We start from the raw sequence: 135,200 nt of genomic DNA, 5'->3' as shown, positions 1-135,200 counted from the left end.
CTTGTTGGGCAAAGCCATCACAGGCCAGGCCACATTCAAGGGGAAAGGAAAATAGACCCACCCTCTTGATGGGAGTGTGGCAAAGATTTTGTGGCTTTAATTATACCACAGTGATTCTATTTCAGTTACCTATCAGCTATACAACAAACCACCCTCAAACACCAAAGCTTAAAACAATAACTTGTGGGGCACCTGGATGGCTCATTCCGTTAAGCATCCAACTTCGGCTCAGGTGATGATCTCACAGTTCATGAGTTTGAGCCCGGGTCAGGCTCTGTGCTGACAGCTCAGAGCCTGGAGCCTGCTTTGGATTCTGTGTCTCCCTTTCTCTCTGCCCCTCCCCTGCTCGCTCTCACTCTCTCTGTATCAAAAATAAATAAACATTAAAAAAATTTTTTAAACAACAATTTGTCATCAACTCTTATGATTCTGTGTCTTTTGTGTATTCAGCTCGGCATTTCTCACTTCAGATTTCTCATTCTGTTGCTATCAGTTGGAGACTGTTAAAGTGATCCGAAGGCTCAAAATGGCCAGATATTCAAGATGGCTTCCTCACCACACGTCTGGAGCCTCAGCTGGGATGGCTGAAGCAGGTGGAGGATGCAGGCTTTTCGCATGAGTAGCATGAGCTTCCTCACATGGCAATTTCAGGGTAACTGGACTTCTTACACAATGTATTGCTGCTCCTGGAGTACGTGTTCCAAGAGATCCAGGCAGAAGCTGAAAGACTTCTTGGAACTTAGCTTCAGAACTCCCCTATACTACTTCTACCATATTTTATTTGTCAAAGCCTGATATGGTCAACCCAGATTTAAGGGGAGGAGACTATATACAAGGGCATAGCCGCCAGGAGGCATTTGGGGCTATCTTTGGTGCTAGCTGCCAACACTTAACAAATTTCTTCCAATTCAAGGCATTTCATAATCCTAAATACTCTTGAATTGACAACACACAGTAAGTTTGCATGGATGTCCATGTGCAGTGAAATATTATGAGTTTTATGTAATTCTATCTGCTATGAGAAAACTTCCATTTTGATGAGGTGTGATTGAAATGGAATCTTCCATTTACAATTTTACATATCTAATGATTGAAAAAAAAATTCTACAGACTTCCTTCTGGCCCTATAAATCACAAAACTTTCTTTTTCATATTCTTTTTGTGCTGGGTTCCATAGGATAAATCCATAACACATTATGACTTCTGGCACTGCACCTTGTTTCATAGGGTGAATTGACACAGTGTCAATATGAATTTTCCTGGAAGCCATTCCTATATGGGACTAGCTAAACTATACATGCAATATACATATGGAATAACTAACTACATATGGAAGTGGCTGCAGGCTACATAATTATATCACACTAAACCCAAACTAAATGTGTTCCCAACTCAACTTCCCCTCACTGAACCCAAGTATGTTCACAGTCTCTACAAAGCCATTCAACTAGACGGAGAAGATTAACAGAGGGCAAGTTGGAGTAGAGAGAGTCACCTGATTAGCGTTAAAATATCTTATGTTTGCAAATTTTACAAAAACATTGAATTATTTGAACACATTGCTAGAATCCCTCCCAAAGCCTGTGAAAGATTTATTTATATTCTTCTCCACCCCACCCCCACCCTTCACCCTGGTCTCGTCATCAATTCAGGATACCTTTCCTGGGGCTTTCTTCGCTAGCCTCTATAATGAGCCTCCTTACCTCAGATTTTGGCCTACTTAAATCTATTCTCTATCCTGCAACAAGAGTAATCATTCTAAAACATAAATGTGACCTGATTGTCATGATAGCTTAAACTTTTCTTTTTAGATGTTTGTTTCTTTATTTTGAGGGGGGAGAGGGGCAGAGAGAAAGAAGGAGAGCGAGCGAATGAATCCAAAGCAGGCTCCATGCTCAGCATGGAGCCCAACATGGGATTCAATCTCATGACTGTGAGATCAAGACCTGAGCCTAAATCAAGAAATCAGGGCTGTCAAAATGACTAAGCCACACAGGTGCCCCTAGCTTAAAATTTTCAGTGGTTCTTTGCCATTTGTCCAATTCCTTAACATGGCTTACAAGCCTTTTCAAAGCTTGGACCATAACTACCTTTCATCTTAGTACTCCTTACTGCCCTTCAAGCACTCTTTAATCCAATCACATTAAATTATTTTAATTCCCTGGTATTCTTTCACTCTGGGTCTTCTTCACTCCTAGGTCTGGGTTGGGTACCCTATCAGCCAACTAAGGTAGACTGAGCTGCAATAACAGTTTGACCATTAAATTTCATAATCCTAGCAATACAGACATTTATTCCTCCCACATGAAGAAGTCAAAATCAGAAGGGCTGTCCTCCATGGAGTGACCCGAGAGCCTGGAGAACAGAGACCTGCTATTAAGGCCTCCATGCACTTTCTGCTTGACTAGAATGTATCAAATTACTGTAGTAATTGGTGAACACCACTAACTTAGTCACATTATTCATCTAAGCTACCCCCATCATAGCTCCTACCAGACCCATCACCATCTTTATCACAATGTTCCCAGGTCTTTTCACTTCTCTCTCTACCTTTTATTAGTATATGATACATTTTGTGAGAGAACAAACATGTTAGTATGGTTTAATATTTTTTTTCTCTCCTAGTCTCAGCAAATTCTAGGCATTCAATTTGTGTTTACTGAATGAATAAATAAATGCACAAAATATTGATGCTATCATGTATTTACAAGATGTCTAGCCCCATAATCACCTGAATAAAGTATGTTATAAAACTTACTTACGTCTATTCCTTTACTTGGCTTTTATTATACTCCAGTGAGATCATTATGATTTTTTATGTTACTTACTCCATTTTGGAGATCACAAAGTTGAGGTTTAGGGATCACAAAGGATTCATTATTGGTCATATGGCAGACTTCCTTTGTTCTAATTTCAAGTCCCATTCTATATCTAGGGAAAAAAACATTCACTATTTCGTGCAGGCCTGCGTTGCTCAAATCCTGAGCATTCCAAAGAAAAGCCAGTCTTTAGGACTGCCCTGGACCAGTTCCTGAAAGAAGGCCAGAGCCCTTGGAATAGCTTACCTAAGTGTGTTTGTATGCCCGAGGCCTTGGGGTATGCTGTTTTTATAGTGAATGTCTGTTTTGTTCCAGCAGGGGATGGGAGCAGGGGAAGGACAGGAGTCTGAGTTGTGGTCAGTCACTGGGCTGCACATCTACATGACAGACACCCAACAAAAACCGTGGACGTCAAGGTTTAAGTGAGCTTCCATAGTTCACGACACTTTGTACGTGTTGTCACGCATCATTGCTGGGAGAATAAGCGTGTCCCCTTGAGACCCCACTTGGAGGGAACGCCTGAAAACTTGAACCTGATGACTCCTGGGCCTCTCCCCATGCACCTTTTTCCTTTGCTGATTTTAATCTGTATCCTCTCACTGGATAAATAATAAACTCCAACATGCATATAACAGCCTTTCTGACTCCTTCTAGTGGCTACGATCCCAGTTGGAAAATAAGTGCTTTTTATAATTAACTCTTGTATAATAAAACGTGCCAATGCTAATTTTCAGAGATACATAGTTTTACACTTGGAGCTTACTTACTAAATAGCATTAAATAAGAGAATTTTCAATCATTGTTGCATTAGTTGGCAAGCATAAAGTAAACTTCCAGTTCTAACCAATTAGCTTAAGGCAAAATGCAGTAAATTAGTTTATACTGCTAAAAGTAAGACTAATTATTGCCTCATCTTTTTAGAAAATCATAGGAAATATGACTATTACATTTATTTAGAGAAACGGTTTTGACATGTGGCATGATATAAATACCACTGATTTGAGAGTCTATAAATCTTGTTTTAGCCATGGATTAGACCTTGGTTAAATCTGACCTTCAGTGTACTCATCTATAACCTGTAATTATACTCTTCTTGTAATACCTCATTGAATCACAGTGAAGAGAAAAAGAGAGAAACCATACTAAAAAAAATGTTTGAAAACGTGAAAGCATTATAATGTAAACATTATTGTATATTCTGAACTTAGTGGCAACAAAGCAGCATTTTCAATGTAGCTCAATTGTGCTCTTAAGTGGACTCTTGTATAGTAGTTACTTGAATCCTTAACCATGAAATTCATACTTCAAAGCTTAAAATTTTTACTCCTAAAAGTGACATACTTTTGTTGTTAAACTATAGGTGCAATGAGAAGGCTGGGTAAGGAAAACATGTTTTATATACTAATTTATAGCCCTAAAAGAAACAAAGATGGACCATAAGGAGAAAATGTTTCAATAAGCCCACAGTCAACACCTGCTAATATAAATATTACCTTATAAATATGAGATAAAAACACTTGAAAGTTATAATAATGCTCAGATAATCCCATATATGATATAATAATGACATAATATCTAATCAAGATAGACTAGGTTACGTTGTGGTCATATGACCTGGAAATCTCATGGATTAACATAAGTAAGGTTTATTTCTGGCCTATCCTGTCTCATCAGAGATAGCAGAGCCTTTTGCTCTATATTATCACCCAGTTTGGGTTAATGGAGGCTCTATCACCTAGTGATGTGAATATCTCAACATGAGGCTTCTAAGGTTGTCATAGCGCAGGAAGAGGGAGCATGGCAGGCTTAAACTGGCATAAGGAACTTATGGCCCAGATACTCCGTAGAGCTCATTTTCTAAAATAACTACTGCAAAAGACTATGGTGTTGTTCAGAAAGCCAAATGTAGTCAGCACTGTTCATCTTACCCACAGGCATGTCACATGGTAATGACTTATTGCTAGTATGATATTACTGGCATGAAAAGATACACAAAGCAGATACACCCTGAGTCTCCTCTAGAACCTAGTAAAACAAACTCATATGTTCCTTGGTAGATGGTACATTGTACAATTCGATGTAACAGACACGTGTTGGCCTATACAATACATGATGTATTGGGACACTTGGGTATCTCCCCAGTGTCCATTTATTCCAACTACCTTCTTCCTTGATGAAAGTACACACTAATTTCCCAAGCAGTACATGTAACAGAGGAAGGTAATTTCACTCTATCTAAAGGATGGATCTTACATGGTTTGATGAATGGCCTTCCTTTGTCCAGAAGCTCTCATCCAGATGTAGAGATGTCAATTAAGTGGTGTGATTAAGGAGAATCTCAGTAGTCTTGCTTGAAATAGTTGGTCAACAGTTTCCTTACATGGTAGGCAGATGTAAAGCATGGAACATACCATGATAAAGTCTGAAGATCATGCTAACGCAAAATCACAACCAGTAGAACAAAAAAGAAATGGAGTCTGAAGCCCTGGATTTAGTCAATGATGAAGTCCTGCCCTTCCTCTAAACTTGCAGTCAGAGGAGTTAGCGTAAATCTTCAAAGGCCGTTGAGTCAGGTATTCTCTGTGCAGCCAAAGATATTATAACAGATTTAACACCTAAATTCTGAAAATATCTGCATGTCTACAATATTTACAATAAGTCCAAATACATGCAGTGAGCTGACCAATAAACTAAGTTTACATGACAGCGCATGTGTTTGGGATCCTAACTGAGTTAAAAATTGATAACTCTACAGGAACACTGTAATGAGCCTCATTGTATTTGTCACAGTTGTCCAGAAATAAACAGAACCAATAGGAGAGAGAGAGGGAGAGAGAAGGAGATTGATTTATAGGAATTGGCTTATCCAATTGTGGAGGCCGAGAAGTCCCATGATTTACTGTCTAAAGGCTGGAAAAGCAGAAAAAGCACTTGTGTAATTCAGTTTCAGTCTGAAGGCCTGAGAACCAAGGGAGCCAATGGTGTAAGTCTGAGTACTAAGGCCCCAATATCGGAAAGGGGACAATGGTATAAGTCTAGGTCTGAGTCTGAAAACTGGAGAATCCAAAGTGCTGCTGTTCAAGGCCATGAGAAGCTGGATGTCTGACCTCAAGCAAAAGGAGTAAATTTGAGCTTCCTCTGTCTTTTTGTTCTATTCAGGGCCTCAAACAATTGGATGACACCCACTGGCATGGGTGAGGGTATGCTAATCTCTTCTGAAAACCCCCTCAGGGACACACCAGGAAATGGTGTTTTACCAGATCTCTGGGCATCCCATAACTCAGTCAAGTTGACACATAAAATTAACCCTCACACTCATTGAATAAAATAATCTCTCAGACTAGCTCAGCCCTGATCCTTTTCTCTCTTCTCTTTACCTTTTCTGACAGACTTTAGAAAATTTCCTTATCTTTCTTTTATTTCACTCAAATATCATCCCTTTCCCACTGTCCCAACAGTCTGACTTATGCAGCAATATTTAAGAGGTACACATATTACTTTTACAAGTGGTACCTGCCAACTGCCCATACTTTATGCAAGGAGTTAATTTAACATTAACTGATATTTATCATTAATTAGCAAGCAAAAGTTTTGGTAGGAAGGAATTAAAATTAGCTGAACACGATCTTTAAAATGTGGCTACTATATCATGGTATAAATTGTTAGGGAAGTAAAATTAAAAACAAAATCTTCTTCCAACACAGAAATCCTCTCCACAAAGGTAGTTGAGAAACACTTAAAAAAAATTGTTTTAATGTTTATTTATTTCTGAGAGAGACAGAGTGCGAGCGGGCAGAGACAGAGGGAGACAGAGTCTGAAGCAGGCTCCAGCCTCTGAGCTCCAAACTGTCAGCACAGAGCCTGAGGCAGGGCTCCAACCCAAGGACGGGAAGATCATGACCTGAGTCAAAGTCGTACGCCCAACCAACTAACCCATCCAGGCTCCCCTAGAAAAAATTTTTTTTTAACCAATTAAGCATTAAACCAAGATGTCATACGTATCACAGGCAACACTCTAAGTGACTGCAAAAACAGAAAGGACTCACACCCCTTTAGATAGCCAAGAAGATACAACCCGTAATATACATGCTTGCAAGATAAATGATAACTACTCCTCAAGTAAGAAGATGTGACAACACCATTTGTCACACATAGTTCATCCTAACTTTACCTGGCAGTTGGGTGACCACCTATGTTAGCTAACTGGCTTTATCATGATGAAAAACAAACTTCTCATATCTTTATGACAGAAAGTAGTTTTGCAACTTGGAGCAAGGTGCCCACCAAATTAGGCCGCCATTATCTCTCCCTCCCTCGCCCCAGAAACTGGGAAACAAGGGTCCTATCTCCCTTACGTTCAAAGAGATGGTTCAAAGAGATGGTTATCAGGTCCTTGAGAAGCACATTCTCTGTCCTATCACTGACCAACTGCCAATCTAGTCCTCAAAAGGATTTATATACATTTCAAAGGGAGGAGAAAGTACTTCCAATTACAACTTTTCTGAAAAAACAAAGGGAGGAAAATCTTTTATTTTCAACAGAGAGATCAAGTCTCTCTTATTTTTAATTTATATTTATCCTTGCATTATGCATGTATTTTTATTTTATTTTAGTGTCCCAGACAATAACGTGGATGCAATGCAAATTGAACACATATTTCTAAGGACACCTACTGTGGGCAGGCATGTGCTAATCAAGTCCAAAATCTTCATCCTTATTCTAAAATCTAAAAGGCTCTGAAAATTATAAAGTTTTTATAAGTTTGGCGCAGAAATTCTTTTTTTGTTTGTTTTTTTTTTAGCAAAACTTGACCTAAAATGACATGAGACTAAGCACAGTCTTTTATTTATTCCACTTGGTGTGAATAATTTTAATACATTTTACTGAGAATTACTAATGTGCTTGAATACCAGATAATATCCCAGACTCTGCTCAGTTAGCTTTAGTGACTGTTTTACTTTAATTTTTGAAGGAAAAAAGCATTAAAACATGACACAGTGAAAAGAAGGGGATTAGATTCAATACGCATAAATTGCATTTCTAAAAAACTTAATTCCACGTTATAGCCAGTTAATGGAGATGTAAGACGTTAAATAACAGAAGTTCAACGGAGTAAATTTTAAATATCTAACTGGCTTTATTAATTGATTCATGAATCAGGCAGGCAGCGTCCCACTTAGTAAGCAGAGGGGAGCTCCAAAGGACTACAGAAAAGGAAAGGTTTCTACAGGTAGAGAGGGAGTGAAAAAAAGGAAATCATTAGCAAAGAATCCATTGTTTTAGGCAAGGTCACCCTTCTGGGGAAAAAAGAAGGGGACTATCGATAAATTTCCTAGTGCTGACCAGGAAATTCCCATGTCCTCCGGTTAAAGGTTCTATTTCTAGGGGGTTGAAACTGCAGTTAGGTTAGGTATTAAGTCTTGGTTTACTGATTTTGGGGCCTTTAACCTAAATGATGCCATTTGGGGTCTGTGGTTTTCTTCTTAACAAAGTAGAAAGAAAAAGAACGAAGTAGACAAACTGAAGGAAAAGGAAAAGGCAAACAGGAAATATGCATATGTGGGCAAGGATCATATTTGTTTTATTTTTTAGTTAACTATCCAGAATTTAGCACAGAGCATAAAACTAACTGAAAACTCAGTAAGTATTTGTGTAATGAAAGATACAGGCGGAAGAAGAGCTGGACAAGCACAGGAAATAGAAAAAGACATTCATAGAAAAACCACAAAGGGAAAAGGAGTGACCAGCACATTCCTGAAACTGGAGGGGGGTGCCACACTCTAGGCCACAGAAGGGCTATAAAGAGACAGGAAGGAAGGAGACAGGAGTGTCTAAACTATTAGCCTAGTGACAGCTCTATAGAGCAGGCAGAGACTTCAAGGTCTATTATCTTTGATCTTTGAAATGCTAATTCACTGATTAAAGACTTTCTGACACTTGTTATTTATACTTAAATTTTCAAGCCACAGCAGCTCACCAGGCAGGAAATTATTCTTTTAGTTGCACTGACAGTGACTGAAGAGCTGAGCTGATGGGGTGAAGTCCTGCCGAGGTCTGAGGGTATCCACCTTTTCTTTAGAAAGAGTAAAAGATACCCCAGCCTCTGAGATGTTTGCATTTGAAAAGAGATGTTACACAGCTTGGCAAGAGCATTGTGGTTTGCCTCTGGATTCTTTGTGTGTGGCAATGTCATCCACAGGCATTCACTCTCTAAGGAGACCTCCAAATATTAATTATTCAGAAGATCCTTAAACCTTCAAATTGTCCCATGGACGATGTCTCCGCTTTTGATTTTGTCCACTGTAAAATTGTGTTGTTCTTGTTAGACCCAGGAGATTTAATCCAGGCAATAGGGAAGAGCAAGAACCCAGGTCCAGGGTGATAGTAGACGCAAAAGAAATGGTGTGTGAGCAAATGAGGTTATCATCAGTTAGGTGATGTTAGTCCTAAGATGCACAAGAATATAAGAAAATTTGAACATGAGGTGAGAAGCAACTTAATGTTAGCTTTTCCCTCATCTTAGCCAGTAATTCTTCATTTTGGTGACCTACAAGAATTGCCCGAGGAAGCTTTTAAACATACTGGTTTCTTGGCTTCAGTTCCACGTATTTTGATCCAATTCCTTCAGACTGGGTCTTGGACATCCATACTAAACACACACACACACACACACACACACACACACACACACACACACCCCTCCAGGTGATCTTAATGAAAATGCAGAATTGCGTACCTCTGCCCTAGGTGATCTGCTAGCCTCCTGCTATAATGACTACTATCCATGTGACCACAGTTACCCTTGTAACTACACGTGTTGTTTTACTCCAAACTTAACTCTTGATTTTTATACACATCTCCCCAAAATTCAACTTCATTCTTCTTGTGTCTGCCCTCTCCTCCCAGGTATCTTTATCACTTCAAACAAGCATCATCACCCCTGACTGGTGGGAAAAACCACCTGACATCTTGCTGTACCTCACACCCCCCACATTCAGTCATCAAGTCCTGCTGACTTTACTTTTGGAAAATCTACCTATTTCCCCGTGTCTCTCCTGTGTTCAGAGGGCTCCAGTCCCCACTCACATGCACCTGGGTTACCAGGATCATCTCTGAACCAGCTTCTCTTCTACTCTTGTTTTCCTACAATTCATCCTCCATATACATTTGGTTATGACTCACTCTTGCTGAAGATCATTCAAGATCTTTCTCAGACTGATGGTTACCAGGGTCGAGATGGAGGAAGTAGGGAGGTATTGGTCTAAGGGTACAAATTTGCAGTTATAACATTAGCAAGTTCTGGGGCTCTTTGTGCAGCATTGTGATTATAGCTAACATTACTCTATTATATATTTAAAAGTTGCTAAGAGAATAGAACTTAAATGTCCTCGCCACAAAAACAAAATGGCAATTATGTGATAGGACGGAGGTGCTGACTAATGCTACAGTGGTAATCCTCTTGCGATATATAAATGCGTCATGTCAATAGGTTATACATTGTAAACCTACACAACATTATATGTCAATTATATCTCAATAAACCCAGAATAAAAAAGATATTTCTTTTGCTCTAAGAATAAAATTCAACTTGTTTAATTTGACCTACTTGGCCCAGTCCACTTTTACAGGCTAATTTCTCAACCCCCACCCCTAACTCACCCTGTTACTATGTCTTCACCGACTTTTTTTTCTTTTTTTATTTCTAGGCCGCATCAAATCTGGTCTCCTGTGCGGCCTTCATACGGGATCATTGTTCATTTTGCCTGAAGCACCTGTCCTCACATCTTTTCTCCCCAGTCCCACATCCCTATTCTCCATACCACTTCCCTGTCATGCTGGCCTGACCAAATTCTGGGCACCTTGGGTTTCTCAAGTTAAATGTTACCCTCATTCTAAATCAGGTCCACTTAATAAATGCACTAACACCTTGTATTCTTCCTTCAAAGCATTTCCAATAATCACAATTAAGCATTTATTTTTGTGTTTATATATTTTCCTTTCCCAGGAAAACTTGTGTTCCACGAAGTCATAGACTAGTTCTGTCTCATTGGTGCTAAGTGCCCATGAAGGATCACCGTACGGGTCTCCTAGTCCTCAAACACTAAATATTTGTTAAACAAATGATTAAAATTGGAGCTTCCTCTTTTTGTGGTATCAATATCCATGGGATTCTCTTGACTGGAAGATTGAGGAGTACTCATTATTCCTAGGTTGGCTCTCACAGGGAGGAGCTGAAGATGAGGAAATCAAGATTGTAAGAGACTTTACGATCCTAACTGGATCCTAACACTGAAGCTTCCTCGTAATCTGTGCTCTTTCAAGCCAGTCTATGGTTTGAAAGATTATCTTCCTGGATAAAACCATGTGCCTGTTTGCCCAAAGGGTCCTGGTGGATTACTGTTGAGTATTATTTTAAAGCAGAGATCTGTCAGGCAAGATGTGATGTAGCTCATAAAACATGAGCTGTGGGGGAGGTATGACAGCTAGGAATACCACTCGAATCACCCGGGGACACCAGGGGAACAAGAGATTTCCAACCATTAACATACTTTAGTGATTCCATCCCCTGCTCCAGCGACATTATTAATGTATCTCTTCTTGAGGAGCTATACAGTCTAGAATCATCCTTAACCTTTTACCACATGGACATTTCTAAAGTTCCTCCACTATTATATCAGCTATGTAACTAGAGTTTCTATTCAATAAGATTGGTTGAATCATTTCTATTTCAGAAGCTACTCACAGAAATATAAAATGCTTATGCAAATTTTGTTCTGGCCCAGCGGCATTAAAACAATCGAAGAGTAATCTATTCTTTTTTGTCAGTCATCTAATAATTTAATCACCAATGGAAAAACAATCTACTTTTTTACAGAAAATAATAAGTGTAAAAAATAAGTGAGATTGTAGTATCTAGAATTCTGTAAGATATAATTACTTATACATTTGGCAAATAGTAAGTGTAAAGAAAGAAAGACTCTGGTACCTAGAACTATGTAAGAAGATAGCACAGACATAATTACCTATACATCTGGCTTCAGCTACTTGACAATGACAGAGTTAACCAGGTTCTGGAACTAAGAAATTGCTGGAACTCCTGAAAGTATTACCCAGCGGAAGAATGCAGCATGCATAACCTTCATCCTTCCAGATATCTGATATCATGAGCTCAGTCATCTTCATGAGGAGCTACAAATTTCAATATATTGAGCACCTCCTGACAGCAAATAATGGGAAGCAATCTCAGGGCAGTCAACTAATAGAGTCATCCACGGCTTGGAGACCTGTTTTCTGGTCTCAGGGGAAGCCCTGGAGAATGAATGAGACAAGTCATAAAACACCTGTAGAGACCAAGTACAACAGCAGTCCAGGCCCCCATGAGCAATCTGGGTCTCTTTGTTCAACTTTCTGGGTCATCCCTACAGATAAACAGGTAAAAGTACAAAGGTGTACAGGTATAAAGAAAAGACAAAAAATTACATAGTTTTAAGTTTATTGAGCATAGGCAAAAGATTTATTTCCCTTTTTCACCATTCTTTTATTATCAGTGTATATGTATACATATAATATAATAATGACCCATTATTGTAACATAAATCTCTTTATCCATTATTAAAAGAATTTTGTTGCTATTAACAGGTGATATGTAGTCAGTGCCTACTGGGGGCCTGACAACGCGCTAAGCATATTATATGTATTATTTCGCCTAATTGTGACTACAATTAGAGGCTAAGTAACTTGAATAACTTTATATATGAGATATATACTCTTTATATTGTACTATGAAATAACTTTCATCTCATTCAGCTGTGACCCTATGAGGAGTTAATAAACTTTTTCATAGGGACTATAATAACATTAATAAAGGGAGGCTTGGAGGAACATGTGTGGGAAGGCAAAACTAAGTCAAAGAAAGTAAAATCAGATTTCCATGACTTGTTTTCTGTAAACATTTGGATGAGTAACTTCGCTTTGCTAAGCTGGTTCATCAACTGTACAGTCAGATTAATACTAGCTTTATCCTACAGTGCTGCTTTGAAGATTAAAAGATAATATAATTATTTGTCCTTAGGAAATGAAGTATAATTACTGAAATGAACATTTTATTTGCCTTAGTCACATTTATGGAAACCGTGTTTGGTTACCATATGTTTTAATTTAGCAAATGTTTAAATTAGCTCTGGGTGATAAAATTCCCAATGTTGAAGAATTTTAGAAAATGGTATTATACTGCATATTTAATGATATTTGTTATATTCATCTGTTTCTAAAAGCAATTTCTGATCGATGTTAGGATGCTTGAAAATTTGGCTTTTGATCATAATTACATCTAATACTTTAGAAGAAATTTTATGTCAGCTTGATTTGGGACAGCCAGCAGACCTACTGGTGCTGCATCTCAGAGTTCCGCACACATCACCTCGTGTATTAGTTGGTGTCTTGGTCGGCTTAGGCTGCTTGCTCTAACAAACCACCATAGACCGGGTGGCTGACATGACACACATTTATTTTTCACAGTTCTGAGGCTGGGAAGTTCAAGATCAGGATGCCATGCTAGCATGCTTGGATTCTGGTGAGAACTCGCGGCTTGCAGATGGCCACCTTTTCACTGTGTCTTCACAGGGCAGAGAGATACACAGTGCATGCTCTCCGATTGTCTCTTTTTATAAGAACACTAATATAATTATGGAGAACCTACCAGCACGATCTCATCTAAACCTCATTTAACCCCTAAAAACCCTACTTTTAAGTACCATCACATGGGGAGTTAGGACTTCACCGTATGAATTTTGAAGGATGAAAACACTCAGTCCATAACATTTCTAGGGCTGTCATGACAAAGTATGACAAACTGGGTGGTATAAACAATAGAAACTTATTGTCTTCCAGGTGTGGAGGCTGAGAGTCTAAAATCAATATCAGTAGGGCTGGTTCCTGCTCAGAGTTATGCAGGAGAACCTCTTCCATGCCACTTTCTTGGCCGCTGCTAGTTTGCTGGCAAGCTCTGGCATTCCTTGGCTTCTGCTGCATCAATCTGATCTCTGCCCTCATTTTCACACAATGTTCTCCCTGCGTGTCTCTGTGTCCAATTCTCCCCAGGCCATAAGGACACCAGTCATTGGGTTAGGAGCCGACCCTGCTCCAGAATAACCTCATCTTAACTAAATACATCTGCGGTGGTCCTACTTCTGCATAGATTCACATTGTAAGGTATTAGGGGCTAGGACAGCAACATACGAATGGGGGCTACAATTCAATCCATAACACCTAGTTACCTCTAAAAGTATAAAACTTAGACAAGGATAGGAAACCTTATTTAGTTCCCATGTATTCGTAGGCCATATTAGTTTTTCAGATTAAGATAAAATATTATTTAATATATTATGTGGTCTCTGTTTTCTCATTTGATGTCTTCTCTTCTTTGAGAAGTATAGGCAATTGAAATAAAATTCTGAGCTTTGTGAATGAAAGGAAACGCTCATTTACAAAAAGAAATTGAATCCTAAGTGTCATCTGAGAACACTTTGCCAAATCAAATTAGTAATTTGCTGAGTTTCCTTGTATGGTACTTCCAGTGTTTAAAAGTGATTTCTAAATTAGCTATTAAAAAGCATTTAATTTTGCATAAAGCAGCTTTCACTACAGAGCCTTAATTAAAAGTCACTATTCAATTATTTATGTACCACTCTGGGTTTTCAAATGATTCAGAAGGAACTAGCAAGTCACATTTCACAGATTCGAGCCCAGTGGCACACAATAACCCACAGTAAATTTAAAATACTATTATGACTTTCCTTCTATGTGTTTGTATTTATTAGCCTTTAGACACAGCCACTACCCAATGCAGTCTCTAACAGAGCCAAAAAGATGCTGCAAGTATTCTGAATACTCCATAGTCTAGAGCAAGTTGGTTCTCAAAAGTTTTCACCAGCTTGCAGAACAGTAATATTGATAATACAAACAAATCTTTTAAAGTAGGCTCCACGCCCAAGGTGGGGCTCTAACTCATGATCCCAAGACCAAGAGTTGTGTGCTCTACCAACTGAGTCAGGTGCCCCGATAAAAACAAACAAATTGTTAAGAGTTAAGTAAGAATAACACCAACAGAAAGAAGACTCTGTTATCTAATGCAACAGGGCACCTGCAGCTCTTTGGTGACCAGGCAGGCTCTGGGGCTGTGGGAGGTCCCAGTCTGCTGACCTCTAGCCCCATTCAGTTACCTCAGGGGCTCTTGAAGTGAGAGGAGTTTAAGGGCATGTCATGGTCTCCAAAACAATAAGCAAAATGAATGACAGAGGTACTCACCGCTCCTCTGATACCTTGGTGATGCCCAAGAGGTGTTCTGTCATCTGGCTATGGGTGACACTGCCCATCATCGACACAGCCCAGGGAGGAGCCGTAGGTATTATATTCCACATGGAAGAAGGCAAGTAGTTCCAGGTGTGGCTGCTTGGGGGCTCAAAGCCCAGAGGCTCTGTGCGAGCTCTCACCAGGTACAGCTTCAAAATTCTAAAAGTTGAGGGGCGCCTGGGTGGCTGAATCAGTTGGATATCCGACTCTTAATTTTGGCTCAGGTCATGATCCTGGGGTCGTGGAATCGAGTTCCATGTGAGGCTCCCCACTGAGCCTGCTAAGGATTCTCTCTCTCTCTCTCTTTCTCATGCCCTCTCTCTCTCTCTCTTTTAACGTTTATTTATTTATTCTAAGAGAGAGAGACAGAGAGAGAGAGTGCACGTATGTGTGCACAAGCAGGGGAGGGGCAGAGAGAAGGGAAGAGAGGACTCTCAACAGGCTCTTCATTCTTAGCGAGGGGCTCAGTCTTCAAAACTGTGAGATCATGACCTGAGCAGAAATCAAGGCTCAGACACTTAATCGACTCAGCCACCCAGGTGTCCCGAGGATTCTCTCTCTCCCTCTGCTCTTCTCCCCTGCTCGCACTCTCCCACTCTAAATAATAATAATAATAATAATAAAATAAAATTTAGGTGTATATTTTAGAATAGGTATAAAAATATATTTTTTTTTTTACTTTGAAATATGAAAAGTTTCAAATGTATAAGGAAGAAAGCTGCTGGGATGATTGGATATCCACATTTAAGATTCAATTGCATGCTATTGAAGGACTTGTTGGGTCAGAAGACTCATAAAAATACAGTGTCACTGATTTTAAAAAGTTACATTTTTTAAAAAATATTTATATATTTATTTTGAGAGAGAGAGAGAGAGCAAGCAGGGGAGAGGCAGAGAGAACAAAGAATGGAGAGAATCCCAAGCAGGCTCCTTCCTGACAGGACAGAGCCTGATGAGGGGCTCAATTTCATGAACCGTGAGATCATAACCTGATCCAAAGTCAGACACTTAACCAACTGAGCCACTCGCGTGGCCCTAAAAACAACTGTTTTTAAAATCAACAAAGTATTTATTTACAAAATCAAGTTTTAAAAATAAGAAGGCTATGGGACACTCTCCTCATTTAAATGCCTAAACTTTTATTTTTCTATTGGCTGAGTTGCTTCTAACAGGATCAGTTAAGTCACAGAAATTTATTAGGGCTGGTGAGTCAATTCAAACTCCTAAGACAAACATTGTTTACAACTCTAAGTGAACAAACAATTCTCCAGAACGAGTATTTTCACAAACACTGCTTCCCGTTAAAAAGTAGTTCTAAGGTCAAAGTAGTTCTAAGGTCAACAGTGCTTAGAGAATACTTAATAAAAACGTATTAAATATCAATACAAAAAACAAATAAAAAATTGAAATGTTAGGGGAAATTTCCCTTCTTTTAGTAAACAGGCTAAGATATTCACTTTAGGATGATAAGGAACAGAATACATGGCAAATAAAGGCCAAATATTCTTTGTTCTTTATACTTTTTCCTTATCTCTCTAAACATATAGTAACGGTTGACCTGGTACTTTGAATCCTTGGAGTTAATTGTTTCAGTACTGTTTTATTTTTCCTTTCAGGTTACATTTTAGGAATCTTTACCTACATTGGCTCTTTTCCTTTAGCTTAATCAAGGTTGAATTAAAGTATCCTGGGCTAATCGTTTCTTTTTCCTCTTATAATAGTTCATTGTGAATGAGCATTAGGACCAAGTTTCTTTATATCCTGTTGGCATTTTGACAATTGTTGCAGATTATATAATGTGACCCAGTCCCTACCAAAGAGACCCCTGTCCTAATCTCCAGAACCTGTGAGTATGTTTCTTTATAGGACAAGTGGACTTTACAGATAAGGTTAAATTAAGGATTTTGAGATGGGGAGATTGTCGTGTGTATTATCCAAGTGTGATGGAATTACCATAGAATCACAAGAGTCCTGTAAGAGGGAGATGCACATAGCCAGAGGCTATGCTGCTGGCTGTGAAGCTGGAGGAAGGGGCCACTAGCAGAGGAAGACAGACAGCTGCTAGAAGCTGACAAAGGCCAGGACTCTTCTCTGGAGCCTACACAAGGAACACAGTTCTGATGACCCCTTTTAGACTTCTGACCTCCAGAACAGGAAGATAATAAATTTGTGTGTTTGTAGGCTATTGCATTTGTGGTGATTTGCTACAGTGCCGGGAGGAAATTAGGACAACAATGGTCTGCAAGCAGCTTTTACTCATCCCCTTTGTGGGATCTGCATATGTTGCTTGTGGTGTTGGTTTTAGGTGTTTATGAGGTCAGTAATGCTCTAGGGAGCACCTCCAGTTAGTGGCCTAAAAAGTGGTTGAAACCCAAGGTGAATGGGGCTGCCTAAACTGCCTTATACTAAATAGCTGGGTTTCTCTTCCGTGTCCCTACCCAAGATACAGATTAGAAAGCTATTCACTGTAATAAAAACACTAACAAATTAATTTTAAATAAGATAGACAACTTAGAGGACCATTCAAGGAAATGGCAATACCTGAACCCAATTAGTGACTCTAATCAGTAAGTTTCAACTGCTCTTCATCACTGCTTAATCTGATTTGAGTTTCCTGTAAATTTGAGTAGAATATATTCATCTTGAACCTTTATTGTTCTGAGATAAGTCTGGAACAATCAGACCACACTGATACGAAAAATGTTTCCCAACTGCAATACTTTTATTCTCTTTAATTAAATATCGATCTTTGAGGTTTCCTCTGATTATCTTCTTTCCTATTTGGTTCAGAGCCCAGATTGTCTACGGCTTACTTCTGCTTCCACGTAAAATTAAGAGTGTGAGCCTGTCTCCTTTTATTCTTCTCGGTTTTTATGCTTGCTTTTTCATCTCCTCCCTCATTTACCTTCTGAGATAATAACCTCAGAGATAGCGTGTATGTAAGTGTCTGAGTGTGTGTCTCTGTGTGTGTACGTGTGTGCCCACGTCCGCCAGTTTTGTCGGCTGAAATTCTGCTGAAAGATGGTCTCTAAGAGAAAAGATTTTTAACAAGGCATGGCAAGAAGTTATATATAGTTGACTCTGGGTTTTACTATTCTAGAGGCTAGTACTACCTCTAAACATCCCAATCAAGTTGCAAAAATTAGATCTTTAACACTAGGTTAAATTTAATTTTTTTAATTAATTTAATTTTATTTTAATTTAATTTAAATTAATTTAATTTAATTTTTTAATCAATTTAATTTAATTTTTAATTTAATTTTTTTCCAGTATTTATAAGGATAAGAAAAACAAAACAAAACCAAACCAAACCTATTTTATCCCAAACAGGCACTAGTATGAAGAGTGGTGGTAGACCGGTGAGCACAGCTGCCTTCCAAAATGAACACTCATGGGCCCTACTCCTTAGTTCAGTATTGTTTTGAACAATTCAAGTTTATTACCTGAGTTTTTAAAGTCAGAAATGTACAGCGAGTTGCCTAAACTACTCCATATTTCTTAGAAAATGAGCTAGGACTTTTTCGGAAACAGTACCTTAGAGGGTTCTAGAGCCAACTCCTGAGATGGACAAAAAGAAGTGAGTCACTACAGCAAGCGCTTCATTACATCAGCCCTAACTTTGCCCCTTCATATCTCTATACCCTGAGATCCCTTTCCAATTCCTTTTTCCCTTTTTTTTTTTTTAATTGTTTGTTTATTTTTGAGAGAGCGCAATTGGGGAAGGGGCAGGGAGGGGGGAGAGAGGACCCCAAACGGGTCTGGGCTGACAGGCTGACAGCAGCGAGCCTGAGGTGGGCCTTGAACTCACGAGATCATGCCCTGAGCCGAAGTCAGATGCTCAACCGACCGAGCCATCCAGGCGCCCCTGCTCTTCATTTTTGCATTGTGATCATATGTCAGAAGGAAGAAAGAATAGCACCCGGGACAAAAATGTGAAGCTAGCATGGGAGTTGACAATGGCACATGCATTTCATGTGGGAGTCAGGCTGTCCAGCTATAACTGCCAGTAGCTAACTTGATACCACTATTTGATAAGCCCTTGCCAGCTGGCTGCTAATTTTTTTTTTTTTTTTAATCCTCATATTCGTGTATGAGTTCTATGCACTTTTCCTGAATGCACACATTTCTAACATATTTTGCAAGCCCATCTTCAAAGACATCTACTGTATTCATTTAATTATTTACAAATCTTTCCCTATTAGAATTTTTTTTTTTTTTTTAATTTTCAGCATGATTTGAAGAACCAACATAGTTTCCCCACATGTGCAAATCATAAAAAGCTCTGGGGAATTAATTTGTTTACTTGAAACTTTGTTGGTCATTGTATATGGAAAATATTTTCTTTATAAATACAAAGGGAAAAGACAAGCAAATCTTTGGACTCCATCTAAAACAACGTTAAGAATTAACATTTGACTTGAATATTTTTAACCACAGGATAGTGGAGGAACTGATCAGTGTTTTTTTTTATTAATTTTGTTAGCATTTTTAAAAATTGTGATTGTGGTATTAACAAATCCTTAAGTCTTTTTATTATAACATTCTTTTACGGTGTCCTGAGAGCACAGATGTAGGGTTCAAAGAGGTCAGAAAGCAGTTTTGGAGTATCTCCAAGTCTCAGGTTCTATGTATGCATGGAATTATGCCATCACACATGTGTAGAAAGATATATGCTCTTAGAGGCCATCATGTCTAATCATCGGAGTTTGCAAGAGAAGTAACTCAAGAGAAGATAAGAATGAAGAACAGACAGCACATGGCCTCTTTTTTTTAATAAAAAAAATTGGGGAGGGAGAGACCATAGTCTCTTGAATCCCATATGATGCACTTGTCCCCAAAACCACATTACTCCAGCCTTTGAACATAAACAAACATGATTCTCCAAAGCTATTATAAAAATAAATGAATGATAGACATCTATCTATCTATCTATCTATCTCCTACTGGTTTTATTCTTCTGGTAGAACTCTGACCAATACAGATTTTGGTATTCTTATATCTGGATATCATATTACACTAAATACACTGAATCATTGAATAAGTTCTGTAACATAATGAAACCCACAGTCTATTTTTAAAGTTGTCATCATTGTCTTTAAGTGCTTTGAATAGGCTGCCAGGAGAGGTGATATTAAAACTACGAGGATATACAGCATTAATTACAATTTTGTGTTCTTCCTATCAACTAGAAAATAACAAGGTATAATAGCTTTTAAAGGTGCCCATCAGAATACAAAACAATCCTGCCCCTATCTCCCACGTGTGATATTGATGCTCATTCACTGAGTTATAATAATTTTGTTACATAAATCATGACCTAAAGGAATTCTCTCTTCTCCACATAAATTCCCAGTCCTTGATCTTTTTTAAAAATTTATTATTAGTATTATCATTATTATTATTTTGATAGTGGTGAACATAACTGTCTTCGTGGTTAAGTTTTAATAGAGATTTTTGTCTTAGGGAACTTAAGATGATTTCTGCAGAATATCTGCTTTTCTTGCTTCTGCTAAGTAACTAATGGCTGATGGGGATGACATCTAAGGTAAAAGGAGATTTCTAGAACCAGAGCTTTCTCATTGGAACTGTGAGCAATCGATTTGAACATAAGTTAACCGACGCTCATACCTATCCCCGAGTAGGATCTAGGCGTGGTATAGAATGTGAATTTTGTTTGAGGGTCGTAGAGTCAGACACTAGTATGAAGAATGTAGGTAGAGTGGTAAGCACAGCTGCCTTCCAAAATGAACACTCATGGTCCGTACTCCTTAGTTCACTGTTGTTTTGAACAATTCAAGTCTATTACCTGAGTTTTTAAAGCCACAACTCTACAGTGAGTTCCTGACATAGGCTCTTCTTTGTTATCTCTTCGGTCTCTCTTGACTTTTGGGGTAAGCTGAATCCCACTCTAGGCCATTAACAATAATATGATAAATTGCTTCTAGTGTTAGTTCTCCAGATGTGGAACCCCCAGGTTTTTTTTTTATCCCCCCCCCCCCCAGGTTTTTAAATGAGACAAATGTAACAGAGTTGAAAAAAGCTTACAAGTAATAAATGTATACCTGAACAAGGAGAGGTGTGGGCATTGTATGTATATAGCTATAAGCTGGAATGTTGGGCTCGTCAATAAGATTCCTAAAAGAATTCATTGCTCAAGTTTCTGCTTCTGCTAATGACCAAGTAGTGTCTACGAGATCAAACTCTCCATGGGTAACAACTATGAACTCCAAACAAAGTAAGAGAAACAATTATGTGAAGGCACTGGAGAATGACAAGAAATCAGGCAGATGCTACTTGGGGGGCAAACAATGGGAGGAGTTGACACTTAGAAGAAGAGAAGAGCACTGGGTGGGGTATGTCTCCTCCATACTTTCAAAAAAGTGTGTGCGGGTGTAAAAGCTTTGCACGTGGGGGCAGTTCTGGAATACTGATTCGAATCTTCTCTCTGCCAACCTCTCATCCAAAAAAGTGGAGGCCAAAATGCAGTGAAACAGGCTTTTTTAAGCACTGAAAGATAAAAATCGCAATACCGGGGGCACCTGGGTGGCTTAGTTGGTAAAGCATCCATCTCTGGCTCAGGTCATAGTCTCATGGTTCGTGGGTTCAAGTCCTGTGTCGGGCTCTGTGCTGACAGCTCAGAGCCTGGAGCCTGCTTCAGATTCTGTGTCTACCTCTCTCTCTGCAACTCCCCTTGCACTCTCTCTCTGTGTCTCCTCTCTCTCAAAAATAAACATTAAAAAATAATTACTATTTCAGAACATTATATCCAGTAAAATATTATTTAATAATAAAAGCAAAATGCATTTTCAAGTAAAAGTAAACTAAGATAATTTGTCAGCAGATCTATACCTTTAGAAATTCTAAAAATGGGGCTTTTTGGTTTTGATTTTATCATTAAGAAATATGATATAAGGTGAAAACTCGGACTGCAGAAAAGAAGCCCCGGAAATGGTACATAAATGGATAGGCATAAAACAAGTTTGTCTTAAATTAAAAAAAACACATGGACCTGTTAAAACAAGAGGTTATTGTTTTCTGGATGGTTTAATTTTTATAGATGCAGTATGTACAACAAGTTTTATAAGAAAGAATGGGGAAAGGGTAAAGATATCTGTACTGTTACAATATACTTATATTTTATGTAAAGTGTTACAGCATTAACTCTAACTAGACTGAAACTTTTTCATTATAATTTTGAACAATAACATTTGTTCATTATAATCCCCAGGGCAACCACTAAAAGATAACATAAAGTAGTATAGTTAGAAGGCAACAGATTTAAACGGGATTCTAACAAACATTGAATTAATTATAAAAGTAGGCAGGAAACAAAAGACAAAGGAGTAAAAACCAGAGGGGAGAAGTAGGAAAAAATTGTAAAATTGTACATTTAAATTTAATGATATCAATAATGGACCAAACACTCCATTTAAAAAGGCAAAGATTATCAGGTTGGATTTTTTTTTTTTTTTTTAAAGCAAGACTCAGTTACCTGCTGTGTACAAGAGTCTACCTTTAAATACAAAGGCACAGATAGCACGGATAAAAAAAGATATGCTATACAAACGGAAGCCTAAAAAGGGTGGAGGGACTATACTATCAGATAAAGTGGACTTCACAAGACAAAGATTGTCATTGGAGGTAAAGAGGAACATTTCTTAAGGAAATTTCTTAAGGAAAACATTTCTTAAGGAAAAATTGGCCAATTCATGAGAAAGCCATAGCAATCATAAATGTGTATGCATCTAATAACAGAACTTCTAGGTACATGAAGCAAAATTGATCAAATGAAATAGACAGATAATTTACAATTGAGGTTGATTTTAATACCCCTGTCTCAGCAATTAATATAACTACCAGACAAAGAAATCATTGAAGACAGAATCTCTGAACAATTCCATCAACCACCATGATCTTACATATATTCATAGAATATTCCCTCCAACAACTGCAGATTGCACATTATTCTCAAATGCACATGATACATTCACCAAGATAGACCATGTGCTGGGCTGTAAAACAAGTCCCAGTAAACATAAAAACTCCGAAATCATATAGAATATGTATCTTTTCTGACTATAATGAAATTACAGTAAAACCCAGTAATGTTAGAAAAACAAATATCTGGAAATTTTATTTATTTATTTATTAAAGAGGTTTTTTGTGTTTTTTTTTAAGATTTTTTTTTTTTTTTTTTAAATGAAAGAGAGAGAGATGGGGCCACGAGTGTGAACAGAGGATGGACAGAGGAAGAGGGAGAGAGAATCTCAAGCAAGTTCCAGGTTCAATGTGGGCCCGACGTGGGTTCAGTCCCACGATTCAATGGGATCTTGACCTGAGTTGAAATCAAGAGTCTGATGCTTAACCAACTGAGCCACCAAGGTGTCCCTTAAGATTTTATTTTTAAGTAATCTCCAGCCAGGCGCCCCGATATCTGGAAATTTTAAAATGCACTTGTAAACAGTCCATGGGCCATTGCCATTGTTCATAATATTTTAGAAGCCATTGGGTATTCACATTCTATGATGTGAAACGTGTTTTCATATGAACAAAAGAGTAGAGACTTTTATGGGCAAAGTAAACAGCTTTTCTAAGATCCCTGGAAAACTTTAAGGTTTGGCCAAAAGAAGATAAATGATCACATATTTCATCTGTTATTTTATCCCCAGCATTAATGCAGCATCAGAATTAACAATCTCTTGTTACAAGCTGAGTTCATAGCTGCCAGCTACTTCCATAGTTTGATCTATGTCATATAGCTACAGGGCATTGACATCGTCTATCCTTTTATATCACTGAAGTATGCCAGGTCATCTTGTCTCGAGAGACATTTTTCAGTGATCAACCTTCAAAAAAAGTGTATCACTTCACTAACCTCTGATCTTGTGCGAAATCCTGGTCCAGCTTCTATTGTAACTGTCTTCCTACACTTATGTCTTTAGGGATGTTTTCCAAGGTGGTCACTTAAAGTTTACATCTGGCCAGTGGCTCTTATAACTAAGCATGCATCGGTATCACTCAGAGTGCTTGTTAAAATAGATTGCAGGGTTTACCCCCTAGAATTTCTGATTTAGCATGTCTGGAGGGGATTCTGACAATATCCATTTCTAGCCTCCAGGTGATGCTGATGCTGTTGGTCTAGGATTTTCCTGTTTAAAGGGAAAGAGGAATGCTAAGAAAGTATTTACTCAACAGATTTTTTTTTCCTCTTGTGAGATGTCAAGACTGAATTGTGATGTTTCAAATCCTTTCACACGTCTTGAGAATACTTTAGAATTTCAGACGAGACAGGAGTTTGAGAGAGCTAGGGAAGAAATTATAGAACTTCAAAAGCTTTCAAGCTAGTCTAACTCAAGGTTCCAGTTTATGGAATTGGGTTGCTTCCGCATCCCAGTGACTGAGGGATTAGAAACCATCTGGCCCAATGGTTCTCAGTGTGTGGTCACTGGACCAGCAGCAGCAGCAGGAGCAGGACCTGGGAACTTGTTAAGAAATGCAAATCCTCAGGCCCCACCTCAGGTGTATGAGTCAGAAACTCTGGGGGGAGGGGGTGGGTTATAGTTCAGCAACCTTAATTAACAAGCCCTCCCGGTGATTCAAATGCACTAATGCATTAGTCTGAGAGCTAGGGATCTAGCCCAGGGATATTTTACCTTTCTTAGATCCGTTCTAGAAATGGTGGGGGGGGGGGGGGGGGGCCGGGGCGGGGCGTGGGCTGAGGGGCTCACAGTTGTTCAGCACTGTGTTGTCAACACCCACAATGCACTCTTACAGAATATGGCTAGACAATACTCAGGAAAGTATTTTTGCTTCTTTTGGAAACAGATAAGGGAAAGTGTCAGGATCATTTTGTAAGTTATGGGCCCACATCTTATTGGCTCTGTTTTAGAGAAGGCACAATCAATAATGATGCATTTCTGTATAGTGCAATAATCCAAACTCTTACTAAGTAGCAGTCAGGCTGTGGTCCCAATGCTGAACTTTTAAAAGAAGGTATAGGGAAACATTAGACTGAATTGATGATCAACCCTTTAAAAGGGAATTCTTAAGAGACTCTTAAAAACTAAGAACAAACTGAGGGTTGAAGGGGGGTGGGAGGGAGGGGAGGGTGGGTGATGGGTATTGAGGAGGGCACCTTTTGGGATGAGCACTGGGTGTTGTATGGAAACCAATTTGACAATAAACTTCATATATTGAAAAAAAAAAAGGGAATTCTTAAGGCACATTCGCTCATTTATTCATTCATTCAAACATTCACTGAACAACAACTTCTTGCCAAGCCATGCATTGTGCTGAATGGCAATCAAAGATACACAGTTGAGCAAAATACAACCCACCTCCTTTGTTGGAGACATAATAAACTGCAGAAAGCCATACTGGAACAGGCCCTACTAACCATCTGGCCCGGTGTCTGTACGGTCCTGACACCAGGAAGATCAGTGATCACCCAAAACTTGTCCTTAGACCTTGCCCCAGTTGCCCCAGATGACCTACTGAGTCAGAAACTCCCGGGGCAGGGATAGGAGAGGTGCTGCCAGAAATTGAGGTTAAGCTTTTTGGGTGATCTTGATGCATGCTGAGGTTTGAGAACCATCAACCTAGCCTAACTATATTTGACCTTTCCTAGGTCACAGACCACTCGGAGAATCTGCAGAAAACAGAGTCTCCCCTAAAACTTTGGGTGGTGTGAACTGTGAAGTCCCAGTTTAAGGGATAATTTTGAACAGACCCTTATTTTACAATTAAACACAGTAAATACTAAGAGTTAAGTGACTTGCTGATTGGTTAAACAGCTAATTAATGGCAGGATGCTGCCTCCAAGCTTAAGCCAAACAATTCCAAATGAATCTCTATCCTCCAGTAGCAGGAGCAGCAAGAGCACAGTATGGGAGGCAGTACGTGTCATTGAAGCCACAATAATCTATGATTTGAGTCTTTAAAAATCGATCTGCCCACATAAAATGGGAATCCTCCTTCAGAGAAGGGAGGGGTCATTTTCTTTTTGTAATGGCTACAGGAGGAAATGCGCGTGTTCCAAAACTATCTCTGAAAAACAGATACGTGCCTAGGAATTATTCTCTGTGCCAAAATAAAATAGCACAACATTTTGGCTCATTAAAAAATAACGTTCTCACGTTACGCGTGTCCTTGCTGAAAGAGCTGAGTATTATTGTTGGTAGAGAGCCTGTGTTCACTTAATTACATACGAGAAAGGAACTAAACGCAAAGGACAACCACAAAAGAGGTAAAGCAAAGTTGAACAAAAGGAGGCATAAACGCAATATCACCGTCCGCATCCACTTTAAAGACAAAGTGAGTCCATGCTGTCAGAACACAGGACAATGATTACCTCGAGGGGGACGTGAAGGTGGAGTTTGGGAGAGGCATACGGGACTCTGCTCATGTTCACTGTCTCATCTGACAGCTGATTACACAGGTGTGCTGTTTCTATTTAAGCCATAGATTATGCATTTTTTATTTATTTATCAATATGTAATTGAAACACACAAAACCAAGGTATAGAGATTTTAAATGTGTAAAGAATAGCTCTAAAAATGTCTTTTTCATGAAAGAAATGTCTTACTCAAATCTAGTCTCCAAGAAGAGGGCCATGGCAGTGTAGAAGCACCTATCCAGAGGGACCTTGAATCCTACTGTCTTTCAAAAGTGGAAAGAAGTAATTGCCATTAGCTCAGAGAAGGTGATGTCAGAGATGCTGAATCAGCTGAGCTGAGGACACCACATTGGCTCAAATCCAATGATTCTATAGCCAGGCAACACCTGAGGTCTTTCCAGACTACTGGTTTTCTTGGCTTGAAAATGAAATATTTTACTTTCCCATATTCCTATGATTTTACAAATTCAATCTGCTGAATTTCAGAAGTTTAAACTTTCATGTTTTTAGAGACAAATAGAAAGTTGTAAATGACATATCGGACAAAGGTCTAGTATCCAAAATCTATAAAGAGCTCACCAAACTCCACACCCAAAAAACAAATAATCCAGTGAAGAAATGGGCAGAAAACATGAATAGACACTTCTCTAAAGAAGACATCCAGATGGCCAACAGGCACATGAAAAGATGCTCAACGTCGCTCCTCATCGGGGAAATACAAATCAAAACCACACTCAGATATCACCTCACGCCAGTCAGAGTGGCCAAAATGAACAAATCAGGAGACTATAGATGCTGGAGAGGATGTGGAGAAACGAGAACCCTCTTGCACTGTTGGTGGGAATGCAAATTGGTGCAGCCGCTCTGGAAAACAGTGTGGAGGTTCCTCAAAAAATTAAAAATAGACCTACCCTAGACCCAGCAATAGCACTGCTAGGAATTTACCCAAGGGATACAGGAGTACTGATGCATAGGGGCACTTGTACCCCAATGTTTATAGCAGCACTTTCAACAATAGCCAAATTGTGGAAAGAGCCTAAATATCCATCAACTGATGAATGGATAAAGAAGATATGGTTTATATACACAATGGAGTACTACGTGGCAATGAGAAAGAATGAAATATGGCCCTTTGTAGCAACGTGGGTGGAACTGGAGAGTGTTATGCTAAGTGAAATAAGCCATACAGAGAAAGACAGATACCATATGTTTTTACTCTTACGCAGATCCTGAGAAACTTAACAGGAACCCATGGGGGAGGGGAAGGAAAAAAAAAAAAGAGAGGTTAGAGTGGAGAGTGCCAAAGCATAAGAGACTCTTAAAAATAGTATTTGAGAACAAAATGAGGGCTGATGGGGGGTGGGAGGGAGGGGAGGGGGGTGATGGGTATTGAAGCGGGCATCTTTTGGGATGAGCACTGGGTGTTGTATGGAAACCAATTTGACAATAAATTTCATATATTTAAAAAAAAAAAGAAAGTTGTAAAATTTGTGACTAAAATGATACTGCCTTGAACTACTCCCAAAATGGGAGTAAAATGTATTCAAATGTATAAATGCAAATTAAGAAATAAGATCACATTGTGTTAAAAATATTCAAATTCTTTAACCCAAAATCCATTTCTATTTTTCTAAATAACCATGGATAAACAAAGATTTATATAAAATATTTTAAATGGTTATTTTTAAAGGCAAAATTATAAACTGCTTTGTATTGAACATAGAGTGATAAATATGCTCCATCCATAGCGAGAACAATTATATATATTTGAAAATCATGGTTTTGAAGAAGAGTTATTGATATGGTAAAATGTTGTAGAATAATATTTAACAGAGAGCAAGGCATAAAATTGTTACACAATGGACTTACTGTTTAAATAATCAGGGAAAACCATATTTTTAAAAATATAAAAATATTGGAAGGGCTCATCTCTGTGGCAGAAAACTATGTGGTAGCTTCTTCCAAAAGCTTTTTTACATTTTCCAAAATAAACACGCATTTACCTTTTAAATCATAAAGATAGTGCATGTTTCTGCTGGTGGAAATGCAAACTGGTGCAGCCACTGTGGAAAACGGTATGGAGGTTCCTCAAAAAAGTAAAAATAGAACTACCCTACGACCCAGCAATTGTATTACTAGGTATTTATCCAAAGGATATTGGAGGGCTGTTTCGAAGAGGCACATGCACCCCATGTTTATAGCAGCACTATCAATAGTAACCAAAGTATGGAAAGAGCCCAAATATCCATCAATGGATGAATGGCTAAAGAAGATGTGGTCTATAAATACAATGGAGTATTACTTGGCAATCAAAAAGAATGAACTCTTGCCATTTGCAACTACGGGGATGGAACTGGAGGGTATTATGCTAAGTGAAATTAGTCCGTCAGAGAAAGACAAATATCATATGGCTTCACTTATATATGGAATTTAAGATACAAAACAGATGAACATAAGGGAAGTGAAGCAAAAATAATATAAAAATGGGGAGGGGACAAATCATGAGACTGTTAAATACAGAGAACAAACAGGGTTGCTGGAGGGATATGGAGCGGGGGGATGGGCTAAATGGTCAAGGGACCATTGAGGAGGGTACTCGTTGGGATGAGCGGAGTGTTATATGTAGGGGATGAATCACTGGATTCTACTCCTTAAATCATTATTGTGCTATATGTTAACTAATTTGGTTGTAAATTAATTTTTTTAATTTAAAAAAAGTTAAAAAAAGATAGTGCATGTTCTTTCTAAAGAAATTCAAGTACACAGAGTAAAAAGAGAAAAATTCTCCTTTCCCTTCTCTCCTCCCAGCTCTGCCCAAGACTTACACAGGAATAGCAAATATTAGAAAATATTATTCCCTTTCTATGTACTTATAAAGATATATTATATAAACACAGCTTTCCTTAGTGGGAAAAATATTGTTTTTAACTTGCATTTTCCTTTAATGATATATTTTGAACAACTTTTTGAGTCTACCTCATTCTCTGATAAGAATTTCTATTAATTTATTCTGCTAGTCCTCTTCTCAGACATTTTGGACACTAACATTTTAAGAATGTCTCAGTTCGTTCCTGTTTCATTACTAACAGAATGATCACTACATGTAAATCTGGGGGTACACCTATGGAGTGAATTCTAGAATGAAAATGCTGAGTCAAAGAATATGAGTTAATATTCATTTTTAAGTGTTAATATTTATTTCCAAATTATAACTCTAATGGCTGTGTGCAAAAGCAAAGAACCCATTTTTCCCATACACACGACCATTTAGTATTGGTTTTAGGAATTTTTTCCAACACCGTGAGTAAATTATTTTATCTTATTATTTTACACATACTGATTAACAATAGGATTGAACATCTTTCCATGTTACTCATTTTAATTGACTTTTCATACTCATTTTACATTTTCTCAATTTCTTATTGATTTATAGATGCTCTTTATGTCGTATTGTTGTTAATTCTTCATTTGTATCAAAAATTTTTTCTTCCAATCTGTTGAAACTCTATTGATACCTTATACATTTTTAATCACATATGTTTAAATATGGAAAAAGTATTGACATTTTATAATCAGATTTTTTTTGGCTTTTGTGTTAATGTTTTTTCCATGCCTCAGTTATAAAGGTATTTCCTACACTTTTTTAGTACTTTTATTTTAACATTAAATGAAGAATTTAAATCTATCCAGAAACATTTTAAAACTTCTTTAAATTTTTAAACTTTTTAAACCTTTAAATTTTTTTAACATGAATTGACTTTTTATTTTATTTCATTTTTTATTTTTTTGTTTATTTTTGATAGAGCATGCACGAGAGCATGAGTGAGGGAGTGGCAGAGAGAGAGAGAGGCAGAGAGACAGAATCCTAAACAGGCTTGGCACTGTAAGCACAGAGCCCATTGTGGTGCTGGAACTCACAAACTGAACCATAAAATCATGACCTGAGCCAAAATCAAGAGTGGAACGCTTAACTGACTGAGACACCTAGGCACTCTAAAACTTTGGAAGAATTCTTCGGATGTTTTTCTTCCTTTTTTTTTTTTTTTTTTGAGTAGTTGACACACAATATTACATCAGTTTCAGGTGTACAACATAGTGATTCAACTCAATTTGTTATGTTATGCTCACCACAAGTGTGGTTACCATCTACCACCATACATCGCTATTACAATACCTTTCACTGTATTCCCTATGTTGTACCTTTTATTCCCATGACTTACTCATTCCATAACTGGAAGCCTGTGTCTCCCACTCCCCTTCACCACCTTCACCATTTTGCCCATCACCCACCTCCTCTTGCCAACCATGTTTGTTCTTTGTATTTATTTGTCTGTTTTTGCTTTTTGTTTATTCTTTTCTTAGATATTACATATTAGTGAAATCGTATGACATTTGTCTTCTCTGACTTACTTCACTTAGCATAATACTCTCTAGGTCCATCCATGTTGTCACAAATGTCAAGGGTGTATATATATATATATATATATATATATACACATGTATGTATATATGTATGCATGTATATACATACATGTATGTATATATATACATGTATGTATATATATATACAATATATATTGTGTATATGTGTATATATATATATATATGTATATATATACAATATCTTCTCTTTATCCATTTTTCTATTGATGCAGAAACTATTTTAGTATGTGGGTATGTACTACTGCGGTAGCCAGCCACCAAGATGGCCTTCAATTAACCCCATTAACTGGTATTCATACCTCATGCAGCAGCATTCTACATTGTACCATGGTTGTCTGTGTGACCAATAGAATGTGGCAGAAGAGATGCTATGTCATTTCCAATATTAGGTTGTTAAAGATGGCTTCCTGGGGCACCTGGATGGCTCAGTCGGTTAAGCACCCAACTCTTGATTTTGGCTCAGGTCATGATCTCACAGCTCTTGAGTTTGAGCCCTGTGTCAGGCTTGGTGGTGACAGTTCAGAGCCTGGAGTGGGCTTCAGATTCTATGTCTCCGTCATTCTCTGCCCCTCCCCAGCTCATGCTCTTTCAAAAAATAAACATTAAAAAAAAAAAAAAAAATGGCTTCCTTCTAGCGCTCCCTTTCTCTCAGATTACTCATTTTGAACAGGGCCGGGGGCAGCTGTTATGTCATGAAGACTCAGGCAGACTAAGCAGAGGACCTTGTGGTGAGGAACTAGTCTCTGGCTAATAGGAAAGGACTGAGACCCACCAAGCCCCACTGTCAACTTGGAAGTAGATCCTATAACCTTCAGATGACTGTAGTTCTAGCCAACAGCTTGCCTACAACTTGTGAGAGACCCTGAGTTATGGCCACCTAGCTAAGCTGCTCCTGGGTCCTGATCCACAGAAACCATGATGTAATTGTTATTTAAAGCTGAAAATTTTGGGGACAATCTGTTATGCAACAGATAACTAAAGCAACTACTTTTATAATTAGGACAGGTTTTATTTTTCTAAGAAAAGAGACACCTGTCCTTCAGAAAAAGAAAGGACTTTGGTTTGAGAATTTATTAAATAAGTCCTTGCTATTTGAGCATTTCCCCCCTCCATGCTTGCTTTCTTTAGAGTCACTATCTCAAATTCTGTTTGGGAAAAACATCTGTGCTAGAAAACATGGACTATTTAGTATTCTATAATTGTTACATTTTATAGTTTAGAAAATTGATTTTCTGGATATCTCCAGATGTTTATTCATTGAAAGTGGTAGTTTAGGGGCAGGCCCCTTGGTGGCTCAGTCGGTTAAGTGTCTAGCTCTTGTTTTCAGCTCAAGTTACCATCTCAGGGTCATGAGACTGAGCTTCCCATGGGGCTTCAGGCTGAGTGAGGAGCCTGCTTAAGATTCTCTCTCCCTCTGTCTTTCCCCTGTTCATGAGTACTCTCTAATAAAAAAAAAGTGCTTCTTAAAAACAAAAACAAAAACATTTGTTTGAACTGTAGAGACATAAGTCATTATAAATAATTTGCCTGCAGAACATAGGGGAGAAAAAGTATAAGTGTGGGACTCAGAAGATGGGACTTCTAGTTCCATCTTGGTCACTAACTCTAAGGCCCTGGACAGCTCTGTGCTTCTGTAGATCTCAGTGTGGCTACCTTTGATATAGTGGGAGAGAAGTCAAATATCCTCTAACATACTCTTTATTTGTGATCCCCTAAAATGAAGGGAAAAGCCTCTTACACATTGGCATATAAAATGCAACATGACATATATAGAATAAAAGATAAACATTGACATGAATTTTTTTATTACCAACTGCATCTAATTCTCAAAGTTCTACCTTTCATAGATCTTTTTGTCAAAATATCAGATGCAGATTTAACTTACTCTACTTGTGAAATATGCCATGTATCCCAACTGGCGGTCAGCACTTATCAAATGAGATGGCCAAATTTATTTTCCCATTAAAATTTTTCACTTCTTTTTCAATTCACATAAACACTTTTAGTATGTACTCTAGGATGTAACTATCACTTCATAATTCTAATTTTTAGATGGATGTAGGGTAGATAATGGAGACTTGTGATGAATCAATGGCCCAGAAGGTATCAGACACCTCTCATGTCAGGTTCCTTCCTGCTTTTCTCTCAAAGGATTGTCCTATAAGACAATGCATTCTAGAATTGTCCCTTTGTTTATTTCCAGGTGATTTTCATCTTCAAAGCAGTGTACCATAATGGGATGGATGAGTTCATACTTTCTTCTATAAAATAGAACGGCAGACTGGGAAACAGGGGCATTTCTCAGCAGAATTTTAAGAAAGAATACATATACATACATTGGGGGTATTCTAATCACTTCAAGGTGCTGTAAGGCTCTTTATTCTGACTTCCCATCATTCCTGTCATTATTATTTCTCATGTTATGAAAATGATATTCTCACATATAGATGATTTTTCAAAAAGATCTATTCGAATCGATATTTCTCTGTTGGGACAGTGAACCTGAGAGTGCTCTATGGGAAGACAGAAAGTTATCAAAGGCTGATTACTTAAAAGACAGGAGGAATCCATCATGTTACAGATTTACGTGTGTGGTCTAGTCCTAGGGAAAAGATTTCCTTTTCTTCCTGAGGACAAACAGGAAACTAGAAAACTATCTTTTGATACAGGATGGTGACACGGTAGTGATAAAGCTCTTCATATACTTAACTTGGTGACTGTTGTTTCCAGTGTATCCTCTCCATTTCAACTCTTACTTAAAATGTTTGTCTTGAAGATTACCATTACCCTAACAGCAACAGGTGCAGCCCTTAAGTTTTCCAAGGGTTAAGAAAGAACTGTGTCCTAAAACGAAGAGCTTGACCCAACAGTAAGATGCCTCCCACTGCTACTACTGAGAACAAGATATTTTAAAGACTAAAATCCCCTAGTTATAAATATAAACAAAGATCTATTTACATATGTACATTACCTCTCATCCAAACAGGGAGGAAATTGCGCTGAGGGTAAACACAAGAAGTGTGGAACAATGTATTTACATACCTAAAAACTGTTAATACGATCATTTCCTGGTGTTTGTGCTAACGTGCATGTATTTTGGGTCAATTTCCATTTCAGTATGAAGACAACTGAGATGTGGTACTTATCATGGCAAAAGGAACAGTTGTTTTTATAGATGACAAGAGAGGAACCTTTCAAAATTCTGGACAGAGAAAAAAAGCCTAACGCTGAAATGTCGTCTGTGGAAGAAGTCATGTGCTCTGAAGAAATTAAAGCTCTGAGAATATAAGCCCAGATTTTTAAAAAGCCATTTATTTTAAAAAACTGGTTTGTCAAATCACATACACGAGCAGATACACAACTACCAAAGTGGCCCTGTAATAGACACCAGTGGGGCGTTCACCACACAGTACCTGAAAAATACAGCTAAAAAAGAGGAGTCTGTTGAGTATTGAATTTCAGATACCTACTGGACTCCTTGTTGAATGGCTTTAAGTTAGCATATAGTGAGTGAGAGGTAGAGTCCCAAGTATAATAGCTGATGCCTCAGGGCTCCATTTAAAAACAAAACGAAAACAAAAACCATTTCCCCCTTCGCACAAGGGCAGCCTATCCTATTTTTTTTTTTTTCCTTTGTGAAAACGGAAGCCAAGTTTTCTCTTCTCAAATGGTTCAGCATTCCCAGTAAAAGTGTTGTGTGGTGGCCTATTGTGCTTCTTGAGCCATCTAATTTTCTTCACCTTCTGACTCAGATTCTAGGAGAGATGAGAGAGAAAAGTCAGGTTTTTTATTCAGAGATTCCTTTTGTAAAATGTTTATTAAGTAAACGTTATGCCCAACAAGGGGCTCGAACTTTCAACCTGAGATGGAGAGTTGAAGACTCTCTCAACTGAGCCAGCCAGGGGCCCCCAAAGACTCCTTTAGAGTCATGAAAGAGTTTCCAATATGCTACCTACCCCAACCCCCAAAAGGCATTGTTTTTTGCCCTGGTCATGCATTGACTAGGAAAAACAGTCAAACATTCATTCCTTTTTTGCTTTTAAATGAACTTTGCCTTTCTATTTTTTAATTTTTATTTTATTTGTTTATTTTTTTTAAACCATTTTATTGACCTATGACTGATATACAAAAAGCTATACATATTTAACATGCACAACTTGGTGAGTTTAAGATGTGGATTTTTTTTTTTTTTTTTTTTTTTAATTTACATCCAAGTTAGTTAGCCTATAGTGCAATAATGATTTCAGGAGTAGATTCCTTAAGCCCCTTACCCATTTAGCCCATCCCCCCTCCCACAACCCCTCCAGTAACCCTCAGTTTGTTCTCCATATTTATGAGTCTCTTCTGTTTTGTCCCCCTCCCTGTTTTTATATTATTTTTGTTTCCCTTCCTTTATGTTCATCTATTTTGTCTCTTAAAGTCCTCATGAGTGAATTCATATATTTGTCTTTCTCTGACTAATTTCACTTAGCATAATACCCTCCAGTTCCATCCACGTAGTTGCAAATGGCAAGATTTCATTCTTTTTGATTGCCGAGTAATACTCCATTGTATATATTTACCTCTTCTTTACCCATTCATCCATCAATGGACATTTTGGCTTTTTCCATACTTTGGCTATTGTTGATTATGCTGCTGTAAACACTGGGGTGCGTGTGCCCCTTCGAAACAGCATACCTGTATCTCCTGGATAAACACCTAGTAGTTGAACTTTGCCTTTCTAATAATGCAGCATGCTCATAAATATTATTGAAGACTGTAATTACTTTTATCCTTCTGGGTCATCTAAAATAAACTTCTCAGGCTTAGTGGGATTCACTCTCATCCATTATTATTCTGCCACCTTGTGTTCCCATTTTTAGCACCAGTCAACTGGTTAATAATAATCCCATAATGTGTAATTAAGCCAAATGCTTTTTTTCCTCCTTTCACAACTGCTGATGATTTCTTCCCCCTTGTCTCCTATAGGGTGGATAATTGAAAAGGTTGTCTTTTGTTTTTTAACACATAGCACTTTTCATTGCTTTGATTTCAGAAAGGAAGGCTAAGATTATAGGCAAGATGCTTGATATGGAAGACACCCTAAGACCTTCAGTTTTAGAGAAGCAACTACAACAACAAAAATCTGTGCAAGAGGTAGATACCTTAAATTATAATGAGAAAGTATTTGCTAAATGACCACCAAAGTCGTTAAATGGAATCATACCTTCTTCTGCGTTTTGTAGCCACTCAACGAATTTCTTCATCTGGTCAAGAAAAACACTTTTGCCTTTGGCAACATGTGCTTCTTTGTACCATTTCAATATTGCTTCTTCACTCAGTACATCAGCTGCAATTTCAAAGCAAAGATTTCCAAGTTACTACATAAATATGATGTTAAAAAAAAAAAAGCAACTTTATGTGTCATAATTTAATAGAAAGCAATGACTTTAAATATTGAAAGTGCTGTTATAAAAGAACTCCGTATCTGACACTTATTAAGAAAACAGGAACCAAGCTCATTTCCAATATAGCACAGTGCTGTATTTTGGGAGTTAGCTTGGCAAATACTTTAGTGATGACGATGATATATATCTCATCAGGTATGATATATTGCAAGCTTATCTGTGAGTCACTACTGGGACTTGGAAGTCTTTCTCAGTGCTAATTTGCTGGTAGGAAACTGGGTTATTTTGTAATTTTGCAAATGAATCAGCAATCCCAGCGATTCAGAACACTATGTGTCCTGCCAACTCCAAACACGTCTTGATTAAATAGCAACCTCAAATGACTGGTCTTTTAAGGCGATTTACTCTTTTAGGAGGAAAAAAAAAATGGCAAATAAAAACACATAACTAGAATGTAATAACGCTATTTACAATTAAATATGAAGATCAGCTTTCTGGGTGTATCACAGGACCAACACACTCAAAATCCTATTTTACTCTCTCTTTTTTTTTAAGTTTATATTAAGAGTGTGAGTGGGGGAAGGGGCAGAGAGAGAGAGAGAGAGAGATAATCTCAAGCTGGCTCCATGCTGTCAGTGCAGAGGTCTTTGTGGAGCTGAATCTCACAAACCATGAGATCATGGACCTGAGCTGAAATCAAGTGTCAGATGCTTAGCTGACCAAGCCACCCAGGTGCCCCGATGTTTATTCTACTGCTAAGTCATGAATCTCTTATAGCATAATATCTTAAGTCACAAGAGTAATGTTTTCCTTGTACTCCATTAAGAGAAAAAGAGACATTAGGTGGACTTCTTACAGGTTTCCAGCAAAATGAATTATCTACTAATACTCGTTACCTTAAATTCTAAACTCCAGAAATGTGCCTTGAAACCCTCAAGTTACCATTAATTTAGACCATTTAATGTTTAGGAAGCAAAATATGAAAATGATAGTCTACATATTTTGCCAATGTTCCAATGGGTTGTCTTTTCAGATTTCAGAGTAAGAAACGAGATGGGATGCAGATAAAAAGGATATTATTGTCCTCAATGCCTGCGCAATCCACCAAAAATGCCGATAAATCATGCTAATGATGTTTGTGCAGTTGAAAGAGAATTTTAACTTACAAAAAATGAGAAAAATAATGAGATTGTTTTTAATGAAAACACCACTATTGTTTTCATTGAAAACACCACTGATGTTTTCATAACCAAAACCTGAAGTGTTTTTTTTTTTTTTTTTCTTCAAAATTAATAACTGGCTTGGATTCAATGGAAGAGAATGAACTGACGAAAAATACACAGGACTGGCTTTAGAAAATATCAAGTTTGTTTTGTTTGTTTTTATTATTAAATACACTACAAAGTGTAAAGGGAGAAAAAAGTCTGGATTTACTCATCTATAAGAATTCGGTGTAAAAATCAGAATCAGTTGTCCTAGAGAATTATTGTTAGCTTTTAGCTTCCACTTCCAACTCACACCCTGCACTCACAACGATGAAAAACTGCCATCGAATCCCAGCGTTAGTTGAGGCGAGGAGCAAATGCTTCCCAGCCTGAGGAAGTGACTTGTTCTTGTGCAAGGCTGCTTTGCGCAGACTTTGAGAACACTTATTAGCTCCGACATGGATTTTATGTTATTTATTTATTTATTTACTTTAAAGTTTATTTATTTTTGAGAGAGAAAGAGACAGAGAGAGTGTGTGTGTGTGGAGTGGGGGAAGAGCGGAGAAATGGGAGACACAGAATCTGAAGCAGGTTCCAGGTCCTGAGCTGTCAGCACAGAGCCCATGTGGGGCTCGAACTCACAAACCGTGAGATCATGACCTGAGCCGAAGTTGGACTAGTAACTGACTGAGCCATCTAGGTGCCCCTCCAACATGGAGCTTAAAAGTCCTATGTAGGGCTCCTGGGTGGCTCAGTCAGTCAAGTCCCCGGCTTTGCCTCAGGTCACGATCTCATGGTTTGTGGGTTTGATCCCGGCATCGGGCTCTGTGCTGACAGTGTGGAGCCTGCTTGGGATTCTCTCTCCCTCTCTGCTCCTAACCCACTTTTGTGTGCTCGCTCTTTCTCTCTCAAAAATAAATAAACTTTAAATAGATAAATGTCCTTTTTAATATTTTGTCTTTGTAGCATTTTTAAGATGCTTGTGATTTAGACAGCTTAAGTTCCAAACTTTTTTGATCATGCTCCCCTAATGGGACAATTTTGAGCGCATACAACCAACATATGTATGCTTTTCAGCTTATAAATTATACGCAAGTACTACAGAACTATTATTATAAAACAAATGGAATTTAAAATGTGACAAACACATAGGGAAATGCTATGTTAACTCCCCACTGTAATGAATTGTGGTGATACCATGCTCATGGTGGAAAGCTGATTGAGGCTGCACTTTAAGGTTATTATTTTTTTTCAGGTTTTTCTTCTGAAGATGGAGAACTCATTCATGTGTTTTATTGCCCCACAGAGGCTGAAAGAGGGCATGCAGCTACTAAAATCTTGTCAACCACAGATACTAGATCATTAGGTAAAACTTATCAGATACACTGTTAGCAGAAAAGGAGACCAGGTGCAAAGCTGAGTTCTTAGAAGAGCCTAATTTTGTAATGAATTCTGCCTGCAAGACCATACTCCTTGTAGAGGGGGGAATAAATAATAACAAAGGGACAAAAGCAACCACCCAGGGCAACTTAGGGGGCAAAGCACAAACATGAAAAAGCTTAAAAAGACACTCAACTTTGGTTTAGTGAAAAGTCTAATCTAAAGAGTAAAGAACTTCTTGAGAAATAAAGAGAGAACTTTTTTTTCTCTCCACTAAGGAAAAGTGGGGAGAGTTCTCATTAATAGAAGCAGCAAAGTGTTTGCTGGGATCTCCCAGAGAAATCCTACTAGGAATACAGAATATCAGTGCAAGTCCTGTAAGAAAAGCAGACATCCTACAATTGCATGTAGAACTCCCTCAGATTAAAAAATAATTTTCTCTATCCTGTCTGGCCAACTTCCTCATCACGTCTGGTGGAATGCTGTGTGCCCTTCCTCAGTATCACCCTCTGTGTGCGCCTCATTTTAGAAATGAAACGAGGACTGTAATCCTTGGTTTTCTTCTACACTCTGAAATCCAGGAACTCAGGAACTATTCTGTTCATTAACTCACTTCCAGCATTTAATGGAAGGCCTGCCATCTCCTGTGCATTCAGTAAATGTATGATGGACAGATTAATTAACTCGATGAGAACAACTACATATTTCTCAATTTGCAGAGTTAGAATTTAAATGTTAGGTTTTTGTGATGATCAAAGAGGAATTACTGTACGAGTGGTTTGAGAATGGCAAAGCTTTCGAGAACATTACTTACATATTTAAGTTAAAAACTATGACTTGGAACTTAGGAAATTCATTATTTTTTAATGAACTAAAATATTCATTACGGGCATCACACAGGGACATTAAGTGAAAAATAATTTACCCTAAGAATATTGATAATGTATAGCGAGAAGGCCACTCACCTTTTTTTTTTTTTTTTTAGAATGAGAACAGGAAGTTTCTTTCAGAAAAATATCCACAAGGGACAGAAATTAACCTAAGAAGTATCTGCAAACAATAAAACCCATGACACAGATAGTGCCAGTACCTGACAGGTTTATATTTCTCTCAGATGGACATGCTGAGAGTATGGTACTTGGTTTTAGAAAGGAAGAGAAAGAAATTATTTCAAAAATGAATAATGTGATGATTGAAGGTTAGTGATGGATTTATTTTTCCTATTGCACAGAAATACAAAAATCTAGATTTAAATCAGAAAGAGAATCTTTACTAAATGACAAATCACCACTTTTTTAGTTCATTAGTGAAAAGTATTATTATTTACAGTTTATTCACTTTTATTTCCCTGTTATTTATATGTTTAAAAAAAATCTTTCAATAATGGCATTTGTTTAAAAAAAAAAAAAAAAAGGTTTGTCAGAGACATGGTGAATCAAATTCCCAAGTTTCTGTCATCCTCAAGTTCTAGAAATACAGAGAAGATGTGTGTGTACATAATAGATTAAATGGGAGAGAAATTATTTCTAATACATTAAAAAAAAAAACAACCCTGCTATAAAGCAAAGTGTTCCTATAGTAAATAAAAGGAATCCACATCATTACATAAAAGACACAAACAAGATACTATTTGATATTTGTTGAATGTGTATGTGTACGTGGAATTAATGAGAAGTATAATCTTGAAACATGTTACCATAGTTCACGGAATTTGTCATTTCTGGCATTTAATGACCCATCAGACAAGTGGTCCTGACCAACAGTCACAGCATCACCTGGAAATTTCTCAAAATGCAAATTTGTGGGCCCAACCCTGGACCCACCTTCAGAACCTGAATCCCCAAAGGTTGGCTCAGTCAGTTAAGTGTCTGACTTTGGCTCAGGTCATGATCTCCTGGTTCATAATTTCGAGCCCTGTATCGGGCTACATGCTGCCAGCTCAGAGCCTGGAGCCTGCTTCAGATTCTGTGTCTCCCTCTCTCTCTGCCCCTCCCCTGCTCATGCTCTCTCTCTCAAAAAGAAACATTAAAAAATTAAAAAGAACCCAAATCCCTGGGGAATCTGTGTTTTAACAAGCTCTCCAGGTGATTCATATGTGTTATAGCGCTGGGAAAAGAGGGCTTTAATACATAACACTGTTCATCAAGCCTTTCCAGGTGTATTAAATACAGAACAAGGACATCCAAATCCTTGTAAAAACAAATAACATATGTCTCCTGGTGCCCAGATATTTGTTGGATAAAATTAGGTCAAATAAAAGACCACTATCCAAAAAAGGTAAGAAGGTAAACACCATAACTCTCTTAAAAAATGGGATGGAATAATCGCTCCTCGGGGATTCCATGTTTCCAAGAAAAAAAAAATATATATAATTACTTCTTTCAGAAAAAGACTAGATATATAATTTTGTGCGAAATTATGAAATTACCTAGAAAATAACATTTAGTTTTAACTTCTCAATGATTTATTTTCAGTCTTCACTTTACAGTTTCCTGATTTCATTTACAAAAAGAACGAGGCCAGAATAAAATTGACGTTGACACCTTCCTATGTTCCCGTGGGTCTGCTCATAGTTTCCACAGACCTTACTAACTTTTGATTATTTAAAAAGTGACCACCTAGCTATCAATGGCCTAAGGAAGAGTTTATTCTTCTCCTTTTTTACTTTTTGGTACCCATTTCTTGGTTATTTTATCATTTCTGGTCACTGTTCCTTAGCATATGGGGCCGAACAAGAGGAAATAACTGAAAGCAACTGGTTTTGTCAGTAGTTGTTAAAAGGAGGTCAACGGGGAAGGATGTTGACACTGATGGTTAAAATGAGAAATGTGGAAAAGTGTTTTAATAGATGCCATTACTGACAAAAAAGTAGGGTTTTTTTGTTTGTTTGTTTTGGTGAATAAGTTCAATAATAAAATGAGGTGCTCCTACAGATAAAGCTCCAACACATATGTTTCAGTTACAAAAAGATTTGGTTAGAGACACTGGTTGGGTTAGCTATTAAATGACAAGAAAGCAAATTGTGGGCTTAGGCACTAGTTTATAAAACAGTTCGCTTTTCTGTAGTGGAAAATACTAGCCACTCACAAAGCAAATGGGAAACAAATTTCAGAGGTCTCTCTACCTGTTTACAGTGGAGTCTGCTATGGTGCGTCTGGACAGAATGGCCATAGGCTAGATGGGCATGGCTTCTCCTTGGCTGCTAAAGAAGGTGGGCTAGCAATATGATCTGCAGATTTGGTTCTGATGGGTAACCATGGAGACCATTTACGCCCTAGTTTTAGGATGTTGACTCTCATGACCATGTCCAAGAGGACCTAACTTGGATCTGGCCGGAGGAAAACTCAAATTACTTCAAATGAGACTTAGCAGTCAGTACTTTCTCCTACTGATATAATAAAGATTGTGCTGAATACCTTAATGCTGAGAAAGTAAAATATCACCCAAACACCTGGGGCAAGATATATATCCATCTGAAGAATCTCAACGGCCAGTTAAGACTCTGTGAAGTACCATTAACATCTATAAAATAGTCATTAATAAATAATGTAAAATTTTTATACTAATTCGCCCAAATGATCATCCAAGATAGACAAATGTAAGAGGTACCTCAGTGGCTCAGTTGGTTGAGCACTGGACTTTGGCTCAGGTCATGATCTCACAGTTCACGAGGTTGAGCCCTGCTGACAGCAGAGAGCCTACTTTGGATCCTCTGCGTCCCTCTCTCTCTCCCGCCCTCCCCAATTTGCTTGTTCGCTCTCTCTCTCTCTCAAAATACACATTAAAAAAGTAGACAAATTTAAGAACACATCAAAAGGAAAAGAAAGATTTGGCTGATGTTAATTTGTACTTTACTTTTTCTTTCTATATTAAATTGCCATTTAAGATTGCCGTACCTTCTACCAAACATTTTATAATGTTCAAAATGTGTTATTTCCTAAGTGTTCTTTCCTCCTCCCCCATAAAACTACATGAACTCAGACCAAAGAATAGTCCAAGATTATTTTTTATATACTGTAGGTATAGAGATGGAGATCAGTTAAAACCCTAATAGCATTCATTTATTGAAGGCAGTGCCAGTTGCCATGACAACCTAATCATTACAAATATAATGAAAAGACAGTAAAGGGAAATCTAAAAATAGTCATTTCCTTCAAAAACAGGAGCATAGCTGGGCCAAATAATTAAAATACAAAGTAAAAAGCTAATTATTTCCATAATTTTAGTCAGCTTTATGGCATCTGAGAAGATCTCAATATACTATAGGCAGACTTTGGTAATTATAGTTATTAGAGCTAATTCTTACAATTCAAAAATAGACCTAATTACTTTCTGTTATTACAGTCTTTTTTACCACCCCCCCACCCTCCCACAAAATAATAACCGGTTTATCAGTAGTCTTCTGGCAATGTGCCCAGGGGCTTCATCAGGCTGGTTCTTGAGACCATGAATATGTGGCATATACACTTTCTCTCTTCTAACATAATACGGCTGTCTCACTAAAACTTACAAAGTTTAGCATGAATCCCATGTCTCCCTCTGCCTTAGCCCTTGCGCTGGCCCTCAAAGATCTTCAACAAAACAGGGAAACAGAACGGTAGGGCAACATGGATAGATACCTTTATAAAAGAGAACCACGATCTTCTGAAAAGCTTTCATGAAATGGATGTTGTCATAACAGTATTCTTGAACCTTCTGGAGGAGGATCAGCTCTGACTGGCCTTGGGAGCTGAACACAGCCAGGAGTGGAGCGTATTGCTGAAATACAAGTGGGGAGTAAAACCAACCATTAACTTTCTTGGAAGGTACAGAGACAATACTTGAAACACAACAGAAATCTGGAGATTTCTTTAGGAAGCTTTCACTTTAAGGGTTATCTCATTAGAACATTGTGTCCAATCAAAATTAATTTTTTAGCCCAGCATCTTATCAGATTTCTCTCAATGTACCCACTAAAAGAGACCAAATAAAATTCTGACACTATCAAAGGTAACTTATGCTGCTGTTTAAAGGGCACTATGAAAAGGAGGCAGAGTGAGGTCTTGGGGTGGCCACATTTAGTACTGGTGGAGTGTGGAGTTCTTTCCCTAGACATCCCAGACACCCTCACAGGTCATCTTTATGGCTTAGTTCCTATTGTTCCCTTTGTCCTAATTGTCCTTGGCTTCTAGTCACTGATGTTGACCCAACGTTTTCTCATTTCAACACAAAACTCCAAGGAGCTTTCCCTGATCAACTTAACCTGCAGATTTCACTCACTCCTCTGTTCTAAACACAAAGGATTATCTTTAATTTGTATGCTACCTAGTTTCCACTAGGCAGTCTTTTTATTTTACCTTTATTTATATCTTGAGAGAAGGAAAGAGTGTGTGCATGTGAGGAGGGGAGGGGCAAAGAGAGAGGGAGAGAGAGAATCCCAAGCAGACTCTGTGCTGTCAGTGCAGAGCCCGAGGTGGGGCTTGATCCCATGAACCATGAGATCATGACCTGAGGTGAAATCAAGAGATGGATGCTCAACCGACTGAGCTAACCAGGTGCCCCTCTACTAGGTAGTCTTTGACTTCCCAATTCAAATGTAAACTCTGAAGGAAGATATGTCTTTCATTCATCTTAATATAGTTTTATAGGGAGAAGACAATTAATGAAAGCAAAAACATTTATCCTTGCTCAAAAACATGCTATTTACACAATCAGTTGATCTCTTCCACCACTCAGATACTTTTCAAATGTTTTGGAATTTTTATTTAAATGCTATTTAGTTAACATACGGTACAATACTGGTTTCAGGAGTAGAAACTTTTCAAATTCTAATACCATTTTGTAGTTTACTTAAACAAAAATATTACCAGGAATTTTTGTCATGTAAAAGGAAACCAATACAGTTAGACCATATTTCTCTTTAACTTTAATTATTCTGTGTGTTTTCTGACATTGTGTTTAGTAAGACTTTACTCTTAGACGGGAAATAATGCCTTTGGCCCAAACCTGGGTGAATGGCAGTTAGAACCCACATATCATACAGTTAAGGGCTACAATTGGTCTGTGGCCAAGACTGTTTCCTGTTGATCCCGTACCTTCAGATGCTTAAGGGCCTGCTCTGCAACGAGTTCTTCCTTCTTGTTCCATTCAACAGCATTCATTATACAGGTCCACAGAAGTCCAATCACTGCTGTTTCCGGAAGATCATTCCTCTTCATTTCTTCCTTAACATAGAGCACCACCTACATTTCATGGAAAAAGGGGTCAGAGAGTTAACAGGCAGATGGCAGTTTCCCTGTCACCATGCCTGGTCAGTAAAAGGCTTTGGGTGGATAAATATTCTGCTCAGCCCCTCCCTTCCCAGTACATACTCTCAGATTACAAGAGGGAGGAAAAACACAATGATTTGTTCTCAAAGCAGATTTATTTTTAGTTCCAAAATTAATAGGCTTATCTCTGGCCAGGAGCTGCTGGATAATAGGAAGTGAGAGGGAATCTTTGTTTCTTAGAAGTTATTCTTTTACATGCAGCACCCCTTTGGGTCCAGCAGAACAGACGACTTGAGCTGGTTTGACTCTCTGGGTTTGAAATTAGCTCACGGAGCTGTGAATCTTTACCTCCAACTCACAACTTTAAACCTCTAGATGAATAACGTGTTGGGTTTGTACAAGTCGATTTACCACAATTCATTCTTAATTATTACTTTAGACTCTCATGAGCCATGAAAATAAGCTGTGAAGTGCCAAAGCCATTTTTTATATGATACATATTAATGCAGCAACACTGGACAGGTTATTTTCCCCTTAAAATTATGTTTGATATGCAATTTATCCTCAAATCTGACAGTATGGAATAAAAGGTCTGCCTAGCCTAATGTATTTTATATCACACTTGTCAGGAAAAAAAAACTTTTCCTTTTGAAATACAACCACAAATTGAGGTTACGTCCTCAAAAGTGATAAAACACCACAATCTATACCTCAAGTACACTACGACTTGGTGAATAACACAACTACCACTCCCCTCATTGCCCCTTTTTAGTGAAAATACATTCTTTTCTTTCCTGTTGGCCTGGGTTGCAGAGGTATCAGGAATGGGTTAAGAAGCTCTGGTTAATTCCCAGAGACTGAGCTGGCCAGAGAAAGATGCAAAGACAGGCGACATCTCTGCATCTAGAAGCATCACAGCGTTTTTTGGGTTTGCTTTTTTTTTCCACCTCATGGAAAATCACAAGGTCTTGCTTGGAGAAATGTTACTGACTATAATGCTGACCTTACTGCCATGAGACTTAGAAATATTTTTTGTTCCAACACCTCCATCTGCTGGAAAGCATCGGTCTGGAATTCTCTAGTCTTAAGCCATGTAAGGTCCCATGTGGGGCTTAGGGCACATACAGTGGTAAGGGTTTGGGACTCAGAAGTAAATGGCAAAAAGAAAGGACTTCATTTAATTTTTGGATTGTCACATAAAAGTTGTTAAAGTTCACATGGGAAGTTTTCTTCAGGCAGGAATTTTTTAAAAATTTAAAAAGATACAGCGATAGCTACATGAACTATTATTATAAAAAATGTAGTATTTATATTATAGGGATATGCAGTTATTGTGACTATGATCAAACAAGCCATTGGTTCAACTGGTCTTTTCCCATGCTACGAATTCAAAAACCATCAAAAATTTTTGTCTTAAAATTAAAAAAAAAAAAACCAAAACCCTATATATTCATACCCAGTGACGCACGCAATACATAGTGTTGATTTCAAACACTAATCATATACTTAACCATATTATATTATCTGTGATGAAATGGAAAAACCACCATAAATGGTGCATAACTGACAGTAGATGGCAAATCTATTCGACAGACTAAAATATTTCATTAATCACAGTAGTGTGATAAAATAAATCACTTGTGTGGAAATAACCATTAATTTCTGGAATATGCCAGAGGATTCTGAATCAACACTTTGCAATTGAGATGGTATGAACAGGTACATTAAGTTCCAAGCAGTAAACAAAGGTGGGTCTTCTTAAGGAAGGTCCAGCCTATGCTCTTCGATGTTAATCCTCTCATTCGTGTGTTCTGCAGTGATCTAATAAGTCCAGGTCCCCACCTCCTTGATTGGGCATTCCTGAGAAAGACGCTCCTGGAGCTCCTTCTGCAGTTCCTTCCTGGTGCCCAGGGACTGCTGGACTCGGAGGAAGTCGGAAAGCTCCTTCAGGCCTGCGTCAGTGAAGTATTTAGCAAAATGATCCACGCTCTGCCTGTTAACTGGAAAGAGTTCCTTGAAGACAAAAGGAAAAAGACCGTTTCACAACAAACTATTCAAATGTCAGCAAGCAATAAAGGACAAACTTTTCATATTAGAATGGCACTTAGATTATCTCACACACTGGGAAGAACAGAACAAAGAATGATTTTCAAATGAATGAATCTTGGGTATCTTTCTGGAGCATTTGCTAAGCACCTTCTAAATTGGACAGGTTTACAGAGAAAGAAAAAAATGCTAATCAACTTATATAAACTAGCTTCACCTATTTTGAACCATTATTTACTTTTTCTTTCACTTTACTCAAAGTATAGCATATATGAATACAGAAGTGAACTTGCTAAATTAAATGTAAATAACGTAACTTACAAGTTAATGGACAAAAGTCAGGTTTTTCTGATATATATACTATACATACATACATACATATATACGTATGTATAGTATATATATATTTGGGAGAGAGTGCACGAGTTGGGGGCGGGGAGAGAGAGAGAAAAGAGAGAGAATCTTAAGCAAACTCCACGTTCAGCGCAGAGCCTGATGCAGGACTGAATCTCATGACCCTAGGATCATGGCCTGAGCCACCCAGGTGCCCCAAAAGTCAGTTTTAATAATGCTGAGATGACGTGAGGTAATATTAGGAAACAGTACTGACTATTATCTCAAGAACTTCTATTCACAATCTGAGAATATGCTGCTATTAGTCTAATACTAGCTTGGAGCTAAAGAGAATTTTTGTGATATCTGTTAATGGTGGTGGCTCTAAATTAAGTAACAGGAAGATCTAATCTAAACCCACCCTCCCAACTCTTCAGTTCATTACATAATTCTGTTGGAAATTTTTAAAGAGCAATACACCATGGCTGCTTGCATATTTTTACCTCATTTCCATTTTACCTTACACAGCTTGGAAAAGTCCCAGTAACACTTAGTCATATTCTAATCCTGTGTGACTTCAACACCCAGCTAAGATATTAAGGCAATTTTCAAAGCTTTCACATTTTTCAGACTGCTGCAGTCTAAAAAGTAGATCCAAATTTTTATGGTGGTTAGATTTGCACATATATGGTTGATAGCTATATGCCTCTAGTAAAAATTTCAGTAGAAAAATCTCTAATAGTTTTGCTACCATGTAGAGGGACATAGCCAAAGGCTTCTATGACATGACTCAAATTTCAACAGTCTCTGTATCATAACTTCCCCTGTTGAGTTAGGAGTTTCAAAATGTCAGAAGAGTTGGTGGGAGCAGCTATTAAACGCATTCATGGTAAAACAAACATTTCACATCAGACTGAAATTTAGTCACTGACATTGGTTCTAGCATTCAAAAGGTCTAACAAATTTGGGATTTGGGGAACGAATTTAATTTTGATTTTCTTCTAGGAATCAAAATGTGGCTATTTTCCTGAAAATTACATAAAGTAAAAACTCTTATAGAGGATAGATTAAGTCTCAACAAGGCTAAACAGCTTGACCCAAATTATGTAGTCAGGTATATTTAAGGACATAGCAGACTATGCCCATAGCCGGTAATTATTCCATTACTCCATGCCAACATTGAGTATTCAATTTAGGAACAATGTGACTGCAAAGTTTGATCTAAAGTTATGTTCAGAGGAATATATCAAACATATTCCTGGGGGTTTATTTATGAACTATATTCAAAGTCCTTATAAATGACACATTTAAGACAGTGAGGATTATTATTCAGATTAAGCTGAAGTAAAGTCAGTCTAAGTCCTATCATGATATTTACTGGCTTGGAGCATGGTTTGCATTAGTCAGAAAAACCCTACCCAGGCACAAATCTCCATCACCTCATCCCTAGATTAAGGTCTCCCTGCTTCTGCTCTTGCTTCTGAGTCTATTCAAAGCAAAGCCAGAGTTTTCCAACTTCCACAAAGCTTTCCATTTTACTGAGAATAAAAGCCAAAGTTCCTAGATGATATGGGACCTGCTATGTCTCCATGCTGATCTATACTTTTGTTCTTACCAAACACTCCCCACTGCTGTCCCCAACATGGCATGCCCCCAAAGTCTTTGCATTCTGTTCCCTTTGCCTGGAAAACTCTTCTGGAGATATCTATAAAGTTCACTCCTCAACTCCTTCAAGTCTTTACACAAATGTCACCTTGGGGCAGCTGGGTGGCTCAGTCAGTTAAGTGTCTGGCTTTGTCTCAGGCCATAATCTCATGGTTCATGAGTTCGAGCCCCCCATTGGGATTGCTGCTGTCAGGGCAGAGCCTGCTTCAGATCATCTGTCCCCCTCTTTCTCTGCCCCTCCCCAGCTTGTGCTCTCCAAAATAAATAAAACAGTTAAAAAAAAAGTCACCTTATCAGAGAGATCTTCCTCTGCCACTGAAAACTGCCTCCTACTCTGATATTCCTTAGAGTTTTCCTACTTAATGGTTTCCTAATCAATGGTTGATTTAGTCTGTTGCCTCCCATCCCCTCTTTTCAGAGTTGCTGTTTTTCTTGCTTCTGTATTACAGAAACGGGTAACTGCAAACTTTGAGATATGCTTCTTTTCCCCTAAAATGTACTAGTACGGCCAGAGAGAATTTTGTTGTATGTGTTAAATAAATAAAAATTTCCTCCTTGATGGTGAAATTGACCCTCTAGCTTCTCGTTCATTCACTGAGTTAGCAAATATCAAGCAGGTAGGCTCCACAGAGGATTACCTTGTCCTCATGGAGCTTATAGTGTTTCTGCTAGAAACTTCTACCTGTGCTTCTCGTACCCAAAATATATGCAGACATAGAAACCAAGTAGGAACAGTTAAATGATGTATTCCTCAAAAAGGAAAGACACTTTAAGAATAAATCTATGAAGTGACCTAATTAAGTTAACCAAGCTCTGCCATGGGCATCTTTGAGGAACGATGCCTTAAGAGAATTGTGTCTTGGGCACCTGGGTTGCTTAGTTGGCTAAGTGTCTGACTTTGGCTCAGGTCGTGATCTCGCTGTTCGTGAGTTTGGGCTCTCTGCTATCAGCACGGAGCCTGCTTCAGATCCTCTGTGCCCCTCCCCTTCTTTTCCCTTTCTCTCTTTCAAAATAAACTTAAAAACAAACAAACAAATAAACCTGAGTCTTTTGTGGCAAACCGTAACAGACTGTATCTTTATTACCAGTCATGTGCCCCCTCTCTTTAAATGAGTATTAAAGTCCCTCCTTGCTGTGTCTGCCTGCAAGGGTGGAACAGTAAGCTGTGACAGAATGAACTTTCCTACTCCAGTGCCAGGCTTCACTCTGACTTTTGGCCAGCAGAAGGTAAGCTTTGACTGCACTGGAGGGGTTTACTTCAGTCTCCCGTGTTTCTGCCCTTTCCCATAAGGACAGAATGGCTTGCATGGGAAGTGTTCCTGCAGGCTAGGTCCCGGAATGAAAAGGTGTATAGATCACGGAGGGATCTAGCCCAGATACAGTTAATCCACAGACTCAAGGATGAGAATACGTTGCCTTCATATGAACTTCCACCCTGCTTGGCAACCTATTCACTTATCTTTTATGATTCCTCTTTCTGTACACAAGGATGTGCCCTAAGTCCGGGAGAAAGTAAGTTGCTATGAGGGCAGGGAACTTTTCCTTCCTGTTCTCTCTTGGCTCCATAGCTTCTTGGAGCATGTCTGGCACAGAAACATAGGCTGAATGAAAATAATTATCGGCAGAAATCAACTAGATGATCATCTAGTTAATCGTTGGTCTTTATCGTAGTCTAAAGACTTGAAATACCCAAAGGGCTATTTGAAGGTAAATTTCAAGAGACAAAGGAACTTGAAGAGATAGAGAATAAAAGCATTTACAGTTAAAATTATTCTCAGGTTTTCTGAGGGGAGGAGCCCATTTTACAGTAATCCCTTGGACTGACAGACAGAATTGCACACTAAAACACAGTGGAAGTGAAAACCAAGAGAAAAGGTGAAGAGAAGATGGCAAGGGTGTCTTTCTTTCTTTCTTTTTTTTTTTTTAATTTTTTTAATGTTTATTTATATTTGAGAGAGAGAGAGAGAGAGAGAGAGAGAGAAACTGAGTGCAAGACAGGGAGGGGCAGAGAGAGTGAGAGACACAGAATCGGAAGCGGCCTCCAGGCTCTGAGCTGTCAGCACAGAGCCCAAAGCAGGGCTCAAACCCATGAACTGCGAGATCATGACCTGAGCCGAAGTCGGACGCTCAACCGACTGAGCCACCCAGGCAGGCGCCCCAAGGGGCGTCTTTCAATTTTAGACTTTGTCCTAGACTAGAAGAGCAATGTCACTCGGAGAAATCTCTGTCTTCTGCACATGTGTGACTTCTAGCAGAAAGAAATTGTAGGGAGTGGATAGAAATATTAAGAACAAAATATTTCTCTTCATTTGTTTTTGAAAACCACAAAGAAAGAGAAATAAAAAACATAATCAAGCAACTATGATAGTGGGAGCTTCAAATCAACCATAACAAATTTGTTTGCTTTCTTAAATAGCTAAGTCATTTCCATGGTGTCTTGGTATAAACAAGGAATTCTGTTTAAACTCTTATTCTGTTAACACATTAATAAGTATGTGAGATTGGTGTCACCCATCTCCAAACTAACACATCAGAAATGTTTAATTAGACTGATGGCACTTTATCATATTGCAACATTAAATCTGCATACTTACTAGTTACAAAAAAAAAAAAAAAAAAAAAGGTTAATTCTGATCAATGTTAACATAATCTCAACAAATATCCAGATCCGAAAATCACAATAGACCCTATGACTCTTTAATTTTCTGATTCCATTCATTTATATGATAAATGTTAAAATGGAATTAATTTCCCTCTGCCAGTAATACAGAAATAAAAGGGACCATGCTCTGATTTAACACAGACCCAAGCACTTCAGTCTTGCATTGCCAAAGCCACGACAGAAACATCAACCCCTTATCCAGACAATACTTACAAGCAGCCTCTTATCTAAGTTGGCTTTTCTCAAAGAAGAGGTAACAGAGTTGGCATCTTTTTCTGCCATCCATGCTTTAAAAAGCTTGACCGCAAATGAGGCTGCAATGCCTGTTTAAAAAAACAGAAAAAGAAACAGTGAGAGTTGAATTCTTTTAATAAGCAAAAACACCGGTAATTGACAGACAGGGGCAAGCTGCTCACTAGGTTTCCTGAAAGGAGTCTGCTGCTCAAAGACGTGATTTGGTACAGAGGAAAAATGGATAGCTCTTTAGGCACAGTTCCATTACTCAAAAGAAAAGGAAAAACAGTTAAAACATTTTTCAAAGTGAGACTCCCTAATTCCAACCTGGAATAACCGTGTCTTTATTTTTACCTTGGTTCAAAACAGATTGAAAGCCCAATATTCTCTAGTTTTTTTGTTTGTTTTGTTTTTGCTTCTCTTTCACCTGTGGTTCACCAGTATTTCATGTCTATAACAGTGATCCTGAGTTATAACAACTAAATCTTGAGACATAAAAATGAAATGGCAGCACATTAATTAACATGCTGATAAATGATACTAGGCAAAATGCATTAATAGTGAAAGATATAAATAAAGCTATAGATGCACAGGCAATATTTACTTTGTAAGTTTATTTCTTGTAAAAAGCATTAAAAAAAAAAAAAAAAAACTCATGATGGGGTGCCTGGGTAGCTCAGTCGGTTGGGTGTCCGACTTCGGCTCAGGTCATGATCTCATAGTCCGTGAGTTCAAGCCCCGCGTTGGGCTCTGGGCTGACAGCTCAGAGCCTGGAGCCTGCTTCTGATTCTGTGTCTCCTTCTCTCTCTGCCCCTCCCCTGCTCATGCTCTGTCTCTTTCACTCTCAAAAATGAATAAATGTTAAAAAAAATTAAAAAATCAAAAAAAACCCTCATGAGTCAAGCTATAAAAATACAGATGCTGTTTCAAACTGAAGTCTTTTCTAGATATTTTAAAAGAGATTACTAAAAGAGCTAATGTTAATCAGAAAACCACTCAATTACATATCCATATTGACATTAGGATTTATTTCCAAATATAAGTAATTAGATAGCTAGAAGACAGTTCCTCTGTGAACACTACAAATTTCCAAGTTAATGTTACATTTATTAAATTTCCAAGTTAAAATGCAGCTGAAATATTGAACTGATTTTTTCTGAAGTCTTCACTGTTGCAGCCTCAATCCCTCACACCCCCTTTTTTTCCTAAGAGAATTTCTATTTTGCATAGGCCAGGTGACTTCAAGTCTAAGTCCTGGTACCATTTCCTTCTGCAATGATTAGTCGAGAGTCCTCGCTTTAAGCCCATCTGCCCAGGGTGCCTCCCTGGCAACTGCTACTGGGCCAAAACTAGTCATGTGGCCTATGGTGGCCAATCAGCTGAAGGCATGATAAATTATTCTATGTTGAGAAGTACTCTCCCACTGAATCTAAACAAGAAAGGATGTCCCATAACTGTACCAGCAGACATCGTATAATGACCAGGGAAACCATACTTGGAATAAAGTTGATAATGCTATGATTGGTAGTGAGAAATAACAGGAGAAAATATCCAAGACGTGAATATTATTGTTTTGGACATAAGAAATAAAGGTTCTTATATGGAACAAAATTTCTTATACAGCAATTTGAGTTCCATCTTCTAGTTAGTTCCAAGTAAGAGCATTCAATCAATGTATCATTTATACAAACACAAACTTTGCCCAAATTTCTTCACTTGAATGAGCAGAGGAACGAGTAAAACAAAACAAAACAAAACACACACACAAAACAAACACACACACACACCCCACAAAAAAAACCCCAAAAACCCACTATGGCTAGGACAATAAAACAAGTGTTTCGAACTGTAAACACTGTTAGTTACTTACACCCACTATCTAAATTTTATAATCATTAATATTTTATATTTGCTTCATCATTGTCCATCAAATTATTTGAGGAATTTGTAGAAATCACTTAGGATTTTAATACAACCAGAAAGACAATTATTTTCTGTTATGAAGGCTAGGGAAATCTAACATAATTAACATTTACTGTTTACATGTTATCTTGTGTTTTTCTGAGGGTAAAATGGCTCACATAAATTACAGAATCTGAACTATCATAAATCTGAGCTATATTAAGCCCAAAACTATAGAAAATCTCTAAGATCACTCGACTCGCAATTTACTATTCTTTTCTCAGCTACAAGAAAACTACAATCCATTTCACTGCAGGCATGAACGAGGCTGGGACTTCAACATTTGTAGGAGAGAAACTAAGTTCTAAGAAGAAACAGATGTGTTCACAAAAGCTCTTTTATTTTTAAGGAAAAAATAACTCTTTGTTTTGTGTTGCATTATAACTCGAATATCATTATCCTCCTCCAAGAGCCCACTTTTGTTTTATTCCATAACCAAGTGATTGTATATATGCCTATCAAACTCTTACTGCCTTAAAATTAAAGCAAGACTTCGATGCCACCATCTGGACTTCTTTCTAAAACTGAGATAATGAATATCTTAAAAATGGGATCAAAATGAACATCGAACACAAGACTTTGAGAGGTAACGGTTTAGAAGAACGGTCCTAACCAGCGAAATAACAGTCTGGTGGGGGGGCATTTGGAACATGAAGGGGCCTTTTTTCATTACACTAAATAGAGGTGGGTGCTAGAGCCTGGCAGTTTAAATGCCCCACAAAGTACAATGAAGCATTCTCCCAACAAAATATGCCAGTGGCAACTACATTGAGAGACAGTTTGGACGACATCCACTTCAGGGTATTTGATCCAGGCATTAAGCCTTACACCCTGAAATTCAGTTCACTAATAGTTTTTGTCTTTGTACAAGTGTGCATATTTTTTCTTCCAGTTTCCTCCAGTAAACATGTACGATTCTTTTGTTTAGAGATATACACACATTCGCTCATACAGATGATGGGTGGGTAGAAGAGATCACTAAGAGGAGTTGCCGGTACTTTTCTAATCACCTGTGGCTTTACTTGTCTTTTGACACATGACAGGTAAGAAAACGCAAGCGTCATTACCTTCTTTGACTAAGCTGTCGGTGAACAGACTGGTGAGGATGGTGGCGGGAAGGGTGCCGTTGCCCAGCAGGATCCCCGACAGCATCGCCAACTTTGTCTGCTCTGTTTCGGAAAAGGCTTTAAGGAAGAGGAGAAGCTGTGGGTCAAACAAAAGAAACCAGGTCTATAAAGCAAAGGACTAAGGTAGGAAAATAACAGACAAGGTACATGCATGGCTGAATGGCAGACAACGAGTCGGTCGTACGCACAGCGCAAGTATTACCCATCAGAAACACATGCGCGTGCTCGCTTATAAACTGGATGCTAAGGAAAGTGACTTTCTCAGGCACAGTTCCTTGCTTCCAAGTTCACTTACGCGTAGCTATAGATAACATCCACGGGAACAAAAAGAGACATATGGAGAATGGTGTGAATAGGTTATATAAAAAATTTACATTGGACTTTGTACAGAAGAAAGGGTAAGTTTTACATAATGAGCAGAACATTTACTGAAATATATTATTGTCCTTCATATTTTTCAGTGTTGGGATGCCCTTGTCCCCATACTATAGCTACCCATTTTCTTGGGGTTTGTTACATCGTACCACACACAAAAAAACAGGGAAAGTCACTAAGCTTTGACATCAGCATATATTTTTCTGAGTTCAGAGCATATAATATTCTTTAAAAGAAGACTGTTGCATGAGAAAGGGGTTTTCTAAGTTTCTGCTGCTCTTTCTAAAATAACAAGATTCAAACTCAGTATTTCTTAGAGCATGTAGTCTTAGCAGCCCTGGTGATGAGGTAATGGAGGATATGACAAAGCCTCTTAAGAAAGAAAAGCCCTCTGATGCGAGTTGGAAAGAGCAATTTCAGAGGGGGCAATTGAGAAAGTAGCAACCTCAGGATGGTTAAAGGAGAACCAAAGCAAAGGTGATTATACCCCATTTCCCATTTTTCATTCTATGAGTTCTCAGTCATGTGGAGTACCCTCCTCTTTCTTAAGGCTACCCCCCCCCCCCCCCCCCCGCATTCCTCTGACTCTATTCCAGGCTATTTTCTCTAGTTCATCAGTTCTTAGGCATGTTACTCAGATCCCCGGGGCTCAATATCACTACTGGGGCCTTGCTCACTTTCTCATTACTTTGCACCAATGAAATGCCATTAACTCTGTACAGTGGGTAGGGCAATATTAACTTACTATCCTTGACAGTTAAAGGATTATTACATTACAGAGAAGTTATGTGAGTCTAAATATTTGTATTATGAGTAATGAGTAAGTGGCAGAACTGGAATCAAACTAGTCCATTTCACTCCCAGGTTACGCCTATTAAAGTGTCAGTGAATTAAAAACAAAGCCACCTTCAAAGTTCATAAAAAAACATGGAGGGAGGGGCGCCTGGGTGGCGCAGTCGGTTAAGCGTCCGACTTCAGCCAGGTCACGATCTCGCGCGGTCCGTGAGTTCGAGCCCCGCGTCAGGCTCTGGGCTGATGGCTCGGAGCCTGGAGCCTGTTTCCGGTTCTGTGTCTCCCTCTCTCTCTGCCCCTCCCCCGTTCATGCTCTGTCTCTCTCTGTCCCAAAAATAAATAAATTAAAAAAAAAAAAAAAACATGGAGGGAATGAGAGTATCAGTGTGTAAAGCTCCAGGGAATACCAGGAATGGGACACAGTAAAAGAACTGACAAAATCATAGACACTTTGTATCAATCTGGCCTTTCCCTCTGATTGAAAAGATGATTCAGATTCAAGTGAACAATGAAAAATGGCTCCCAAAATAAAATATTAAACACTACTTTTTAAGCCCATCAATATACTCTCATTCATTAAAATAGTGCAAAAGTTACATCTTTTTCTTAAATTCATATTCTCATTCATCAATTATGTTAATCAACATTAAAATCAGATGCTGCCTGTACTTCAGAATATTCCTTTTAAAATGGATATACTATGAAAAATAAATCATTCTTGAAGCATACATATACATCACGTGAATAAAATAGTAAGGAAATTTTCAAGTTACAAATGAGCTAAGAAAAGCATAAGTGGTATTATGAGACAAAAGTGGTAAAATGTCATTTAAAGGCTTTACATTCTCCCTCCCTGTTATATCAATTCCTCTGTTTAATCAGGTGCTTGTTATTTTCTAGACACCTAGCAATGTAATGGACATTTTTTTCCATTTAAGTTTTTTTTCATATTTATAAAAGTAATACATGCTAGTAGAATAGTATCTATCACTACAGAATAATATAAAAATGTGATTTCCTCTCTAATCCCGCTTCCTTAGAATTAATAACTGTTATTGTGTTCATTAATAACTATTTGATGTGTCCTTCCAGATTTTTAAATGTACTTACATACCTCTATATATTATATACATAACTATATGCGTGAACATGTATTGTTTTTACTGAATTATTCATTGATGACAGCTGAAACTTGTCAAGGGGACCAGCTATTTTTCTGAATACTTTCTGTGTATTGAAATTTACACCAGCCTTGATCTTCACTTTACAGAAAAGTAAACTGAGGCAGATAGAAATGAACTAATTTGCCTGAAGTTAAACTACCAAATGGCTGCTCCGCACCTATTTCACGTAACGATTTATCATGGACATTTTCCCCAATCAATTCATGTGGTTACACTCCATTGTTTACATGACTGTACAGTATTCCACGGTAAGGACAGACCAGAATTTAATTAATCAGTCTCCCATTAATGCACACTTAGCTTATTTCTCCAAACTGTGATAAACATCTTTATACATATAGTTTTATGTATCCATGCTGAACTATTCTTAAGAAATGGGAAAATGGAGTCATAGAGAATGCAAATTGTTTTAAAAAGGGATTTTACTGTCAAATGTTCATGATGTATGGATCTGCATTGAACATGGGGAAGCGAATAAGTAGTAAAGTAGATGCTATGGTTCCTTTATTCCCTTGGTTTATAATTTAGCAGATATCTAAAATTGGAAATAATGATCAAGCAACATGCAAATCTGTAACAAGTTAATGTAGTGAGTGCTACATACACACACACACAAGAGTTACAAATTTCAAGAGGGAACATGTTGCAATGACAGAAAGGAGGTCTTCTTTAATGAGGTGCTACTATTTATTTTGCTACTTACTAGAGGCCACTTACTCTATTCAGTACCTTATATGTGATCTCATTGATTCCTACAGCAATCCTAAGGTATGGCATCTTACCGCAGCTATTTTACAGTGAGAAACACCACTGAGACTTACACCCACAGATTATCTCCCAAGATGTGCTTTTATCCTCTTTGCCAGACTGTATTTGTGAAAATTAAAGAATTTTACTGGGTATTAGCTGTTGTGCCATATACTCCTTCACATGCTTTAATTGCTTAAATCACCACATCTAGATTTCCACCTTGATATATTTATTTTTCTTGCATATTTGGAAACTCTAGTTTTTATTTTTAAGCTCTGCAAGGTCAAGGATCAGATGCTATAAAACCACTCCTATAGAGCAAAGTATGTGGTCTTACATAAAGATGAATGAACAAAATCTAGGCTAATCGTGTATTTTCCCCTATAGCAATTAGCTAATGACCTGTTGTACTCATTCATTCAGCAAACATTTTTAAAAAACTTACTATGTCCCTGGCACTTCTGCACTATCGGTGTAAATGAACTATTTTCATCCCCCTCCATTTCATTACTTTAAACAGGTAAGGCATTACATTTGAATTTTTACCTTCTTCATTTCATCCTCAAATGCTTTTTCCAAATACTTATATCTCCTGATGAGTTTATTGAAGACCTAAACATAAAACAGAAGCACTCAGTATTATGTGAACAAGTTTAAAAGACAATAGGAGGTGTAGAAACTCACCATAATCACAACATGGCCCTAAGTAAAAAGATAACTGTAAAAGAACTGTAAGCATTTCAAAGGAGTTATAACAAGGGGGGAAATGTGTACATAACAATAAAAGAAATTCAAACAAAAGTATAACATGTGAGAAACCAAAAATAACGCTGATAAAAACACAATAATGTTAAACCTGTGAGATGCAGAGAAAGGCAATAGGAAATGACGGGGGTGACATATAATCACAGAGACCATGGATACGATGGAGAGAGAAGACCTCAGACACATTGTACTCTGGGTGGACACAAAGACGTCTTTAGAAGACAAGCAAAACTTGGTATAACTTCATAGTAATAAAGGATTACTGCCTCCCCCCCACCCCATCTAGTTAGAACCCACAAACAGGGTTTGTAAGTGTGTCAGTGGAATTCTAGGCTGTTTATTTAAGTGAAATGAATGTTTGTATTCCCACTAAATTCAAATGTTGAACACTTAACTTCCAATGTGACTATATTTGCAAGTAGAGACTTTAGGAGGTGGTTAAATGAGGTCATAAGGGTAGGGCCCTAACCTGATAGAACGGATGGCCTTATAAGAGCCATAAGAGAGACTATACCAGGAACCCAATTGGCTGGCATCTTAAATGTACACTTCCCAGCCTTCTGAACTGCGAATAATGAAATTCTATTCTTTTATAGAAATCCCAGTCTATGGTATTTTGTCAAGGTAGCCTGAATAGAATAATAAGTGTTCTTATTTAAATAGAGATTTTTATAAATATTGATTATTTTTATAATTGAAAACGATTTCTGAATCTAATTCCTTTCTCTCTCTTTTTTTTTAATGTTTATTTATTGTTGAGAGGGAGAGTGTGTGAGTGGGGGAAGGACTGAGAGACAGGGAGACACAGAATTTGAAGCAGGCTCCAGGCTCTGAGCTGTCTGCACAGAGCCCAACGTGGGGGCTCGAACTCATGAAAGGCGAGATCATGACCTGAGCCAAAGTCAGATGCTTAATTGACTGAGCCACTTAGGTGCCCCTAATTCCTTTTTCTTCTATACACATAATACACTGTCATCTAAAACTTTTAGTTTAGATTATCCCCTAATGTGATCAAGATGGGGTACAAGAGTAAAGATTACAGTGCTGCCCTTTATGAGGAAATAGCGGCCCAGGCAGGGAAGTAGTATGCAATAAGGAAAAAGAATAAATGGTATTGAGATCCAATAAATTTGATTTGATCACTCGAGTCCTAGTACTTGCCCTTGTAGTCTAGCTGAGAACAACTGGCTGTTAACACAAGTCAGTGATAGAACAGGAACCAGCTACTCATGATGCATGTACGTTCAGCTCTATAGTGTTAACGTTTACTAGGTTGCTCCATTCTACAGTCCTGCAATGTCCAGACCTTCATTAGGGCCTAAAGACTTCTAATTTTATTTTTTTACCAATCTAATAAATGCAAAACGATATCATGATTTTACTTCCATTTCCCTAATTACTAGTAGGTTTGATTATGTCTTCATCTGATTTGGGGGAGCCTTGTGTTTCCTCTTCTTTGAAATGCCTACGTCTCTTCCTAATAGGCAGCTTGTCTTCTTCTCTAGTGACTTGCAATTTTTTTTATTTAATCCTGGTATGAATCCCTCATAGATATTACAAATATCTTCTTGTCTCTTTCTTGTTAATAGCTACATGATAGTCTAATATAGCTATGAATAGCTACATTCATATCTAATATGAATTAGAAAATTTTAATGAGTACTCTACTGATAGACTTCTATGCTGTTTCCAACCTTTGATACTATTACAAGCATCACTGATAATTCCCATCGTATGTGTATGTGTCATTCTACACATATGCAAGCACATCTGAGAGTGAAGTCCTAGACGTGGAGTTGCTAAGTCAAAGGGAATGTGCAGTTTTAGTTTGGAAAGATAGTGCCAAAGTGCTCTCCCTGAAGTTTGGACCAATTTATACTCTCACCAGAATTTATGTGAGCCTCTGATTCCTTGTGTTCTGTACAGATGAGAGGCAAAAAAGAAAAGAAAAGAAAAAAAATATATATATATATAAATAAATCTACCTTAGCTAAGTTTTAATATCCACTGCTTACTAAGAATGCAATTGAGTATCTTTTCATATGTGCAAGAGTTTTCTAACATTTCTACCGAAAAAGTGGCCTGTAGAATTTCTGAACCTAAGGTTTCCCTAAATCCTATTCAGATGTCTCCCTCCTCGCACAACAATCTCTCAGTGATGGGCTTTACCTGAGCATAATTTCGGATGGTTTCATGATCTTCATTTGCTGAAAACACACAGTGGTTGGTCATCTTGGTCTTGTCTCCGTCATCTATGCGTGTTCCTCCAGGGGCTGAAAAGACAAAGGTAATTACAGTTAAGACAATACTGAAATGATAGGAACATTTACAGAGCAGATGAATTCCTGCACCTCAAGGAAAACAGTAAAAGTGGATGTAAAATCTAAAAATCACATAAAAATTGATAGGATGAGGTGTACATGTAGATACATATGTTGTTATGTTTATGTTTCTAATCTAATGCAAGCTAGTTGTTTCATTTCACACTACTACCATAGTGTGTGAGATTATTGTTCTAGATCCTTGACTTCACCAGGCTCCTAACATTCTAAGTCTGGACGCATTTATTCTCAATGTAGTTCCTGGTGTTTCTGACATCAGGACATAGTTCACTTTTTAGGTTTGATAATATTTTGCCAGACTCCACTTCACCAACACTGAGACCGACCAGAACCTGGCTCTTGTAGATCTTGTTAGTTTCTTAACTTTTTTTTTAATGTTTGTTTATTTTTGAGAGAGAGAGAGAGAGAGAGAGCAAGTGCGGGAGAGATGGAGACACAGAATCCAAAGTGGGCTCCAGGCTCTGAGCTGTCAGCACAGAGCCCAACATGGGGCTCGAACCCATGAACCGCAAGATCATGACCTGAGCCGGAGTCGGATGCTTACCTGACTGAGCTACTCAGGCTCCCTTAGACCTTGTTGGTTTCTACTTGAGTAGGTATTAAAACTGTTCCCTCCTCCACTAGCCCAATTATCCATGCAGGGTTGAACAGTATACACTTCGACTGCTCGCTATTTGCATTTGGTCATCAGGCAGCTGTGTTGGCTAGGAAAGTGTATTTTATTCTCTATCGTCTTTTTCCCCCTTGGCCTATACAATATCATGGAATAAATGTACTAGCATAAAAGAATGCATTTTTTTCTTATGACTCAACTTTCTACATTCAAAGGCTCCTCCTGTAAGTTTCAATCATGGCCATTAGAAACACTGGCTGATGAGAAGAACAGAATCCATACTAGGTATTTTTGTTTTCTGATTGTACTTCATTATAATTAGGGTAGGATTCTAGAAGGTTTGAATAAGCCAAGGTAGACTAATGTCTTCCATATACTCAACACATATTTGGAGAATATACACTTGTACCAGCTACTTCCTTTATGCATTTATGTAACTGCCTTTATTTAACTCGTGATTTCAGATCTTTGGATGAAAAGTGCTACACCTAGCCAAACTTTTTCAGATTCCAGCATACCATTTCATAAGCAAATTACTTTTTAGAAAAGTGAGCTCCTTCAGGAATCTATTTTCAGGCAATTAATTTATGCATAAGATTTAATTAGCCCTCTGTAATGAAAACAACCACCTGGAACAAAATTTTATTAAGATGATAATCTTCTAAAAACTCTAGGCTAATGACTCCTATCTGACAGAAGTTAGTTATATAATTGAAATTAAATCTATAGTCTTTTCTTTTAGAGGTAAGTTTTAAAAATTGTATTCTTATACAAAACATGTTATACATGAATAATATTGCTACAGCTTGCATTAAAATTTTTTCCCTCTGATATTGGGACAAAGAATTAATTACCCTTTCTAAAATTTTGGTGAGCCTGCTATTTTCCTCAAAATGTAAGTTAAAAGAAAAGAAAAATATTTCTTGTATCTACTCTTCAAAAAACACAACTGAAAAACCAAGATGACTATTGTTTTAAGAACAATGGAAGAAGGTAAATTTTGGGGTAGGTGTTAAGAAAATTCCCATACTCAATAAGTAAACAAAGTATTTATATAAAAAGAATGTGCCTGGCTGGGTTTATTCATTGTATCAAAGGTCTGGCCTCGGTAGGTACCTGGGGGTTGTACTGGCTGTGCTCCTAAGTCTTACCATACCTTTGGCCTTACCTTCTTAGATGTATGGAGGTAGAGTGAAGGAATGAAATCTGAGCTACAGATATAAATTTGCTGATCATCCTTATATAGATGGTCAATGACGCTTTGAGATCATCAAAGCAAAGTATACAGATAATTTAACAGATATATGGGGGCAGTAATATGGAAACCCAAGAGTCAGGTAAGAGGCATTCAGAGAAACACATGGTCTCATGTAGGGGAAGAAAGTAAACATTTCAAGAATGATAGGAGGGTCAGCAGTACTGCCAGGAGGGCACGAAGAACTGAAAAAGGTCTACAGGATTGACTTATACAGTCACATGTGACTTTGGCAAGTACCAAAACTCATTGAAGACTTGCATAGAATTTAGCAGTGCACCAATGAAAGTATATCGTAATTCATGAAATACAAAAGCCAATCACTGCATCAGAAAATATTCAACTTCACTATTAATTTAGAAATTTTGAAGGTAAATATCACTTACCTAATTGGCAAACACCTAAAAAACTGAAAAGCATAAGAGTACCTAATGTTGCTAAAGGTGTAGATAAACAGAACACCATTTTCGATACAATGTTAATTAGAATCTTCTTTTTGAGGGCTGGTGTCTCTCTGATAGACAGGTAGACAAAGATAGACATAGATATCTCTATTCTTCAATTCATTTATCCCTTGCTAAATATATAAAGACATAATTAGATAAAGGTACAAAGCTATGTGTATACAGATACTGATTATATATTGTGCTTACAATGAAACTAGGAACAAATTAAATATGATTCAAAATCAGTATGATTTTGGTTCTTTTCGAAATCATTCAAGGTAACACTCATAGGTATGAAAGGCAACAACAGATTGCTGAATAAATACAAAACAGTCATACAGAGTACCTTATTTGTATAATATCATCCCATTCTCAAAAATTAGCATATGTAGGTAAATAGATTTCTAGAATAGAATTAACCAAAATATTAATAACAGTTTTCTCTAGGTAATGGGATTTGAACACAATACATATAGTTCTTATGCTTGGATTTGAATGATCCACAGTGATGATGTGAGATCTTTACAAATAGTAACAACAAAAAACTAAAGCAGCAATACAGATCAAAAGGGAGCCTGGTAGTAATTAGAGCCAGCGTACCAAAATGGAAAGATTTCTCAGAAGGAGGAATTAAAATGTGGCTATACCTCAAAATGGATGAAAGTACACACTTTGTCCTAAAGTAGGCTGGCTTACACAGTGTTTCTCAATGAAAGGCACTGATAGCACACTGGGTAGGGCGAATTTTCATTGTACTGATTCCCCCTGCAAAGTAGGTGGCATGCATGCCTCCACTACCAAGTCTTTATAGCAACCCAAACACTTTCACACATTTGCAAATGTCCCCTCAGTAGTTGCAAATCACTGGCCTAGAGGATTGGACCACTTCTAGTGATTTATGGTTACCACACAAACTGATTACACAAACTAAGTTCTAAGAATAAACATGAGAGGAACAATGGGTCATTATGATACCTAATCAACATTTAGATCAACATACCATGTCACTTAGAAAAGCCTTCTACCTTGATGCCTCTGCTCTATTATTTTTATTTTGCTTTTAAACTAACTTTAACTTTTGTAGCAATGTGGATGGAACTGGAGAGTGTTATGCTAAGTGAAATAAGTCATACAGAGAAAGACAGATACCATATGTTTTCACTCTTATGTGGATCCTGAGAAACTTAGCAGAAGTCCATGGTGGAGGGGAAGGAAAAAAAAAAAAAAAAAGAGGTTAGAGTGGGAGAGAGCCAAAGCATAAGAGACTCTTACAAACTGAGAACAAACTGAGGGTTGATGGGGGGTGGGAGGGCGGGGAGGGTGGGTGATGGGTACTGAGGAGGGCACCTTTTGGGATGAGCACTGGGTGTTGTATGGAAACCAATTTGACAATAAATTTCATATTAAAAAAAAAAAAGAAAAAAAAAGAAAAAGAAACTAACTTTAATAATTTTCAAACTTCTACCTTTAATCCTTTTAGCTATATACTCACAATTACATATTTTAAAAAACCAGATTTAAACTATATTTCTGACATTTTTTGGATTAAACAGAATTTAAGGAAAAGCGGAGGGTTACGTTTCACTGCATGGAAAAAGGGTGGGCTTTAAGGGAAAGGGTGCTAGGGCATTTGGGGGTTAATTAAATATACTGGAAGAAACTAGTGACATACAAAAGCAGACTTTGTTCCAGAAACATTTTGAATTAGGGACACATGGGGAAGCTGTCCTTTAGCTATAAAGCAAGTAGCCGTGTTGTAACATTAACAAAAACCATCATTTCTGTGCCTCTCTTAACAAATAACTGTTTCTACAGCCACATTACCATCCCAAATGGTAAACAAGGTAAAAATCACAGAGACTCCCATTTGCATTTTTTTTTACCAACTCTCATAAATGTAAATTTATAAAGATTTTATCTTGTAAGAAACTATTTCAATGGAATTTAAAGTACTAAAGAAGAAGCTATAATGCATGGCTTACCAAGCATACTGCCAGCCACCAGGATATCAAAGAGTGTGTCTGCATAGCGACGATAATCTAATCTTGAGCCTGTGGAATCCAGAAACTTGGCTACAGCTTCAAGGTCATCACCAGCTTCATTAAGCCCCTGGACAAGTGTATCCCTGAAGACCGTGGGTTCGAATTTCTCTTTTTCATCTAAAATAAATGTTACAAATTATTCTTTTTTTTTTTTTTTTTTTTTAAACACATTCTATCCCAAGAGCAACTATGCATTTCTCTGGTTCATTGTTCTTTATTTGACAGTGTAATTATTTAAAAGTTTGAAGACAACTAAGTTCTTCTACTAGATTTCGATGTTCTAAACCCCTTGTTTAAACATTTATTAAATCAAGTAATTTACTTTCTATTTAGAGGTGCCAAAAAATACATTAATTCTATCTAATACATAATAGAATTAATAACTGATCATTTATGTCATTCAGAGAATAGGCCAATGTAATCTACTAATCCTAACCATCTGAAAAAAAATAAAGTAGAACAATCAAAACTTAAAATTTTGTTTCATCTGAGATAAAGAAAATGATCCAGGGACAACTGCCTAAGAATAAAGGAGAATATATAAATAAACAAAGGTTAGGAGGGAGGAAATAAAGAGGGACATATCTTTTTTAAATTATTTTTATTATTAACATATAACATTAGTTTCAATCATCAATATATCAATTCTATAATTGACATACTACTTTCAGATATACAACATAATGATTCAATTTTATATATTTTGCAAAATGATTACCACAATAAGTCTAGTTAATATCCACCACCATGCATTGCTAGATTTTTTTTTCTTACGATGAGAACTTGTAAGATCTACTCTCCTAACAACTTTCTCTTAAACCGTACTGTATCATTAACTACTGTACATTACATCCCTGGGACTTATTTATTTTATAACTGGAAGTTTGTTCCTTTTGACTACCTTCACTCATTGTGCCCACCCCTCCCTCTCTGCCTCCGGCAACCACCAATCTGTTTTCTATGAGTTTGGGGTTTTTTGTTTTGTTTTGAAAGACTCCACACCTAAGTAAGATCATATGGTATTTGTCTTTTTCTGACTTGTTTCATTTATCATAATGCCGTCAGGTCTATCCAAGTTGTTTCCAATGGCAAGATTTCCCTCTCTTTATGGCTCAATAATATTCTATTACATATGTATATACCACATTGTTTAATCCATTCATCCATCAATAAACACTTAGGGTGCTTCCAGATCTTGACTATTGTAAATAATACTGCATTGAACATGGGGGCGCATATATCTTTTTGAATTACTCTTTTCATTTTCTTCAGATAAAATTTTCTTAGTTCGGTATTCTTCAGTTCTAAATTTTTTGAGGAACTCCCAACCCGTTTTCCATAGTGACTGTGCCACTTTATATTCCCACCAACATTTCATGAGGATTTCCTTTTCTCCACATCTACATTAACACTTGTTATTTCTTGGAGGGATGTCTCTTTTTACAAGGTAAGTTATTCCAGGGCACACTTAAAGTATTTAATATATATCATGAACTAGATATGTATATTTATAGCTTCAGAGCAGACGCTCTCAGTCTTTTTGGTCTCATGACCCTTTGCCACCCTTTACAAAAAGTACTGAGGATTCAGGGGCGCCTGGGTGGCTCAGTCGGTTAAGCATTCGACTTAGGCTCAGGTCATGATCTCTGTTCATAGGTTTGAGCCCCATGTTGGACTCTGCTGACAGCTCAGAGCCTGGAGCCTGCTTCAAATTCTTTGTCTCCTTCTCTCTCTGCCCCTTCCCTGTATCACACTCTGTTTGTCTCTGTCTTAAAAATAAACATTAAAAAAAAGCTACAAAATAAAATTACTAAAAAAAAAAGTACTGAGGATGCCAAAGAGCATTTTTGTGTAAGGAGGTTGTATCTATGGATACTTACTTTATAGAAATTAAACCAGAAAATTAAAAAATATTTATCAAATAAAAAAAAATTAGTATGAACCAGGCTTTCTTGAATCTCTTTAACACCTGGCTTAATAGCAGACAGATGGAGTCCCATATCCACTGTAATATCACACATCATGTAGCCTCTGGGAAACCACCATAAACCAGAGTAAACATGTAAAAGAGACAAATAATATCCTAGCATTATAATGACAATATTTTTGAATTTGTAGAAGCCCTGAAAGGGCTTCAGAGGACTTGGGAATAAAAATACATGTAGCTTTCTATCCTCAGCAGACTCTAGAGAGACTTCTTGTGGAAGGTCATTTGGAGTCAGATCTTTTTTTTTTTTTTTTTTTAATTTTTATTTTTTAGTAATCTCTACACCCACTGCGGTACTCGAACTCATGACCTGCAGATCCAGAGTTATCAAGAGTTGCTTGAGCCAGTCAAGCACCCCTTAAACAAACCTGATCTTAAACAAAGCAAGGATCATACACTGTTGAAAAGAAGTGAAGATGATAAATTGGAGGAGGTCAGAAGAGGCAGAAAAAAAATAAAGCTAAATTAAAGGTAAAAGTAAGATTCAATTCAAAGGACTTCTTCACCTTTACCTTCCCTTTAGGGAGAATGAGTTGGGTGTGGAAAGGGAGGGGCAAAAGATGAAACAGATACTTCACAAAAATCTTACCATAAATACCTTTAGGGAGATAAGTGGATACTGCAACTCTAAGAAGGGAAGAGGGAAAGGAGAGGAAGAAGAATATATTATATAAAGAAAAGAAACATTTCATGAATAAAAGAGTTCTTGGAAATGGGATGTATGATAAAATAAGTTAAAAACTCAATAGTAAGAGCTGAAAGACAAAGCTGAGAATATCTCTTAGAAACGAGATTTAAATAGTCAAGAAAAAAAGACCTAGAAAATAAGTGCAAAAAAATAAGAAAAAGAGCAGACAAGTCAAATGTTTAAATAATGAGCATAATGAGAATTTTTTTAAAGCACTCTCTACACCCAAGGCGGGGCTCAAACTCACAACCCCAAGATCAAGAGTTACCCGCTCCACCAAGCAAGCAGCTGGATGCCCTCAGAATTCTTTTTTCAAAAAGGAAAGAAATGATTTAAAAATTTCAAGAAAGTTTTACAGAGTTGAAGGACATGAGTTTCCCAAAAAAGAACTGTCTAGACACCAGCACAAGGATTCAAAGTGGGCCCACAACAAGGCTCACACATTATCGAGAAATCTCAACACTGGGAATAAGGCGGCTATTGGAAGTTTCAGGGGTAAAAACCCAAATCACATACAAACTACCAAAAAACCAGAATGTCATTAAATTGCTCCACAGAAATATCAGAAACCAGATGAAATTTCTTCAAAATTCTGAGGGACAACGATTTTGAAACCACAACTCAGTGTTCAGCCAAACTGTTAACTCAGCACAAAAGCTGGATAAATGTATTTTGAGACACCTGAGGCCTCAAAAATGATGTTTCTCATAGAATCTTTTTTAAAAGAGCTACTGAAGCAGACACTCGGCCAAAAATGAGAGAATAACTCGTGATTTTAAGTCAGGAGATCCCAGGAAAAAGGAGGAAAAAAGAACATGAGCCAGGAAATAGGATTCTCCAGGACACCGGTGAAAAGACATTTCAAACATTTCATGTTGACAGCTGTACTGCAGGCCCAGGGAGCAAACTGACCTGGGGAGCTTTTCACTAAGAGTCTAACGTGATGGAGGATAAGAATTCCTAAAGTTTTTGTATTGGAAGATTTACATAACAAAGGGAAAGGTTAGTATCGACTAGTGTTAAGGCACAGAAAACTCATCAAAAAAGGGAAGATAAATTATGAAACATTAACTCCAGAGACAAAATGATGTTCAGAGAGATCAAACCAACCGCATAACAGTTGAGCTATGAATAGCAGGTATAAAGTCCCAATAATATAAACCCTAAATAGTGGCCAAGCTAAAACTGCGTCACAGAGAAAGAATTGAGAAGAGGTCTGCAAATGAAAGAGAGCTAAATCTTCATCTTCCAGAGTACAAACAGGAAAGTCAGGAAATAACCATGTAAGGATGGTATTTGGTTACATGAATGTAAAAATTAAAAGAAGCACGTAAAAAGCAGAAGGCATTTCTCTGGGGGATCAGATTTGCTGTCTCTATCATGTGTCTTGCAGAATTCTTTTGACTATTTAAAACGCGTGACTGTGATACAATTAAAAACTACTTGAAAACCAGACAGCACCTGCCTGGTTTGTACAGACTCACTGTTTTCCTGATCTAGTAGAAGGGATGAGTTGTAAGGGGTTAACACCACAGCACAAGAACCAAAGAATGGCATTCCCAGTACCAGCCAGAGTCACACAGCATAAGATGCCATAAAGACAGACATAAATTGAACACTATTTTTCATGAACAAGAGATAAAAGTCCTTTTGATGACATAAGCAAAACATTAAGCAGCCCAGAACATGCAAATGTTGAATGCAAAAAAAAAAAAAAAAAAATTATATATATATATATATATATATATATATATATATATATATATATACATATATATATATAAAATTAAGGTCTTGTTTTGTAGAGGGGGAGGAAGAGAATGGGAACTCCAGAGGAATAGATTATGAGAGGCTGTTAGAGGGGGTAATCGTGACTGCACACGAGGAACTCACTGGCAAGCAAGGGAAACTTCACTCCCCACTCAGGGTCCAGATTTACCAAAAGGTAATTCTCCTTTCCACTTGGGAGAGAAAGTTTTCTTTCCTTGTAATATGAGAACATGAGAAGAAAAGACTCTACAAGTTGTTTACTGTCTTGTAACCAGCTTTCAAAATCAACTGACGCCATTCCTGCAATGGCACTACGACACATTTGGATGTTGACTCAGGTGGTAGAACAGACTTTGATGATTTGAAAATTATTAATTTGAAGCAGTGGAAAATGAAAGCTGGTACACAGGTAAAAATCTAGACTATGCTAAGAATTCATGCAGAGGGCTTTGTTTTGAATCTAAGAGACAACTTAAAAACTTGTGTCTGCACAAAGCCCTTCATTTCGGTTTTATTTTCCTAAGAGATTTGCCAAGGAAGAGGAAAGTAAAAGGAGGGAGACAGCAGGTCACGGCCGAAGATACTTCAACAGTGAGCAATAACGCAGTAGGTCAAGATGATCCCTTGTAGCTCGGGAATCTAAAGAAATCGTGATGGCATGAAAGGATTAATCATTCTTTTGTAGGCTGAAAAGCAACTCCCATCTGCTGAGATAAAATGCCCACCCAGTGGAATACAAAATTCCCCAACAAGAAAATGGCCACAACCCTGTCAAACGTTTGGAGAAACATGACATTTTACCCAAAGGTTCTTTTTTATCTGAAACAACATTATGTGTAATTTGTACTTCACATGAGGACAGTCTAGCAAAAAAACTAACAAAATCCTAATGAAAATATGCTATTACTCCTTGAGTTTCCATTTGACAGGTCAAACCTCCCTAGAAGCGGGAAGTATATAATTAGGGTCTCAAATTTATACTGTGTTGGTGAATCAGAAGTGTGACACTACAGAGTTAGTCATGCTGGCCCTTGTACTGACACTGAGAAACAGGTCTATTTCTGATGCTCAAATATGTCCATAAGTTATCTAAACAAAATGCTTTCACTGGAAACCATGGTAACTGGTTAATATAACACTTTTCCTACCTGTTAATTAAGTGATAAATAGCATAACTTACATCCCTTTTTGAATGTCACTTAGTTATAATAAATGAGTAAGAACTATGATGGGTTTTCTACCTATGTGCATACACACACACACACACACACACACACACACACACACACACACAGAGAGTTCAACATTTGAACATTTACCAGCTTAATTGCTAACACTTACTGAAAATCTAAGAGTGTTTAAAACTGTCAACACAGATGAAATGGAGTATGTGGTCACTCTGGTTGCCTGTAGTTGGTTACTTTTTTCTCTCTCCTATTTTCAGTAATTTTAATCCAATTTCTCTACAAAATTTATAAAGAGGAGAGTTCAGTCATTAACTATTTCATTTAGCTAAGCATAACAATGGCTCAGGGGAGAAATTCCATCATTTCAAATTCCCACAAGCCATACTAGAAAACATAATCTCTTTGAAGAAAGTATCATAAACAAGATGTGCATATTTTATAAAGGAAAAGAGTCTGAATGGATTTCTAAATGATGTGTCGCGTCATAATGTTTAATTTTGATCTTAGGCAATAAAAATAGTTTTGTTTCCCTGACTTGGCATGGAAGAGCATTATTAGCTTTGTTAGAAAACAATTTCAAATTGAAGACAGACCTTCAGAAGACAGCCTAGCAAAATGACCTTGAGATATCCTCACTAGATTTTTTTCCTTACCTCTACAAAACTGCCAGCCATTTATCTGAAGTCAGCCCTATCATAAGAGCAAAAGAAAAGCCAAAGCACGATAAATCATCAGGATGCAATTCACTATTATGAAGAGCAGAAATTGAGGTTGACTCCATTTTTTTTTTTTTTTTTTTTGGATTTCCAACCAGCAGTTTGGCACAAAATAGCTCAAGTGCTTAAATCCCCAATAGATCTGAGTTATATGAATCCACATCAATGGCAAATAATATATATTTCTGGGTAGCTCTGAGTATTCCAGCAGCGGTAAGACACAGGCACAATCTTGCCCACTAAATGAATCAGAGATAAACCAGCTCAGACTTAGAGAAAACCTTTCTGGCTTAAAACTGAAGACTGACTCTAAGGGCCAGTTGACTTGTTGAATCACGCCTGCTGTTGTGCAATACACCCTTGAGCCCTCTCTTGGCTTTTAAGCTCAGTTACCGTGAATCAGCGTCCCACGAATAAAGCTGGAGATCCAGGTCTGAGATTAACATGTTCCCCCAGTGGGCAGGAGATGGCAAACCTTTCTGCACCTCACAGTTGGACATATATTAGCTATTATCACATTACCAGGCCCAACAATACCTTAACTATAATTAGCTTTCTGAACTATATCGTTCCTTACTGATGAAATCCTTCTGAAATAATCCACATCATTTTCCCCCCATTGACTGCTTTAAACAATGAGATAAGGAAGGCACATTGACTGTAACACCTTGTGTTAATATCAGGGTCCAGATTTCAATGGGGAAATATCATGGGGACACAATTTATATGACAAAGATGGGACTAAGCAGAAGGAGATGGCTGAGGTCATATGTATATTAGTTTATAGGGATGAGCCAGGGATGGAAAAAAAATAGAAAACGGGAAAGCACAAGACAAAAATTACTGTACAAAATAACCACCTTTTGCTTAGTTTACAGTTTCTTAGTTTCATTGTTTCAGTACGAATGTGAATTCCCTGCAAGCAGCATCTACAAAGAAATCCAGCCTCACGGCTATCTAGCTACTCTCATGAACTCTTCCACTCCATTGATTGCATGGAGACTTCTTTTTCTTCTGCAAGGCTAGACTTGCTACTTATGCAGACACAATCCTTACGCAAGACAGCGGAAGGTTCAGGGGCCACCTCAACACTGGAAATGCCAAAGCCGTAACATATGGGTCATCAATTCAACAATGTAGCACATGATACCATTACATGCCATTATGTTTCATAATCAGTATTGAGGCCTTCAGAGAGATATCGCACCATCATTTAGCTTTCTACATGATATTTCCTTAAATACGTTTCAGTTACTATCCTAGTGTTAGTCAACATAATAATCTTGTACCATGTTTCCTTTTAAAAAGTTTCCTAATCAGGTTATGGCTCAGCTATTTTTTTTTTTTTTTCTTTTAAGTCCAAGAGGACTTCTGTATAAGAATGCCAAACTGATTAAACACTTGAAATTTAAAACCATTCTTTATGCAGAAAGGGTAGGGAGATGAACATGACCTAACAATAAGTCATTCACACAAACAGAAATTTCCCCAGTCATTAAACAGGTTCGACACTACCTTTCCACAATAAAAGACACTTGAAAATACTGAGTTTTCAAGATACTTAGGCAATACATTTAATGTGACCTCTTAAATTCTCAAGAGTAAAAACTCCTCAATATCTCCTTCCCTAGATTACCTCTCTCCCAAGTTTTACCATCTTTGCTTTCAACATTTCCTTAAAAACAACAAAGAAAGCAAAACTCAAATATAAATGTGATGTCAAAAATAGTAAAGTTTATCTAGTGTCTTCCTAGCCTCACAGGAGAGCGAGGAAACCGAACAGACAGAATCATCCTCATTTTGTAGATAGACACAAAGTTTAGACAAGTTAAATGACTTGTCTGAGGTCAGAGACCTAAATAACCTTTCAAAGGCTTGGAGGCAGAAGAACTTCAGATTTTACATTCAGAGCCCAGGAGAGTAGAACTAGTGAGCTTAGGTGTGAACAAGGATAATTTGAATCCTTCCCCAAACTCCTGTCTTGCTGAGAACTTCACCTACTCTCTCAGCCCCCCAGTCCCACAAATATGCAGCACAACCTACCCCTTTTCCGAGTTTTGAACCGCTGGCCTGTTAGCACTGGCTTCTGATGCTTATTCATAAAATTTCTGAAAACAAAGAAAAAAAGATTATATATTTCAAATAAGCAGTTCATACAAAAATGTATGGCTAATAAGCATATGTTCAACCTCACCTATACTGAATATACTTTTAAAAAGCAAGGTGTAATAAAAAAAAAATTTTTTAATGTTTATTTATTTTTGAGAGAGAGACAGAATGTGAGCAGGGGTGGGGCAGAGAGAGAGAGAGGGAGACACACAGAATCTGAAGCAGGCTCCAAGCTCTGAGCTGTCAGTACGGACATGGGGTTCAAACTAGGGAACCATGAGATCACGACCTGAGCTGAAGTCATATGTTCAACCAACTGAACCACCCAGGCACCCCAAAGCAAGGTATAGTTTTAACTGTTGAACTGGCAAAAATTTTTAAAGTTTAATAATATCTAGTGTTGACAAAAGACATAGGGAAAACCACAGACATAAACTCTGGCATAGGGATTAAGTTCCACACAATACTTTTGGGAAGCATTTGGTGAATATAAATATTTACATGTTATAACGTGTAGTCTAGCATTTCTTTTCCTAGAAATTTACCATTTTACCTGCACAAATATGCATATTTATGTGTGTGTGTGTGTATAAAGGTTTAGCTGCAGCATTGTTGAATGCATAAAAACATGCAAAGTTAAATGCTCATAAACAGTCATCTGGTTAGACAAGGTATCATAAGCCATTAAGTGGAATGTTATGAAGCTATACAGAAGAATGAGTTAAATCTAAATAAATGTATTGCACTTCTTGCTCTGGCTACCTCTATGATTATGTTTCCCACACCTGCATCTCTCCCCATCACTCACTGTGCTCCAGCCAGACTGCCCTCTTTCTTCTTCCAATGTGCCAGAGAAGGTTTCCTCTCCTCTGGGAAGATCTCTCCCCAGCCCTTGAGGTGGCTCCCTCACTGACACACTCAAGGGCCTCTTTTTCAGAGAGGCCTTACCTGTACATCCCCACTACTGGTGTCTGTTCTTTCTCCTTTTACCTAGCTTTACTTCGCTTCACAGCCTTTAGCAGCACCTGACATTCCACTGTTATCTGTTTGCCTGAGGTCTACTTCTCCCATGAGGGTGCAACCTCTAGGTGAGTAGGGACTTTGTCCGTTCTACTAAAAGCAGTATCTTTAGCATCTAACACAATGGTAAGTAAAGAGTGAGCATTTAGTAAATACTCGTTAAATAAGCTGTTGCAGACATGGAAAGATGTTCAAGGCACAGTGTTAATGGAAAAAAGCCAGTTAAATAAAAGTGTGAAGCATAACTTTTTGGTTAAAAAGAGAGTATATGCAATATTTGCTTTTCTCTGCAAGGAAAATTTTAAAAAGAATCAATTATCTTTAAAAAAAAAAAAGTAAAAAAAAACCCTGCTCCATAAGATCTTTTACAAATTAAGAATAACCTTGTTGGCATTAATATTATAACCTGAAGATATATCCAGGTTGCCTAAATTATGAAGACCAAACAATTTAAGAGAATGTCAAGCAAATGATTTAATTACCTTTCAAGGGTCTTCTTTAAATTGTGATTTGAAAATGTTTAGATTTTTTCTGATTAAGTCACTATTAAACAATCAAGAAAATTTGCAGTATTTAAGCGAATTATTTATGTCTCAAAGTTTAAAAAAAATCTTCAATAACATGGAAAAATTATTCACTTTATACACCAAAACCTTCTTTCCACAAACAAAAGAAGAAAATCTCCTATCTTCATATAGAAAGCAATCTGCTTATCACTCAAAACTTTAATCATAATTTAATTGGAATTGATTAAAAAATAAAGTAACAAACACAAAAATTTCTTCTATAGTTTCAGTACAGACAATTTTTATTAATACTATAGTGTGAACTTAATATATCATGCTTTGTGATATAAAGGTGACTAAGCCAGATTCCGTGCCCTCAAGGAGCACGCCTAGGGGAGATAAAATCCACAAACATTTACAACTCAACAGAAGTACAACCTAGAACAAGCTCAGAGAAAGTGATGGCTCTTGGTGTTTGGGGCAGCTGCTACATACTGAAATAATTACAAATGCAATAAACTCTATTTGATACAAGTCAGAAACAGAGCTTCTCATGCATTGTTTACATTCACCACAAAACTCATTCAGAAAGTTCCTCGTTGGCATTTTCAGCAGATTCACTCTGGATTAGCAAACAGGTCACTGGGGGTACATGTGATAAATGGGCGCGCACATACATGTTTATAGTTTCTACCCCCCTCCCCAAACATTACAAATATCACATAAAATGTTTTCTTGTGCCAGCAAAGAAAAACACCTGGTAAAGAGTTTAGGGCTCATACTGAGATATAAGAAAAATAGACCCCAGGTAGCCAGAAGCTTTTCCAGCAGATGAACACGCAGGAACGAGTTACTCTTTGCCAAAGATGTCTCCATTTTGTAATCAATAAAAAATACTTTTGAAGTGTGAGCCTTCACTAAGAGTTTTATTTTAAGGTCCAGAAGATAAACTCACAGAATTCTCTACCTCTACCTTTGCATTTTGTTGCTCTTTTTTCTGCTAATGAGGAATCACCACAAAACACAGCCTACCAACGACAGAGTTACTCTATTTTAAACATCTTTAGCTCCATTTATATTTATACTTTCTTCAGTTCTAAACACAAAAGTTTGTTTCTTCGTGGTCTAGTTTCCTGGGCTTACCATTCACACTCTCCATATACTATATGTGGAAGATAACATAATAAACATGCAAACAAAAAAGTATACAAAGATCTTGACGAACACAACAGCAAATATTAAAACAAACACAAACAGAAACTCACCTACTGGTATTGAAAGACTAAATGAAGATATTCTGCTCAGCAAGTCTCTATCGCTTAGCTGTTACTATTTAGAGCAGAGGTCTGGCTTCTCTCTAAATTTAGCAATCCACGCTACATTATAATCTGCTCCAGTGAGGGTCAGGCTTTATAAGGCACTCACTGAAGCTGTGGCAAAAGAGAAGCAAGGGCACTTTGAATAAGAAACTGTGCTAGTTTAAACCTGGGAAAGTAACAAAAAGTAACAAAGACAGCTCTATTAGGCCAACATCAAAAGCTTATTTTTATTGGGTTGCATTACAATTTACAACTTGACAACTAGAAATGCATACTTATGTGTGTATGTGTCTATGTGTATGTATTTTAAAATCAATTTTACAGAATCCTCAGAGACAAAACTTATGTGGGGTACAACCTATGCATGCATATATGTATGCATATAAAACAATAAGCCAAACACACAGACAAAATAAAAATAAGCTCATGCTGTCCCCCAAAATGGAAAAGCTCCAGGGTTTAAAATAGTATTATTCAAGAAAACTGTATGCAAAATGGTAAAACAAAATGGATTTAAATATTTCACCTGCCATCTAAGAGACTAAATTTCTTGGATATTCCACAAGACAAAAAAGACAGTGAAGTATTAAAATGATTCAATCAACCAAAATTCAAAACTAAGCACCCTATTCATGAAATAAACATTTTTTGAATACATTCCTATTTAAGTCTAAATGGAAAGAGTTTTAGGTTTAACATAATAGATGAATTTCACCCACCTCCCTCTATTAATATTCTAGCTGTCCTGGGTCCTTCGCAGATTCCATCCCTTACTCCCAACAGGACTCAGGGCCCAAGTGTGATGATGGGCCAGCACTCAGATGGACTGGCCTCTTGCCAACAGTGCACTAATTCTGCCAGTTGTCCAGCACACCGTGAGTAGACTGCCCTGTTGTATGTGCTCTTGCTGGTGCTCTCCTTCTTTCATTCCCTTCATTTTGGAAAGAATGTGATCTGCCAGAGGACTTCTTACTGTTCCTAAAAGGGGATGATTGTTCTTCTGGTCTCGATAATACTTGAAGTGTGATAATCTGCCTTATGTAATATGTTACACTGCTAATATGCACATATAACTATGCTATCCAAACAACCTCAACTTTAGGAATACGCATACACAGGGGGTGCCTCGGTGGCTCAGTTGGGTGAGCATCTGACTTTGGCTCAGGTCATCAACTTATGGTTCGTGGGTTTGAGCCCCGCAACTGGCTCTGCGCTGACAGCTTAGAGCCTGGAACCTGCTTCGGATTCTGTGTCTCCCTCTCTCTCTCTCTAATATAAACAAATAAACATTAAAAAAAAAAAAGTTGTTTGGGAAAACAACTTGACCTTTAAGAATCATGAGTATGCACACAGGACAGTGGGGTGGAAATCTTCTGCAAAGGGATAAAAGAAAATTGTTTCGGCTCTGTGAGCCACATGGTCTGTTTCAACTACTCAATTCTGCTGTTATAGACTGAAAGCAGCCACAGACAATATGTAAACAGGCGGTCGTGACTGTATGGCAATAGAACTTTATTTACAGAAAACAAGTGGTAGATCAGGCTGGGCTCCCAGGTTGCAGTCTGCCACCCCCCCATTCTAATACAGTGTGTCCAACAGGAGTGTCTGTGACGGTGGAAATGTTCTAGATTTGTACTGTCTAATACGGCCACTACTAGACACATGTAGCTGTTGAGCCCTTGAAATGTGGCTGGTGTAACTGAGGAATTAAAATTTAATTTTTATGAATTACAATGAAAATAGCCAATGTGGCCAGTCGTTACGGTGGGCAACCCAGTTCTAAAGCATTCATTATAGCCTAACCCACTTCAATTTAATAAAAAGGTGAAAATACATACAAAGAATATGACGTTTTTAAATAAAGTGGCTTGGAGGAGCGTTTTGCCCAAATTTCAAAACCTGGTGGCTATTGTGAGAAAAGAAGAATCCAGCAAACTTCAAAGTGAAACTCTCTCTGGGTAGTAAATAACCCTGGAGACAGTATGAAGGAAAAAAAAAAAAAAAAAAAAAAAAAAAAAAAAAAGACTTTCCGTTCTAAGATAATAAAAGTTACCAGGCAGCAACATCATCTCCAAAGTATAAAGTGTTTGGGAATGGCACCGTAACACCAGCACACAAAACTGGCAATGTGATTGCCACTTCACGGCAACATTCCCATGAAGCACTTTGTGCTCAGGAGGAACGTTCAAGAACTACCTTTTATTCTATACTCCAAATGAGCGAAATAATGTACCATAAGAAGAATGAACTAAAAATTTCCTAAAGTTATAAACTCTCCTCCTTTCCATTAAAGCTAAAACTCTAGGAACATACATCATAAAATCCTTCACTAAAAGTCGTGTCCAGGAGTCATTCAGGTTCATAAAAATGATCTCAGAAGAAGCAAAAATAATTAAGTTGCTCTCTAAAAGTGTAAATTACTAACATTCTAAAGCAATAGACCAGATAAATGCCTACAATAACACTACACTTTGTTGCCAAGAACAACATTATCTTTTTAAATGTCCTTATGATTTTGTACCAAACAGCCTCTGTACTCAAAATCATCCCCAGCCTCTACAGAATTCTTCATTATATCTCCAGGCACATTCTATGTAAGTTTTAGTTTTTATAATAATTGGAAAAAAAAAAAAAAAAAAAAAAACAACGAAATTTCAAATAGTAGCCTATTTATAAAAAAAAAAGTTTCTAAATAAAATCAGATATTCCCTTCTTTAGTACAAAAATATTAGTCACTCAAATGCCACTCTACTTAATACTGGTTCAGATTACATACATATAAACATGTTACCGAGTCTTCTTACACAGTGAATGACAAAAACATTTTCCCTCTAAAATCTAAAATAGTACTTTAAAGAAATATAGGCCAAGGTCACCTGGGTGGCTCAGTTGGTTAAGCATCTGACTTCGGCTCAGATCATGATCTCGTGGTCTGTGATTTGGAGCCCATGTCAGGCTCTGTGCTGACAGCTCAGAGCCTGGAGCCTGTTTCATGTTTCAGATTCTGTATCTCCCTCTCTCTCTGCCCCTCCCCCACTCACACCTGTCTCTCTGTCTCTCAAAAATGAATAAACGGTAAAAAAAAAAAAAATTAAATATCACTATTATATTCATGTCCCATTTACTCTTATCCTTAATGGTATGAAAGAACAAAAATAATCTTTCTTAAAGAGTACCAAACTTAATAATAGTTCTCCCCTCAAAAACTTGACAACCATCTCCAGAGGGACATTAATGGTGGAAATTTAAATTGTGCTAAGCAACCACCTTACAAGGGAAGAGTGACCAAAACCCAAAGGAATTGTGCTGTGGAAAAAAAGCACTAAGAGCTTACTACTCATCTAAATCTTTTTCTGATATAGAGGCATCATGATAAAATTTTCATTATCATATTTCCAAAACAATTTCACACCTTACACTTATTAGCGTATCTACCTTGGTTCTGAATGGTGATACCTTGTTTTCCTTTTAGCAAAAATAGAAATATTCTAAAAATCACATTTTAAGTATCAATGTACAACTTCTTCAGAGAAATAAATTAAGACAATGTGTAATGTCTGGGAATGCAAGCTGGTGCAGCCACTCTGGAAAACAGTATGGAGGTTCCTCAAAAAACTAAAAATAGAACTACCCTACGACCCAGAAATTGCACTACTAGGCATTTATCCACAGGATACAGGTGTGCTGTTTCGAAGGGACACGTGCACCCCCACGTTTATAGCAGCACTATCAACAACAGCCAAAGTATGGAAAGAGCCGAAATGTCCATCGAGGGATGAATGGGTAAAGAAGATGTGGTATATATACACAATGGAGTATTACTTGGCCATGAAAAAGAATGAAATCTTGCCATTTGCAACTACGTGGATGGAACTGGAGGGTATTATGCTAAGTGAAATTAGTCAGAGAAAGACAAATATCATATGACTTCACTCACATGAGGACTTTAAGAGACAAAAAAATGAACATAAGGGAAGGGAAATAAAAAATAATATAAAAACAGGGAGGGGACAAAACAGAAGCGACTCATAAAAGTGGAGAACAAACTGAGGGTTGCTGGAGGGGTTGTGGACAGGGGATGGGCTAAATGGGTAAGGGGCACTAAGGAATCTACTCCTGAAATCATTGGTGCACTATATGCTAACTAATTTGGATGTAAATTTAAAAAATTAAAAAAAAAAAAAAAAGACAATGTGCAATGTCACTTATTTCCCCTTAAGTGAAGTTATTTTATAAAACTTTTAGAAGTTGAATAAAACCCTAAAATGCTTTCACTCTATCAATTCATGTCCTCTGCTTAATGTAGATTGTAAGAAGTAGTTCAGGGCATGCATATTCCCTTCTCTGGGCCCTTCTCCTTTCCCCAGATGGATTCTCTCCCCCAGATCCTTCCCTTCCTCCCTTAACAACTAACCAGGCATATTCATTCAACTTCACAGATAGTCTAATGTTACTGATGTGATTCTTAAAGTCTCTCAACACTTTGAAACACAAACACACACACACACACACACACACACACACACACACACCAGAGATTTATAAGAGCACACTTTGGCTTTTAGAAAGCCAGGTTCTCAAAAATAATGTTTCAAAGTATTTTAATAGCAAAACGCCCCAAAACCTCTGTTCTAGTTAAGTTAAAACAATTAGAACTTTTGTCTACAAGCAAAAGTATTGTGATGACTGCATACCTACAATATTTCAAACCACAAATTCTAAGAATTTAGAGGAAATGGTGGCATAAAATAAGTACATGCCAAAGATTGGGCAGCTGTGGTTTAAATATATATTAATTTGTATTTTGGGGGGTGCTTATTATGTGTTAAGCATTATTCCAGAGCAGTGATCTCATTCTGGGGTAATTATGTGCCCTGCAAGGGAACATGTGGCAATGTCTGTAGATATTCTTTTGTCATGCTGGGGAAGTGCAGATGCTACTGAAATCTAGTAGGTAGAGGATATAGGTGCTGCTAATAATGGACAATGCACAGGAGAGCCCCCCCGCCCCCCCAACAAAGGGTTATCTGGTCCAAAATTTTAAGTGTGCCAAGGTTGGAAAATCCCACACTAAAAAGGAAAAAAAATTGTGAGCAAAACCAGAGACAGCCTATGCTCTCCAGAGTTAAAAGCTGTGCACATACATCTAAACATACCAGAGCAGTAACCAGGCAGATATTTCCTTGAGTGACTTATTTCTGTTTGCCAAACATTGATGTTAATTTTAGAGAAAACACATTTATCACTGAGTAGCTTGTCATAACTAAAATCAAAAGTGCAATCAGTATACAAAATAAATGCTTGCCACAGTCTTTAATACTAATTGCTGTCTTTCCACATGGATAATTGTGCATCCTCTGATGATCAGGCGGAAGACGGAGGGTAGGTAACAATGTGGGATTGAAGAGGGAGGCAGAAAATGTGGAGGGCGAGCGAACAAACTTTCCCTACTTACGGATATCACGGCACTGAGATAAAAAGACCACAAGGAAAAGATAAAAACTATATGACTGAAAACTACAACTGTTTAATTTTTTGGACTTGGAGAAAACAATGATGTGTTAAGTAGAAAGAGAAAAAAACCTAAACGCCCACCAAATTCTATATACATGATACAATCTAATCTACACAAAACACACGTGGTCAAGAGAGTGCATAGAGTTCAGGGAGCATTTTATTCCTGTTCTGTTATTTGTCTGTATTTTCTATAATGTAAGAATGCATAGCTTTTTTAATTAGAAAAATTGCATGTTTAAATGGGAACTCTTTAACCTTTTTTGAAGTTTAAAGCAATCCCCAAAGTGTGGCAATAATATTATCTGTGCATAAGAAGAAATATGACCTAGGCTCCAAATATCATTTCCTACTAAAGAACAAAGGTCTCTTGGATAAATGACTGATTCCAAGGTTAGAGCAGGGAAGATTCAACATGATTCTCAGAAGTCATGTGTCAGAAAGTACTGAATGGCTTTTAACAAAGAAAGATAAAAATAGATCAAACTACATAAAAACTATCCTGAAGACAATCCACTGACATCACCTGAGACAATGTGGCCACAAAAATAATTAACAACAGCGTGGAGAATAACTCAGTGAGTAAAATAAGAGTCTGGAGGTCCAAACTCATTTATTTTAGCGAAAAGAAACAGATCAGTGCACAAGGGAAAGAGAAGTAATTAGACATAAATGTAAGTTTTCTTTTCAGTAGAATGCCAATGGAAAAATACAGAAGGAACATGGAGTTAGAAAATCATTGTGCCAAAAACTGATTCTTGCAAGGATCATCAATGGATGCTAAAAGTGCCCTGACACACTGTGTGCGCGTGTGCATGCGCATATGTAGAGGTGCTTGATGATCAACAGGATATTCGAAAAGCCTCAAAGCATCTTCACATCAGTTACAAAAAGAAAATGCTAACTCTGCAGTGCAGCAACAAGATAACACCTCAACCCAGGGACAACAGACATCACATGACTCCAGACGGTTTACAGTTAGAACAGGATATTATCTGCGTGGCATTCCAAACAAAAATGCATGATCTGAATCTAATGATGAGGAAACAAAGGCACATCTAGGGACATTCTCCAAAACAACTGGCCTGTATTCTTCAAAAATGTTAATGTCTCAAAAACAAAAACAAAAACAAAATAAAAACAAAAATCAAAGAACTATAGCAAATTAAAGGAGACTCAAAAGGACATTACTAAATGCAGCATGTAATCCTTGAGTGCATGCTGTACTGTGAGGAATTATATACATATTATGTGTGTGTGTGTGTGTGTGTGTGTGTGTGTGTCTATACACACACACACGTAATGTATTTAGGATAGTACTGGGGGTAATTGATGAAACTGGAGTGTAGACTATGGCGGTAAGTATGGTATCTATTATAAATTCACTGAATTTTACTATTGTACTGTGGTTCTTTAACAGAAATATCTTGTAAAGAAATATGCTCTGATGAAAAAAGGGGCAAAGTGTATACAACCTCCTTTTACATGGATCAGAAATAAAGTGAATATGTAATTATAGAACCAAGGAGCAAAGGCAAACATTGGAAGACATACATGCTTTAATGAATGAGGGTGGGCAACAAGAGTAATTCAGAGAGCTGAAAAGGCCCAAGAACCTAAAAAACACAGGGATTTTGTATTTTTGGGGACTGCTTAGAAATAAAGCTTGCCATAGAGAGAGTTACTCTAACTTCCCAGATCCTTCAGAATTTGGTCAGCTGTGATGTAGGAAATTACCCTGCTGTATTGATTGCACACTCCAGTAAAAAAGCAAACAAACAAGCAAAATAAAACCCAACTCTAGATTTGAAGATCCTTAGAATACATTACTCTGGTTAATGTATTTCTTTCTATTTGTCCCATGTACAGTATTACACCCAAACGCTTTTACTGTAACATCATAATGAGGGTTCTTTATACTGCTGCACATACAGACTACACAAAATCCTTGGCACAGCAAGCTATATAACCTGCTTAGCAATGCCCTGCACTAGGTATGTTATTCCTGCCACGGAAGTAAATATTCTTCTATATTACAGTCCTAATTGAGGAGATATTCAGAAGGATGATATGAAAGAAACTATTATTAAGGATTACCAGTAAAGTCAGCATTAAAAAAATGTGTATGTATGCAAAATATGTGAGGGTTTTTTTTAAGTGTTTTATTTATTTTTGAGACACAGAGAGAGACAGAGTGCAAATGGGGGAGGGGCAAAGAGAGAGGGAGATACAGAATCTGAAGAAGGATCCAGGCTCTGAGTTGTCAGCACAGAGCCCGAGGCAGGGGTTTGAACCCACGAACCGTGAGATCATGACCTGAGCCGAAGTTGGGTGCCTAACCGACTGAGCCACCAGGGTGCCCCAGATGTGAGGTTCTTAAAGCTAAGAAGTTCTAGCTTTGAGCAATTCAAAACAAATACCTAAAGCCAAAATTATGGTTCCTAAACAGAAAAGGCTTCTAAAATTTTTAAATAAAACAGGCCATTATTTTTTCTATATATCTAGAAAATATTTATCTAAGCAAAAACCACCTAAGCACAAAATACTACATAATAACTGATGAAGGGGTGCCTGAGTGGCTCCCTGAGCCTGAGTGGCTCAGTTGGTTAACCATCTGACTCTTGATTTTGGCTCAGGTCATGATCTCACACTTCTTGGAATCCAGTCCCATGGCAGCCTCGTGTTGGAATCTGTGCCAACAGTGTGGAGCCTGCTTGGAATTCTCTCTCCCTCTGTCTCTGCTTCTCCCCTGCTTGTAGGTACATACACTCTCTATCAAAATAAACAAACATTTAAAAAAAACTGATTAAAAAAAGATATATTCCAGAATTTTCCTATCAAATTACTTTTTTCCTTCAATACAAGCAATGAAAATATTTTTCAAAAAGCAATTTAAAACACTTATTGATGGGGTGCCTGGCTGGCTCATTTGGTAGAATGTGTGACTCTTCATATCAGGATTGTGAGTTCAAGTCCCACATTGTGTGTAGAGATTACTTAAATATAAATATTTAAATAAACTTAGAACAATTTATTGAGGGGCACCTGAGTGGCTCAGTTGGTTAAGCGTCCAACTTCGGCTCAGGTCATGATCTCACTGTTTGTGAGTTCAAGTCCCGCTTCGGGATCTGTGCTGACAGCTCAGAGCCTGGAGCCTCCTTCAGATTCTGTGTCTCCCTCTCTCTTCCCTCCCCCCTTCCCCCCCCCCCCCCCCCCCCCCGGCTTGTGCTCTCTCTTTCAAAGATAAATAAATATTTTTTAAAAATGTATCAATCAACTGAATTATCAACAGAATAAATATAAAATCTCACAAGTTGATGATTTGGAAGGGCTATATCTATCAAGATATGATTTTATGTTACTCTTTGTTTACCTTATTAACATATGGTCATACCATTTATATTATAATGCATACCACTCTATTACTTGAATAAGGTGTGAAAAAATACTTTTTATAGAGAAAATAATTCCTTAAAAATTGATAATAAGATCAGTTCATCATATACCCATGGTTGCACATTTAGAGAAAATAAGGAAAACAGATGGAGATAAAATATCTATAAATCTAACTTTAAGTAATGGCCACTGTATACATTTTAACATACTACATAATTCTCTATTAGGTTGGTACCTACATACAGAAAATATTTAAATCCAATTCTATCACCTTTTCTAACGTTACAGCAAAGAATAACCTAAAAAATGTCCTTGCATTAGAACTTGCAGTTACAAGATTTGATTCAATGACATCCTCTAGGATCTTTATTTTATTTTGTTTATTTTTTTAAGTTTATTCGCTTATTTTTGAGAGAGAGAGAGAGAGACAGAGAGCAAGCAGGGGAGGGACAGAGAGAGGGAGAGACAGAATTCCAAGCAGGCTCTGCACTTGAACCACCCAGACGCCCCACAGGATCTTTATTTTAAAACCTATGTGTTCTAAGGGGGCTCCAGGGGCTCAGACAGTTAACCATCCAGCTCTTGATTTTGGCTCAAGTCATGATCTTGCAGTTTGTGGAATCCAGCCCCTCATGGAGCTCTGCACTGACAGCGTGGAGCCTGCTTGGAATTCTCTCTCTCTCTCTCTCTCTCTCTCTCTCTCTCAATATAAATAAACTTAAAAAAATTAAAAGCTATGTGTTCCAATGCATCACTTTAGGAAAATCAGAATCATTTTATTTTATTGGACTCTGTTAAACTGTAAAGTACCACTAACACACTGATGGCATAAAAACTAACAGTATAAAAGGGCATAAAGTGAAAAATAAAGACACTTTCCAACTTTTACTCATGATCTTATGTCCATGGAGTAGCATTCCACTCCATGTAAACAATAACGAATTTAAACCTTTGACATTGTCCGACTTGTATCCTTTCAGAAAATGTCTATGCATATATGTCAACAAATTCACATACGTGTGTGCATAGAAAATGGGTTGAACATTTACAATGAGCACCCAAGATATGCCAGACCATGTGCTATCAAACGATCCATAAATTCATCAGTTTACCATGTGTACTACTCCGAGGGGAGATGGGGACGATGGCAAAGGCTACGTATGTATGGAAATAGAAGGTATACCAGAAATCTCTGCACCCTCCCCTTAATCTAGTATAAACCCAAAACTGCTCTAAAAAAGTAGTCTTAAAAAAAAAAAAAAAAAAAAAAAAGAATCAGCAGGGAGTAGTGCCAAATTCCAGAGAGCAAATCATTTTATTAAAGTTGATTCTGTGTCACATGCAAAACTGGTAGGAGTCTATATGACTACTTGTTCAAGTGGGAAGTTAGAAGATAAAGTTATAGAAATGGGGATTGAAGTATATTCCATTCTTCTCTTAACCAAGGAGAGGAAAAGAGAATCTTCTAGAAAAAGGATTACACCCCTGACTAGTAACCAGTGGGAGAATTTTGCTTTGGAGCATTTGCTTAAAAAACATGATCATGGATTTGCAGGAAACTCAAAGGTGGTGGTGGGCAGGCATCCAGACATTTCCACATTTATGAGTTCTCTCAACCAAGCCTGCAACCATTCCCCCCACCCCCTCACCCTGCCCAGAAGGGGACCTGCCCAGGCCTGTCTGGCAGATGAAGCCTTATTTGAAGGGTGGCACAAAAATCACTTACCATCCACACGAGTATTTCACAATTGCCAAAGCACGAACTGAATAGAAATGTCAAAGCCAAGCCCCGGACTTGGTGGTATACAGCACACTGATGATATGGGACTGTATTCCTTGGAATAGTTTTATAGCAGTGGACTACATAAATTCAAATGTAAAAAGACAAAATCCCCAAACACTGAACAAAAAGTAGCACAGACCTATAAATTCTCAAGTACATTTTTTTTTTTAAGGTTCAAACATAAAGAGAATAGCTTGTTTGTATTTATTTATCAAACATATGACTGGTACTAGTCAACAGGAATTCAACAGGGGTTAATCAGACAGATTGCACAGTGCTAGTTTTCTACCAAGTGGAGGTTTAACCCAAGCACTGCACAAAAACCTGGGGAGTGCGAGTTAACAAGAATTAATAGTTTCCAGTATGTTAAAATAATCCCATGATGCATTTGAGTTGTGGTTGTGTTTATTAATGTTTTAACAATATGTTTTACTTTTTTTTTTTAAGTTTATGGATTTGAGAGAGACAGAGACATCATGAGTAGGAGAGGGGCAGAGAGAGAGAGAGAGAGAGAGAGAGAGAGAGAAACCCTAAAGCTCCGCGGTGACAGCAGAGAGCCCAAGACAGGGCTCAAACTCACAAAACCATGAGATCATGACCTGAGCTGAAACAAAGAGTCGGATGCTTAACCAACTGAGCCACCTAAGTGCCATGTTTTTTGTTTTTGTTTTTTTTTTTTTTTTTTACTTTTTAACTTACAAGTGATAGCCATGAAGCATAGAACCCTTTGAAAACCAGGGACCCAAAACCCAGATCTTCATCTAACAATCCGATAACGCGCTGATGTGTCAAACCACTTGCTTGAGGTCATGCATTCCATTCTAACATTGGTGATAAAGCAGAGATAAAAAGCAAAAAATGCCTTCCCATCAGGGGCTTCATACAGGGACCAGTCAGGGCCAGAAACTGATCAACCCGGTTTCCATTCAGTGTACTTTCCAAAAAGCCAACCAAAGTTGTAGCATGGGCTAGGGCAATTATTTACATGATACTCGAAGGCAGTTTTTTCATTATTTGCCTCATAGACTTTATGGTTTAGAATTAGATAGAGTAAAGCATAAATATTAATTTTCAAGGCTAGTTCAGCACTTGGATAAATTGAACTGGCACAGGCTACCTCCCCCAATGCCAAGTGGTTTTCCACGGAGTTCCGTTACGGAAACATGTATCTTTAGTGAGAGGATTTAACAAAAGTCCTGCTTCTGAGAGACATGTAAATAAGAAATTTATGGCACAATGGTTTCTAGTATCACAGGAGCTGGTTATCACATTGTTTCCTGCAGAGGCTCACCTCTAACAAAAGCACAATCTTCACACTCCTCAATACCAAAGCCAGACACCTTTCCCCTAGGCAGCAATTTCCTCTGTCCGTGCAACGTGGGGTTCTCCTTCCTGTTTATAATAACCTCATTCTATTACCTCGTGTACTGAGAAAAACACGTGCCATTTGTTTTTCTTAGAAACGATCACAAAAAAAAAAAAAAAAAAAAAAAAAAAAAAAAAAAAAATCCAGGAAGCTGTCGTAGTTTGAAAAGAAGTAAGGTCCTCTGTGCAAATGAACAAGAACAGGAGGACAGTAGAATATTCTAAAACTGCTCACCCAACAGTGGCTTATGATATATTCTCTGCAGTGTGTAACAGTTTGTATTCCTTCTGATTACTCACCTCTGCCTGGTGGTTTTCTTGATATTTACTTAAAAGTCCTCAAAGATAATAGTACATCTAACCATTGTTTTTTGAAAGTCTTCATCTAACATAAAATTTGAAATATGAATAGACAAAATATAATTCTACATCTTTCAAACACTTTGCTCAACATAAGCCAAATCATTCCATTTGGCATTTAACTGCCCCAAAAGTACACTTGCTGAAGAGACCCATGGCATCAGCATCAACATCAGAGTGAGCTAAGAATGAGAAGTACTTTTGCGCATACTCTGCTCACATCAGTGCATGTTATATTACAAAATCAGAAATTATTCTAAGTCATGTGTTTTATTCCCTAGTAGATGCAAAGGGAAGATACTGCAGAAACTCTTAATGACAACCACAATCCTGCATTAAAATGGTTCACATTAATCTGATTATTACATCCCTGATTTATCTCTCAGGTTTAACTGTTTCAGCAACATCTCTAATCCACTGAATAAAAGTAGGAAAAAAATAGATCAGAACAGTCCAACTGGAAAGAAGTCAAAGTGAGAGAATAAAAACTCCTAAAATTCCTTTAAGGTATAGATTTGAAGAATTCCATGGATCAGAGATTCAGAAATATTTAAAAACTAAACTTCAGAAAGAATTTCCTGCTTATTTTCTAGGTATTTATATTTTAGTTATTTTGGAAAATTTCAAAGCATATTGTAATCAAGGACAAAATATTCCAATAGGTGGCATTTTCTTTTCCATTGTTTGTTTTCATGTCTATTATCAGCTTCCTGCTACCACCAATGCTGAAGATAGTGGTTTGTACTTTTGGATGTAGTCTTAAACATGTGATGTCACATTTTATAAACTACTCGAGAGCAAGAACATACGATCAAAGTGTGCTTTAAAATATAATCTACTACTTTCATGATCTTAAAAAGTAGACATATTGAGGAAAACATACCTTTGAATGAAATCACTGCTAGCTCCAGTATAGTTGGCTGAAAAACTGCAGCCAATATTTATTTTATAAATATTTATGATGTTATAATATTTTATGTAATTGTTTTTCTTGGGGGTTGTCCTCCCTGGAATGCTGTCCATTTTCTGGTTTGCCAAATTCATCAGCCCTTCCAGACTTGGTTCAAAATCTCACTTTCTCCAGGAATTAGCCCTCCCACTGAGCTCCACCCTTTCTGGAATTCACCTTTGTGTCTGTACTGCTCTGGTTGGGGATTGGAGAAGGCTGTGGGGAGGTGGGGTCATTTGAGCTGAGAAGGATTTGAGTAAATTTGATATGCAGAAATGGGTGGAGGAAGGCATTCTAGGAGCAGGAAGCCGGTGGGTGGGTAGAGGAGTAACAACATTGTTCCAAGTAGAGCTGGAAGATTGGCAGGCACCACCAGAGAAGCCACTCAAACCCACAAAGGGCTCTCAAAGGTAGGAGCTGACATAAGCAGAACCTAAGCAAACCTATGAGCTGACATAAGCAGAACAGAGCTTTAGGATAATTTCATCATTCAGTCCCTATTGGTTCAGGGGCTGATCTATCTCCTGGAGGACAGCACAAGCCTCTTGAAGATAAAGATCATGTCTTATTCCTTTCTTTTTTAAGCTTATTTATTTACTGAGAGACAGAGAGAGAGAGAGAGAGAGAGAGAGAGAGAGAGAGAGAGAGAAACACACACACGCAGGGCTTGAACTCACAAACTGTGAGATCATGACCTGAGCTGAAACCAAGAGTCCGACATTTGACTGACTGAGCCACCAGTCGCCCCTCATGTCTTAATCTCTGTGACTCATTGGTCATACCAGATGCACACCAAGATCTTTCTTATTAATGAGATATAATTATTGGCATATTTTTTGAGTCTCTCTTTAAAAATAATTTTTATCTTCCCAAATCTAGGAAGATGAGCATATAGCAAAACTAATGCCAATACAATTTTACACTGAAATGTTTCCTCAACTAGGCCTGTAATTGTGTTCTTCTCAACTGTAAATAGACAGGATTGACCCTAAAAATAACAACTTGTTTTTTTATAACATTTTACAGTACAGGGCATCCTCAAAGTCACCCTGCAAGTTTGGTATATATATATATGAAGAAACTGCAAGCAAGGAAGATTGCCTTGGAAAATACATCTCATCCCGGAAGCTGGAGCCATGGTTTTCTCCAATTCCCAGGGCTATGGTTGTGCTTGGCTGTCTCCCAGAGACCATCCATAATCATTTCCTACCAGATCAGAAGAGGCTACTTAATGGGCCTGCTTTACTCCACAATCAACAGACCAGGAAGAGATTCTTCTGCTCAGAGGGTGATCAATGTAATTTAAAGGGCTGCTTTGTCTTCTGGGTTTAACACAATCCCACAATAGACAAGTGACAAGAGACAAAACTGCCAATTTTCTTCCCTAAATTATTAATTGGGAAAGTAAATACTAACTTTTTCCTTCTGAGGCTGAAATAGCTTTCTACTTTTCATTCGTGGAGTTTTGTTATACTCTGATAAGACGCACCGGCCGAGAGGTTTAAATTCCACAGTGATACAGTTCATATAAATATGCGTTGACGATATACTAATGTATGCTTCAACAATATCTGGCCGTGATACTGGATTGGCTACATTGCCCTTAGACAGTGTGAAGACTTGGCTTTGAAGCTTCATTAAAACTTCTTTAAAATCTTCAAAGTCTGGGAAGACGTTTTAAAAATCATACATACAACAAATTTCCTTGTTGACTTTGGGAAACATCAACATTTAAAAAGTCCATAACATAATAAAAGAAACCTAAAGGTCAGGAAACACAAGTTATAAAGTTGCAAATATCCAGGGAAGTGTACGTATGAAAATAAGCAAATGCTGAGTAGAAGTCTTGCGGGCACATGTTCTGAGTGTGGCCCTTAAAAGCTTACATGAGTACACTTCTCCGAACAATGCCACTCATGACAGTTTGACCCTTCTTTTTCGGAAACGGTTTATGAGACATAGAAGAAATCAGTGTCTCTGCTTCATTCACAGCTTGCTTTTTTTGGTTAAATTAAATGTATCTGCACCCCTCGTTCAGACTTATCTGCAAATTACTTTGTCATTTTCCAAAAAGGATGAAAATTAGCTTTCGGTACGATATTCATAAGCCTGTGACACAAGCATTGAGTAATGCCACCTACCTTTGAGTTTTGTGGAGAAGTTAAAATGTGAGGTGAATAGTTTATGGAAATGCATTGTTTGCAAGACGGTCCTTTGCAAACTGAGGTGTAACTGTTTGAACATGGAAACGAGTAACTGCATAAGCTGAACTCCAAGTATAGAGAAAGAATATTTGCATTCATATTAGTCTTCTGTTTTGTTCAACAATGACAATTTTTAGAAACTATAATACTTCCAACTTCTCCTTTTAAAAAACTTCATTATGGAAAATTTCAAACACACCCCAAAGTAGAGAGAACAGTATAATGAAGTCACTGCATACATCACCCGCTTCAATTGTTAACCAGTCAGTTTTCTCATTAGTATTCTTACTCTCAGTCCCTGTCCCCCATGGTCACAGAATTACACTGAAGCAAGTTTCAGATGTCATAACATTCCCTCCTTAAATAATTCAGTACTTATCTCTAAAGATAAGGGATTTTAAAAAAAAAAATACAACCACAATAGTTCTTTTAATTGGAAAATCCAAGAATGGTATGCAAAATCTGTAAACACGTGCATATCAACATTTTTTTTTTTCTCGGTTGACAGCATTCATCAATCAGAATGTCAAGAAGCTCGACACCCAAACATTTAAAGAACTTCAGCCCTTGGTGATGGCAGGTGTGTTCAGTGCCACATCACCTCATGATGTCAGGAGGGATTAGTCAAGTAGGTAAACAAATCCACCTAAAATAACTTAGAGATGCAACTGAACTCAATTCGGCAAGCACTGAGCATATACTAGGTGCCAGACACTGGATTATGGATTTTGAGAAACAAGGGTAAATTAGTCCTCGTTAATTCAAAGTTGAGAAGGAGAAGGGGTCAAACAGATTAATAAGAACTATAATACAACGTCATGAGAAGGGTACCTGCTTCAGGTATTTTCATGGGGATCCAGATGAAGCGGCGATGATGGGGGGTGGGGGAGCACTGGGGCTCACAAGAAGATAGGTGAGAATTTAGGAATGCCAATAATGGTACCAGCAACTCCCGTGTAAAGATTTTACTCATTCCCCTAGCTGAGGGGCACGAAGAAATGTGTTTATTATCATCTCTGATGCCCTCAGTGGATGAGGTGATCACGAAAGCCAGAGAGAATTTACATGTAAGTAGTATTTCAAAAGTTGAGCGGTCCAGCAGATATGAGGAGGAGAGAAGAGACTTAGCGGTGAGGGAAGGGAGGGCATTCCAGGAAGAGAAAAGCAGGAACAAAGGGGTGGAAATTACTGGCATGTGAGGGAACCAGCAGTGTGGTGACCTCTGAGTGTGTGGGAGGGGCTGGCTGACTGGAAATGCCGGCTGGGACCAGAAGTTGGAACTAGCAAGCAAGAACTGGGCCTCTGTTCTATGGCCAGTGAAAAGCTATTGACACGTTTTAAGTGGACCAACTGGGTCTTTACAGAGTATATGTTTCATCCTTGGGTGGATGATGGTGCTCAAGGTTTATTGAACTGGTGGTGCCTTGAACTACTAGCTGGATGGAGTAAGAGGAGAGAGAAGCAGGCTATGTAGCAATCCACTGTGGACAGGCCAGGAGAGGTCTAGGGTGGCACTAACAGAAAAGAGAGGAGGAGACCCCAAAATATCAGACATTTTAGAAAACATTATTTTTAAAAAGGTGATGAAAGAAACAGAAGAGAGACCAAAGCATCATGCAAACTTTATTATGCAGTGTGGAACAGTGTATTGTATGCTTCAATTTCTGTCCAAAGTGGGAATATACATCTAAGTTACAAGCATATAAAATATTTCAGTAAGGATATGAGAGAAACAGATACCAAAGGTTATAGGTCATGAAGAAAGGACTAGGAAAAGAGGTAGGAAGGAGACTTCTACTTTGGTATACTGAACTACATGAATCTGTTATCTACTAGCTAGTTGAAAGAATGTATAATTTCCCCCTTCCCCTTACTGCCAGCCACATAGGCAGAAAATAGTAGGAAAAAAAGTTCTGGAGACAGATCTGGGTTCCAGTTCTGGCTCTGGCACTCCCTAACTGTGGGGCCGTGGGCAAATTAATTAAGTTCTTCTAGTTTCTGTCCTCTCATCTGCCGAATACAGATAATACTGGCTAATTCCTGGGTCACTGTAACAATAGTTAAGATAATCCTATACAAAGCATCTGCTAGAATATCTGAAACAAACTAAATACTCCCCAAGTGGGTGGTCACTGTTTTATTATTAATGAAACTTGTTTGACATGAATACTTTCTTAGTACAAGAAAAGTTCCTTGGTCTAGTTTAAGGTGTGCTCATTAGCTAATCTTATTCCTACATTAAATATTTATTCTGTACAAAATGATTAATGTAATCCATCCAATGAACGCTATCCATTACATTATCTGTTTCTAGGAACTTAAACAACATACTATTTATCTGTATTTCTTGGTAGATGTTAGTTTTTGTCTTTAAATGGCATTGACTCTAAATTTACTGAAGTCATGTATTCAGAGGCCTAAATACCAATCAGATGCCATAAAACACCAAGAAAATAGGTAATAAGTTGTTATCCTTGAGGAACTGACAACCTCAGGGAGACAAACAGGTGTGACCTTCAAGTAACCATGGCCCCAATTTGGCATAAGACATGGAAATACTGGCAATGAAGTACCCAATTCTGGACACACATCCACTGTAAGATGTTGTCACCAGTTGGGGGAGGCTCCTCTGCAAGCATTTCCTTAGGTTTGTGGGTTTCTTCTGCATGATACTATGTTCTAAATAAATTGTAACTGTGGCAGTAACAGCATTTTAAGTGTTACAAAAGATTGGTCACTCTCAAAAGCCTTACTACTTGTTGTTTGAACAGCCACATCATTATTAAAGCATCATCAAACAACAGTTTCTTTGTTATACACTGAGATGAATAATTTCAAAGTATTTTCATGTGAGATGTTAGGGCTCAGATCTGCCCCAGCATGCAAAGATGAAGCCTTAAAAAGAAAACAGCTGGAGTTTAGAAAAGATTTTGTTAAATGCAAGAAATATTGATGAACATCTTCCAGGATTTCAGAAGCGTTAGTGAATGCTTCAAAAATAAAATAAAATAAAATAAAATAAAATAAAATAAAATAAAATAAAATAAAATAAAATAAAATAAAATAAAATAAAATAAAATAAAAGGCATATGGCCAGAGGAAAATGAATTTCATTTCATATATGGCACTGTGGGGAGAAAGCGCGGTGGTAGGGATGCTTAACAAAAAAAGGTCTAGATAATTATTCAAATATTTCTCTTTGAAGCAGATGGGTCTAGGAAGAAACATCAATACTAGTCCGCAGAGAAACAACAGTGACACGTAAACACTAATTTCTAAAAGAAGCTTTCAATGATGCCATAAATATGTTACGGATGCGCGCCCTGGAGGAATGACTGACTTCGAATTAGCAAGCAAGTCTTGCTTCTGAGCCACAGGAGGTGGTACACACTTCTATTTACCCCCTAGCTACCTACCTACGGTGGTAGCTCAAAGCTCGAGGCAACATATTACAGTTGAATGAAGGTTGGATTAAGAGGCTAATCTAAGGCTATATATAGGCAGCAACACCAATTTAATCTCCGCCCCCTTCCCCTCCCCTCCCTATTTCCATAAATCTCAAGATCAGAGTTACAAAGACTGGGAACTCTGGCAGAGCAGAGGCCCTTCCTTCCCCCCTTCCCCCAGGCCGTCTCTCATAAACGAAGTATTAGTTTAAGTGTAAATTGCTTCCAAACATCCTTAACAGGCACCACAGGGCGATCAGATCCGGTTTTCTTCCACAGCTTCCACAGAGGCCAGAGGAGATGACAAGTAGTGTGTGTGTTGGGGGGGGGGGGGGAGGAGTAGGGGGGAGGGTGTTAAGGCTTGCCAGAAGAGAACTATCTTCTTCAGACACTATTCTCACGATGCGTCCCCCTCGCGCGTACTGGGGAGCTCTCCTCGCCATCCCGCCCCTAGCCCAAAGCCCCAGCGCCGGCCTCTGGGGAGCCGCATCTGGCCGTGCCACGCACGAGACCGTAAGCACCCGCCGCTTCTCACCGCGTGGCCCGCCCCCGCCGGCTCCCTGTCCCAGGGTCTCCCGGGGCGGCCAAATGGGGCGAGCGGCGAGTCTTCAGTCCCGGGTGCGGATATGCGATATATGCGATGGCAGTCGGGTGGAGGGCAGGCTTGCCCACCGGGGGGCAGGAAGCCGCCCCAGCAGGCACATGCTTCCTCCCCGCCAGCTCCGGCCCGGATGGAAGCCCCCCGGCGGGGCGGCGCCCGCGGTTCCCGCAGCCCTCCCGGCTTCCCGTGTCCCACCCGGGTTGCTTCTCACCTGTCCGAGGAGGTAGCGGCGACGCGCGAGGCTGCAGGCTGCGGCGATCCCGGCAGCGGCGGTGGCACCCGCGGCAGTGGCGGCGGCAGACAATGGAGGAGTGAAGGACAGACACATTGACATCGACCCACGGAGCCCGGCGCAGCCCCGCCTCCCGCGCCGCCCCGCCTCCCAGCCCGCCCCCGGCCCGGGCTGCACCACTCCCGGGGAAATGGTGGGGGCTTACAGAGACAGACAGGGAGGTCTGTACGCCCCGAGCAGCCGCGGCCGGACAAATATCATCTGAAAAGAGAATTTAAATGTTGCGTATGTCTAAATATGTGAACATGGCGGCAGTATGGGGGTGGGGAACGTGGAAGAGGAGTTTCATCTCCCCCTCTGATTTTCTCCGTTGGGTTTTTCCTGGCCCGGCTGCTCCAATGGGAGCCTCTCGCTGCTGCCTCCTGTAGCTCCTCCTCCCGGCCCGGCCAATGACGCGCAGGGGGCGGTGACTGTCGCTGGGCTAGCAGCGACCGACCGCTCAGCTCGCCCGAGCTCGCCCGCTGCTCGCCCGCTGCTCGCCCGCCGGTAGGAGGGAGGAGAGAATTCGAACGCTTCCGTGGTTGGCTATTCGGGGTCCTGGGTTTCGAGCTGCCCCAGTGCGGCTGGCGTTCCTGACGCGCGCACACATATCGTTTCTTCTTAATACTTTCAAAGAAACAGAATCATCTTCAAGCTGGCGGGAGCAATGGTTCATATAACGAAAGGCGAGCTGACCCAGGAGGAAAAGGAGCTGCTGGAAGTCATCGGGAAAGGTATGGGTGCTGGGCTGCGACCGGGCGCTGCCTGCCTGGTCTGGGGGAGTGGCGGAGCCCTGGAGGCGCCCCTGGCCGGACTGACCCTCCGCTGCTTTTCAGCGAGGTTGGCTGCCTCGCACCGGTTTGAAATAGCGTTTCTCTCCATGGTCTCGGACCGGTTGCGTGGGCGGAGAGGAGCGGAGCGGGAAGCACTGCTGGGACTCCAGCTGAGGTTGCAGAGGTCCGTCTCCCAAATCAGCTTTTGGAAACATACACGTTTCCAGGCCCCAGCTCACATTGTAATGAGCGACCTCGGTGTGTGGGTCCCTGGATGCACATTCTTCAAAACTCTCAAGGTGATTTTGACCACCGTCAGTCCGGGCAACAGTGGCCTCAGGTTCTTAGAAGGGTGTCTAAAGGGCCGTTTCGACTTCCGGAGGCCGAAAGATCTGGATCCTTTAGCTGTCCCCGCCCCCGCCTGGGGGGTGGAGGGAGCTCCTAAGAAGGGTTCTTTATAAGGGCACAGAAGTAGGTCGGTAAATCGCTTCATTGAGGGTTCTACATCCTGGCCTCCCCGGCTTCCTTCCAGAAGCTCCCGGCCCCCGCAGGAACCCGCAGGGAAGCGAAGAGGTTGCCTAGGCGTCCACGGCCGTCGGCGCACTTAGCACAGCATGGATCTTCTCAGCGAGTTCTTCTGTGCTTTCTCTTCCACTCCCCCAACGCCTGTCCCACTTCCGCCGCTCCGGGTGCTGGGGCGGGAGATGCAGGCCGCGGGGACGCGCCTGAAGCCCTCAGTTCCCGAGTGGACGCCCCAGAGGAGCTCCCTGCTGAGTTCCGTTACCCGGCAGGTGACAAGAGTGTGACTTCATGGCTTCTCCTGCACGGTCACGGCTCGGGATGGGGATGCATGGGACTGCGGATATAGTTAATGTGGTTGATTGAAGCTCAAGAGTGAGATAGCCACATCTGACCTGGAATGGCAGAGAGGCCACTTACGACAGCATAAAGGCTTCCCAGTGTCCAGTCTTGTTTCTGTTAAGCAGCCAGGGTCAAATCTGGATCCCCCAGAGACCATGGCAGATTTATTTTTCATGCTGACAAGGCAAGTCTAAATGTAAAAGAAAAATCGGATTTGAACCCAACAGGTGCTGATGAACGGATCCCACCTCATCTGATGTCAACAATTTCAAGTCAGTCACATCTACATTCATCATGACAAGAGTTCTTTGCCTAGAACTGTGTGTCCTGTAGTTGCTGCTTTTAATGTTTCTTCTGCATGGTCCTGGCCGACCTTTTTGACACTGCACTCTTTCTGTTTTTCCTGAGGCTCTGGGATTCCAGTCAGCAAACATGTAAGCCCCAGCTGTGTGCCAGGTACTTTGGTAGGCAAAAGGAAACAGGATCCACTCAAAATCCACCAGGGATGCACATTCTGCTTTTAAACAGAGCTATCAGTTTTTCAAAAGTGTAAACAAATGAACAGTTTTGTAAGGTGGGTTTCTGGAAGGGGCGGGTGGGGAGGGGGTGGAATCCTTGGAACATATTCCTAGGTGTACACCAGTTTTTATTTTAAAGGTGGTATGAAAGATAACTAATTAAGTTTAGTCTGGTTAGTGCTGTGATGTTTCTGGGCCCAAATGGAGCGTCAGGTTGCATTGGTTCACAGACAATGTGGTTCACCAATTTCATTGGCCCAACCCATGAGAATAACTGAGATGGACTTAGTCTGTGACGCATTCTTATCAAGGGAAGGTCCATGGGACATCTCTGTACTCTCAAAGAAAAATAATGGGAGATATGAGAAAATACCAACTATAGTCAGCCTTTATTGAATGTTGGTATGAGCTAGCGTAATTCTTAGCACTTTACAAGTATTGATCCATTTAACCTTGATGAGCTAGGAACTGTTATTATTTTGTTATTTATTTTTCACACACACACACACACACACACACACACACACACACAGTGTGTGAGTTGGGGAGGGGCAGAGAGAGAGGCGGAGACACAGAATCCCAAGCAGGCTCCAGGCGCTGAGCTGTCAGCACAGAGCCAGACCTGGGGCTTGAACTCACAAACTGCGAGATCATGACCTGAGCCGAACAAAGTCCGACGCTTAACTGACTGATCCACCGAGGCATCATGAGCTAGGAATCCTACCACAATCATTTGCTGGTGATGTGGCCTTGGACACATTGCTTTTTCTGAGCTTCTGGTTCTACATGGTACCTACCCCACAACATTGCTAGAAGAATGCAACGACTTAGCGTCTGTAAAGCATTTAAAATGCTGTTTGTGTTGTCTGTTATTACGGTAAATGAATCGACAAGTTGGATAACTTGTCCAGTGTCACACAGGGAATAAGTGACAGAACAGAGAGATCATTTGGCCCGTAGTGCTAGAAATACGCTGGAGTTGAAAACAGACCAAACAAAAAATGATACCAATACCACAGCAGTCCTTACCATATTCACTTCTAGAGGCAATTTAATTTCAACAAAACATTATCATCTGTCAAGTTAAATTAATTTTAGTTTTAAATGTTACTGATTCCATAGTTTTGTGTGCATTTAATTTGAGAAATAACTTTTGGTTTATAGTTGAATAGAGTTCATAAACAAAGTTTATGTTTGTACTCGTAAGAATCATTTTTTTTTTAAGTGGGCTGCTAGCGTTCTTAATGTTTTTGCTTTTGTCTATGTTTTCCCTTTGATACATTTCTCAACCTGGAGAAGTACTAGATTAGTCAGCACTAGTACTTGGAACTGACAATAAATTTTCAGCCAAGTGTGACCTGCCATGTGGGCCAATCTCAAATAAACTCAGCACATTTTTGAGTATCCGTTTTAGGCCTGTCACTGCCCTCTAGAAGTTAAGCAGACTGCAAGTGAGACTTAAAATCCAGAGAGTACTGCGTGTTGCTTCTGGACACCTTTAGAACAATTTCTTCTTCAAGTGAATTCACTTGGTAGGTCATTTACAGGTCACCTATTTGTTAGAACACCCAGAAGAAGTTCCAGATAAAACCGGGAAGCTGTTTGGTATATACCATTTATATATTTCAGTTAATGATGGCATCCATTTTACAACTTTGAAGAAGAGAAAATTGAAATCACAGAAGCACATTTAATGGGCTTATATTAGGTGTAGATTGGCCCATTTTTCTAAGTTCTGATATCTTTTTTGTTAAGCACTGAGGAAGCACTATTTCAAAATAAATAAAATCTTCCTTTAAGAGTATAAACCAGAAGATCTTCAATCACTTATCTTGTTTGGTACTTAACAAGAAAGGAATGTATTTACTACTTTTTTTTTTTTTTTTCACTGTTTGCATAAAAGGGGTTATGTAATAGTCTTGGACAATAAGGTGTATTTCACCAACGATATTGAAGTATAATGAAAGAACAATCAATGGTGCATATTTAAAGTATATTCCAGACCTTCTATATTTTCCTGCTGATGTTGTTAAGTAAGGAAGAGAAATCATCACAAGGTTTTCCTCTTGGGGTATTTTGCTCATCTATTTTCCAAAATCTGGAAGCCCAAACAGTTTGAAAAAAATTTTTCATCCCATTCCTTGCATTTCAGAAGGCTAACTGGTACTCAGTGATATGTGTGTGTATACCTCATCTTTTATTTACTTATTTTAAATTTCTCACTGACAGGCCAGATATAACTTAGATTGTTGGCCACTGGGCTAAGCATTTTATACAATTATTGACCTGTTCTCTCACGTGAGCCGTAATCCCCAGATTCTCCCTAACATGTAGCATGCTTTGACAGGCTCACAGCCCCTATGGTGCTCTCCATTTACTGAGCAAACATCTCCTGATCAGATGGAAAATAATTTCAATTATTTTTCACTGGCTAATGGAAATCAATTGAAGCATCTTTCTTAAGTGAAATTAGGGTGCCGGAGTTTTTGTTCTGGTTTAATTCCTTTCTAAAGATGTGGCAGAAAGTCTCTGATGAGAAGCCCAGGTATGGCTAATGTCCCATGTAGAACTTGCTCACGTGCTTGAAGGCCTTCCTCACTCATTCTGTAGCCCCTCATCCAGTAGTACTAACTGTCCTCAGATGGAGTCCAGGGTGGGAAAAATGCACTGTTTACGAGGTAGCTGCTGTTGTAATCCAGAGACTTGTAGATCATTCGCCTGACACATTTCCCCAGCAGAGCTATTTCTCTGTCAATCTAAGAGACATTTCTCTGCCTGTCCCCTGTTGGTGTCAGACAACCAGATGACCTGCCTGCAGAACAGGTCAGGGAGAAGGAAGCAGGCTGATCTTTATTCTGCATTCCACATTTAACTCTGGAAAACTAGCCGAATTTAGCATCTTCTTGAACTGTAATTTTCAGTTAAAAGAGAGAAATAACTCCTCACTGTGGGATTCTCCTTTTATGTCCTTTCTGGAGGAGAGGCTTATCTCAACCTTTCTTCCTGAGAACATTCAATTTCATTTGTCTCGTCCCTGTCAAACCAGAAATTTTTTGGCAGAACGAGTGGCTGACTGTTATTAATGATGATAATAGCAACATTCTCTCTTGCAACTACTTGCTTCTGTCAGTATGCCTTACAGAAGACTGGAAAAACCTGACAGTTGTGGCCCAATTATGGCTTATTTCCAAATGTACAAAGGACTAACCTTCAAGTTTAAGTTAGAGGACTTTCAGTATGAGAGCCTGATTATTAACCAAAAAGCACTTTTATATGGAACCAGGCTTTAAAGATATGTTTACTTAAGCATTTCTAAACCAAGAATTCTATTATAAGTATGTTGCCATCAATTCACAGGGCCTAGTGATGACAGAGAATATAAATACTGACTGTATTTTGAACTCCAATTATTACATTGACTGGAATTTAAGCTTTAGATGGTGGGCTGGACTAGATGCCCTTTAAGATTTCAGTATTAAGAGTCTTATTTATGCTTTGTGGTTACTGTATCACTGCCAAAAAGAAAATATGGCCAATTTAATATACTCTAAGGTCAGTGGAAGTAAAAACAAGATGGGGCTATTTTAGTTACTATAACTCTGTTCTGGGTAATTACTTTGTGGGAAAAATACTATGTGTTGATGCTTTGTTTCTTAACAATCTAACCAGACTAGTTTTAGTTTTACACATAACCCTTTAAAATTTGTTTCCGTGGTGTTAGATTTTTTCTGTTATAATGATAAATAACTTTAGTTTACATTTTCTTCTTCAGTCTTCTTTTTTTCTTTTTTTTTAAAGGTACTGTTCAAGAAGCAGGAACACTGTTAGCCAGCAAGAATGTCCGTGTCAACTGTTTGGATGAGGTAAAATTTAAATTTTTTTTTTAATGTTTATTTTTGAGAGAGAAACAAAGTACGAGTGGAGGAGGTGCAAAGAGAGAGGGAGACACAGAAGCCAAAGCAGTCTCCAGGCTCCGAGCTGTCAGCACAGAGCCCGACGCCAGATTCGAACCCACAGACCTGGAGATCATGACTTGAACCAAAGTCAGACGCTTAACCAACTGAGCCACCCAGGCGCCCGAGGTTAGGTAAAATTTAAAAAGCAGAATAAAGTGTTTTATTTTCTATGAGACTGGATAATATATAAAATACAGTAGTAGGAGTTCTTATCTAGCATTTGTGATTAAGTTATACTGATCTCTAAACCAAGTGTAAGCAGGCAGTTTACAAAATACAAATAAGTATGTAAAAACATGTTGAATTTTATTAATAATCAAATAAGTCCAAATGAAACCAAATCATATTATTTCTTGTAAAGTGTAGGAAACATTGGACTTTTTACATACTAATGGATTAGGTATAAATTGGCATCACATTCTGGAGAACATTTTAGAATATGTGCCATTTTTAAATGTACATACTTTTGATACAGCAATTCTACTTGTAGGGAAAGTTAACTGAACCTAACCTCAACTTTCTAGTATAGCTGCTTTCCAAAATAACTTTCTGTAATGAAGGCGATGTCTGTTCTGAGCTGTCTGATACCAGCCATTAGCCTTGGGTGGCTCGTGGCTACTTGATTATTCAGTGTGGTTCTAGTGCTGGAAAGTTTACATCACTTGCTCGTGCAGAAGGGGAAGGGGTTTTATTGATCCTTCCAGACATAGGTAGCAAAATTACTGTCAGACGAATTAAAGTTTCAAGCAAAAAATTTTAAAAATTTTTAAAAAGATGAAGACTCTCATAGATTAAATTAGTAATCCACCAAGAACATACTAGCCTTAGGTGTTCACTTTAAAGCTTATAACTTTGAGATTCATAGAGAAAAAGATAGAATTCAAAGGAGAAATTTGTAAAACTGCTGAAACACTTTGACAAACCACTAGATTAAGTAGAAAAAAAGTAGTACAGGGAAAAGAAAATTTGGATAACTAATTGACAGACAGTGTACTAAGATAGAAAAAAAACAATAGTACATTTTCTTTTACATGGAACATTGATAAAAATTAGTCTGTGTTACACTATCTTATAAAGGAAATTTTAGCTAATTTCAAAGTTTACCTAATGCAGTAGTAGACATTACAAATAAACAAAAATATGATCTGAATAATAAAGCAACTTGAAAAATTAATTTTAACTGTCAGTAGTTCTTGGTTAAAAGAAGAAATAGAAGTAGGAATTGTCTACTATTTAAAACTGAGAACATTTATCAAAAGCTACTATTTATCAAAAGCTGTGGTATGTGGCCAAAGTGATATTCAGGGAAAATTTGCATTTGTCACATTTATCATCATTGCTATTATTATTATTATTATTATTATTATTATTATTATTATTATTTTGCAGCATTTATTGTACTTTCAACTTGTGTGGTATTCTGAGCTTTCAACTAAAAATTGTTTTAAAAGATTAGGGTATGCTCAGAGAATAAAAGGAGTGAATGAATGAATTAAAATATAAATAAACATTTAAAAAAGCCATCAGGCACAAGCAACAAAAGAAAAAAATTAAAATAAAAATGTTTGTGCTTCAAGGTATACCATTAAACAGTGAGAAGATAATCCCACAGAATGGTTCTACAAATCCTATCTGATAAGGGAATTGTAACTAGAAGCTATTATGAACTACAACTCAACAGTAAAAAAGACAAATAACACTATTAAAAACTGGACAAAGGATCTAAATAGATACTGTTCCAAAAGATACTCAAATGACCGATGTGCACATGAAAAAATGCTCAGTATGAGCTGCCCGGGAACTGCAAATCAAAACTGCAGTGAGTTACCATGGGACACCTGCTGGGATGGCTATAATAAAAAAGATAAATAATAATAAGCATTGGTGAGGTTGTGAAGAAATGGGAATCCTCATTGATTGTTGGTGGGTAAATGGCACAGACAGTCTAGAAAACAGGTTGACCGTTCCTCCATTGATTAAACATAGAGTTTTCATATGGCCCAGCAATCCTAGGTGTATTTTCCTAAGAAAAATAAAGCATATGTCAACACAAAAACTTGCTCATGAATGTTTATAGCAGCATTATTCTTAATAGCCAAAGTTAGAAACAACCCAAATGTCCATCAGCTGATGAGCAGATAAACAAAATGTAGTATATCCGTACAGTGGAAAAGTCCTTCATAAAAAGGAGTGAAGGACTGGTAAATGCTACAACATGGATGAACCTTGAAAACATTTGCCAAGTCAAAGAAGCCCGTCACAGAATACTAAATATTATGGTTCCATTTGTAGGAGCTGTCCAAAATAACAAATCCATAGGGACAGAAAGTAAATTAGTGGCTGCCTAGGGCTGGGTAGGAAGGTGGTGAGGTGGGGGGGGGGGGGGGGGGGGGGGCGGTCCCTGATAATGGATAGGTGGTTCCTTGTGGGGGAAATAAAAATATCCTAAAATTGATTGTGGTGATCCTTGCACAACCCTGCAAATATACTGAAAACTATTTGATTGTATGTATTAAATGGTGAATTTTATGGTATGTGAATTATGTATCTCAATAAAGCTGTTTAAAAAGGATAGAAAAAAAAACAAAGTTCTCAGCATAAGAACAAAATATTAGACGCAGTCTGGAAAGTATGAGCCAGAAAATGATGTACATAAGTACCAAGAAAGTAAGAGAGAGTATAACTGCAGTTATAAAGGAAATTTTCGTAAGTTTTTGTGTTGAAGCCAATATATATGAAAACCCATATAACAGTAACTTTATAGAAAAATAAAAATGAATATATTCATCTCATATAGAAGTAGAAAAACTAGAATAATTAAGGAAAATTTGTGTAAATATATTTAAATGCCAACCACTTCCTAAAGCTGCAAACCTGAGTATGCTTTCCAAAATGTTCAAGGACTTCTCATTTTACACAGATTGCAGTTCATAAAAAGATGGGAAGATACCCAACTCATTTGATAAGACTAGCATAACACTGATGCCAAAATAGGAAAAAGACCAAGAAAACCTTGGGCCCAATTCAGTTTATAACTCAGATAGAAAAACTCTAAGATACTAGCAAATTGATCCAGTAGTATGTCAAAATAATAATTAAATAATAACCAAGTAAGGTTTCTCCAAAAGTGATAGGATGGTTCAATTTAAGAGAATCTTTCAATATTATCCATTATATTACAGAATAAAAGAGAATCACCTATGATTATCTCAACGGATGCTATAATACCTTTGATAACATTTAGTGTCCATTGATGGTAAAAGCTCTTAACAGATTAGGGTAGAATAGGTTTTTTTGGTAACTTGATAAAAGATTTGTGGAAACCTTCCCCAAACAGTAGCATCCTGCTTAATGTTAAAACATTAGACACACTTTCATATTTAATGGTAAAACCTTAGAAGCATGAGAATCAGGACAAGGAGATTCCTGAAGATTCTGTGAGCAAACTGCAGATACATTAGGCCTCCTTGGTGTTCCTTGAAGGCAATACCCTTTGCTCTCAAAGTTTCCGACTTGCATTCCCTTTACCTGGAGCAGTCTTCCCCTAGTTATTTAAATTCTTTGTGTCTTCACTCCCTCAGGAAGGTTTTGTTCAAATGCCACCTCCTTAGAGGGACATTTCTTAACTGTCCTTTTATTTAAAAATAATAATCTCTTTCTCTCTGGCATTCTGTTTGCCTCTTACTCAATGTTCTTTCCCTGTAGCACTTGTGTTACCCCTGCCTTATCACCTCAACTAAAATTTAAATGTCAGGGACTTAGACTGGAGGAGCATGGGATTTGTTCATTGCTATCCACAGTGCATAAATCTGTGTCTGACATATATTAAGCACTCAGTAAAGATAATACGTAGTAATCATTGCATTCGAAGTTTATAATTTTTTGTTCTAAGTTATTATAACCCTTAATAAAAAGAAAGAAAAGTTTAGTATAAATTATCACTTAACATGTTTGGCTTCTCTTACCTAGGGTCATCCAGGCCAGCACTGAAATCTGATATGGGAAAAGCATACGCTGTGTTACAGACATGACAAAGATAACAGGTTCAGAGATTGCACAGCAAATGATATGTTTGGGTTTGCTCATTACCTCTTTGAAAAAAAGCTCTCATTGATTAGTTCTGAAAACCAATCCCTGTTACGAAGACCAATGATAAATAAGAAAGAGCAAAAATAAAGAAAAATTTAAAGGGAGAGAGAGAGAGAGAGAGAGAGAGCGAGAGCAGAAAAGGAGTATCAGGAAACAGGAAGGCAGTCAGGTAAATGGACAGAAGTGATCAGCAGAGAGGACAGTTAAAACACAAGCAGACATAAAAAAAGTGAAGACACTTCGCATTTGCAATGTAAGATTCAAAAACTTTGCACATCTCCTTTGTTCTTAAACATCTTTTCACACTGTGTTGAAAGCTGCTTTAGGGTTATGTATTTATTTATTTTAAATATATGGGACAGTTCTGCGGTGTCAGACTATATTATAACCTTTACTTATACAATGGGATTGCTGTGTGATAAATCGCCTACCTGCCTGTACTGTGTCCTTCTTTTCCCCCAGGCTGCACCTAGCTTCTTATGTCTAGGTTATAGCATCCTACGGGGCTACCACCCTAGTCTTGCTTTGAATGCATTTTTGTCTTATTCAAAAGGTAATAACCATATAATTCATCCCCACTTCCTCAGAGCTGCCTCTGTGTAGTGAAATCCTGATTACCCATGCACACCCGAACCACTCCCAACCTTTAAATACCTCGTCCTTGTAGATACTCCCAACAAAGGGAGTCTTAACATTATAATCTTACCAGTTTTTTTATTGTTCTCAAGAAACATTGGCTACTCCTACTAAGATGTCTCTTGTACAGCCCCTTGAAAGGTCTCAGCCTTCGTATAATTCTTATATCAGTAGCACTTCTAGAATATTGATGGCTTGTGTTCATAATCATAGTGTGGACTCATAAAGAACAATTCAAATTATGTTGACATTCTAAGATTCACTACAGTAACAGATTCTACATTTTAATGTTTATTTATTTTTGAGACAGAGGGAGACAGAGTGTGAGTGGGGGAGGGGCAGAGAGAGAGAGGGAGACACAGAATCTGAAACAGGCTCCAGGCTCTGAGCTGTCAGCACAGAGTCCGATGCGGGGCTCGAACCCACGAACCGTGAGATCATGACCTGAGCCGAAGTCAGACGCTTAACCAACTGAGCTACCCAGGCGCCCCCAGAGTCTACATTTTAGAGAAGTCTTCATCCAGAACAACTTTGAAATTCCAGCACTTAAAGAGTTTTCCTGGTTTGCTTTGAAAATCCACTTAGAGAACACCTTGCTCATTTATCTACCACGTAGCATCAGATACTCAGAACAAATAAGGCTGGATGTTTCGCTGGATATGCACAAAACATGCAGACTAAACAATGTAGTGTGAATATGACCAATCATTTTTTGATATTTATATTGTATATATGATCAAATCATATATATAATCAAAATGTAAATGTGGTTTGGGGTGTCATTTTAAAAATGATACTATTATAATATACATTTCCTGCATCTTGTTTTTCTCATTGGCAGTAATTCGTGGAAATTTCTCCAATTCGTTAGATACAGATGCAGTCAAGAGGTTCACGATTACTCTTTTCGTGGTTATGATTTACAAGTGGATACAACATGCTTTATTCAACTTTCTCATTGATAGGCATTCTGATTGTTTGAGATGTTTTTGTTTTCATGTTTATGCATTTGTATCCGTTCGTTCATTTGTTTCTCCAGTAGCTAAGTATGTGTGGTAGAGATGTGAACCCTGATGATCTAGGTTCTTGTGCCTCCCTGGCCATTTTACTGGTTATGTGAGGTTGAGCAAATTTCTTTGAAACTATTTGCTAATAAAAAATTATCATATCAGATAACAAAACTCTTATTTTTCCTCAGTAGTTTATGAAAGATCCAAGTGAGAAAGTCAACATAAAAGTACTTTATGAGTTTATTAATTCATGTTTCTTTTATCTTTTTAGTTTAATTTCAGGAGTTGTTCATAGGAGAAAAGGTAAATAAATATAATTAATACTTTTTCCCTTTTTGTTACAGAATGGAATGACTCCTCTAATGCACGCTGCATATAAAGGAAAACTTGATATGTGCAGATTACTTCTGCGACATGGAGCTGATGTAAATTGTCATCAGCATGAACATGGATACACAGCCCTCATGTTTGCCGCACTTTCTGGTGACGTTTTAGAATTTATTCTAATGTATCAGTGTCAGTCACCTATGCAAAATTTTTATAAGTACATAGATACTTTTAAATTACATGCTTTTTTATTATAGTAATTTTAAGGTCAATTCTTACAGGAAAGGTGGGAATTGGTTCTTGAAAGGTTGTAATGTATAAAGTATGTTAAATAGTTAATTTGGTGATATGTTTCTTTGCTTATTTAAATCAGCTGATGGTATGGACAATATATTTTGTGTAGAGTTAAGGCGTTGGATCATTATTCTTTCAAGTGCGTTCCATTAACGTTCTGTATCTTTGTATGTTGAAGTAATATGAAAACTTCTTTGGTCTCTTGAAAAAATAGCTGCTATGTTAGAGCTGTCTGTTTGCTTCACTGACATTTATGTCCTAAATATGCTGATCCAGTTAGAAACTTACTCTGATTTGTGAATAAAGACAATTGGGAAATATTTACAATTAAGTGGAGTCATCTGTATTTGTAGGTGTTTTTGTTTTTGTTTTTGTTTTTGTTTTTTTAAGAAAAGGAAGATATAATACTCTCATACCTTAAAAACAGTAATCTATATTTTTATAATCCTGGAAGAGGAAAGCATTTCTGGAGAAGGGGTGGGGATAGTTTAATAGATGATGGGGATTAAGGAATGCCCTTGATGTGATGAGCGCTGGGTGTTGTATGGAAGTGATGAATCACCAAATTCTATACCTGAGACTAATATTGCACTGTATGTTAACTAGCTTGAATTTAAATAAAAACTTGGAGGGGAAAAAAGAAGGAAAGCCTTTCTAAGTGTGATATAGAAAATATAGAATATAAAAAGGACAACATTGGCCAACTTGGTTATATATAATCTTAACATTTCCAAATAGAGAATATACCAATGTATAAAGTACAAATGAAAAACTGAGGAAAATGTTCATTACATATCTTAAAGGGTCATCTCATTATGTAGCAGGAGCTCTCATAAATCATATAGAAACAAGTACTGCAATAGAAAATTGGACAGAAAATTGAACAGAGAACAAAAGACATAGAGCTGGCCCATAAGGATATAAAATATTTCTACCAATTAGCAAAGAAATGCAGTTGGAAAAATAAATGATCATTTGTCACTCACTGTATTGGCAGAGGTTAAGGAAGAGTGATCATGTCCAGCGTCAGCATAGGGACTTCTCTGCACTGTTTTGGCATATGCACATCTGCCCAACCTGCTAGAAGCCAGCCTGGCAAAATGCCTTTAAAATAGGCATAACTTTGATTCTGCAGTGTTTTCCAGGAACTGTTCTATCCTGCAGCAATTAATGGAAAATGCTGGTCACTAAGTATAGTCCATAATAGGAAAATATCTGTAATGATTACATTAGCAATAGAATGCAAATAGAATAAAAGCAAATGATAGACCGTCACCTGTTGTATCATTATTCCAGGGCCTGTGGATGTGAGGATTGGGATGGATTAGTAGTAGATATTAAGGGGAGATTTTTCATTTTATCACTCTTTGTTGTTGATATTTTTTGTTTCTTTTCACTTTATACGTTATCAGTAAAAAAAATACATTTTGTTAAAAAAAAAAAAGTGATACTCGGGGCGCCTGGGTGGCGCAGTCGGTTAAGCGTCCGACTCCAGCCAGGTCACGATCTCGCGGTCCGTGAGTTCGAGCCCCGCGTCAGGCTCTGGGCTAATGGCTCGGAGCCTGGAGCCTGTTTCCGATTCTGTGTCTCCCTCTCTCTCTGCCCCTCCCCCGTTCATGCTCTGTCTCTCTCTGTCCCAAAAATAAATAAAAAATGTTGAAAAAAAAAAAAAATTTAAAAAAAAAAAAAAAAAAGTGATACTCAGTTCTATACCATCTTTGTATTCCCTGATGTTTTTCCCCCAAAATGAGGTTAATCTCTATATGGGTTTTTGTATTATTTTACTCTTTACTCTGGTTATGATTTACATTTCAGAGAAAATGAAAATATTCACAAGATAGAAACCTAAAACTAAATGAGGAAAAAGGGTACAGATCATTTGAAGGAGGTGTTTTCAGTTGGGCATTTCCTTAATATTAACAGATACGTCCCCTTCTAACGTCAGGTAACAAAGACATCACGTGGGTAATGTTGGAAGCTGGTGCTGAGACAGATGTTGTCAACTCTGTAGGAAGAACAGCAGCTCAGATGGCAGCCTTTGTGGGTGAGTTTTTACGGCATTTTTTAATTAGGTTGTATCCAAAATGTCCTCCGTGAAGAAATAGCACTTCGCTTCTCAGAGTACAAATAGTGTCATGTTTAGTTTTAAAAGAGCAAAATGTTTACACTTTTTTGGGTTTTGTCTAACTTAATGAAACGTCCAGTGACCCTTTGGAGAAAATGAGCAAGCTATCTTGAATTTCCACCTTGTGAGATACAAAGAATAGTGGGGCCATTTTAGTTGTAGTTAAATGCTTTGATGACTGTATCTTATTTCTTTAAGGAAGTAGTTTAACCTAAAGTCAAGAACATGAACTGTGAAGTCAACAGTCCTCAATTGAAATCCTGGCTGTGCCAGTCAGTAGCAGGTTACTTAATTATTCTGACCTTTACTTTATCCATTGTAGCATGGTTCCTGGTTATTAAAAGGATTAAATGAGATGTTGACTTCCGGAGCTTTACGGGTAGCACTAAATAGGTGTCATCAGTTACTGTTGCTAATAAAAATTGCAACAATGCAGTTTTTTCATAGAAAGGAGATTAATAATAGTGTAATATATAGCTGTTTCATTTTCATGCTCATCAAGCACAAACTTTTATTGTGTTGTGCCCAGTATTTCTTGGTATATTAATCCTGTTACTGGACATAATATGAGGGGTTTGGAAGAGAGTGACGTGAATATTTGGTCATTGGTGTTTTAGTCCAACTGAGTTAGCAGTTAAAGAAAGTCAAAAAATAGACAAGCAAATATATAAACCTCTGATTTATTGGGAATGCAGCAAGTGACCTTATAGGACTGATAAGTCATTAAACAAATAATTATTGTTTGCAACCTATATACCAAGCATCACTGTAGGTGCTTTGGATACAGTGGTGAATGAAACAGAGGCTCTTCATGTGTTCAGGCAGTTGGAGGCTAATAGCAATGACAACCATTGTGAAATTATACTTCAAGGCACAGCTTAAGGGTTTCATAGAAATACGTCAAATAGAGGGATCTTGTATCCTCTTCCAAGGGGGTTTTGAGAGAAATTACATTTAAGTCATGGAAATTAGTCTCGTACAGGAGGGCAACAACTGTGTTTTGTTAAATTTTGTTACTAAATTATCTCAAAACGCTAATAGTACCTACCAGTGATTAAGTCAGGTAGTCACTGAGTCAGCTCTGTGAGAGCGAATATCCTTATTTTATCTCAACTTCAGGAGGATTTAAGTATGGTCTTGCAGTACAAACTTCAGAGAAATATTTATCTCCCACAGTTAGAGTCTCCCTGGTTGCCCCCAGCTTACCACTAGGCTCATTTTGAGGGTGTCAGTACAAAGGGAAAATAAGACTCATCTAGGAAGCTTGGTTCTCATATTTTAGTTCACGTCTGCTGCTAATTCATTACAAGATCATGGGCACATCGCTTCTCTGCAGGACTCAGTTTTCTGATCTGTGCCCTGAGGACTAGCAGTTAGATGAAATGAGGTTCTACTGAACTCCCAGTTTTCATCATGTCCACGATGTAGCAAATGAGAACGCAGACAAAGTTTCAGTAACTTTCCTCAGGTCACAGGGCTGGAAGTGGAGAGGCCTCTTTTTTCACACATGAATACGATGCTCTTTTACTTGCCTTTCTCTTAACACCACTAGATCCATAGAAATCTAAGGTAGAAATTGTCCCCAGTCCCATCCTAAAATAAGAGAATTGTTTGCATTCCATTTGAATCTCATAGACGAGAATTAAACCCTTTTGGTCTACATGATATTTTCCATTATAGGTAGTCTTTTTAAAAAGTCATCCACCCCCTCTTACTGTCCTCAAGCGGAATGGTTTGTATCAATATGTGCACGCATATGAATGATTTTTATCTTTTAAAAAAGAAAAATCTTTTAAAAAAGATTTATCTTACAAATATATTTCTTATAACTTGTTTCCTTCACTTACTAGTATGCCATGGAAGTCCCTCTCATCTCGGTGGATATAAATTCAGTTATCTCCACTGAATTTATGTCATATTCCATATGATTCAGACGTACCACAGTGCATTTGGCTGTCCCCTACTGATAGTTTTTAAAAATCATTTCACTACAAATAATGTAATAATTATCCTTGGTCATATATATTTTACACGACAGTGCTATAATACCTATAACACATACTCTCAGAAGTAAAAGGGCTGAGACGCAGGGTATGTATTTTTAATTTCAGTGTAAGTCTAGATTGTCTTTTAAAAAAGGGCATAACAGTTCACATTCTTATTTTTTTATTAAAAAATTAAAAAAAAATTAATTTTTTTAAATTTACATTTATTAATTTTTGAGAGACATAGAGTGCATTTGGGGGAGGGGCAGAGAGAGAGAAGGAGACACAGAATCCAAAGTAGACTCCAGGCTCTGAGCAAGCTGTCAGCACAGAGTGGGGCTCGAACAAACTGTGAGATCATGACCTGAGCCAAAATCAAGACTTGTACGCTTAACTGACTGACCCACCCAGGTGCCCCATGATTCACATTCTTTTTTTTTTTTTTCTTTAAAGTTCGTTTATTTTTCAGACAGAGACAGAGTGCGAGCATGGGTGGGGTAGAGAGAGGGAGACACAGAATCTTAAGCCGACTCCAGGCTCAGAGCTGTCAGCCCAGAGCCTGTTGCAGGGCTCGAACTCATGAACTGCGAGATCATGACCTGAGCCACGGTTGGACGCTTAACCAACTGAGCCACCCAGATGCACCCGCCCCCCCACGCGCCACACACATACAGTTCACATTCTTATGAACATCTTCATCAGAACTGGGTGTTTTCACTTTTTTGCCAATCTGGTAGTTGAAAAGATGGTATATTGTAAATTTACATTCCCCTCATTATTCACGAAATTAAGTTATTTTCTGCTGTTGGTCATTTCTATTTCTCTTTTCTGTGGACGCTCATACTCATTACTTATTTATCCTTTGGGTTGTCTTTTTCTTACTGTTTTGAGGAGCTTTATGTGTATTATGGATGCTAACCCTTTTTCTATAAAATGTATTTCAAATAGTTATATTTCCTTCTTTTGACTTTATGGGAACTTTTGCCATAGAAAATTTATTTTTAAGTAATCATAGTTTTTCTTTTATAGTTTCCGTGGTTCTTGTCTTGTCAGAAGAGTTCTTAAATATGGGTTAGTTGAGGATTCTCCTAAATGCCCTTCAATTTTTTTTTTTTTTTTTTTTGTACTTTCAAAATTTAATTCTTTAGAGTTTATTTCCCCCTGGATATGTAGTTAATTGTGATAGCACCACTTACTAAACCACCCAGCATTTTCCCACTAAATTGTAATACCACTTTTGTGGTAAGTTAATTTCTCTTATATACTGGTATCTATTTCTGGGCCCCATATTCTCTTCTACAGGCCTGCTTGTCACTCTCTGTGTCAATACCATATTGTTTGATCACATTGACTTTAAACCACTTGTTCCCTTCAGGTCTTCCCATTTGAATACCTTCCTCTGTCCCCCCATTTTTTTGGTTCTTCTTGGACTTTTATTAAATAGTTATATAATTATTTTCAGAGAATTGACCACTGTATGATAAGACATGCTATTCAATCGCATGGTATGCTGATATATTGATTTTTGTGTATGTGTGTGTGTTTTAGAACTTATTTTTGGTACCTTAATAATATTCATTAGATTCCCTCAGATCAGTTCTTTCTTTTAAATGAAACTCCATTCTTTTAAAATTTACTTCTAGGTAATTTGTAGTTATTGCCCATATTGTAAGGAGAATTCCCACCACCACTGACTGCCACACTCTGTCATTTCTAGCTGGTTATGGATAATAAGGAGAAAGCTATTGATTTCTGTATTTTTCTTGTCATTTTTATTAGAGTCTCCTGGGGTTTTATAGCTGTTCAATTGCATTTATTTTCTGTTTGAATTTGCTTCAGGCTTCAAAGTAAGAAGCAATAATAGTAGTGAAAATTGACATGTCTAGGTTTTTTTTTTCCTGTTTTTAATGGTAATATTTTTAGCTCTTCCCTTTTTATGAAATTGCTAGTAGTTTTATTGGTACAGAATCTACTAATACACTTTTTCATATATTATAACCATTCTTGATTCATTTTTGTTTTTTTGCCTTTGTCAATAACCTCTTTGCTGATCTCTTTATTTTCCATCTTTATTATTTCATTTTAGCAGTGTAACTACTTCTATACCTGTATGTTTATAAACCCATGTAGGTGTGCTCTGTTCTCTAACCCAGAATGAGATATTCTTTCTTTTAACAGGTATTCAGCTTATGCATATTTATGGTTACTGATAAACTTGACTACGTACCTCCTCTTTTACCACGTTTTTACACTTTGTTTTACTTGGTGGTTTTGTGTGCGTGTGCATGTGTGCATGTGTGTGTGTGTGTGTGTGTGTGTGTGTGTGCGTGTGTATGTGTGTGTGTGTGCTTAATGTGACTGGCCTGGTCATGTTAGAGTACACTTATTTCTTCTTTTATTAACTTGAAAGATCAAGAATGCTTTCCCATTCCACTAATTCTTACTTTCCTATTCACGACACTCCCAGTAAAACCCATATTTGTTGGTTATTTAAAAACAAGAACATGGGAATGCAAGCTGGTGCAGCCACTCTGGAAAGCTGTATGGAGGGTTCCTCAAAAAACTAAAAATAGAACTACCCTATGACCCACCAATTTCACTACTAGGCATTTATACACAGGATACAAGTGTGCTGTTTCGAAGGGACACATGCACCCCCCATGTTTATAGCAGCACTATCAACAATAGCCAAAGTATGGAAAGAGCCCACATGTCCATCGACGGATGAAGGGATAAAGAAGATGTGGTATATATGTGTGTATATATATACATGTATATATATATACACACACATATATATATATATATACACACACACACATACAATGGAGTATTACTCGGCAATCAAAAAGAATGAAATCTTGCCATTTGAAACTGTGTGCATGGAACTGAAGGGTATTATGCTAAGTGAAATTAGTCAGAGAAAGACAAAAATCATATGACTTCACTCATATGAGGACTTCAAGAGACAAAACAGATGAACAAAAGGGAAGGGAAACAAAAATAATATAAAAACAGGGAGGGGGACAAAATAGAAGAGACTCATAAATATGGAGAACAAACTGAGGGTTACTGGAGGGGTTGTGGGAGGGGAGATGGGCTAAATGGATAAGGGGCATTAGGGAATCTACTCCAGAAATCATCGTTGCACTCTATGCTAACTAATTTGGATGTAAATTTAAAAAAATAAAAAATAAAATTAAAAAAAAGAGCCAGGCAAGGAAAACAAACAAACAAACAAAGAAACAAGAACAAAATTTTCCTCTATGTCCCACCCCCAAGAAACTGTATTTGCCCATTTAGCAATTCGAACATGAGAAAATACTTCTAAACTCATTGATTTCTCTACTTTCTCTGTTTTGCCTTATCAGGCCTGGGACTTTCCTTTCCTCCTCCACCACTGCCACCAGCTGTGGACTTTGCTGAGGGAGTTTAGTATTTTTAGTCCCGATATGTAATTAGAGTGTCATTCAAAGTGTGTTACTTCTCTTCCAGTAATCCTCAGAGTCAACTCATGCTGCCTCCACCCATTATTCAGACTAGCCATCTCTGCTACCAGGCGTTCTCCACTCCTCTCCCCTCCCCCCTAGCTCCATCTGGAGCTCTCTGTGTTCTCATTTAGGTTTGGGCTACAGGACCTTCTGGGATGGTTTGTAGGCTGAATCTGGTTTGAAACATATCATAACAGAAATTCTCTTTCTCTCTGAAATGTGAGTCATCCCTGGGTAGTTTCATGGTTCTTGTATCACTGTGCTTTTCCCTCAGTCATTTGTAGAACTCCCTTCACACTTTCCTACGTACTTATAAATGAGAATTTATTTTCCTTAGTAAACTTTCCATATATCATTCTGGAAGTGTGTTTTGAATTTCAGCCTATCCTAGAAAATAAAACATTTTACTAAGATGTGTTTAGTTGTGTGTGTGTGTGTGTGTGTGTGTGTGTGTTCTCAGTAATCCTTCCTAAGACTGACTCAGTGACCCTATTCAATCAGGAAGACTTAAGTCTAGTGATAGTAATTCTGGCCCCAGATTATACACTGCCCCCCCTGCCCGCCCCCAGCATATATTTTCTGTAGTGATAGTACTGTTTTATTTGTATTTACTCAGAATTTATAAATTAAATACCAGTAAAACTAAATATTTGTTTTGGTTATAAGTATATACATCACTCTAATATAAATTATTAGCAGATTATTTAAAATAAAATATCAAAATAATGTAAGCACTACCTAAAATGTAAAAAAGATTAATGCTGAAAATATTATTATTTTGTCCTTCTTACAAAGATGGAATCTCAAGAAGCCTCTCTATTCCTGTGACTGTGTCATTGATACATAGCTGGTATTTTTAATGTACCAATATTGCCAACTGCTCACAGGGACTGTCCTGACTCTATTAGTTGAGAGGCTGATGAGAACACATAGTAACAAGCTAATTCTCTATTTATCGGACTTTTTCCTCTTCAACTTTTTCTCTGTCGATTTTAAGGTTTTTAGGAGGTAATTTTAGAACTTTTTTTGTTTTTTTAAGTAGCAATACCCATCTTTTTATTGAAGCTGGATATAGACTGCCTTTTAAGGAAGGATTGTAGTTTGCCTTCATCTTGTCTGGTTTCTTTCTGCACAGTTGTAAATTTCCACATGCGGTGACCAGTGTTAATTTTGATGCCGACATGTTCATGTCCTGCTTGTACATTTGCTTGATGGACTGTTTCTGTCTTTCCCTCCGTGAATATTGTGGAGGTAGAGATGATCATTTGCTAAACAGAGCACCTCATGTTTCTAATATATCCTATTACTGTTTGACATCCCCTCAAGGTACATATATTGGAGCTTTCTGAATAAAAGAAAGAAAGAGGGAGAGAGAGAGAAAGAAACAAACACACAAACAAACAAGCAAACCCTGGTGTTTGGGTACTTAAGAACAGCACTGAATACCAAAAAGGAGATTGTGGTCACTGCTAAAATTTCCCTTCAAATCAGGGACATGTTCTTCTATCATTTGTTTAATCTTTAAGTCTCGATCCATTTCTCTTTTTCTTTCTGGGACTTGTGTTATTTTTCACTACTACGTTTCTCGATCTGCCCTTCAGCTCTCGTCTCTTCCATAATGATTACCATTTCATAATTTTTCTGTTTGGAGACATTTCATCTACTTCATCTTCTGCATTGCTATTTTAGTCCTCACTACTATACTGGGTTACCTGTTTGAGTTTGTGTGTTAATTTTAAAGTTTTGAATCTTTCTGCAATCCGCGAGACTTCACATTTTGTACTCGATCTGCTTGATTTGAGTGTTCTCGTTTGGTGATTAGGGGTATGGTTTGGTGCTGGTTTGGGTCAGTGGTCGTGGTTGTAAGTGCACTTCCCACGAAAGAAGCCATCTGGTGGAGGCAGCACATAGTCTTCATGTTGCTGGATCCCTGCAGGAACTTTGCTCTGTATCTCCTAGGCAGCGAGGTAAAGCTGGAGGGTTGTGGAGCAGTGAAGAGAAGGGCCACTATCTCTATACCCGTGGGCCCACGGTCAACAAACTGGAAGATATTTTGTCCTCACTCAAGCAGACGCTGCCAGGACCATGCATAAGCTGGGCAGGGGCCACCCAGACCACTCTCCCGGAGCCCTGGTGCCCTGGGCCCACTTCCCAGGACTTTCTGCTGCTGGTCCCTCCCACCTCAGCAGGCAGAGAAGAGGAAGAAGTCTCTCCTCCAGAGATCCCGGAAGAGTCTGCACCTACAGCTGTGCCCTGCGAGGTTCTGGCTGCTTGCCCAGAGTGGCCTCTTCCCCGCCCCAGAGAGTTAGTGGTGAGGGAGCCTGGGAAGGAGAGGCAACAGGAACACACATTCAGGCTACCAGCTTCTCCAGGGACAGTTTTGGTTTCATAGAACCAGTTTTACCTCTAGAGATGGCTTAGAGAAGTGGCATAGGGATCTATAAGAAGCTGTAGAGCGGATTCCAGGCTGCACCGGCAAAAGCTTTTCCTCTAATTATATTCACAAAGAGGCCAAGCTTTTCTCAAATTCAAGGGAAGGGGAGATAACAACAACAACAACAACAATAATAATAATAATCTATATAGAGTGAATTTACATTCTGTGTGAAGAAAGCCAGATGTGATTAGGGAAGAATGACCATCATTTCTGTAAGGGTGGAAGAAGAGACATTTAAATAGAATAAAAAACAAACAACTTTTAATCTTTTTTTTTTTAATGTTTTATTTATTTGTTTTTGAGAGAGAGAGAGAGCACAAGCAGGGGAAGGATAGAGAGAGAAAGGGAGACACAGAATCTGAACCAGGCTCCAGACTCCCAAGTGGTCAGCTCAGAGCCAGATGCAGGGCTTGAACTCACGAATTGCAAGATCATGCAACACCCGGTTGCCCCCAAAACAACTTTTAAAAAATATTTAGGGTCAATTATAAATTGAACTCCCCCCCCCCTTTTTTTTTGTAGTCTCCATAATCTTCCTATGTACTGTGCATTGTGTCTTTATAAGGAGATTGTGTCTTGACCTCACAAAACATGCTTATAAATGTTCCTCAAAACATTTTACCTCTCCTTCTCCTCTTCTACTCTCTTTTCTTGAAAATGAAAGACATTAATGCATGGTTACTTCACAAGAACACAGCAACATACTTAATAAAAAATTGGAAAATGTCCTATTTTGAATAATAAAATAACAGATTTCCTATTTTTCTGTTAAAAGGTCAACATGATTGTGTGACTATAATCAACAATTTCTTTCCCCGAGAGAGACTGGATTATTACACGAAACCCCAGGGACTGGATAAAGAGCCAAAACTGCCTCCAAAATTGGCAGGCCCACTGCACAAAATTATTACCACGACAAATCTTCATCCTGTCAAGGTAGCATAGTGTTTTTTATCTTTGCTTTTCATTTAAATATTGCTTCGGAGTTGAAACTTCTCTTGGTTATATAAGATCATTGGGCTTTGCCAGTGTAGAGCTTGTGATGGAGCTCTGTTGTTCATTTGGAACAGTGAAGGAGTGTTCTTGGTTTAAACCTGAGAGTGAGGGACACAGGCTAGGGCAGGAGGAGAAGCTAGGCAAGGAGGTGGGTTCAGCTGAAGCATACTTTCCACCTCATCTCACGGCAGCTCTGGACTGTTAATGGTTCCAGAGGGGCAAGGGAGTCAGGCTTTTGTATCACTCAGTTGCCAGTGCCGGAAACTTGTTCCCAGAGGGAAAGGACAGCCTCCCAGCTACTGCCAAGGACAATGGCTTCCTATGGATGAAGGCAGTTCCCTGGAGAAGGAGGCAGCTCTGAGCCCATTGCAGCCAGCACACCCAGGAACTGAGGCTTAGTACACAGGCTGCTAAAAGGACCTCAGTGGGGCACCAACAGCATCTATTACAGTAAAGATCCTTCCAGGAAATGTTCTGAAATATAATCATGAGCACATTTTTTTAAAAAATATTTTTATTTTATTTTTTTGAGAGAGAGACAGAGTGTGAGTTGGGGAGGGGCAGAGAGAGAGGGAGACACAGAATCCCAAGCAGGCTCCAGGCTCTGAGCTGTCAGCACAGAGCCTGACACAGGGCTCAAACTTACATCATGACCTGAGCTGAAGTCGGACGCTTAACCGACTGAGCCACCCAGGCGCCTCAGTCATGACCACATATTTTAATGCAAGTAGCTATTTGATGCCTTTAAATAATATAGTTCTTCCAGAATTAGTTAAATCACAATAGATTTTCAGACTCTTTAGAACAACCCAGAAGTTCACATGGCTTACCTGAGAAACTTTAAGAGCCATTCTGAACTACTGTCTCTAATATTTTCTTCATAGTTTACATACAGACTTTTTTATTTGTTTAAAAAATGCATTTTTAAATTTAATTAATTAATTTTTTCATAAATCAATCCACATGAGCATAATTTTCTCAGTGAATCATTATAGAAAACTCTGTGTGCCACAGTGATGCTGTCCTTTTTCAAATTTCAGTGATCTGTATCTTCATTTATAGCGTATAGATTTGATAGTAATTCAGAACTGTTTGGTGAGCAAGACGACAAATTGGATAAAAAATTAATAACATTAGTACAAAATGTTATTATAAATGCAGTGAATTAGATGTCCTTTAAAGTCTATTTTGGTGAATCTGTGGAACATACTGAACACCATTAAAATAAGCGGGCAGTTTGCATAAAGTAACTCTTTTAAAGACTGACACTTACCTGAAGATATAAGTTCCAAATTATATGTAATATTATTACTTTATTGATGTTTCCCTTTGCATACAGACTTTGAAGCTCAAGAAACAAACTTACAAAACATAGCTGCCATCTGCCTTCCTTCTTCAATTGTTGTACTTAATATTCTGAAAGAACCCCAGGAGGTAACACTTGTGATCCTAAGTGGGCAAAAACAGAAATTCAGCCACAAATCGTATGTTTGTATTTATGGTGGAGATTAAGTGGAACTTAGAATTTAACTTCTAGAAAATACGTAGCCCTTCTGTAACGATGGGTTTTTTTCCCTCCCAGCACACGCAGGCAAAGAGATAAGTCCCATGTAGGAGCTCCTCCTCGTCCGTGGCGCTCTTTTTCTTAGCGGTGGTGCAGGCTAGGGTAGGAAGACAAGATTTTTCCTAGGATATAGCATTTCTCCACATGGAGAATGTGTGCGGTTTTACAAGGCCCTCCAGCCTGAACATTATGGGATCTTCTGGTTTAGACTGATTTGAAGAAGTTCCCTGTATTTTTCTGATTCACTGTCTTTTATATCTGTTTCTACCCCTTGAGACTGCAGTAATCTCAATAAATGGGAATAATTGAGTCTGTGGAGTAATTTTTTTTTAGTGTTTATTTATTTTTGAGAGAGAGAGAGAGAGACAGAGCATGAGTAGGGATGGGGCAGAGAGAGAGGGAGACACAGAATTTGAAGCAGGCTCCAGGTTCCGAGCTGTCAGCACAGAGCTTGATGCAGGGCTTGAACTCACAAACCATGAGATCATGACCTGAGCCGAAGTCAGACGCTTAACCGTCCGAGCCACCCAGGCGCCCCTGTGGAGTAATTTTTGATATTTATATGTAACCCAGTCTCTTCGGGTTAAATGTTTTAGTAGTTACTGTTCTTTAATGATCTTTATTACTTTTTCTTTTTTTAAATTTTTACTTCTTCTTCTTCTTTTTTTTTTTTTTTTTTTTTTGAGAAAGAGTGCATGCCCGTGCACACGAGCACGGGAGAGGCAGAGAGAGGGGGAGAGAGAATCTTAAGCAGGCTCCACACTGACAGCATGTGCACTCTCTCTCAAAATATTTTTTTTTAAAACTAAATAAATATAAAAGTGCATACTTGAATAAATTAGAGTAAGGGTATATTTATACAGGCAATAAATTGTAAACATATATGAACTGAAATAGCCTACATTATATATTTTTTAGTACATTTGGTCTTAAAAGAGATTATTCTGTAATTATAATACCTTCCTTCAAACCACACCTTGCTTTTTGTAGCTATAAATGATCTATTCACTTGGAAACCTCCCCGCCCACTTTGAATAAAAGTTGTGCAGTTGCTATCGTGGTGGCTTATTTTCATTGCTTTCCCCTTTTCAAGTCAGCAGGGGTCTTCTTGAAGCGTATTATAAAAAGGTAACTAACAGCCATTGTATAGAGTTACAGACCTTTTGAAATCACAGAGAGCCTCCTTGATACACAATTCACCCTTTCACTGCGGTGCACTTAACATAGCTGCCTGTGCGTCAAGGTTAAGTGGCTCCTGTAGCGATATGGATGTTTGTTTTCAACAGGGACTTGGAGAATTGTGCTGATGCTCAGAATACAGAGGTTATACAGGAGAAAAACAGAATCACAGGAAAAATGACAACAGAATTGAGCAGAGTCTCTAAATGGTCAGGAGACAGATGTACATAACTTTTTAAGGCCAGAATTGTTGGTATTTTTTTTAAAAGAAAAATAAAAAGAATTCAGAATGTCACTGTATAAACATATTCTTACATTCTTTGGGAGATGAGATATATCTGGCTTTTATGCTTAATGGAATATATTTATTCCTCCTCAGTAATTAATAATGAGATTTTCTTTATAATGGATTACTTTATAATGCTCAAAAGATTAAAGGAAGGAAACTAGTTCAAATAATATTTTTTTGTGTTTATAAAATGTTTCAGTAAGCTCATAGAGCTATGGTTATGTCTTTTTTTTTTTTTTTTTTTGAGTACGGTGGTATATATTACAAAGTAAATAAAGCCTAATATTTTCATAAAAGGAAAAAATGAATCTGGGTTCTAAGAATTTTTAAACGAGGTTTTATTTATAAGTTTAAGATCCTATGTTTTGATTATAAATGCTTCATGCAAAAATATACAACAGTTTCAAGTGAGTGCACTTGACAGTAGAAATACATGTAATTAACAAGCCTTCTCTGCCAAAAGTTAATTTTTGATACATGTTATTATGTAAGTTGTCAGCAAATTTACCAACCGGACTTCTCCTTATACTTATTTCATGAACTTTCTTTTATTATTGAGTGCTATATTTTAAGTAAAATATTATATTATATACCAATCTAGTAGTGTCAAAAATAAGTTCAAATCATATTTTAATTTCACAAGAACACTTAATCTATGTTAAATTTCTAATTAGGCTAGGCATGGGATTTATGTAAGTTAACAAATTATCTTCGTATCTGAAGAAAAGGATCTAATACATGAAATCTGCTTTCTGTGATTACTTGATATTTACATTACCCAAGATAGGTATTTAGTTGTAACAAAGGTTAGCAAATACTGACTTTTTGCTATGTGTGTACAATTGTGCCCATGTTACACATGTGTTTGCATTACTGTTATGTCCCCATGGATGTTTACATCTGTCCTGTGCAGACCTACTTCAGGTAATCTAGCCTATAACAAAGCCAGTAAAAAAAAAAAAATTAAAAAAAAAAACCAAACTCCTCATTACACTGATTTTGGACTTAATTTATATACATATATGAGAAGTGTGGGACTCATAATGCATCAAATTTGATAACTCTCTAGTATTCCTCCTTTTAAAGCTATTATTGCTTTGACCTATTCTCATTACCATAGAAGATTAGAAGCATATCATAAAAATTTCCACAGAGAAATGTAGTTAATTGGAAAGTAATACACTTTTTATTTTTAGACTGCTTCTTGTGAAAATCTCATTTCTTTATAATTAATAAGAATTAATGAGAATTATAGTACTCCTAACCATGAAATTCTAAAGCTCAGTAATGTTAGCTAAAAGTAGTGATTACTTGGTGATTTGATTCTGTATATAAAGGATATGTGAATATGCCACTTTTATCTTTGGTAGAAGTGCTTTTAACCGAGAATCTAAAATCATCTGCGTGGCGTACTAACACCCTGGTTTAGCTGGATGGCAGATCACGTGATAACTTAGATATAAAGAGCTCAAGAGATGTCACGATGCTACGGTCCTCTGTATTAGTTTCATAACTTTGATCATTGGCAGTTGGCATTCTAATTTGAATTAACATAGTAAACATATGACCCTGAGAAAGACATTATTTGGTAATCTATTGAAATCAACCCAAACTGACTGCCTAATTTTGTACATGGAAAAATCTCTCATGGAATTTCTTCTTTTTTTTTTTTTTCATGGAATTTCTAAGCTCACTGTAATTTCTTCTAGATCGTGATGCTTATAAATGAGAATCCTCTACTGGCAGAAGAAACAGCTCTGAATAAATGCTACAAGGTGATGGATTTGATTTGTGAGAAATGTATGAAGCAGAGAGACATGAATGAAGTGTTGGCTATGAAAATGCACTACATCAGCTGTATCTTTCAGAAATGCATTAACTTTTTAAAAGATGGAGAGAATAAACTGGACACTCTCATCAAAAGGTACTGGGTTTTTTTTGTTTTTTTACCATGTCATATGTAGAACATGCTCAAATGGATAATGAATTATTATGTGAAGCCTCATTATGGATTAAAACATTAAGCCATTTAGCAGCAGTCGTTACTGTTGGGCTCACATTTAGTCTGTAAGAAACGAAAGACGATGTTACAGTTAGACTGAGTGGTTATTCAGTTCTGTACTTTCTACAGTGATGCTTTTGTTATCCCCAGTTTACAGGTGAGGAATCTGAAGTTCGGAGAAGTTAAGTAGTGTGTGTAAGATGTAGAAGGTAGCCCAAGTCCAGCTTTGACGATGGGTACACCGTGCCGTAGGTTCCTGGTCCGGATTCGCCGTGGCCCTCAGTGTACCTCCGTTACTGAATCTGCGAGATCTGTGTGTTATCCTTGTTCTCTGAACCACCAGGGATCAAATTCCCTTACAGTCACACTGAGAAAAGTGAACTGTGTCAGAAGGGTGTAACTTCATGAGAATTCTCGCTCTTTGTACAAATAACTGGCATGGTAATGAGTAACTAGCTAACCTGATCATGACAGTTAGTGTGTTTTATGGCAGGGGGTGCTTTTATAAATACGGCTCGGGGCCCATAAACCTGATAAGGCCTAGCTTAGCATGCAGCTAGAAGAGCAGTTTGAATTAAGTCTGTCATCACGACTTGAAGAGACAATGAAAATCTGAAGTAGAAAAGAAGAAACTACGAAAAGTTCATGGGTTTGGCTGTGAGGAAATGCTTAGGGATCAAACTCCAGTTATTTTGTTAAAAAAATATCTTACAGCTTGCTAAGAGGCCGAGCTTCTGATGGCTTTCCGGTATACCAAGAAAAGATCATAAGAGAAAGTATCCGAAAATTTCCTTACTGTGAAGCGACACTCCTCCAGCAACTGGTGCGAAGTATTGCTCCTGTTGAAATTGTAAGCCTCCTCACGGTCACTTAGTTAACTCTACCAGTAAGACCTAATTACTGTATTTTGAACAATTAAAGGCAAGTTCTCTTTAGCATTAATTTATTGTTTATTTGATAGATAAACCAGTACAAAGTCCCACGCTAGATGAAAGGAGGAACTGATTGTCTAGGTTGACGGTTTCTGGTCGTGGGGGATGTGAAGGGATGGTCACGGGGAAGCTGGTTGTATGTCTTCATAAACAATCTCAAAGTGTGTCCCAGCTTCTGAGATTCTACCTTAATGCCTCTGATTATAAATTTTCCATACTTAACAAAATTCTGTTTTTACTTCCCAGCTGTAGGAAGTAAAATTTAACTTCATTGCCTGTTTTTTTTTTGTATTTATTTTTTAAAGTTTATTTATTTCAAGAGAGAGACAGAGAGAGAGCATGAGGAGGAGAGGCATAGAGAAAGAGGGAGTGAGAGAGAATCCCAAGCGGGCTCCTCACTGTCAGTGTTGAGCCCGATGCAGGGCTCGATCTCATGAAACGTGAAATCATGACCTGAGCTAAACTCAAGAAATGGACGCTCAACCAGTTGAGCCACCCAGATGCCCCACTATCTGTTCTTTAAATTATTTATTGCCCTTTTGTTATATATTTATTTACGTATTTCATAAGACACTCCCTGGCTTCCTTATTGTGAACAGATTTCTGTTCACCATATCTGCACTAGTCATGCTTTTATATATTTCAATCAAAGCCTCATCAGCCTTTGTCTACTTGGTAAGAAATTGGTCCTGACACTGGTCACATCCATGGCTTCCTCCCTCCCTCTGGCAATGTTGGTTCTCCTCCGCCTTCTCTAGTCTGTCCCATCCTTCTCAATGTGAAAAATAAGGACAAGTCAGGGTGCTTATTTATAAGGGTACCAGGTGCTCCTTTATACATTAGGAATTCATGTATTCAGAACCATGAGATAGGAAAGATCTGAAGAGACCAGATGATTTCATGAAGTTCATGCATTGATTTATCCCTGATCTCCATGATTTCGTGTAGAGAATTTTTACCTTTACTTTTTAATATATGTGGTTATTTGGTATTCAGACTTTTGGAAGATTAAGGTTAGCAAATTATGGGGGTGGTTCATCAATTATGAATGTGCTTTTGTTCACATATTAAACTCCACCTAACCATTAATTAAATTGATAGGGTTTATTTATTTGTATATACTCAGAACCATATCAGGGAGGCAGACCTGATATGTCACAGTGGCTCAAAAATGGATTCCCACTTTTCAACCCAATATCCTTTAATGTTTTTTAACCTTTATTTTAATTTTTTTGAGAGACAGAGACAGAGCGCAAGCCAGGAAGGGGCAGAGAGAGGGACACAGAATCCAAAGTAGGCTCCAAGCTCTGAGCTGTCAGCACAGAGCCTGATGAGGTGCTCAAACCTACAAACTGTGAGGTCATGACCTGAGCTGAAGTCAGATGCTTCACCAGCTGAGCTACCCAGGTGCTCCTCCACCCAATATTCTTTAGCCATAGAGATTATCGTACACATGCTTATGACCTCAGGGTTGCAAGGCATCAGTTGCTGTTCCGCCAAGCTCACGTTTTTATCCCATTAAGGCAGGAAGAGGAAAGGGGTCTGTAGCTAGAAAACAAGGTCTCCCAGAAACCCACTGCCTGTGCGATGTGACCACTCTTAGGTTCGCAGGTTGTCTGGGGAAATGAGTGGTTTTAGCTGATCTAAACCCTGCTGCTCTGAACAAAATTTTGCTTCTCTTAGTGAAGAAGTTGGGGGAATGGATATCAGAGAACCTACTAGCACTGCCTGCCATGTGGCGTTTTCAACATTAACAAGTGGTAGACGACATTACACGTTCAAAGGGGAACACGGCAAAACTAACAGGAGCCGAGAGTACTTTAAAAAAAGTCAAAGCAGACCAACGTGGGGTTCAACAATTCATTGTAGTTCTGTATCGTGTAATAATGTTAGAGTTTATGCAGTACAGTTATTAATGTATATCCTAGCGATCTGAGTTATTGAGAAAAGGTTTATTAATAAAGATAGTGGGGCACCTGGGTGGCTCAGTCGGTTAAGGATCCAACTCTTGACTTCGGCTCAGGTCATGATCTCGTGGTTCATGAGTTGGAGCCCTGCGTCGGGCTCTCCACTGACAGCACAGAGCTTCCTTGGGGTTCCTTCTGTCCCTCTCTCTCTGCTTCTTCTCCCCACCTCAAAATAAATAAACAGACTTAAAAAATAAAGGTAAGATAGTATGAAATGCATTTTACACTTGATCTTAGCCAAAAGGCCGAGAAGCGATATATGAAATGCATTTTAAAACATTTTTCTCTTTAAAAATTGTTGTTCTTCCAGAATTATATATTCTCTCTGGGAAACTATATTTATCTGGAATGCTGGTAGTTGTGAATGTCCCGCGTAGCCACTGTTTACTACCTAAGGGGTTTTGTTAAACTGGCAAGTTTACAAGCCTCTGAAGCAATGCTAATCTTTTCCTGTACAACGGTAACTCTCAGGGTTGCCTGCCACGTCACCTACGGCACTTTCTGCCCACGTGGGTGCCTGGGCCCTCCTGCAGAGGTTTTCATCCCCTCTGCCTCCTGTGGCTCTTGGCTTCTTCCTGTCACAAATCCCAGCAGGAAGTTTGAGGCATAGCTACATTTAAGAAGTGTTGAGTCCGCATTGTAACAGAGTATACTTTTAAAGAAGTTTGGCTTTTGTAATTGACAAAATATATTTTAACTTCTGGAAGACTAGCTAATGTCTCAGTTCTTACAGGCTGTGTTGAGTGTTTGTTTTTAAGTTGAATATCTTTCCATGAGATGAACTCTGGTACCTAAACAAATTTGTACTTAACAAAGTGGATGACAAGGTTGTGTATAACAAGAAAGTTCCTGTCCCCCCAGCAGTGACAAGAAAGGTTCCGTGACGTTGTCTAGCTGTACCATCAATTTTTTTTCTCAAGCAATAATTCACACTAATAGCCGTGCTCTTGTAACATAGGTAAAGGCTGTGTCACGTATAACCTTATTGACTTTGTCTCTTGTGTGCCTGCTTCTGGACAACATTGTTTATGGAGTATCGTCTCCGTAGTCTTCCCATGTTGATTTGATCTGATTTGATTTGATTTATCTAAAGTTGGCAAGGTGCAGCGAGAGAGGGAGAGAAAACCCAAACAGGCTCCACTCTGTCAGCACAGAGCCCAAGGTGGGGCTCGATATCATGAACCGTGAGGTCATGACCTGAGCTGAAACCAAGAGTCAGATGGGTAACCAGCCGAGCTTCCCAGGCACCCCTCCATGGTGATTTTAAAGTGTATTTTTCTCTTCTTCATGCCTACTCTAGGGTTCTGATCCCACTGCATTCTCTGTACTTACCCAAGCCATCACTGGTCAGGTGGGTTTTGTGGATGTCGAATTTTGCACAACCTGTGGAGAAAAGGGAGCAAGTAAAAGATGTTCTGTATGCAAGATGGTAAGAATGAAGTTCTTTGAAGTTCACTGATTTGGTTTAGGTTTCATATCCTAATTGATAAACTGAGTTTTAATATTCTACATACAGTGATTGACATTAGTTTTCTAATAGACTCTAATATAGTATAAATTCTATGCATCTCATCCTTTTTTTTTTTTTTTTTTTAAATTTTTAATGTTTGTTTATTTTTGAGACAGAGAGAGACAGACCATGAACAGGGGAGGGTCAGAGAGTGAGGGAGACACAGAATCTGAAACAGGCTCCGGGCTCCAAGCTGTCAGCACAGAGCCCGATGCGGGGCTCGAACCCACGGACCACGAGATCATGACCTGGACCGAAGTCGGACACTCAACCGACTGAGCCACCCAGGCGCCCCTATGCATCTCATCCTTAAAAGTAGTTCTGGGAGAGAAGTATGGGAGAAACGTAGTTCTGTGCCTTATCTTCTCTCAAACTTCCATATTGCCACAGCTTCAGTGCTGACCACCTCCAAGAAAAAGAATGCAAGAGAGTGAATACAAAAAAGATAATCCATAAGGGATTGAGGCTGGTGCAGACCTGAGAACCTAAAGTAGGACAGTTCATAGATATGCAATCTCGACTCTTCTGATGGCGGCTTAACTGCAGTCTCTCCATCATGTCTTCTATGTAAAACTACAACTCCCTTCTTACTGCCACCGATCTTTAAGCTCTCTGGACTGTATTACCCACTTCTGTCAGAAGGAACTTTGAAAGGGCATATCTAATTGGGTTCTTCTCCTCACAGATACTACCTGCAAGCATTCATCTGTGCATTCACTTTACACTATCCATTAAATCAAGTTCCTATTGTTTTTAAGGTTGAAATTCTTCAGCATATTAATAACATTCATCACATTTTGCTTTAACCTACTTCTCCGCTTCATCTCTTTTAATTACTTCTTTGGACCTTGGTTTCTTTATATGTGAAATGGGGTTAGCGTTGTAAGAATTTATTGAGACCATCTATATTGGTTAACTGTTGCTGCATATAAAACCCTCCAAAATTCAGTACTTAAAATGCAGTAATTTGCTAATTTCCCATGTTGGCGGTTGGCTGAGATGGGCTGAGAGGGGCTGGGGCACTTTTTCTCCATGTGTCTCTTATCCTCCTTAGACCAGCAGGCGGCCCGAGCCATCTCATAATGATGGCAGAAGTAAAAGAGGGCAGGTGAAAACACATGAGGTCTCCTGAAGTCTAGCCTTGAAATTGTCATGCTCTCTCATTCCTTTGGCCAAAGCAAGTCACATGGCCAAATTGTAAACTCAGTTCTTCCCTTCATTAAAAAGAACTTTGAAGTCTCATGGGAAAATGTAAACATGCAGGGAAAAATTAAGAATTGGGACCAGTGAAACAGTCTCCAGTATGTGTCATCTATTTATAAGGGCCTCGCACAATGCTTGGCATAGAATCTTACAAAACTCTAAGGTCCATTTGCACAAACTTCTTGCTGTTCCTTGAGCATATAATTCATTTCCCTTCCTCTATTTTTGTACAAGATAATCTGCCTGGAATGCTTCTTTCCCATTCCTCTGTTGACTGACTTCCTTCATTTAGAGGGAGTCACTGCTTCCTCTGTGCTCCTGTTGCTATTACTACACTTACTAGGATATAAATCATGTTGTTGAGTGTCTGCCTTCCTCCACGCTGCCCTATCCAGCTCTTTCTCAACCTACCTTCTTCTGAGATAACTATATCTCCCTTGTCATAGTACTGTATCATTTCTGACACATAGTAGGTTCTTTTTTAAAACAAATTTTTCAATTGTTTATTTATTTTTGAGAGAGAAGTAGAAAGCAAGCAGGGGAGGGGCAGAGAGAGAGGGAGACAGAGTCCCAAACAGGCTTGAACGCGGGGCTTGAACTCACAAACTGTGAGATCGTGACCTGAGCTGAAACCAAGAGTCGGACGCTTCACTGACTGAGCCACCCAGGTGTCCCCACATAGTAGGTTCTTAGTAAATCACTTGTTGGAGTCTTTGGTAGACTGTTCATTGTATATCCATTATTGTTATAAAGCATTAGCTAAAAATTACAAATCTAAATTAGTGTACCTTATGGTTTTAAAAGAAAGCATACCAAACAGCATTTTTACAGCATAGTTGTTGGTTTAGTGTTATAGTTGGAATATCATGCAGTCACAGCTCTTGAAATGAAATAAACTTAATTGTTTTCAGGTAATATACTGCGATCAAACTTGTCAGAAAACGCACTGGTTTGCACATAAGAAAATCTGTAAGAATCTAAAGGACATTTATGAAAAACAACAATTGGAAGCTGCCAAAGAAAAGAGTGAAGAGGAAAACAGTACGTATATAAAAAGCAAGCTCATGGAGAAGAGGAATGATATTATTAATATTAACACAGGGCACCAAGGGACGGAGTATTCTCTGGGGACTGAGGAAACTTGGAGTTGACCAGCATAAGAATCACACTTAAATTTGTCCCTACTTTGGGTTGCTGGGATAATGTCTAGAATATGGTTAGCCTAGAAGTCCCTGGAAAACAAAGAGGTACAGAATTTTAAGGAATAGGGTTTATTCCATATTCTACATTTGGACTCAGGAGTGTACCCTGCAACAACAGGACTTTAAGTGAGTATTCACTTATCCTCTACTCACAAAGGATTTTAAGGTCTTCGACTAAGGAAATAATTACATTTCCCCTAATGGCTACCCACAGATTTTAAGGTTGGGAACCTTTAATTTTTTAAATTAAATTACAAAGCTGTAGGTGAAATTACAGAGCAAATTTATAAATTACAGATTACATCGCAGACCTACTGTACAGATTAGGTTTCTATAAGTGTCTGGGCATAGAGTTCCCTATTATTTTTTTCTCTCCCTCCCTCGTGAAGTATATGACTCATTTTCATCAGAAACAGTGAGTTGCTTCAGCAATGGTTCACAGACCGTAGTGGAAAACAACATCCACTCTATGCCCCACCCCTGAAAATATATCATACGTTCTGGGGAGCGCATCTAGTTTGAAAAAGTGGCCCAGGTGTCTCGGATACAAAACACTTCCCCCTCCACCCCTTAAAAAGCTGTACTGCCTTTACCACTTGCTTGAGAAACACTGTTAGTAGGATTGAATGATGTGCACAAAATGAAATTTAATTTATATAAATAAATTGTTACGAGAACAGCCAGGCTTTCTGCCACGCTTTCTCGTGTCTTCTGGACCAAACTTCTGTATGCTCTGTTTGGAGGGCAGAGGATAGCAGCTGGTCTCGTACCAGACGAGCGAGAGAGTAAGACTGTCAGGAAGCATGGGAATTCCCAGTTGTGAAGCATCAGCAGGTGCCATATGCTTTTCTAAATGTCTCACGCACCTCTACTTCCCACCAGGGTAGGATAGCCTTTATTATCCCCCACTTTACAGATGAGGAAACAACCTCGTACAGGCCATCACCTACCCAAAGACATCAAGGTAATTCACAGCAAAGCTGTATTTAAATGAAGATTTTATCAGATGCCAGACAACCATTTAGATTTCAAGGCCCGGCTGTGGAGCCAGAGGCCCGGGTCCAAATTCTGGTTTGCTCCTTCACTCTGAGTTGCCAAACCCTTCTCTTCTCAGTTTCCCCATTTGTAAAAGTCATGATAATGATAATAGAGATAATTTACCTCACATGGCTATTGGGAGGATTAAATAATTTAATACACGGAAAGCACTTAGAAGAGTGACCGACATGTGGTAGGAACAACAAAATGACTTTTTTTTTTTGTTTTGGTCAGATGGCAAACTTGATGTCAATTCTAATTGTGTTAATGAAGAGCAGCCAGAGGCCGAAACGGGAACTTCCCAAGAGGATTGTAACCCCAAAGAGTCTGTAGAAGGGGAGGAAGAACGTCCTCAGAGTGAAGTTGGGTTGGAAGGCTTGCAGGATGCTCCTGCAGGTCCACAGGCATCTGAGGAGTAAAAGCCAGAGCCAGCACCAGTGTGGATGGTTCGTACCCTGGCAGGTAGCTGGAAATCTCATGCGACTGTATCCTCACTGCCTCGTGATACCTGCATGGCACCATGGCAGGATTCCATGTTTCCTAGAATAGACGCTTTCAAGCAAAGCTCTGTCTACCATGCCCTAATTTCCTTGTGCTCTCTGTACTGTCATTGGACCGATACCACAAGGGAAAAATTTTTATTTCAAACTATAGAAGAAACATTTTTATTCCCTTTCTGAGGCCAGCTTCCCTGCAATTGTTCTCAAAGCAAAATACATCCCTTAAAGAAGAAATAAAATATAGGCTGTGGGGAACAAAGGACCCAGCAGAATAGGTGTAGGAGAGAGATTTTCAGGAAGGAAGGATTTTTTAGCCACTGAGACGGGTAGTTAGATGAATCATAATTTATATGCGAGTAAGATGAATATAAATAGCATTTACAATAGTGAAGCCCTGCTTATTAAGATGCAATGAAATGAAGAAAAGTTGTATGTTACAGGATCTGTCCCAGTTCAGCCCATTGTAGTTTTATATAGGAATTATCCTGAGCAGTCTGAACTTTATATAGTTCCTGTGGTGACGTTGTATATACAGTATTTGTACCTTCAGAAATGTTAAATCTCCCAGAAGGAACGAAGGCATAGCCACAGTTATCTCAGCATGTGCTTTAAAAAGGATATTTCATGAAATGTTTGATTCAATAATGGCTAAACATAGTGTGTCCGCAGTTATGAAACTAATTCACGTGCCATATTCCACTTGAAAGGCTTTTATCTTCCCGTAAGCTTTTCATGTGGCTCTTCCTGTCCAGAAACTGATTTATAACTGTCACTTTTAGAATGTCCCGGCACCGGTTTTTAGCTTACACAGTACCGAAGCAGGCTAAGGTGTGATAGCCAAAGACAGTGCCGTGTTTCAGAGTTTCTTGTGATGATTGTAAAATAAATTGTGCCTACTGTATAACCAACTCTACACCTTGTTTCCTGGTTTATTGCTGTCAAGGGGTGGGAAATATTAAAGAAATAATAGAGGACTTAATTTTAGGAATTTCAGCAAATACTAGAGAACAACGTAATAAGTATTTTAATGTGCACAAATGCAAATCACAGTGACTAAAATTCCCACCTCACTTCACTGATCACATTCTTCTATCTTGCTGGTTCTCCTCTTACACCGAATGACTTTTCTCCCAGTCCCAGTACTACACCTGCACTCCCGCTACCATGCTGTTCCCGGAGGACTTCTTGGGGGCAAATTCAGTGTGAAGGGTTAACTGGTTGGGAATCAGGCAGACTGCACCTAAACTTGCCAGTCATGACAAGCCTCCCTTCCCTTGTCAAGGCACCTCGTCTGCGCACTGAGA

General features: G+C 38.2%; 2 protein-coding genes and 1 pseudogene across 6 annotated transcripts; 1 reads left to right on the top strand and 2 right to left on the bottom strand.

Annotated features, from left to right (window-relative positions):
- Window positions 1-34,304: 34,304 nt before the first annotated feature.
- On the bottom strand, window positions 34,305-97,087 carry BZW2 (basic leucine zipper and W2 domains 2). Of its 3 annotated transcripts, none has more exons than XM_042919504.1 (12): window positions 96,953-97,087; window positions 74,213-74,277; window positions 65,762-65,938; window positions 61,293-61,396; window positions 58,905-58,970; window positions 55,198-55,333; window positions 52,148-52,257; window positions 47,071-47,241; window positions 45,055-45,201; window positions 43,600-43,738; window positions 36,215-36,337; window positions 34,305-34,763 (listed from the first exon to the last, which is right to left on the bottom strand). In XM_042919504.1, exons 2-12 carry the CDS (start codon window positions 74,268-74,270, stop codon window positions 34,735-34,737), a joined length of 1,260 nt encoding a protein of 419 aa, XP_042775438.1. In that variant the 5' UTR covers window positions 74,271-74,277; window positions 96,953-97,087; the 3' UTR covers window positions 34,305-34,734. The 3 variants fall into 3 exon arrangements, with proteins under 3 accessions (XP_042775438.1, XP_042775428.1, XP_042775421.1); XM_042919494.1 differs by lacking the exon at window positions 96,953-97,087 and adding an exon at window positions 77,070-77,151; XM_042919487.1 differs by lacking the exon at window positions 96,953-97,087 and adding an exon at window positions 75,087-75,265.
- Window positions 97,088-97,351: 264 nt separating this feature from the next.
- ANKMY2 (ankyrin repeat and MYND domain containing 2) lies at window positions 97,352-134,797 on the top strand. 3 transcript variants are annotated; one of them, XM_042919463.1, is made up of 10 exons: window positions 97,352-97,746; window positions 102,963-103,027; window positions 109,200-109,338; window positions 111,422-111,520; window positions 120,290-120,450; window positions 125,252-125,466; window positions 126,259-126,394; window positions 129,744-129,872; window positions 132,068-132,197; window positions 133,631-134,797. In XM_042919463.1, exons 1-10 carry the CDS (start codon window positions 97,680-97,682, stop codon window positions 133,813-133,815), a joined length of 1,326 nt encoding a protein of 441 aa, XP_042775397.1. In that variant the 5' UTR covers window positions 97,352-97,679; the 3' UTR covers window positions 133,816-134,797. The 3 variants fall into 3 exon arrangements, with proteins under 3 accessions (XP_042775397.1, XP_042775389.1, XP_042775407.1); XM_042919455.1 differs by lacking the exon at window positions 97,352-97,746 and adding an exon at window positions 98,253-99,080; XM_042919473.1 differs by lacking the exon at window positions 97,352-97,746 and adding an exon at window positions 99,191-99,220.
- LOC122214719 lies at window positions 128,615-128,700 on the bottom strand (annotated as a pseudogene).
- Window positions 134,798-135,200: the final 403 nt, after the last annotated feature.

This window comes from Panthera leo, chromosome A2 (assembly GCF_018350215.1).
Source record: "Panthera leo isolate Ple1 chromosome A2, P.leo_Ple1_pat1.1, whole genome shotgun sequence".
Classification (NCBI taxonomy): domain Eukaryota; kingdom Metazoa; phylum Chordata; class Mammalia; order Carnivora; family Felidae; genus Panthera; species Panthera leo.
This window is presented reverse-complemented; position numbering and strand designations above follow the sequence as displayed.

Bases quoted from the DNA above. Each gene is read 5' to 3' on its own strand.
- ANKMY2 (XM_042919455.1), top strand. From the start codon at position 99,005: ATGGTCCTGGCCGACCTTTTTGACACTGCACTCTTTCTGTTTTTCCTG. The intron at 99,081-102,962 runs GTAAGCCCCAGC...TTTTTTTTAAAG, and splicing joins GGATTCCAGTCAGCAAACAT to GTACTGTTCAAGAAGCAGGA. The intron at 132,198-133,630 runs GTACGTATATAA...TGTTTTGGTCAG, and splicing joins AAAGAGTGAAGAGGAAAACA to ATGGCAAACTTGATGTCAAT.
- BZW2 (XM_042919504.1), bottom strand. From the start codon at position 74,270: ATGAATAAGCATCAGAAGCCAGTGCTAACAGGCCAGCGGTTCAAAACT. The intron at 61,397-65,761 runs GTAAGCCATGCA...TTGTCTTTTCAG, and splicing joins GGTGGCTGGCAGTATGCTTG to CCCCTGGAGGAACACGCATA. The intron at 47,242-52,147 runs GTAAGTATTGTC...TTTGTCTTCAAG, and splicing joins ACTTAGATAAGAGGCTGCTT to GAACTCTTTCCAGTTAACAG.